This window comes from Patiria miniata, unplaced genomic scaffold (genome assembly GCF_015706575.1).
Source record: "Patiria miniata isolate m_02_andy unplaced genomic scaffold, ASM1570657v1 HiC_scaffold_1, whole genome shotgun sequence".
NCBI classification, from domain to species: Eukaryota; Metazoa; Echinodermata; class Asteroidea; order Valvatida; family Asterinidae; genus Patiria; species Patiria miniata.
This window is the reverse complement of record NW_024037047.1, coordinates 22,470,404-22,614,582: the sequence shown is the minus strand read 5'-3', so window position 1 is coordinate 22,614,582 and position 144,179 is coordinate 22,470,404. Positions and strand designations below refer to the sequence as shown.

Below are 144,179 nucleotides of genomic sequence, written 5' to 3'. Positions count from 1 at the left end.
GACAGGAACTCCTTTACTCGAATCCTGTTGTTTACCAACGTATAAACTATACCTGTTTTCAAAGTAATCTGATTAGATATTTTCTTCTGTAACTTTTTTCTATACTTTCCTTCAATGCCCGCACCTTGAATGGCCTTCTGGTCTTGTGAAGGGCGTTTCCCATCAAAAGTCTAATTAGTCAAACCAGTCATTCAATCATCCAGTCATCAAATCATCCAATCATCCCATCATCGAGTCATGCAATCATCTAATCATCCAGTCATCCAATCATCCAATCATCGAGTCATCCAATCATCAAATCATCCATCATCAAATCATCAACTCATGACATCGAATCATCAGATCACCCAATCATCCAATCACCAAGTCATCGAATCATCCAATCATCCAATCATCCAATCATCCAATCATCCAATCATCCAATCATCCAATCATCCAATCATCCAATCATCCAATCATCCAATCATCCAATCATCCAATCATCCAATCATCCAATCATCCAATCATCCAATCATCCAATCATCCAATCATCCAATCATCCAATCATCAACTCATGACATCAAATCATCAGATCACCCAATCATCCAATCACCAAGTCATCGAATCATCCAATCATCCAATCATCCAATCATCCAATCATCCAATCATCCAATCATCCAATCATCTAATCATCCAATCATCCAATCATCCAATCATCCAATCATCCAATCATCCAATCATCCAATCATCCAATCATCCAATCATCCAATCATCCAATCATCCAATCATCTAATCATCCAATCCTCCAATCCTCCAATCATCCAATCATCCAATCATCCAATCATCCAATCATCCAATCATCCAATCATCCAATCATCCAATCATCCAATCATCCAATCATCGAGTCATCCAATCATCCAATCATCAAATCATCAACTCATGACATCAAATCATCCAATCATCCAATCACCAAGTCATCGAATCATCCAATCATCAAATCATCCAATCATCCAATCATCAAATCATCAAATCATCAAATCATCAAATCATCCAATCATCCAATCATCCAATCACAAATCTACGTCTACCAACTTCTGTGTGTCCTTCTTCTTGAAATATGGCATCTGTTGTTTCTGTGTTCAACGATTCTCTGGAGCAGTCTGATCCCACTTACTATCGGCTTATAAGCCCAATGTTTTCATGAGTGAAGTGTTGGAATGGCTGGTTAACAGGCGTTTTTGTTTATTATTTGGAGGACCACAATCGTCGAGGTGATGTTCAGTATGTCTTCTAGCATTAACCTACAGGGCACGTTTTGCACCCTCATCTTTTCCAGGCATATGAAAATGAAATTGAGGAAGTTGGAAAGACCACCTTTAGAAAGAAAATGCACTTCGTCTCGAATAACTGCAGGAATGTCCATCAGAAAGTGCACTTCACACAACTTGATCTCCATCCTTCAAAACGTTTCTACGTTCAGCAACACCAAACTCATCAGGACTAAATTAAGATTCACTCACTGAGCTGTCTCCGATCCAAGGAATTTAATCAGACAGTTAGCAGGATATTGAACACTCCAGGTTCTCAATCTACATCAGATTAATCGGTCAGTTAATATAACCCAAGAAGATTGAGGAGTCACAACCAAGGCCCAACAGACTCGACAAACACCATCAGCAGAATCAGCTAAGCCATCAGGATTCGGCAGTTTCAAACCATTTGCAGCTGTCTCCGAACCAATCAGTTACAACATATACTAGCTGCGTGTTTTGAACACTTACTTTCTCCGTCATCTCCATCAGTAAATACGAAAACACCTTAGAACTGCCTCAAGAAGATGAAAGTGGGCAGAACTTTCTCCGTTCATCTAGGCCCAAAAGACTCCACAATCTAGCTGATCGCCTTAGATAGGAAGTACTCGGGCAGACTAAACAACAACGGGTCACTATTAAAGTTTCTGTCTTCAGATGAGTACAGGAGGGAGGTGAAGGCTGCATGCGAGAAAGATACATAAACAAATGGAAATGACAGGACCGGAGTAAGACGAAGAGCTGGCCTCATACTACTGTTGCGATACTTATTTGATTTAAATATGGTGTGGAAAGGACGGCTGTAAGGGGAGAAGGGAGGCCGTTTGTTTTATTCTTATAGTTTTTTTATTGATTGATAATTACGAACGACAAGAACTCCTTTACTCGAATCCTGTTGTTTACCAACGTATAAACTATACCTGTTTTCAAAGTAATCTGATTAGATATTTTCTTCTGTAACTTTTTTCTATACTTTCCTTCAATGCCCGCACCTTGAATGGCCTTCTGGTCTTGTGAAGGGCGTTTCCCATCAAAAGTCTGATTAGTCAAACCAGTCATTCAATCATCCAGTCATCAAATCATCCAATCATCCCATCATCGAGTCATGCAATCATCTAATCATCCAGTCATCCAATCATCCAGTCATCCAGTCATCCAATCATCAAATCATCCATCATCAAATCTTCAGCTCATGACATCAAATCATCAAATCATCCAATCATCCAATCACCAATTCATCGAATCATCCAATCATCCAATCATCCAAACATCCAATCATCCAATCAACGAGTCATCCAATCATCCAATCAACGAGTCATCCAATCATCCAATCATCAAATCATCAACTCATGACATCAAATCATCCAATAAACCAATCATCCAATCACCCAGTCATCGAATCATCCAATCATCAAATCATAAAATCATCCAATCATCCAATCATCAAATCATCCAATCATCCAATCATCCAATCATCCCATCATCCCATCATCCAATCATCCAATCATCCAATCATCCAATCATCAAATCATCAAATCATCCAATCATCCAATCATCAACTCATCCAATCATCCAATCATCCAATCATCCTGTCATCTAATCCCAAATCGACGTCTACCAATTTCTGTGTGTCCTTCTACTTGAAATATGGCATCTGTTGTTTCTGTGTTCAACGATTCTCTGGAGCAGTCTGATCCCACTTACTATCGGCTTATAAGCCCAATGTTTTCATGAGTGAAGTGTTGGAATGGCTGGTTAACAGGCGTTTTTTTTATTTTTTGGAGGACCACAATCGTCGAGGTGATGTTCAGTATGTCTTCTAGCATAAAAATACAGGGCATGTTTTGCACCCTAATCCTTTCCAGGCATATGAAAATGAAATTGAGGAAGTTGGAAAGACCACCTTTTAGAAAGAAAATGCACTTCGTCTCGAATAACTGCAGGAATGTCCATCAGAAAGTGCACTTCACACAACTTGATCTTCATCCTTCAACAAGTATCTACGTTCAGCAACACCAAACTCATCAGGACTAAATTAAGATTCACTCACTGAGCTGTCTCCGATCCTAGGAGTTTAATCAGACAGTTGGCAGGATATTGACCACTCCAGATTCTCAATCTACATCAGAGTAATCGGTCAGTTAATATAACCCAAGAGGATTGAGGAGTCACAACCCAGGCCCAACAGACTCGACAAACACCATCAGCAGAATCAGCTAAGCCATCAGGATTCGGCAGTTTCAAACCATTTGCAGCTGTCTCCGAACCAATCAGTAACAACATATACCAGCTGCGTGTTTTGAACACTTACTTTCTCCGTCATCTCCCTCAGTAAATAAGAGAACACCTTAGAACTGCCTCAAGAAGATGAAAGTGGGCAGAACTTTCTCCGTTGATCTAGGCCCAAAAGACTCCACAATCTAGCTGATCGCCTTAGATATGAAGTACTCGGGCAGACTAAACAACAACGGGTCACTATTAAAGTTTCTGTCTTCAGATGAGTACAGGAGGAAGGTGAAAGCTGCATGCGAGAAAGATACATAAACAAATGGAAATGACAGGGCCGGAGTAAGACGAAGAGCTGGCATCATACTACTGTTGCGATACTTATTTGATATAAATATGGTGTGGAAAGGACGGCTGTAAGGGGAGAAGGGAGGCCGTTTGTTTTATTCTTATTGTTTTTGTTATTGATTGATAATTACGAACGACAGGAACTCCTTTACTCGAATCCTGTTGTTTACCAACGTATAAACTATACCTGTTTTCAAAGTAATCTGATTAGATATTTTCTTCTGTAACTTTTTTCTATACTTTCCTTCAATGCCCGCACCTTGAATGGCCTTCTGGTCTTGTGAAGGGCGTTTCCCATCAAAAGTCTAATTAGTCAAACCAGTCATTCAATCATCCAGTCATCAAATCATCCAATCATCCCATCATCGAGTCATGCAATCATCTAATCATCCAGTCATCCAATCATCCAATCATCGAGTCATCCAATCATCAAATCATCCATCATCAAATCATCAACTCATGACATCGAATCATCAGATCACCCAATCATCCAATCACCAAGTCATCGAATCATCCAATCATCCAATCATCCAATCATCCAATCATCCAATCATCCAATCATCCAATCATCCAATCATCCAATCATCCAATCATCCAATCATCCAATCATCCAATCATCCAATCATCCAATCATCCAATCATCCAATCATCCAATCATCCAATCATCCAATCATCCAATCATCGAGTCATCCAATCATCCAATCATCAAATCATCAACTCATGACATCAAATCATCCAATCATCCAATCACCCAGTCATCGAATCATCCAATCATCAAATCATCCAATCATCCAATCATCCAATCATCCAATCATCCAATCATCCAATCATCCAATCATCCAATCATCCAATCATCCAATCATCCTGTCATCTAATCCCAAATCTACGTCTACCAATTTCTGTGTGTCCTTCTACTTGAAATATGGCATCTGTTGTTTCTGTGTTCAACGATTCTCTGGAGCAGTCTGATCCCACTTACTATCGGCTTATAAGCCCAATGTTTTCATGAGTGAAGTGTTGGAATGGCTGGTTAACAGGCGTTTTTTTATTTTTTGGAGGACCACAATCGTCGAGGTGATGTTCAGTATGTCTTCTAGCATAAAAATACAGGGCATGTTTTGCACCCTCATCCTTTCCAGGCATATGAAAATGAAATTGAGGAAGTTGGAAAGACCACCTTTTAGAAAGAAAATGCACTTCGTCTCGAATAACTGCAGGAATGTCCATCAGAAAGTGCACTTCACACAACTTGATCTTCATCCTTCAACAAGTATCTACGTTCAGCAACACCAAACTCATCAGGACTAAATTAAGATTCACTCACTGAGCTGTCTCCGATCCTAGGAGTTTAATCAGACAGTTGGCAGGATATTGACCACTCCAGATTCTCAATCTACATCAGAGTAATCGGTCAGTTAATATAACCCAAGAGGATTGAGGAGTCACAACCCAGGCCCAACAGACTCGACAAACACCATCAGCAGAATCAGCTAAGCCATCAGGATTCGGCAGTTTCAAACCATTTGCAGCTGTCTCCGAACCAATCAGTTACAACATATACCAGCTGCGTGTTTTGAACACTTACTTTCTCCGTCATCTCCCTCAGTAAATAAGAGAACACCTTAGAACTGCCTCAAGAACATGAAAGTGGGCAGAACTTTCTCCGTTGATCTAGGCCCAAAAGACTCCACAATCTAGCTGATCGCCTTAGATATGAAGTACTCGGGCAGACTAAACAACAACGGGTCACTATTAAAGTTTCTGTCTTCAGATGAGTACAGGAGGAAGGTGAAAGCTGCATGCGAGAAAGATACATAAACAAATGGAAATGACAGGGCCGGAGTAAGACGAAGAGCTGGCCTCATACTACTGTTGCGATACTTATTTGATATAAATATGGTGTGGAAAGGACGGCTGTAAGGGGAGAAGGGAGGCCGTTTGTTTTATTCTTATTGTTTTTGTTATTGATTGATAATTACGAACGACAGGAACTCCTTTACTCGAATCCTGTTGTTTACCAACGTATAAACTATACCTGTTTTCAAAGTAATCTGATTAGATATTTTCTTCTGTAACTTTTTTCTATACTTTCCTTCAATGCCCGCACCTTGAATGGCCTTCTGGTCTTGTGAAGGGCGTTTCCCATCAAAAGTCTAATTAGTCAAACTAGTCATTCAATCATCCAGTCATCAAATCATCCAGTCATCCAATCATCAAATCATCGAGGCATCCAATCATCAAATCATCCATCATCAAATCATCAACTCATGACATCGAATCATCAGATCACCCAATCATCCAATCATCCAATCATCCAATCATCCAATCATCCAATCATCCAATCATCCAATCATCCAATCATCGAGTCATCCAATCATCCAATCATCAAATCATCAAATCATCCAATCATCCAATCACCCAGTCATCGAATCATCCAATCATCCAATCATCCAATCATCCAATCATCCAATCATCCAATCATCCAATCATCCAATCATCCAATCATCCAATCATCCAATCATCCAATCATCCAATCATCCAATCATCCAATCATCCAATCATCCAATCATCCAATCATCCAATCATCCAATCATCAACTCATCCAATCATCCAATCATCCTGTCATCCAATCACAAATCTACGTCTACCAACTTCTGTGTGTCCTTCTTCTTGAAATATGGCATCTGTTGTTTCTGTGTTCAACGATTCTCTGGAGCAGTCTGATCCCACTTACTATCGGCTTATAAGCCCAATGTTTTCATGAGTGAAGTGTTGGAATGGCTGGTTAACAGGCGTTTTTGTTTATTATTTGGAGGACCACAATCGTCGAGGTGATGTTCAGTATGTCTTCTAGCATTAACCTACAGGGCACGTTTTGCACCCTCATCTTTTCCAGGCATATGAAAATGAAATTGAGGAAGTTGGAAAGACCACCTTTAGAAAGAAAATGCACTTCGTCTCGAATAACTGCAGGAATGTCCATCAGAAAGTGCACTTCACACAACTGGATCTCCATCCTTCAAAACGTTTCTACGTTCAGCAACACCAAACTCATCAGGACTAAATTAAAATTCACTCACTGAGCTGTCTCCGATCCAAGGAGTTTTATCAGACAGTTAGCAGGATATTGACTACTCCAGATTCTCAATCTACATCAGATTAATCGGTCAGTTAATATAACCCAAGAAGATTGAGGAGTCACAACCAAGGCCCAACAGACTCGACAAACACCATCAGCAGAATCAGCTAAGCCATCAGGATTCGGCAGTTTCAAACCATTTGCAGCTGTCTCCGAACCAATCAGTTACAACATATACTAGCTGCGTGTTTTGAACACTTACTTTCTCCGTCATCTCCATCAGTAAATACGAAAACACCTTAGAACTGCCTCAAGAAGATGAAAGTGGGCAGAACTTTCTCCGTTCATCTAGGCCCAAAAGACTCCACAATCTAGCTGATCGCCTTAGATAGGAAGTACTCGGGCAGACTAAACAACAACGGGTCACTATTAAAGTTTCTGTCTTCAGATGAGTACAGGAGGGAGGTGAAGGCTGCATGCGAGAAAGATACATAAACAAATGGAAATGACAGGACCGGAGTAAGACGAAGAGCTGGCCTCATACTACTGTTGCGATACTTATTTGATATAAATATGGTGTGGAAAGGACGGCTATAAGGGGAGAAGGGAGGCCGTTTGTTTTATTCTTATTGTTTTTTTATTGATTGATAATTACGAACGACAGGAACTCCTTTACTCGAATCCTGTTGTTTACCATAGTATAAACGATACCTGTTTTCAAAGTAATCTGATTAGATATTTTCTTCTGTAACTTTTTTCTATACTTTCCTTCAATGCCCCCACCTTGAATGGCCTTCTGGTCTTGTGAAGGGCGTTTCCCATCAAAAGTCTGATTAGTCAAACCAGTCATTCAATCATCCAGTCATCAAATCATCCAATCATCCCATCATCGAGTCATGCAATCATCTAATCATCCAGTCATCCAATCATCCAATCATCGAGTCATCCAATCATCCAATCATCCATCATCAAATCATCAACTCATGACATCGAATCATCAAATCATCCAATCATCCAATCACCAAGTCATCGAATCATCGAATCATCCAATCATCCAATCATCCAATCATCCAATCATCCAATCATCCAATCATCCAATCATCCAATCATCGAGTCATCCAATCATCGAGTCATCCAATCATGCAATCATCCAATCATCCAATCATCCAATCACCCAATCATCCAATCACCCAGTCATCGAATCATCCAATCATCAAATCATAAAATCATCCAATCATCAAATCATCCAATCATCCAATCATCCAATCATCCAATCATCCAATCATCCAATCATCCAATCATCGAGTCATCCAATCATCGAGTCATCCAATCATCGAGTCATCCAATCATGCAATCATCCAATCATCCAATCATCAAATCATCCAATCATCCAATCATCCAATCATCCCATCATCCCATCATCCAATCATCCAATCATCCAATCATCCAATCATCCAATCATCCAATCATCCAATCATCCAATCATCAACTCATCCAATCATCCAATCATCCAATCATCCTGTCATCTAATCCCAAATCTACGTCAACCAATTTTTGTGTGTCCTTCTTCTTGAAATATGGCATCTGTTGTTTCTGTGTTAAACGATTCTCTGGAGCAGTCTGATCCCACTTACTATCGGCTTATAAGCCCAATGTTTTCATGAGTGAAGTGTTGGAATGGCTGGTTAACAGGCGTTTTTTTTTATTATTTGGAGGACCACAATCGTCGAGGTGATGTTCAGTATGTCTTCTAGCATAAACCTACAGGGCATGTTTTGCAACCTCATCCTTTCCAGGCATATGAAAATGAAATTGAGGAAGTTGGAAAGACCACCTTTAGAAAGAAAATGCACTTCGTCTCGAATAACTGCAGGAATGTCCATCAGAAAGTGCACTTCACACAACTTGATCTCCATCCTTCAACAAGTATCTACGTTCAGCAACACCAAACTCATCAGGACTAAATTAAGATTCACTCACTGAGCTGTCTCCGATCCAAGGAGTTTAATCAGACAGTTAGCAGGATATTGACCACTCCAGATTCTCAATCTACATCAGATTAATCGGTCAGTTAATATAACCCAAGAAGATTCAGGAGTCACAACCCAGGCCCAACAGACTCGACAAACACCATCAGCAGAATCAGCTAAGCCCTCAGGATTCGGCAGTTTCAAACCATTTGCAGCTGTCTCCGAACCAATCAGTTACAACATATACTAGCTGCGTGTTTTGAACACTTACTTTCTCCGTCATCTCCATCAGTAAATAAGAGAACACCTTAGAACTGCCCAAAGAAGATGAAAGTGGGCAGAACTTTCTCCGTTCATCTAGGCCCAAAAGACTCCACAATCTAGCTGATCGCCTTAGATATGAAGTACTCGGGCAGACTAAACAACAACGGGTCACTATTAAAGTTTCTGTCTTCAGATGAGTACAGGAGGAAGGTGAAGGCTGCATGCGAGAAAGATACATAAACAAATGGAAATGACAGGGCCGGAGTAAGACGAAGAGCTGGCCTCATACTACTGTTGCGATACTTATTTGATATAAATATGGTGTGGAAAGGACGGCTGTAAGGGGAGAAGGGAGGCCGTTTGTTTTATTCTTATTGTTTTTTTATTGATTGATAATTACGAACGACAGGAACTCCTTTACTCGAATCCTGTTGTTTACCAACGTATAAACTATACCTGTTTTCAAAGTAATCTGATTAGATATTTTCTTCTGTAACTTTTTTCTATACTTTCCTTCAATGCCCCCACCTTGAATGGCCTTCTGGTATTGTGAAGGGCGTTTCCCATCAAAAGTCTGATTAGTCAAACCAGTCATTCAATCATCCAGTCATCAAATCATCCAATCATCCCATCATCGAGTCATGCAATCATCTAATCATCCAGTCATCCAATCATCCAATCATCGAGTCATCCAATCATCAAATCATCCATCATCAAATCATCAACTCATGACATCGAATCATCAAATCATCCAAATCATCCAATCACCAAGTCATCGAATCATCCAATCATCCAATCATCCAATCATCCAATCATCCAATCATCCAATCATCCAATCATCCTGTCATCCAATCACAAATCTACGTCTACCAACTTCTGTGTGTCCTTCTTCTTGAAATATGGCATCTGTTGTTTCTGTGTTCAACGATTCTCTGGAGCAGTCTGATCCCACTTACTATCGGCTTATAAGCCCAATGTTTTCATGAGTGAAGTGTTGGAATGGCTGGTTAACAGGCGTTTTTTTTATTATTTGGAGGACCACAATCGTCGAGGTGATGTTCAGTATGTCTTCTAGCATTAACCTACAGGGCATGTTTTCCACCCTAATCCTTTCCAGGCATATGAAAATGAAATTGAGGAAGTTGGAAAGACCACCTTTAGAAAGAAAATGCACTTCGTCTCGAATAACTGCAGGAATGTCCATCAGAAAGTGCACTTCACACAACTTGATCTCCATCCTTCAACAAGTATCTACGTTCAGCATTACCAAACTCATCAGGACTAAATTAACATTCACTCACTGAGCTGTCTCCGATCCAAGGAGTTTAATCAGACAGTTCGCAGGATATTGACCACTCCAGATTCTCAATCTACATCAGATTAATCGGTCAGTTAATATAACCCAAGAAGATTGAGGAGTCACAACCCAGGCCCAACAGACTCGACAAACACCATCAGCAGAATCAGCTAAGCCATCAGGATTCGGCAGTTTCAAACCATTTGCAGCTGTCTCCGAACCAATCAGTCACAACATATACTAGCTGCGTGTTTTGAACACTTACTTTCTCCGTCATCTCCATCAGTAAATACGAGAACACATTAGAACTGCCTCAAGAAGAAGAAAGTGGGCAGAACTTTCTCCGTTCATCTAGGCCCAAAAGACTCCACAATCTAGCTGATCGCCTTAGATATGAAGTACTCGGGCAGACTAAACAACAACGGGTCACTATTAAAGTTTCTGTCTTCAGATGAGTACAGGAGGAAGGTGAAGGCTGCATGCGAGAAAGATACATAAACAAATGGAAATGACAGGGCCGGAGTAAGACGAAGAGCTGGCCTCATACTACTGTTGCGATACTTATTTGATATAAATATGGTGTGGAAAGGACGGCTGTAAGGGGAGAAGGGAGGCCGTTTGTTTTATTCTTATTGTTTTTTTATTGATTGATAATTACGAACGACAGGAACTCCTTTACTCGAATCCTGTTGTTTACCAACGTATAAACTATACCTGTTTTCAAAGTAATCTGATTAGATATTTTCTTCTGTAACTTTTTTCTATACTTTCCTTCAATGCCCCCACCTTGAATGGCCTTCTGGTATTGTGAAGGGCGTTTCCCATCAAAAGTCTGATTAGTCAAACCAGTCATTCAATCATCCAGTCATCAAATCATCCAATCATCCCATCATCGAGTGATGCAATCATCTAATCATCCAGTCATCCAATCATCCAATCATCGAGTCATCCAATCATCAAATCATCCATCATCAAATCATCAACTCATGACATCGAATCATCAAATCATCCAATCATCCAATCACCAAGTCATCGAATCATCCAATCATCCAATCATCCAATCATCCAATCATCCAATCATCCAATCATCCAATCATCCAATCATCCTGTCATCCAATCACAAATCTACGTCTACCAACTTCTGTGTGTCCTTCTTCTTGAAATATGGCATCTGTTGTTTCTGTGTTCAACGATTCTCTGGAGCAGTCTGATCCCACTTACTATCGGCTTATAAGCCCAATGTTTTCATGAGTGAAGTGTTGGAATGGCTGGTTAACAGGCGTTTTTTTTATTATTTGGAGGACCACAATCGTCGAGGTGATGTTCAGTATGTCTTCTAGCATTAACCTACAGGGCACGTTTTCCACCCTAATCCTTTCCAGGCATATGAAAATGAAATTGAGGAAGTTGGAAAGACCACCTTTAGAAAGAAAATGCACTTCGTCTCGAATAACTGCAGGAATGTCCATCAGAAAGTGCACTTCACACAACTTGATCTCCATCCTTCAACAAGTATCTACGTTCAGCATTACCAAACTCATCAGGACTAAATTAACATTCACTCACTGAGCTGTCTCCGATCCAAGGAGTTTAATCAGACAGTTCGCAGGATATTGACCACTCCAGATTCTCAATCTACATCAGATTAATCGGTCAGTTAATATAACCCAAGAAGATTGAGGAGTCACAACCCAGGCCCAACAGACTCGACAAACACCATCAGCAGAATCAGCTAAGCCATCAGGATTCGGCAGTTTCAAACCATTTGCAGCTGTCTCCGAACCAATCAGTCACAACATATACTAGCTGCGTGTTTTGAACACTTACTTTCTCCGTCATCTCCATCAGTAAATAAGAGAACATTTTAGAACTGCCTCAAGAAGATGAAAATAGGCAGAACTTTCTCCGTTCATCTAGGCCCAAATTCCTCAAGTCCTCAAGTCCTCAATTCCTCAGGTCATCAAATCATCTGGTCAGCAAATCATCAGATTATCGGATTATCAAGTTATCAGATCATCACATTCTCAAGTCGTCGATCCATCAAGACATTAAGTCTTCACGTCATCAAGTCATCAAATCATCAGGATATCAGATCACCAGATGATCATGTTATCCAATTATCTCATCCTCAAGTCCTCGAGTCCTCAGGTTCTTAAGTCCTCAAGTCCTCGAACCCTCAAGTCCTCAAATACTTAAGCCCTCAAATTCTCAAATCCCAAAATTCCAAAGTCCAAGTCCTCAAGTGTTCAAGTCATCAGATTATCAAGTCATCAGGCCTTCAAGCAATCAGACCATCAAAACATTAGATTATCAAGTCATTAGGTCATTAGATCATTAGATCATCAGATGATCAAGTCATCATATCCTAAAGTCCTTAGGTCTTCATATCTAGAAGTCAACAAGTCATCATATCAGCAGAGTATCATCAGATTATCAAGTTATCAGATCATAAATCAATAGATTATCAAGTCATCAGGTCGTTAGAACATCGGATCATCAAGTCCTCAAGTCCTCAATTAATAAGGTCATCAAGTCATTTGGTCAGCATATCATCAGGTCATCAGATCATCAGATTATTAAGTTATCCGATCATCAAGTTCTTAAGTCCTCGATCCATCAAGTCATCAAGTCTTCACATCATCAAGTCATCAAATCATCAGGACATTAGATCAGATTATCAAGTTATCAGATTATCGTGACTTCATGTCCTCGAGTCCTTAATTCCAAAGTCCTCAAGTCTTCAAGTCATCAGATTATCAAGTCATCGGGTCTTCATGTCATCATATCATCAAATCGTCAGATTATCAAGTCATCAGATTATCAAGTCATCAGGTCATTAGATCATTAATCATCAAGTCATCAAGTCCTAAAGTCTTCAAGTCATCAGATCATCAAGTCATTAGACATCAGATTATCAAGTCATCAGGTCAATAGATCATCAGATATCAAGTCATCAGTTCATTAGATCATAAAATATTAAGTTATGAAGTAATCACGTCTTCAAATCTAAAAGTTATCAAGTCATTAGATCATCAGATTATCATCAGGTTATCAAGTCATCAACAAGTGATAAACAAGTCACTGGATGATCAAGTCATCAGGTCATAAGATCATCAAGTCCTCAAGTCCTCAAGTCCTCAAGTCCTCAAGTCCTCAAGTCTTCAAGTCTTCAAGTCTTCAAGTCAACAGGTCATCAGATCATCAAGTGCTCAAGTCATCAGATTATAAAGTCAATAGAATATTAAGTCATCAGGTCATTAGAGCATCAGATCATCAAGTCATCATGTCATCAAGTCCTCAAGTCCTCAAGTCTTCAAGTCATCGAGTCATCAAGTCATCAAGTCCTCTAGTCCTCAAGTCTTCAAGTCATCGAGTCATCAAGTCATCAAGTCCTGAATTACGTCCTCAAGTCATCTAGTTATCAGATCATCGCGTCTTCAAGTCTTCAAGTCCTCAAGTCGTCAAGACCTCAAGTCCATAAGTCCGGAATTCCAAAGTCCTTAAGTCCTCAAGTGTTCAAGTCATCAGATTATCAATTCATCAAGTCTTTAAGTCATCAGGTCATCAGATCTTCAGATTGTCAAGTTATCAGATTATCAAGACTTTAGGTCATCAGATCATCAGATTATCAAGTCATCAAGTCCTAAGGTCATCATCATCAAGTCATCAGATCATCAGATTATCAAGTAATCTGGTCATTGGATCATCAGATTATCAAGTCATCAAGCCTTCAAGTCTTCAAATCTAGAAGTCATAAAGTCATTAGATCATCAGATCATCGTCAGATTACTAAGTAATCAGATTATAAAGTCAATAGATTGTCAAGTCTTCAGGTCATTAGATCATCAGATCACCAAGTCTTCAAGTCTTCCGGTCATCAGATCATCAAATCATCAGATTATCAAGTCCTCATGTCCTCCATTCCTCAAGTCTTCATAATCATCGCATCCTCAAGTCCTCGAGTCCTCGAGTCTTCAAGACCTCCGGTCCTCAAGCCCTCATTTTCGGAAAGTCTGATCCAACTTATTATCGGCTTATTTGCGAGATGTTCATCTTGTTGGGAGGGTCGATCAACCAGCGTCTTCTTGATCATTTGAAGGACCACAATCTTCGAGGTGATGTTCAGTATTCACTCCCATGGCACATTTTGCACCTTCATCTCATCCCGTCACTGTATCTGTTCAAGAGGCCATCCAAATACTGTGAGATATTTTGGTTCAGAAACACCAAACTCATCCGGACTAAATTAAGATTCACTCCCTCAGCTGTTTTCGATCCAAGGAGTTATATCAGATAGTTAGCAGGATATTGACCACTCCAGATTTTCCATCTCCATCAGAATAATCGGTCATCTAATAACAACCCAAGAAGATTGAGGAGTCACATAAATAGCTCAATCCAGGCCGAACAGACTCGACGAACACTATCATCCGAAACAGCTAACCCCTCAGGATTCGGCAGTTTCAAACCATTTGCAGCTGTCTACTAACCAACCAGTTACATCATATACTAGCTGCGTGTTTGGAACACTCCAGTTTCTCCATCATTTCCATCAGTAACAAAAGAACATCTTAGAATAACCTCAAGAAGATAAAAATTGGCAGAACTTCCTCTGTTTATCTATGCGCAAAAGACTCCACTATTTAGTTGTTCGCCTTACTTATGAAATAATCGGGCAGCCTAAGCAACAACGGGTCACTATTACAGTTTCTATCTTCAGATGAGTACAGGAGGAATGTGAAGGCTGCATTCGAGAAATAAACATGAACAAATGGAAATGCCATGGCCAGAGTAAGACGAAGAGCTGGCCTCATACTTCTGTTGCGATACTTATTTGATAAATATATAGTGTGGAAAGGACGGCTGTAAGGGGAGAAGGGAGGCCGTTGTTTTATTGTAATTTTTTTTATTGATCTATACGACAGGAACTCCTTTACTTGAGTCCCGTTGTTTAACAACGTTTAATCTATACCTGTTTTCAAAGTAATCTGAATAGATATTTTCTTCTGCAACTTTGTCTCTACACTTTCCTTTGTCTCCCGAACCTTGAATGGGTTTTTGGTCTTGCGAAGGGCGTTTCCCATAAATAGTCAAATTAGTCAAACCAGTCATTCAGTCATCCAGTCATCCAATCATCCATTCATCAAATCATCGAGTCATGCAATCATCTAATTATCCAGTCATCCAGTCATCCAATCATCGAGTCATCCAGTCATCAAATCATCAAATCATCAAATCATCAAATCATCAAATCGACAAATCACCAAACTTGCAAATCTGCAAACCTGCAGACATGCAGACATGCAAACCTGTAAACTGCAAACCTGCAAACCTGCAAACCTGCAAACCTGCTATCCTGAAACCTGCAAACCTGCAAATCTGCAAATCTGCAAACTTGCAAACATGCAAACATGCAAACATGCAAACATGCAGACATGCAAACATGCAAACCTGCAAATCTGCAAACCTGTAAACCTGCAAACCTGCAAACCTGCAAACCTGTAAAACTGCAAACATGCAAACCTGCAAACCTGCAAACCTGCAAACCTGCAAACCTGCAAACCTGCAAACCTGCAAACCTGCAAACATGCAAAAATGCAGACATGCAGACATGCAGACATGCAAAACTGCAGACAAGCAAACCTGCAAACATGCAAATATGCAGACATGCAGACATGCAGACATACAGACATGCAAAACTGCAGACAAGCAAACCTGCAAACCTGCAAACCTGCAAACCTGTACAACTGCAAACATGCAAACATGCAAACATGCAAACATGCAAACATGCAAACATGCAAACATGCAAACCTGCCAACATGCAAACCTGCAAACCTGCAAACCTGCAAACATGCAAACCTGCAAACATGCAAACCTGCAAACATGCAAACCTGCAAACCTGCAAACCTGCAAACCTGCAAACATGCAAACATGCAAACCTGCAAACCTGCAAACATGCAAAAATGCAGACATGCAGACATGCAGACATGCAAAACTGCAGACAAGCAAACCTGCAAACATGCAAATATGCAGACATGCAGACATGCAGACATACAGACATGCAAAACTGCAGACAAGCAAACCTGCAAACCTGCAAACCTGCAAACCTGTACAACTGCAAACATGCAAACATGCAAACATGCAAACATGCAAACATGCAAACATGCAAACATGCAAACATGCAAACATGCAAACCTGCCAACCTGCAAACCTGCAAACCTGCAAACATGCAAACCTGCAAACCTGCAAACCTGCAAACCTGCAAACCTGCACACCTGCACACCTGCAAACCTGTAAAACTGCAAACATGCAAACATGCAAACCTGCAAACATGCAAACCTGCAAACATGCAGACATGCAGACATGCAGACATGCAGACATGCAAAACTGCAGACAAGCAAACCTGCAAACCTGCAGACATGCAAACCTGCAAACCTGCAAACATGCAAACATGCAAACCTGCAAACCTGCCCACCTGCAAACCTGCAAACCTGCAAACCTGCAAACCTGCAAACCTGCTAACATGCAAACATGCAAACATGCAAACATGCAAACATGCAAACCTGCAAACCTGCAAACCTGCAAACCTGTAAAACTGCAAACCTGCAAAACTGCAAACCTGCAAACCTGCAAACCTGCAAACATGCAAACCTGCAAATCTGCAAACCTGCAAACCTGCAAACCTGCAAACCTGCAAACCTGCACACCTGCAAACCTGTAAAACTGCAAACCTGCAAACCTGCAAACCTGCAAACCTGCAAACCTGCAAACCTGCAAACCTGCAAACCTGCAAACATGCAAACCTGCAAACCTGCAAACATGCAAACCTGCACACCTGCAAACCTGTAAAACTGCAAACATGCAAACATGCAAACATGCAAACCTGCAAACATGCAAACCTGCACACCTGCAAACCTGTAAAACTGCAAACATGCAAACATGCAAACCTGCAAACATGCAAACATGCAAACATGCAAACATGCAAACATGCAAACCTGCAAACCTGCAAACATGCAAACATGCAAACCTGCTAACCTGCAAACCTGGAAACCTGCAAGTCATCGATTCATGGAGTCATCCAGTCATCCAATCATTTAATCATCCAATCATTTAATCATCCAGTCATCGAATCATCAAATCATCAAAACATCAAGTCATCAAATCATCAAATCATCAAATCATCAAATCATCAAATCATCAAATCATCAAATCATCAAATCATCAAATCATCAAATCATCAAATCATCAAATCATCAAATCATTAAATCATCCAGTCATCCAAATATCCAGTCATTCAGTCACAAATCTACATGTACAAACTTCTGTGTTTCCTTCTACTTGGAAGTTGTTGTTTCTGTGTTCAAGGATTCTTTCAGGGCACGTTTTGCACCCTCTTCTTATCCCGGCACACGAAAATGGAATTGAAGGAGTTGGAAAAACCACCTTTAAAAAAAAAATCCCGCAGGAATGTCCATCAATATAAAGCACTTCACACAACTTGATCTCCATCCTTCAACCAGTAAATTCGGTTCAGTAACACCAAACTCATCAGGACTAAATTAAGATTCACTCCTTCAGCTGTCTCCGATCCAACAAGTTATACCGGATAGTTAGCAGAATAATGACCACTCCAGATTCTCCATCTCCATCAGAAAAATCGGTCAGCTAACCCCTCCGGATTCCGCAGTTTCAAACCATTTGCAGCTGTCTCCGAACCAGCCAGTTACATCAGATACTAGCTGCGTGTTTTGAACACTCCAGTTTCTCCTTCATCTCCATCAGAAAAAAATAGAACACCTGAGAACTACCTCAAGAAATGGGGTAAAGAACTGGAATAAATAAAAAAATGAAAATAGGCAGAACTTCCTCTTTCATCTAGGCCCAAAGGACTTCAAAATATAGTTGATCGCCTAACGTATGAAGTACTTGGGCAGACTAAGCAACAACGGGTCACTCATTAAGTTTCGGTCTTCAGATGGTTACAGGAGGAAGGTGAAGGCTGCATGCGAGAAAGATACATAAACAAATGGAAATGACATGGCCAGAGTAAGACGAAGAGCTGGCCTCAGATTACTGTTGCGATACTTAATTGATAAATATATATGGTGTGGAAAGGACGACTGTAAGGGGAGAAGGGAGGCCGTTTGTTTTATTCTTACTATATATCTATTTGTAATTAGGTACAATGCTTAATTGCCAAAGGCTTGTTTTACTATTTTGTATTAATATTTAATTAAAAATGTATCTATACCACCGCCCCAGTAGCGAAGCATCTACTACCACTCGCATGGCACATAAAAATGGAATTGAAGGAGTTGGAAAGACCACTTTTTCAAAAGAATATGCACTTCGTCCCGAACAACTACAGGAATGTCTGTCAATATTGTAAACTTCACACAACTAATTATCTCCATCCTTTAACCAGTAATCTCGGTTCAGAAACGCCAAACTCATCAGGACTAAATTAATTTTCACTCCCTCATCTGTCTCTAATCCAGTAGTTATATCAGATAGTTAGCAGGATATTGACCACTCCAGATTCTCCATCTTCATCAAAATAATCGGTCAGCTAATAACAACCCAAGAAGATTGAGGAGTCAATCCAGGCCCAACAGACTCGACAAACACCAGCATCAGATACAGCTAAGCCCTCAGGATTCGGCAGTTTGTAACTATTTGTAGCTGTCTCTGAACCAACCAATTACATCAGATACTAGCTGCGTGTTTTGAACACTCCATTTTCTCCTTCAACTCCATCAGAAAAAAATATCTTACTACCTCAAGAAGATGGAAATGGGTAGAACTTTCTCCGTCCATCTAGGCCCAAAAGACTGCACAATCTAGTTGATCGCCTAACATATGAAGTACTCGGGCAGACCAAGCAACAACGGGTCACTATTATAAACTTTCTGTCTTCAGATGAGTACAGGAGGAAGGTGAAGGCTGCATGGGAGAGATGCATACAAAATGGAAAGGACATGGCCAGAGTAAGAAAAAGAGCTGGCCTCAAATTACTGCTATGATAATAGTTGGTATGGAAAGGACGGCTGTATAAAGGGAAGAAGGGAGGCCGTTTGTTGTATTCGTTCTATTTATTTATTTATTTATAATTAGGCACAATGCTTACTTGCCACCGGTTTGTTGAAACATGTTAAATGAATTTTTAATAAAAATGTATATATCACAATAAATACCACCGCCCAGGTAGCGAAACATCTACTACCACTCGCTTGGCACATGATGACGGAATTGAAGAAGGTTGAGAGACCATACAAAGAAAATGCAGGATTGTCCATCAAGATTGTGTCCTTCACACATCTTGATCTCAATCCTTCAACCAGTCATCCCGGTGTAAAAACACCAAAATCCTCAGGAAAACACGAAAGATGCGTCAAGATTCGAGAAAAAAAATTGTCACAAAATGACTGATGTCAGAATGTTTTAATGACCACTTTATTGATTAGCCATAGACCTTATATTAATAACGTTACCATGTATTGATGGGTACATCAAAAGCATTGGTTTTTATAGGAATGCATTCTGGAAACATAAATGTATAATCTTCATCGCATGTCACCAATCGATTGCAGATTGCGAAGTAAAAATTGTCATAAGTTGGTTATTAAAAAAAAATACTGGTAATTGGAAGTTAATGGGTGATACGGTTTAAATAATTCATTACAGAAAATGATGTTATATTGGTGACGTACCCATGTACCGATGGTTACAGCAAAAACCTTAGGTTTTTAGACACAAATTTTGGAAAGATAAATGTATTATCTATATTGCATATGTCAAAAATCGATTTCGGATTGTGAAGTGAAAGTTGTCATAAAATGGTTATTCAAAAACCGGATATTTATTGGTGATTGGAAATAATGGGTGATGCGGTTACAACAATCCATTTTGGAAAAGGATGTGTAGTAGGAATGATCATAATAAAAAAATGCGTAACCAATTACGTTCTTTTATCCAATCGTAATTCATATTGATTGATCAGTGCGAGTAAATTTAGTAGTTATTGATCCCTAAGGTGTATGCCACAATCGAATTTTTGGCTATTATTAAAAAAGTTGAAGTTTGAACAATAATAGTTGGTAATTGCAAATGAAAGGTGATCCGACAGTTTCGGGAAAAGTATGGTATTAAATGATAAACATGTTCAATGATGGTTTGCGAATTCAAAAAAAAAATAAAAAAAATAAAAAAAAATTGGTCATAGGCCTACTCATTGTTAGCACGACATGGATCATTTGATCAGTGCGGGTAAGAGTAGCTGTTATTGAAGCATGTACCTTGATTCATTTTTAGTTTGAGATTACAAAGGTCTAATTGATGTGAAATTGGTTGTATTGTTTGTAGAAAATGGTGTGGACAGGACGGCTATAAGGGGAGATGGGAGGCCGTTTCTATTATTTTTGTTTTGGTGATTCATTTGTTTCATGGTTTAATGCCAACAGGATCAGACCCCAAACTAGTTCAGCCGCTAACTAATGTTGTGATACCAGTAAAATGAGACTCAAAGTAATAAATGGAATGATAAACTTTAAGTTTCTAAGTTTATTCTTGAATTATCTGAGAAAGCAACGTAAATGTCAAAGTATTCCATGAGGCGTGCCTCTTGACGGACCCCCCACCAGCAGGGCGTGCCTTCGGCATATCTTTGACTCAATTCCTGCCACCGGCACCTCCTATCATAATCGCCTGTTTCGTGAAAGCTTGATTCACCCTTGTGGTGTGGTGTGTCAAGACTGATCAATGTTGACAGTTGTTGATTTTGTGGGGTTTATTTTAGTTGTTAATTGAAGTGTTGATATAATTTGAAAGAGATGCATGTCGTGTAAACATATCGTCGATCGTACCACGAACTGACTTATCTCAGTTTTTGTCATTTCGAGACAAACGCGTTTAAAGTTGGGCCTATTTTGCATCCACCCTTTCACCCAGAACACAATTTTTTATTGACCCAGTTTTTATATATAATAAAGTTGGATAGTTGAATTATGATTTTAAATTGTTTCCAAGGCAAAAACGTATCATTACCAGGTGAAAAATAGGCGCCAAATCCATGTCACTTCGTGAAAATGTCATTTTCATATTTCATGCGCGCGAACGGCGACCTATCTAGATAGGTCACTTCGTGAAAATTTATTTTTCTTATTTCATGCGCGCGAACGGCGACCTATCCAGATAGGTCACTTCGTGAAACGCACAATTTCAATTTCGCTGTGGCTGATAGTGACTTATGTCATATGCGCATGCGCGCGCGCGGACGTCTTCACGTTAAGTCATATGGGGGTTCGTTGCAATCTGTTGTTTTTTATATTAATATTATTGTTATTAGAGATTAATTAGGCTCTTACAAATTGAAACGCTGTTTAAAATAGTGAAGGAAATTAGAAAATGAATTCTAACATATATATACGGGGTGCATAGAAACTAGTTTAAAAACATTGAGTATACCTCCTAGTAATAATTCTTGAACGGATTCATTGTAAAGGTGTACTCAAATTCCATTATTTTTTATTCTTATCAATAAAAAATCGAGAAGCAAAATCCGTGGACAAAACAGGTATTTTGTTCAAACATGCCTCACAAGTTCAAGTTACACTGGAACAGGACGATAAACGTACATGTACACCCTCATAATCTTTAAATCTTTGTTTTCTATTTTTTGTATTCTTCAAAGTGTACTTTCTCATTTTTTAAACCTATTATTCCATAATAACAGCAATTTTCTGCAGATACTTTGTATCAATGACATACATTTAAAAAAAATTCGGCTGCATTTTAAACGGTTTTCAACGTTTTTAACGTCAAAACTGAATATAAGGATATTTAGTCAAGTTCTATTCACATCGAAAATCTGGAGAAATACACACAAAAAAGAATGGCAATACATTCACTCAACATGTTATCGGCAATCAGTAGTCGCCCTTTGTTTTAAGGCTGAGCATGTTCCCGTTACATTCCGAGGCAGCCTGTGGCTGGTGGTTCATGCGTTCAGTAACAAACATTTTTTTATTAAATTTAATTTAGAATCTACATGAAAATTTATTTGGATTTTTTTCTCTATAATAAAGTCAACATGGAATATCAATACAAAACATTTCCAGTTCGTTAAAGGGAATCATTGATAAATCATTCAGAATGTGTTTCATGTCTAGTGTCACTATCCTTGCAGTCTGTACCTTTTTTAGATTTTCATATGTTTTGCAATATCAACTTAAACAAATCATAACAATGATTTTTTTTTTTTTTTTTTTGCAGTTCACTTTATTTATACTCTTTTGTTATCTGCATCGACTTAAGAATTGTAGCAAGACTGGACTACTAAATCAACATTTAAAAAGAGAGAAACAAAACACAAAACATAAAAACGAAGAACAGACGCAATGCTCTTTTTGATCTGAGCCGGGCAGTATAAAACCAAAATAATAAGCAGCAAAAGTATGGAAGATTAATCTTTATGTTAAAAACTGCTTACATTCATGCTCCAGGAATCGATCACTTTCCTTTCATAGAAGCGTTTCCAAAACTTCAAATTAATATGTAGACGAATTGTGCTCTGTATAAACTTCTGGCTGCAATTAACCACTGAGACATCCACATTCTGTAACACAAACAAACCAAACCAATCACGAATCATAATATTAAAAAAGCAACCTTAATTTGGCCCTTTTATTTAATAAATACTTTCCCGAAAGGACAATCAGTGAATCAACATGAATAGCAACCGAGATGTCATTAGAAAGACATTTGTCCGGAATCGAACCCCACTCTATTGTTATTCCGACTGACTATGACCATGGAGGAAGAAATGTTATGACTACTAATACTATTACTGAGTACCCACTACCGTCTACACACTACAGTACGCAAATACAATAGGCTAATTAGCGTATGATTTTGCGCCATCATACACACGAGTCTCTACAAAACATGTATTTAGACAAAGCCTAACACGAACATATTGTAAAACCAGTATCAAAATACAGAAGGAATATACTTACAGACATTTACAGAATCAGAAACTCGGTTGAAACTTGCTAGTTTCGTCAGCCATCAAACGACATGTGTACGCCGCCTTTGTTTCTGACAACGCTAAAGACTGGCCACGGCCGTCCGTTAATTTGACCGATTTTCTGGCCTGCAACCCTAAGCCCAACTAAAGTCTTTTCGACTTTTTCAGGATACGTTCTGTATGTTTTTCTAAAACTGAAGGGCCACAGCTCTAGTTCAAATCAAGACAGTAGATGTAAATACTAGTTATTTTGTTACATTAATTAATGGCCTTTGTTTCAAAACCAGAAAACGAATCCAACAAAAACTTCACTCTACTTGAGAAAGAAAGGTTTGGGCTCATCAGTTCTATAATTGAATTGGATTTTTTTTTTCATCAATTACGGGAATTTTATACACTTTAAGGGGGGGGGGCACGGCCCCGGTTGCCCCCCCCCCCCCCCCCACCCACCCCCCCCCCCCCCACCCCTTCCGCCCCTGTCCCGGCATCCCCCAAGCAGCAAAGAATAAAATCGTGGTGTGTCCAATTTCTACCCCTTTAAAAGTCTTGCATTTTGAATATTGACACTTTTATCAAGTTACTGCCTTGCTATATAATAAGGCAACATTCTTCAAAGTAGGGCGTCAAAATCGCACTACTCGCGTACTGCTCGACACTCTGGGGACGAGGTTGATATCAGCCCGCTTGAAGAGTTGGGTCAGCCATTCGCGAACGGCGTTTTTCCTAATTAGACAGAGCGGCAGAAAATGTGCTAATCGATGACCTTGCATCGCGGACTTCGGATTAGTGACGTGTGAACCGACAAGGAGGCGCTGGTCACGGGATGGAATTTCTTTGAAATCATTGACCGCTGACATGATGCCCGAAGACAGACGTGTCGCATTGCGTAATGGCCTCGACAAATCCCACAATGCCGATGAAAAGAATAGTTGGAAACGCGGGGGCACTGCGGATCAACCATTGATCTGTGTATATGGAATGGGATCAACATAATACCCATGACCCGAAGACGTCATCATGCTGATGCGTACGTGTAACCGTTTACTGTTAGATGTAAATTTATGCGTTACTCATTCGGAGGTGTATTGTATGCACAATGCTAATCCAACTCGTTGAACTGGGATTCAGTGCCCGAATTTTTTGGCGGTCTCTGTCACGATCGATGCCCCGAACTCTGACTAAAAGCCGTTATTCCCATTCCTCCATGCTGTTTTGAATGATCTAGTTGGGTTTGGGATGATATAACTTAAGCAAGGAATGATCTAGAAGCCCGGGGATGAGTCGAAGGCCTGCATGAGGGGGAGGGTCCGGGGGCATGCCTCCTGGACATTTTTTAAATCTAAGATCGTTTCTCCGACATTCTCAGGCAGTTCAAGAACAAATTTAGAAATTGTAGCATTCCATTCATCATTACATTACTGTGTGGTTAAGTTGATAACGGAGTGGGGGTGGCCGGGGTTGCACCCCCCCCCCCCCCCCGATCCTCTATATGGGTTAACAAAGACTTTTTTTGAAAACCAATTGAGTGCTCCCGTCCAAAATAATTATACCTAGGCTCCCCCCCCCCCCTGGAGGCCTGTTAATTAGACTGCAATGCAGGTACCAGGGGCGGATGATCCAGGAATTTGTGCGGGCGGATCCAGGAATTTGTGCAGGGGGGGGGGGGGGGTCATCGGCAAACCAATGCTGAAATGTAGACAGGTTTTTATCTCCGGACACTTGGCCTCCGTAAAATCAATAGGTGTGTGTGCGGCCGGGGGGGGGGGGGGGCTTGAACTATACTTTCAATGGGGGCGCTGTAAATCAGACCAATGGCGTATCCAGAGGGGGAGGGGGGGGCGGGGGGGGGGGCAATCAAAAAGCTGGAAACGCTACTGTGAATCAGACGATCATTTATAACACGTACGCTGTAACACAGCTGGCTCTGTCCGAATTTTGTGCATGCACAGGCCAATTTTATTACCAGTTTAAAAATGTGGTTGTCGGGGGGGGGGGGGTGGTTCCACATCGAATTTTTAATGTATTTATATTAAAAACAAATTAGCCAGAGCGAATGGGGGGGGGGGGTGGTGTGGGGTGCAAGTTTTACCCCCTCCCCCCTTATGGATGTATGTATGTATACATGCACTTTCATCGGTTTTCTGGTGTCGGCCCGCATGTCACTGTGTGATGTGCCACCGACTCTCTAAACACCACAAGCGAGAGGGCGCTATCACCAACGTACGGCTCATCATGCGGCAGATCCGCTTTGTATTCCTTGCCGGGTTATACAAAAATGTACTAGTCTGGTTTCCAGACCTGACAATTATTCTCTACGCTCACGTCTATTCATCAGGAATATGTGAGCGTTTTCGAAACGACTGGCTTTGGCTTCGTCTTTGACTTAATGACTTCGGGGACTCCAGCTACATTTTGGTGCCTGTTATGCTTCAGGAACATTCAATCGGTTGATATGATATGAACACAAAAATTGGAATAGTTTCGTTTAGTTTGCCTCTCAGTGATTCAGAAGTAGGAGGCCAAGCGGTCTAGGAGCCGAAGCCGAAGCAAAGGTTTCGAAAACCCCCATAGTCAGAATCTTTTGGTCTGGGAACCAGAACAAAAATTGTCCACCAGTGCATTGTATTTTGCGGACTTGCGAGAAACAATATTTGTGCATTGGTGTTGTGTGTATTATGTGTCACACACTCAACGACGATCGTACATTGAATGGCCAAGGTTGGAACGTATGCTATAAGGGGCCATTCAGTATTTTCAGTATATTTAAAATTTCGAATTTTTTTTCCAAATTATTTTGACCCACGCACCCACCCCTAATTTCGATTAATAAAAAACTGAACATGTACATGTGCATGCACTTGCATGTACATGTACATGTATATGTACTTGAACACCATGTACATGTGTGTCTAGTTCAGTGACGGCGTGAAGTTGTCGGTCTTCCTCTTTTATGTGATAAAATATGTGATACCTCACCAACAAGTATCTTTTAACGACATTCAATCAGAATATTTATCAATTTAAAAAAAAAAATTAGTTGTTGTGTTACTTGTTGGTGTCCCTGCCAAACTGTACGATGGTGTAGTGCGTTATGCACGTGGATTGTTTACTTCCGTTTTGACGGGGACTTTACTGAATAGAGTCTGGTGACTGTACATAGAAATTTATTTGAATAAAAGTCGAATCGCTCATTCATGTGCACTTGTTATGCAAAGCAGGGGCAGTGGTTCAAGGATATCTATTTCGACTTGCAGAAAGTGTGCAAGAACGCGACTTGAATGCTTTTATGTGTTCACAATACAACGACGCTGTTTAGTTATTTCAATGTGTGACACAGTGAGAAATTTTGGAATCATAATGGCGTCAGCGATACTTGCTGGGGAGTTCTTGCGTACAACTTTCTGTACTTTGGTACTGTTGTTTCCAGGGGGGGGCGACCCCCCCCATGAAACCTTGTCGCCCCCCCCCCCCCCAGTCGCCTCCCCCACTGAGATTTTGAGTTTTTAAAAAAATTATCATTGATCTACATGATGCCCCCCTCCCCATGAAATGTTCCAGCCCCCCAGCGCCCCCCCCCCCTGAAAAATTCCTGGCTACGCCACTGACAGTACATACAGGGGACGAAGTTGGAAAAGAAACACACACCGCGATATCGGAACGTTTGCGCGTAGTTCAGGCAAGTCAAAAGATCTATCTTTCTTTGTTTTTTGTATCTTTTTTCCATGGAAAGTGAATTTCGATTTTCTATTATTTAGCTTGACCCACCCACCCACAATTTGGAAAAAAGATCGAAATTTTAAAACATTGAAAATTCTGAATGGCCCCTAACATGTCTGCCGCGTGCAATGTAAACAATCGGGTGGGGGTTTTGTTTGTCTTTTCTCGGGAACAGTAACACATTAAGTTAGTTTCCTTTCAACCAGACCTTTAAAACAGGACAGGTAAGCAATCCAAAACATACAATTTCAGGGGATTTCAGGTCGTAAAGCCCTTTAAGTTTATTTCCCCTGTATGCTAATGTCGCGCGCCAGTGCAAGTTGAGGGAAACAATGAAAGAATGATTAGAGTGTACGAACAGCAGATGGTGTTTTAATGACAATAGATTCTCTTCCAATAAATAAACTTTAAGGGATCTACATTATACAAAGAACCCAAACGAACTTTAGGTTCTGGCAAGGTCAGTTACATTATTGTTAAAACGCTTGTATGACAAGCAGACTTTGAATAACAAGATAACAAATTAATTAGCACACTTTATTACTGACGAACCATTTTCATTTGAAATCATTGTTCTAATATATTACTTGCGGAGGCATTGCATTAGGCGGCCACATTACTTTTGTTTTTAAGTACCAGCGCACACACAGTCGTCAATTTCTATACGCTCGAGGACAATGCTTTGTGTTTCCCTTTGTCCCTGTAATATAACACTCTCCCATTGACTAAGCACGTAACCGTACGATCAAGGACCGTTTTTAACAAAAGACCCAACCTTCGAGGACTGAAAGGATCTTTTGTTCTCCCTTCAGTGTTTGTCTATCACCGATCATAAAGCTATACAAGAGCACCGGTTCGACAAGTGTTTCAGAACAAATCGGCCAAAGTAATTATCATCCGTCTCGCATACGTAAAACTAAATTACTTATCACTTATGATTATTTACTTTTTTTCATCATAGGTATTCGCGCAGCATTGGCTGTATTCTAAAATAAACTCTGTGTATCGTATACTTTATAGATTATCAAAAAGAAAAGAATCAGCTGCGCAAACGAATGATTCAAAATGGAATTTGGAAAACATTTCTGCAAAGAACGCCTTTCGACTTTTACAAGTTAATCAACTTTAAGTATATAATTCATATAACGCCCTCATAGCCACGACCGGAGAATATAATTATTCTCGTGTATTGTACTTTGACTCCTCATGTAAACAATATATTAAGCAGGTGGCATTAAACGGATTAAAAAACGATAACGAATATGAACACAGCTAGATTAAATCCAGATTAAGTACATTTAGTACAGTACATTATAAACAAACTGAAAGGTATAGATCATTGCTAGAAAAAGCTGTTATAAAAGTAAAGGCATCGAAATCTGGTACAAACACTGTACGGTAGTATAAAAATAGGGCCAGCTAACTGCATTATGTACATGCATGGCGTTCACGGTGAGGACTATGATGTGAAAATGATTCTGTCGCGATAGGTCAATTGTGTTCTGGACCCGCCCTTGTGTGCACTAAGCGTAGTTTAAGTTGAAATGACGTCACACTTGCGAACCGGGAGGGACGTAATACATCGTTGTATCAGGGTTACTATATTTTCAACCTCGTTACCAAGTAACCCCTGGATGGGATGCTTCCTGAATCCTGATTGGATACAGAAACAGCAAGTTATTGGATTCAGACCTATTTCGTGTAAATAGTATACACGTTCGTTGTGATGTGAAATATTATGTCAACCCCACCTCCCAAACAACCGTCCCTTTTCCATTTTACTTGTATTAATAATATGTAATGTGAATTGTACAATATTGGTTGGATAAATGGTAACATTTCGGCTTTGGAAACAAATGTGTTTTTGGAACTTGACACGCCACGATGAATATTCTGGGTTTTTTAACCACAGACATCGCATACAAAAACAAACGCTGGTTTAAAGCACAGCCAAGCACCGGATCGATTCGTAATTTGCATACGAGGTCAAGATTTTTGAACATACAAAATTATCCAATACCAGGGTGTGAGAGCAGGTAGTGTGGTGGGAGCGTACTGGTACCGCTCGACACCATGGAAACGAGGTCAGGCCTAGCAATAATTATGTCTGCCCTTATGTGCGCAAATTCTGAAACGTCCGCAAAGAACCACATAATGGCCGATCCAGTTAGCACCGCCCCATGGTATTCTGACCAATCACAGCCGTGATTCATGTCCGACGTGCGTGCACTTAAGTCCGACATGCGTGCACGCGTGTATGGTGCGCGCGGCAGGAAAGTGCCGGTGTGGCATTGGAGATAGAGCAAGAGCCAGGGGTCATTATTTTTTTGAAATTACCAAGTTTAAGTGGATATTTTTGGAAAGGTGACACATTGCGGTACTTGAGTTGGCTAGTCTTATGGTTACCTGGCGGTGGACTTGGATACCAGGCGCAGATAAGTGACGTCACATAAGCAGTGATAAGGAAATGCAACAACCGTCGGGTCAGTCAAATGGACCGTATACGCAGAACGTACGTATTACTGACCCGGCGGCTGTTAGATGTCGTACTCAACGATGCGCAGCACTGCGAAGAATACAGGCCTGCATGTTTACGGTTTATTACCTTATCAAAGGATTTCACATCAATAGACGAGCATTCAGAGGAGATGTCTGAGTACTCTGACAATGCTGAGTACAATGCTGCAGTACCCACCCCCCCCCCCCCCCCCCCCCCCGTTCCCGCGGGCTTGTTAGCAACAAACCTTTAGAGCCCAAATAATTTACATACATCTACAATACGGATCTATAGTAGAAATAAATTGAGTTGAGTACGACATCCGACAGCCGCCGGGTCAGTAATACGTACATTCTGCGTACACATGTCCTAATCACTGCTCATGTGACGTCACTTATCTGCTCCTGGTATCCAGGTCCACCGCCAGATTAAACCGTAAGACTATTCAATTCGAATTCCCCACTTGTTAATTTGCTCACTTCCGCAGCGGGCGGGGCTTACTGGATCGGTCCATTACGAGTGGGTGGACGCACTGTTCCTGGGAAACGTGTGCACAGAATCTGTAGATCTATATAACATTTTTCTTTGTACAAATGTCTATAGTGTTCGGTTTCAAACCGTGTATTCACTGCCCCCAGACACCACTGAAAAAGTCGACATGGAACAGTTTGACGGCAGAGGATGGAAGGCGATTCCCACAGGGCCGTGTCTCCCATGGCAACAGTGGTGTCCGCTGTAGACATCCCCCACACACGCGCAGTGGGTCAACTGCGTCTCCGTGGTTCCATCCGAGCGCAGCATCACCCTAGAGGGCGCCACTAGGGGACGAGACGCCGGCGGGTACATGTTGCTCAGACTCGAACTCCGCCCGTGGTAGCTACCCTCTTCGTAGCTCCATCTCGCGTGCCCGATGGAGGGTGGGATGGAGGTTGCGCATGCGCAAGATTCTACCTCTGCGCATTCGTCTTCGATTGCAAGAGATGCTGTTGGATTCGGACCACCGATGCTGCCGCGGAATTGAGGCGGTGGTTGAAGCGAAGTAGGGCCAGGGAGTTGGAGATCAATTGGCAAGCCTCCTTCGTCTATTGATTTAAAAATTAAAGAGGAATGACTATTATTTCATTATCCATTCGGGTATTCTTCAGAATTAAACTAATACAAGTAAGTCAACCAGCAGAACACACATCAGCCTCTGTGTCAATGTATATTGGAGGAAGAAAGGTGTGTTTCATTCATGTTACCTCATCTGGTGTCGAAATTTTCTCACATATTTTCACCCAACTCAAATCCAACCCAACTTCACTGTTCCCTTATATTCATGGGTGACGCGAGGGGATGCTCAAGGGGGCGCTTACCCCCCTCCCCCCCCCCCCCCGACAAAAACAAACACTCAAACAACAAGCAAAAGGAGAGAAAAAAAAGGAAAACACGAGAGGCAAAGTCATATTGCTGATAATTTCATGCACATAACAACATGGGCGTCTACAGGGGTGTCAATGGGAGTAAAAATTAATGTCCCCCGCTCACCCTCGAAAAATTGATAAATTGAGAAAATGCTAGAGACAGCACAAGCTGGGAAATAATGTAGCCCCTGGCGATGCCCATGCTTAAATTGAAGTTAAAAAAAAATGCATCAGTGAATAAGGGTAAACCCGACATCAATCCCAAGCAAATTCATGCCATGACTGGTTATTATTCATTATTCTATTATTTAATATTCATAAATACCTAAGACAGTTTACGCATTCCTATTGGTCGAGAGCCCGTCACGTGGCCGGTCTTAAACGGATGATAAAGACATGGTTAGCTGGTCTTAAACACTTTTCCAGTGTCACAATAAAATGTGGACTCCTAAAAATCCAGTGCCTCTTATCGTTTCATTGGTTGAACGTTCACAATCCTCACGTAGGCATGCGCAACCCTACCAGGGAGTCAGAATTTTTTAGTTCTAAATTCAAAACGCAACGCGCCAGATGCGTTCTGCGCGACATCGCGCAGAACATGATACGCGCGCGTCAATCTCCATAAAAGGGTTGTTTACATCTTACTCGCCAGCTGAACACTCCATTATTTTGCAAGAGGGATGTTTCAAAAAGCATAAAGTGAATTTGTTAAACAAAATCGGGATGTTTTGAACGAATTATATGATTTTTTTTATCAGCACCCAGACTCTAAGTGGTCTTAAACAGAGTGATAAAAACCTCCGGAGCACACATTCATTCTCTTATTAATTGTCCAAGTTAAAAAACACAGAAATTTGACATCCACTGACCAAATATTACACACAGTCAATATTAAAACTATATAACCTGGTAATAGGTTGCGGTACCCGCTGCTAGCAAAGACGAACCAGCCAAACGTTCCCGGCATAAGCTTGATGGGCAAATGGTAAGACGTCTACACTAGTAAGCAGGAGGTCGTGGGTCTGAATTCACGAGTAGTTTTTTTTTATAGTTTGTGATTTTTCCTCTGTATTCAACAGACAACACACTGAGTGTACATCGTTTTAAAAAATACGTTGGTGATGGGCAAAAACCAGGGTTGGATTTATTTCCAAGGCATTGTCTCTCCAACTCAACTTCGCCCATTTATTTCTGAACTCTTATATCATGTTGAATCTCATTTTAAAGTATATACCTGCCGTTCGTATTTGTTTTAACTGCTCGATAAACCCTCGGTATGTCCTCCCAATCCCATATTAACTGATACGGCCAAAGTGGGCTTGGACTTGAAACCAAAACCGTTCCTTTTGAAACGACTTATAATAGTTTTTGAAAAGGACTCGAAACTGACCCCAAACAGGAGCTAAATCCAGGGACCACACTATTCCACAGACCTTCAGAGATAACCCTGAGGATTAAATTCAAAAGAAAGCCACGCGAATGGTTTCAAAGCTTGATATGTTTTTATCACTGAATTGCAATCGTAATTCGCACGCGTATTGTTTGGACACCTGCTGCGAGTAGTCAGAAATTGATATTTTTCCCGCTTGTCTTCCGGGTACAAGCATCGCGTGGTTTAAATCACCTGACATCGTGCAAATAAAAAAAAGACGGTATGCACAATGAGAAGATACAAAACCTTGGGTTCTTTATAAACTTCGTTTCTTTCTTTCAGTTTCTGTACTATTTTTTTTATTTTAGTCTGGCTCCATTATCTATTTTGGATGTAATTCTTTGTTTTTCTATAGCATCAATCTCTTTGTCGTCATCAGATTTGGATTTGTGAAAGTTCCCGTTGTGCTTCTTTGTTGGTTGAATTGACTGACTCTCACACCCATGATCAGCCTTTTGTGTAACAGAACAAGTTTTCCGTTTTAACTGGCAGCTGCTCTGGGGGGCGTCCCTTCACGTCCCCGCAAAACAATTTTTTTTTCAAGAGTAGATTTTGGAGAGTTTCAAAACTTCTCAACTTCCAAAACTTAAGCAAATAACCCTTATAGAAAGCTTGCTTTATAATATTGGCACATTCGAAAACAAGAGTAAATTCGTCAATCATATTAAAGGTGATTATCACCTTTTGTTTATTTTTTTTTTATAAACAGTGCTATTCATTTTCTTTATCAGTTCTTTTAAGCTTATATTCGACCACAATATATGTTTTCAGTAATGATCTCTTCAAAAATCATTTTATTACAATTTGCCATCCAAGCTCAGCGATAGCTTCCTAAAATGTTTTATCAAGAATGGACAACGAACGCATTGCAGTTCCTAAACTACAAGCCTACAAGTTTGGTACTCTCGCAAAATCTCGCCATTTTGAAATTTTATTGTTCACTGCACTTGAACGATCTATATATTTGAAGAAAATGAATGTTTTATTCACCGCCGCGCGATTGCACACAACTGGAAGCCAATTAAATGCTGATTTCAAGAGTGTCTTTTCGTTGTGTTTTTCAATTACATAAACCAGTCTATCGCCTTTGATAATTGGCCTGTTGAACTCGATTAGTATGCATACACGTGAGTTTGTCTGCCGCCGTGCACGCCGAGTATATACACTTGAACTTTGTAACACACGCGACGGCGTGTGGTCAATTCCAAGGTGTTTGTTTGATTAGAACTTGTCTGAAAAGATCATAAAAAAATATTAAGTTGATTTCAGTGGCATTTAAAAGCCACAGGTGGATCGAAATGCTCTGTGTTTCGATTTCGGTATACAAGCTCGCGTTGGTTTTATAAGTTCCGGGTTTGTGGGTGGTGCTAATAAAGGCTCGAAAAAAGGGTCATGACGCGAATTACTCCATCTGATAATAGCTTGTAAACTGTATGCACCTATCACCAATTTACCCTTTTCATGACTTTTTTTTAACTCATTAGTTTTAATATTCAAATTCGTCGAGCAACATGGATTTAGTGCACTTCTAATGTTTTAATTTCGTCTTTTGTCAGACAACTGTTTCAAATTTAGTTCAAACAAATTCAAACAATGAGCTCACGTTTTGGCGTCCCGGCGTATTCGATTTCGTCTTGTCTATATGCCAAAACGTGTTAATCAGAAATCCAATTCGTCTATTGCCACACAATTTAAACATAATTTTGTTCAATTTCGTCACATACGTCATTGTGATATCTTCATTAGAATGCATGCAGGCCGCTACAATAAGAATAATTCTCCACATTTTTCATTCCTTGCATTTTCTTCATGAATGTATTGTTGTTTCTTTTGATTTTATCTTCTTATATGTTAGGCCCAATATTTTATTAGGCATATTACACTGGGATTCAATAGTTACCGATTCGTTGGTTTTGTCATAACCTTCTTGCTTTTTCGTTCTTTTATTTGCATTTATTTTGTTTAGCTGATATTGGTTTTCTTTACACTTTTGAGGTAACTCGTCTTTGAGTTCAGTAATACTACTTCGTCCGACAAAATCATGTAAGCGAATGTTCCAATTGTGCTCAGAGACACAAGGAAAAAGGTCAAGCACACGCCAGACTGATTTACTTAACACACGTTTTAAATTGATTGATAATAACACGAATTCGATCTCCGATCAAGATGAAATTGATCTGTAATGACGCGTATTCTCGGCGTTCAAAGAGGGTGACCAAACTTTGAAATTGAATGGCAAATGACTATTTGTTTTTATAAATGCGTGTGAAATTCTTCTTGGACAAAATTAACCCTAAAAGGGCCGACTTTTTCCGCAATAGCCTTTAAAAAAAAAATCGCGACCCGAGCTTTTATGACTTCTTAGCCTCGAGCCTTGCGCATCTTTTGACACCAAAAACATAAAAATCGAAGGAGGGGTTGTCGCGCAGCGAAATTTTTTCCGGCGATTTGGGACACTTGGGCCTCCGAAAATCAATAGGTGGGAAGGGGGGGGGGGCTGCTCATGCCATATTTTCAATGGGGAGCGCCAATAAAATCCTAAAATCATTCACACTATATTCACTACAAATGCACCCTTGTCACGACTATTTCTTTAGGGGGAGACCATTCGCATGTACATCACATTTTTTTTTACAGAATTTATTTTGGGGTGCTAGACAAAAAAAATGGGGGGGGGGCTACAGCCCCCCCCCCCCCCCCCCCCCCCCCCCCCCCGTAGAACCGCGCCTGTTTGTGAGTATGTGTGGTTCTCAAAAGAACCGGAGGGACTCAACGTTTCAGACAGTATGCTCTGCCCGTCGTCAGGAGACTGAGTGGTAATGGTACTTGCTTGATATCAAGTTTCGTATAAATGTCCGTTATTTCAAACTACGTTTTAGGCCTATCCCAGATTCGGCATCCGAGCAATTCCCAATCCTAAACGTATTCCAAAACAGCATGAAATTGTGATTAAGACTTTTCGAGCGCTAAAAGTTTTCAACGCAGGCTTAGTAAATTTCAAATTGTCCTTTTTAAAAGCACTGTAATAATTGTTTTCTTTAAAATACCCCCAAACAGTCAGATCTTTGAACAGCCTGTTAGGTGCAACTCTTCTTTGTGTACTTCGAGCAAGGCTTTCCTTTAGACTTATTTGTAGTTAGTTACCGAGTTGGTGCTGTGATGCTTTGATATTACTTCATATGGCCTTCTGAAAGTACATGTATTTTGTTTTTGTTGATCTTTGTTTAGCGTACATTTCAACTTCTATGAAGGAATACCCGCAACGCTGCTGCACGCGTCTATACACCACTCACAAAGGGCCGGGCAGAAAAGGGGAATCCCCAAATATTTAAAGGTCTGGCTACGAACAAAAGGGAGGTGGGATACTTTTGGGGGGAGGTTTAGCGAGGCAGGTGGACTGCCCTCTCTCCGCCAAGTCATGAAAGAGAATCATTCCTCATTGTCAAGGCCAAAAAGCAGTAATTAGGTCTGCATTATTCGCGTCTGCATTGTTATGTCTGACAAACTGAATGGAGGTTGGCCGAACGGCGATTTTGGGAATCCCAAATTTCCAAAGATGGCAGGTTTTACTGCACGCCAAAAATTGGGTTTAGCAGTTATACACAATCTTGCTATCAGTCTGCGAAACATATCTGGAAGCTAAACATCAATGCTTAATTGCTAAAGTCTATCCATTAATACTCTAAACATGTTTAATATGAAATGTGTTTGCAAAGTGATAGCAAGATATTTTTCAGAACGTGTTTAATTGTTAAGCACAGTTTCTATAATGTTATCTGACTTTAAAGCTTTGTAAAGTGGACAGGCAGGTGTTCTGTGTTCGAGGAAAACATCTTATTTGTTCTTTTAATGTTTTTGACATGTCATGCTTCACATCAGCCTCTTCAAACTATTTAAGGCCCAATGGTCCTACATGACGGAGAATTTCTTTCACAACATGGCAAAAACAATTGTCGTTGCTTTTAAAAACAGTTTTAGTCATTTTTCCGTCCAAACTAATACTGTGTACAATGATACAATGGTCATTGCAAATCCAAAGTTTGAAATTGTATCTGTTCCTACACAACATTCAATTTGTGTGATTGAGTAACCTGAACTGAATTTACGGCTTCAGTTCTTTGTTTTCAACCATTATACTAATGAAAACCGGTATAATGTGAATTTCTGGAATGATCGCAGAACGGATATACGAGGTTTTCCTTGTGTAACGAACTGGAGTTGAACTGCTATGTTTTTTGATGATCACTTTCAATATTTTTTATATACAATATATTGCAATTAGCGACCAGGAAACCCAGTACTGTTCATAAACGTCATTTGGTAAAAACCACGTGAAATCAATCACATGATGGACAACCGTGCAAAAGAAGTGTATGAAGTGTCAAGTGTATTGATGGTTTTCGTTTACATATAATTGAAAAGGAAAATGTTGGTTGATTTTATTGAATTATATTATAGTCAGTGGGCTTGTAGGGCAATAATGCACTTTGGGGCACAAACTTTGAAACTCACTTATGGATACCTCAACAAGTTCAAAACCACTTGATGGCATTTTTTCTGTCCATTTCATGGGCGGGGCAATGACATTAAAAGGTGGGTGGGGGCCTTGGTGCGCAAAAAAAACCGATTCTGATAATATCACCTTACTTTTTCGTATTTGGACAGCTCACCCAAGTGCTAAATCACGAGAACAAAAAATATGAGTTCAACATGTAATTCTAAACTCGAAGTTTAATCTGCTGCAAAAAGTATTGATAAATGACTCGCCTTTTGGGTTAATTTGCAACTTTTCCAAATAGACGCCGCCCCAAAAAAGTAAGGGAAAATGGGCGTGCAATGTATATTCTTCATTTCGAATCGAAAACAATACCCGAAAAACACTCTTTTGGGACAGGAAAAAAAAGCATTTTGTTGATTGGGGTTTTATAGTGTTTCATTAATAATCCTTAATATTTTCAAAGAATGTACCTGAAATTGCATTGGGAGATGATTTTTTACTATACCCTAAGCCAACTGACTATAGGTCATTTACTGAAAAAACGTTCTCATGAAAATGAATACAAAATGAAATCAAAAATGAAAATTGAAACTGTTCTAAGATTAGTCATTACTGGGAATGAAGGGGCCGACATTTAAACGAACAGACTTGTGTTTTGTTTTACCTTGAGTGTTGTCTACTGCGCGTTGCATCCCACCACTTCCAGCCTCGCCCATTTTCTGGGCCTTCTCTCCAGCGCAGTCTCGACACTTCAAGCCCGTGCAGTAGACCGCAAGCGACGCGACGACAACGACCACGACACTGACCAGGACGCTGACGGCAATCCAGAGGTAAAACTTGGTGTCGTCGGTCTGTTGTTGCGTCGACAGGACCCCGCCCCCACCACTAGGCGAAATTCGTTTCGGTTCCGGAAGACTCCGATCGCTCTGTAACGCCGGAACGTCTGTGGACACGTCTAAATCCTCGGAAAAGACAGTCTTGTGCGCATGGTCTGTGGTTGAAGCACTTTCGGTGGCCACGTTTTGAGGTGCTTCCTCCGTTACATTCGGCTGGAGTTTTATGGAAGTGGTAGGAACCCGTTGACCTGGCCTGGATGTCGTTGCTGGGTTGATTTCTTCTGATGGGCGGTGGGTGGTTACTAGCGGGGTGGGAAAGGGGACGGTAGGGGTTGTCTTCGGTGCTTTAGGTCCCGGTCGGCCCCGCTTAGTCGGTCTCGTGCGCGTCCCGCACACCATGTCCGTGTCGTTCGTGCACGGGGTGACCACGTCCAGCGGCACGGTGCAGAACCTGGTGCACTCCCGGCATCGGCCTTTACGGCGGTCCAGATACCAGCCAGAGGCACACGCGGAGGGCAGCCGGCTGCAGACGACATCAGCTTCCATTTGGCAGTCTCTTGTCATCACGGTACCGGCAGGGCAGTACCTGGTGCACTCCTGACACAACCCCGTGGATCTGTTGAAGAAACTGTTGGAGGCACACTGCCGTATGGGGTAGGAGGGCGGGGTCAGAGTCTGGAGTACGAAGATCGTGACAAGAGCCTTGACGAATCTAGAAGCCATCTTATCAGACCTGGGTAGTTTCAACCGTGAAGTAACTTGCTCTGAAAACGAGAAATTTGCACCCCAATAGTATTACATGATCTGTGCTGGTCACCCTGTCACGAATCAAGCTGTACGTTCTTCAGTGATGAAGATAATGTTGTACAAGCATTACATTCACTGTGTGGACTTCCGAACAAATTAAAGATGTCCACATAAACCAGGTTTCAGATACGTTGTGTGGACTTGTCAAGGTCCCCCCTCTCTGGAAAACAGGTTTAGAAGCATTTCTGGATTATGTTTGTGTGTCACACATTTGGATTATGTTTATGTATAAACAGAAACTCTCAAGGGAATCATAGTAAAAAAATCAAATTGGGTCGATAGAATTTACACAGTTTGGGTAAAATTAGGTTTTTCACAGGTTTTTTCTTGACTACACGAAACAAAAAAATGTCCACACTAGGTATGTAACGTAAACAATGTGTGCCAGTACTTCGTGTGGATGCTTTCAGATTAGCCAATGCGGGCACAATGTCACTTCTATCACACGGAGGCCCCCTTCAACGACAAAGGCAAGGTGCTAGTATTGCTCAGGAAAACTGTCATAGAACAGTTGCTTTGTACACTTACCTATAGCACAATGCTTTAATCCGCCATTACGGGGGGCCTTCGTCTGTGAACAGTGAGCACGTGCCCAGACTAGCACGTACACGTACCTCTACCGCGCCGTCCAGGTTTGCTTTTGGGGTACAGGGGGCAGACGCCCCGTATGCCCGTCTTTGTTCGTTTATCTAGTAACCCTTAGTTACCTTGAGTGGCCTCTAAACATTGTCAGGGCCGACAGCCATTACAAATGCCATGAGAAGAATCGAGGTGTTGAGACCGAAACGTTGATTTCATAATGGTTATTCATACCACACTAATTCTGGTTTTAAAGAAATAATCACTTCGTGCTGTAAAAACATGCAGGATTCTCCGAAATAGAACAGCAGTTGGATCGGGAACATATTACCTTGTCGTAACACATACGATTCATTAACTATTTTTGGAGTTCCGTTTCTGGAAGCCGTAAAAGGATGTTTTGTTCTAGGCTTATAGCGGTGTTTTTTTATTCACATCTGGTTCCTTGTTATAATTTTAGTGTAGGCTTAGGTTTTTTTCTCGTTTTTCTCTGTTTGGCTACAGCTAAGTCAGCGATCAAAGTCAGTTCTATATTGCGGTACAAATTCCACTACGCGCCCACAGATAAGGAAACAAGATTTTATTTCCTTGTCTATTCATTATAGTTAGCATGAAAACGTAAATACTACCTTGAACAAAGTAAAACCTTGATATAATTATTAAGGACTAATTATAATCAGGCCTTAATATAATAAATTCTAACTGAAGTTATTTTGCAACATCCACTTACCTTAGTTTTTGTGCGGAGTGGGTCTCTTCGTACTACACACGCAGGTTCGTCATTTAAAGAATCGCGGACATACGTTCTGCTATATAAATAGATGTCCCTCAGTTGAACGGGCGACAGAGGGCGCGCTCTCAGTGCCTGGTGACTCGGGGTGGTTTTTTATTTGAGGTTTCGTTTGGATCGATTTTGTATGTTTCCCAATCATTACAGACACATAGTGGAATTCACACCTTAATGCACCGACTATAATCGTTGTCAGCTTAGAGCTGTGACAACAAAATAATGGCAAAGTTCGTAGTCGGTCTCACCTGTGTCGAGTCCGAGGCCTAACTTGCATTGAGTAAGAATAATTAAATCCATTACTCAACCAAAATATAAAGGCCCCTTCCAATGCTGTTTTGTCTAACTCAAAAACTACTGGGCACCTCTCGCTCAAATAAGGATTAATCAGTACAGAAATTCCTTAGTAATCCAGACATGCTCTTTATTTGGCCCCAAAAACAGTGATAATATGTACGACTTTATGCAATTTATGACCAATGATACCAAAACAGTTGCACTTTTGTATACGTGCAAGTTGTGGTTCACACTCACCTTGCACGTATACAAAAGTGCAACTTTTTTCGGTACCATTTGTCATAAATTGCATAATTTTGAACACATTATCACCGTTTTGGGTCAAACAAAGAGTATGGCTGAATTGCTAAGGAATTTCTGTACTGATCAGTTGTAATGTGAGCAAGATGTGCTCAGTAGTTCTTGAGTTAGACCAAAAAGTATGAAGGGGTCTTTCTTTTTTGGTTAAGTGTATATGAAATGTTATGGTGTTCTAGGCTCGAGTGCTGCAGCACTGCCAAATGGGCAATACTTAGAAAACAAAACTAAAAAAAAGGAACAGACGTGAAAAATAAACACCGCTGTACAGTGAAGAAAACATGCTCCTGCCGCTTTTAGAAATGGAACAAACAATCACTTTATTATTGTTGATAAAATTATGAGGAAGCTGTTCTAATTTCTCCGCCCAACTGATGTTCAGTTTCGGAGAATCCTGCTGAATAATAATAGTAATAATACACAATGTAATACTATGAATAACAACCCAAATAGGTCGACACTTCCATAGACTTGTGCACAAATCTTACTGGCCCTAACCCTAACCTTAGCCTTATTCCTAGCCCGCGTCAATATGACGGCTTTAAGAATAGGGCGACAGTAACACTGTCGCCCTCATAATGTGTGTAAAATACTAAATAAAACTGTCGACCCAACCCAGAAAATGCCAATACTTATATTATTATATTTAAACATATGAATTCTCTATTAGGGCGACACCTTTTGCTTAACCTTTTCATATGAGGGCGACACACCCCATTAAGGTGACAATATGGTGTCGTCCTATTGTTTTAACTACCATTTGGAGAAGGAATTATATTGCCACAAATAGCTTAAAATGCTTGGTTTGGACGAGAAACCCTCAAATATGGAGTTTCGTGGTAGCAGGCAGGGACAGTTTCAAATAGGGTGAATGGTATTGAAATCTAGGCACAAGTGCCGCCATTTTACAGCATCCAGAGTATTTGTTATACATGTAGCGCTTTTTTCCTAAGATCAAAGTGCTTTACTTTATTATTACCCCTGCTCAATGAGCCAATTCAACACTCCAGATGCAATCTCAGCTCCCCGGGAAGTATACAGCTCGATGCAGCCATTTCGGCGCAAGGCAGCTACAATCAACCACAACTAACCATCTCTGCAATGAGTGACAAAGTGCCTTGCCAAGGGCACACACACCATGACCCCAGGCTGGACTCGAACCCACACCATGCAAAATTACTCGCAGACCACGAACTCAATGCCCCAGCCCACTGAGCTTGGTAAGCACGTTCTTATAAAGTGTATACATTAATTTCAAAAGTACTTACAATATCCTATTATAGAGCAGGCAGGAAAATTCACTATACAGAGTAAATGTGTTTAGTATTCACAACTCATCTCGAGGATACGGGAATAATGTGTACATGTGTTCAAGAATAATGTGTAAATGTGTCCAAGAAAAATGTGTTCAAGTAAATGACTTCAAGTATTCACAACTCATCTCGAGTATACGGGAATAATGACCAAATACGGACACACATGAGAGTTTTTAAACTTTAATTCAAAATAATACAATTTGGTCCCCTTTAAAATGTGCTTAAACGTCACGAATATTTTTTTGGTCCATAATACAACTCGGAACTATCGTACAAAAAAGGCACCTTCTCAATAACAAAATATCATATTAATAATACATATTATTTTATCATATTAATAATACATGTCATATTAATAATGCAATAATGCTAACGAAAAGGATAAAGGAAGTGTTAATGAAGGAAAAAATTAGAATGAGATTCATAGGGGAATTCAGTTTTCAGTACAAAGGTTTTGATCCTAATTTTGTTCAGAAAAATCAAAGAATCAAGAATGTAAATTACATTTCCCATCCTAGATTCAGGTATAAACCATTATTAGGGTACGTTATCACTCCTATCACAAATGGCCCCCCTCAATGGCGGAAGCTTTATGCTAGCTATTGTTCAGATCATATGCCACGTGGCATGCTTTGTACAATAGCGTGTACAATGGTTTCTCCATTGAAAGGGGGTGTCGCCACTCGGACGTACACTGATCACGTGGCAAAATTCGTCGTAATTACTGTCCAGGGAAAGAAAATGCAGGAAGTTTGCCATTCGAAGTTTTAGTGCAGGTGGTTATCGGTGCAAATCCCCCTTTTTAATGTATATTACTTCCTCGTAGCTAGTTCCCAGCTGGGTTGCTGTATAGTTACTAATTAATGAAAAGAATGGGTTAAAGTCCATACACCGCGTTTGAATAAACTCTGAAATTGCATTTGATACGCCTTTGCAGCAATGGATTCTTTTGGAGTGGTTTAGTGTCACTCTCAGTTTCCAGTTCTTGTAAAATGGGGAAAAACAGGGGACGTTCGTGGTTTGTTATAAGTTTCAATGAACAATGCCGCTGAGGAAATATCAAACAAACAATTATAATTGCGGAAATTGGTCAGCCTAAAAATTTTACTTGCAACCACAGTGCCGGATTTTCTGTAACAAAATACCTTATGAAATATCCGCAGATGCGGGATGTTTGAAAACTGAGGTTAACCAATGTTCTCATCACACTGTAACAGGGACAGACAGTTACTGATAATAATTATACAGATGTCTAAAAATGACTACGGAGCCCTGTAAATGCATGAAGCATAAAGTAAAAATTTTTGTGCAATTTTCTCGAAAGAGCCCACTTTAGGACCCATAAAACGCCACCAATGAATACTACGTCGCACATGAGTCCCAAAGTAGCATTCAAACCGAGGCTCTCATTGTTAAGTTATGGCAAGAATGGAGGCTCTTTTCTTGTTTTAATCCTCTCAGCAAAAGACAACATTGAGAACCTCGGCTTCAGAGCCGATTTGAAATTCCTGTACTTTTTGAAACCACGTATGTACAACCACTTAATGCCTAACCAGTCATACAAGCAACGTAGCATTACGACAAGCCGTGAATTGGACAGGTATTCACCGAGCGGCGGTTAGTCGCTCGAGGCAAATTGAGCAAGGCCCACGCGCTCGTGATTCGTCACTCTCCCCGTTAAGTGTAGTCTCCTCAATTCGCCTTATTACGGCTTCGCCGCTTTGACGTCTAAATGTCCAAAGTCTGGACAACGTTGCCGAAAGGCTGCACTCTCAATGCTGGAGTTATTTAGAAACAAGTACACATGTAGGAGTAAAATATGATTTTATACACTTCTATATACAGTTGCTCCATCTACTGTCCTTAATTACTGGTTATTCGACTCAATGTGTGATCCTTGTCACGTCTTCAGTTGACCTATCGCCGTTTGCGAGTTGGCCACTACGGAATTCTTGTACGTAAGTTTTGTTTGTCTTAGATGTTCCGCGTCCATTTGTATAACATGTAATTGGACAATATTTCACAAGCTGCGTTGACGCGATTCTAACGTGATTCTACCGCGATAGGTCAATTGTTTTCGAACTCGTCTGTCCGTTAGTCTCTGTCCGTGTTTTGTGTCTGTGCCCTGTCGTTGGTTTGTATGAGAGGGCCTTTCGGTTAGTTTCTTTATTTACTTTTTTATATCGTATGTTCCCTTATCTTCTAGCTCACTGAGAAATAACTGTTACCCTGTTATTACTATACACATTTAAGAAACATTCTCGTAGCCACGTTGTGAAGGGAATGCTACAGATAGGGTGCGGATGAAAGTGTTGTTGATGTTTTTCTCCCCTACTTTTTTCCTGTTTTATAAGTCTTAATATTATATTTCGTCCAGTGTCGTTTCGTCCTTTCATCCACTCAATAAATGTCACCCCTTATCAATTGTGGAACATGACCTCATCTCCACAAAACATGGAACAGAACAGTGCACAGTTCTCCATGTGTTTTTGTGTGTGTTTCATTCGGCAATGTTACTGTGAATTGGGTCCGCGCTGACATGGTCTTGGTTGTCAGCCGAGTTCCCCCGGAGCGTGTCAGTCTTGCCAGGGTGTTTGTCGCTGCCAGAGTCCGCTCGCGAGTCTGGATACTCGTTGTTGCGAGACCTGTTGCTCATCTCCGACTTAGTGTGACCATCCTTTGGTAGTTCGTTGGATTGGAGCTCTGTGGCGCTGCTTCCGGTCTGTGGGGCCTTCGTACTGGCCGGTCCGTGCTTCGGACTGCAGACGCGATCGCTGGTACTCGTGCACGGGGAGATTTCTTCCAATGCGCCGTCGCAGCTTCGGCACTGGAGGCAGCGTCCCTGTGTGGAGTCGTAAAACTGCTCTCTGTTCTCACTGCACAGCTGGTCCGACGTTGCCGTATTGGAAGTCGTCTGGGGCGAGGGTCTTTTCTTTGGCTTCTTGCGAGTTTTTCGCCTTCGTTTCCGCTCGTGTTTGTCCTTCCTGCGGCGTGATGAGGTTTTCCCTGCCGCCTGACGCGGCCGGCCGCAGACGGCGTCCGATTTCCTACGGCACGGCTCCGTCATCACGAGGGGTGGAGCGCAGAATCGGATGCACTCTTGGCAGAGTCCGGTCCCACGGTTGAAGAAGGAGTCTGCCGAGCAGGACTTGATGGGGCGGGGCTTGTTGTCGACGATGATGACGTCAGCTGCGTCCACGTCCGCGTGCGCGTCTGGCGCGCCGCAGACCGCGTCCGCGTCGTGCCGGCATGCGCTGATCTCCACCAGCGGGCTCGGGCAAGGCTGGGTGCAGACCTGACACAGACCGCTCACGGCGTTCCTAAAACTACCCGGTGGGCAACGGGGTTCGAACTTCCCGATCTTGACCGAGTAGGTAAGGGACAGGCACAGGGTGGCAACGACGAAGAACAGTATTACTTGCATTATCTGAAGGGGAAAAACAGGAAGAAAAAAGGAATGGGAGATCAGTGTTGTAATGGAGTTCGTCACAAGTTCGGTTAAAAGTAAATCACAAAAAAATACCTTTACCATGGTTAATTCATTTGAACAGCGTTTGTCTATAATTGAGACTTGGACTTGTGATAGACTTGTGGATACTCTTGATGGGCTCGGCTACTACAGTGGAACAAGCACTTCGAACATTTAACCTGCAGACTTGTTAACGCACTGAATCAAAGATACAAAAACTGAACGAATTTTAAGACGTGCAAGAAAAGAACTGAGAAGTGAATGTCTCTTTTTTTAATGTGTAAATATTCAAGACGCACTAAAGACACAGTGAATGAAGGAATTGAGACGAGTAATGCAAGTTCAAACCTTTCATGAAACCACTGATTCAAAATCATCAGTGTCGTGAATGACTTAGGATCATTGAACGATTGTATGTTCACTGGATGTCAGTTTTCAATGAAAAAAAGACTAGGCACCATAAGTTCTACTGATCAGAAATTCATCAAACATAAACATAATGCAGAATAAAATGTTGGTGTACCTCAACTGTCTATGTCAAGCAGACCAAGATTTCCGGCACGAGCATGCGTCAACAGTGTGTCTAGTCTTGGCTTCCAGCAGCATGATGAGTTTCTTCCGGCGCTGAAGATCCCGTCTCCTTAAATACACTCGAATCGATACTTTCTCAAACCACAGAAACCTTCAACTTTGTAGAAATCCTTGAAATGAACCTCAAGCTGCCGAATCGTACTATGATTAGCTCTTTTAACAACAGAGCTCTTTTTCTGTGGCTTTCGACGACAAATAACACATAGAAACTGAGAATTTGTGGCTGTAGGCCTGAAATGTCTTTGCTCCACTCCACGAATGAATTCAACGCGTGCAACCTCGATAAATCGACCCTTGGCGCTGAGCTCCGAAACTATTGACCAATCATCTTTCGTTTACCAGCCAGTGTAGAGTGACGCGATCTATCATCCAATCAGAGTGTGCGAACTGTTTAAAACTGGCTCCATTGCGCATGTCTCGACACACTGCGACACCCGTGCAGTCCACCGCAATTCATCAGAACCGAAACTGCACGTTACCAGGTCGAAGACGAACAACCCTCATCTGCGTCAGAACAATTATTTGTAATTCAATTCAAGAGGACATTTTGTCAGTTTTGTTTCCTGTTTTGAGAGCTTTGTAAATTGCAAATTTTAGTTTCGCCCAAATGGAATTAGATTTCATCCTCAGCTCTGAACGAAATAAAAGCAGCACAGAGATAAACTGTTTATTGTTTCTCACCGAGCATCCTTTTCATTGGTTAAATAACAGTGTCTGGAAAATTCCCGAATGGTGCTAATCGATATTCTCGTGATAGCAATGACTAAATACTGCGTAACTTCCGGAGTATCGCCCCGAAATTTGGATCACTTTCATAATGTTATACGGTAGCCCGTCACGTTGTGGTTCAAAACTTCCTGGAAACACTTCCTTTGAAAGAATCTCTCAGGGCCATGACTAATAAAGGTGACATTACTTCCATTAAAAAGTACACTAAAAATTGCCGGGGTTAATTTTACCCAAGAAAGGCTGAAAACTGCAACTACCCAAACTTGGGTTGTTCTATAACCAATTGTTTAGAATTTATGTTAAATTCAACTGAAAGTTGAAGTCATACAAGACCAAATTAAATTAACCCAAACAAGTGGTTACAGAACAACCCAAGTTTGGGAAGTTGCAGTTTTCACCCATTCTAGGGTAAAATTAACCCAGGCAATTTTTCAGTGTAAAACAGTCGCTCCCCCATTGGAAATGTGCTATATAGTCCCTTTCCACAAGCGGCTTTTCCCCCACGAGCGCTGCTATCTGGGTCATTCTTCAGTAAGCGTCTACTTTTATGTCCCGACGTCGACACTTTAAGGCACTATAAATCGCAAAAATATAGAATGAAAATTTCATTTTTAAGCGGTAACATTAAATTTAACATCATTCTGATTATATGCTCATTCTTAACAATACTCCCTAAAAAAAACCCACTCAAAACACATGTCCCGATGTATTCCTCAAAATGTACCTACGGCCATAATTTGCAACTTGAAAGCAACTTGAAAGGGTGAGGATACCACCAAAACCCAAGTAATATTAGTCTCTTCCAAATGTGAAATTACGAGTTGCATAAATTAAACCATATTTGCACGACATCTGAGCTTTTTATAGGGTAAAAACGTGTCCCTGCATTTGTGGTCATCTCTGTCACAATAATTTTGTAGCACGATATCAAGCTATTATACAATCCCCCCATCAATTACAAATTCCCGGGCGTGGTTCAATTTCATCGGGACAAAAATGACCCCTACGTTGCTTCACAAAATAGTCTGTAGAATGAAAACTACTGGACCGAATCGCACGACATTTGTTTCATTTTTCTTCTAAAAAGATTCTCCATGCATTGGTACAATGTATGTGGTTTGAGTCTCAGGGTAGTGGAAGTATGCCATTCCATTTTTTTTTGGGGGGGGACCACCCTTTATAATGTAAATCAGAAAATAAAAACATATGATCAAGAACAAAAAATTCAAGAGCCTAGTGTATAGGCATTGGAATGTACTGAACTTTCTCATCCAAATACACAAGGTTATACTACGCACGTCTTCGAGACCAAATTGCTATTAAACTGGTCTGCAACAGTTTCAGAAAGAGAAAAAATACTTGAAATCGATCGTCACCTTCATGCCTTGTGAGTTAATTGTGATGTGTATACATATGCAGACATAACCATCTTTAAATAAGCATTTGAAGCAAACCAACTTAATTAAGATAATTAATCATTGAAGTACGTAAGAGCATTATTTATGCTTGTATATTTATTCACACACCACAGCAAAAATGGAAATAAAACAAAGGTATTTTTTTCTCCAAGAGTAATGTCGCAAAACAGATTTGTTTTTAATAGTGCCCAATACTAATGTATTTGGGGAAATGGAATAAACTCCACAATTTCGTTGAGCAATTATTATTATTTTTTTTACTATTTTTGAACAGTTTCACTTTCAGTAGGTTGCTTTTCAACCCGGCAGTGTCACAATTTCCCTTAAGCCACTAGGCTGCCACTATATTCATTAGCTAGGTTAGGCTGTGAACATTCTTCTTTGTATTTTAAGTTGTGTTTTTTGTGTTTTTATTGGAAACGAACAAAATGCATGAAAATATAATATATGATCCTATTTGCTTTTAAATTTTGAGAGGCACAATGCCCTTGCGGCTATACTAGCTTCGTTGAGCAGACGACGCATGGAACATTTTCCGTTTTGGTAGCACAGCGCCCTCAATTGAGAGTAAGAACGTCCCTGGTACTCATCCACAAATAACTAATAATGGACAGGATAAGGATACCATCTAAAACATGGCGTTCTCCATGGACCGTGTCAATTTCGCCAACGTGTAAAAGAAACTTTCGAGCGAAATTCTTCCACAATTCTGAGGTGTTTTTCATTCAGAATGTACAAGCTTGTACAGAAACAGACCTACACATTTTTATCCCACCGTCATGGGGTGATTTTGATTTTCATCGGACTTATTATTGTTATACTTTCTGCGATTCATTTTGGAGAGGTAACGTAGTCCACGCCATTTCATTTTCAAGTTAAACTTTTTTATGAATATGAATAGGCACTAGGGGCCTACTCTGTCATATGATCTGTCGGCGATCGTGAAGTACTGTAGGGCCCCTGTTTTGTTTTGATCCAATTAGGGCACAATTGCAGAATATCCCGCCACTCGACCTATGCACCTCGTCTAGCTCGTGGTTGATTGCCCTCAATAAATAAACCTCAGCGCTAGGCCTGCACAGTACACGTTATGCTCCACTGCATTCCCACTCCATATCCGCGTAACCAGCAACATAGCCTACAGCGCCTACAGGGGGTAGTTGGTTTGGACTTGGAATTTTTCAGCAACTCCCATTCCTTTTGTGTTGCTTCATTCTCAAGCACATGGACTCCCACTCCGTATCCGCGTAGCCGGCAACAGGGTAGTTGGTTTAGACTTAAAATTGTTCAGCAACTCCCACAGTCCCAGTCCCATTCATTTTGTGTTGCTTTGTTCTCAAGGAGACCCCCACTCAGTATCGGCTTAGCTAGCAATGGACTTGAATTGTTTCTTTTCCAGTGATTCCAACCCCGTAGCCAGAGATTTTACTTTTTAGGGGTGTATTTCGGAGTGGCAGGGTATTCTACAATTACTCCCAAATTAAAGTCAAAAATGTTTTTTATTGCTCAAAAATCACAGTTACAATCAAAATCAGACTTTTCTCAATTCTAATGACACCCTTTTTGCAATTTTGAACAGATTCTTGGGGTAGAAATCACGATTTTCCTGCGCGGTTTGTGCCTTGCGTTTCAGCTCGCCGTGCGTGCTCACGGAACATTGTGCGGTGATCGCCATCTTTATTTTCGGGTCGCGTGTTGTCGCCGCACTATCATCGTCATTTTACCCCTAAATTTCCCTAAAAAAATCAAAACCCTGCCCTCTATCTATGACAATTGACATACATGTACCTGTTTATTGAGAATGTCGCCAACTAGTTTGGTATGTCCAATAATTTTAAAGTGGACTTTGTTCCCTTAGGAACCTGGCCCTACACTACACGATCGCCATACTGTCTATGTGTATGTATGTAGTAGAGATGCACAACATGTACTTCTAGAATTAGAAGGCTTCTCTCTGTCTGCGGAGAGAAGCCTTCTAATTCTAGAAGTACACAACATGACGACCCCACTGAGGTCAACCTGACGCCACTTCCGCAATTGTCATGATTGTGTACAAAGTCTATGGAGAGTCAAGAACATTTTCTAAGTAGGGGCCTAGGCCCACAAAGTACAATGTATTTCCTAACAAAACTGTAGTCCGAGTAACTTGGACCCAACTTATCACCTTTTTAACATTCGGACATGGTCTGGCAATAGTAGCGTTCAAGCTAAACTGCATCAATCGGTCGACACAATTTTGTCATTGACCCAAAAACCCAACGTTGCTCAACAAGAACATCAGATTTCACCCTCAAAACGGCCTCCAAATAACTACATGTAAATACGCCACCTGCCACTGCCTGCGGTCCAACTTAAGAAGAGATCGATGATTAATAATAACGGAGTCTTATATAGCGCACGTATCTACCAACAATTAGGTACTCAAGGCGCTGGAAATTATGTCAATTATTAAACAAAGGTGAACAAAGTTTATGAGAAATATGAGACCCATTATGTAGCACCTTATAATGGTTTACAAGGTGCTGCGGCGTTCTAAAGTTTACTCACAATCCGGATGAAAAGTGTAATTTCCCGTTCAATTCCGAGAGCTCCCCTCGCGAGCGAGACACGTTAAATTTCTGCCTCGTGTTTAAACAATGCGATGTGGTCATGCCCAGCATTCATTCGATGGTCCTGTATTCCGAGTGCGATTCCGTTACCGAGCGCGATGCATTGATTATGATAATGTGAAGACTGAATCACATTTGTAAACACAAGTGCATTTCGAACGGCAAAAGTGAGTAGTCGGGAACTAGCTTGAACTGGTTTCCACCCATAAAAGCTGCCCTAGTTCCCGACTCCCTATTATCGTTTGAAATGTACTTGTGTTTACAAACGAGATCCAGTGTACTCATGATCATAATCGATACATCGCGCTCGGTAACGGAATCGCACTCGGGATACGGGGACCATCAAATGTACGCTTGGCATGACCACATCACAATCGTTCAAACACGAGTCGGAAATTTGATGTGTTCACGATCGCAAGGGGAGCTCTCGGAATTGAACGGGAATTTTCACGTTTCATCCGGATCGTAAGTAAACTTCAGTACAACCATCTTAATCATCGATGTCTACTAGTACCTCAGGTGGCGTATCTAGTAATTTGTAGGCCATTTTGAGGGTGAAATCTGATATTTTTGTTGGGCAATGATGGGTTTTTGGGTCAAGAGCAAAATTGTTTCGACCGATTGATGCGGTTTAGCTTGGACCCTATCGCCAAACCATGTCGGAATGTTAAAAAGGTGATAAGTTGGGTCCAAGTTACTTGGACTAACACAATTGGTAATATTTCTCAGTGCCAGATTCATGTCTTAACATCATTTTTGCAATGAATGACCTTCATTGAGATGATACAAAGAAAAAAGTTGCAACATTTTTTCCTTATGTTTACTGTGGGAAAAATATTGCTTGGTTAAAATATTACGAATGATGTTATTTTTGCCGTAGTACATGTAGGCTACAGCCAAAATCCTTACATTACATTGAATTACGTTAGGGAACCAAACGTTTCTGTAATTACATGAGGCTGAAGATGGCAGTTGGAAATCATGTTTCCTGGTAATATGCCAATCAATTGTTTCAATTAATATCTTTGGGTTTACAGTCTTCCTTGGAGTGGAGCAGAGATCAGTATTCACAGCTTTTCAACATTTATCATGACAACATCGCAGGAAAAGCCTTCCAGAACAGGTAAATGTACTGTACATTCAGTTCTTTGTTATGAGATCTATGAGTGCCCGCGAAATGTGAAAAGTTTAACCCTAAAGTGTCTAACTTCGAGCGTTTTTTGTAATTGTTCAAAATTCTGTAAAAATAAGAAGTAAATACGTTTTACTCACTAAATTTGTTGTGTTTGCTCTCTGGTAAATCCTTGATATATTGGAAAGTCAATAGTAGTCACGTACATTGTACATGTAGATAGTGATACACCTACATGTAGAAACACTGTCCTGCACACAGGGGAATTCCGCACTTTTTGCAGAAAATACGAGTGTCAGTGCTGCACCCTCTCGCAAGAACTCGAATGAAACAAATAAATACAGGTTGTACCTGAATGAAAATGATACTATTAGAAAGAGAGCGCCCCCTTGTGATAACATGCTTACTCTACCTCATACAAGTACGAGGTTTGGCGATTTTAAGTACGAACATTACCTGGTACATGTACATGTACGAGCTTGGCACTGTCGAACTAACAAATATACATGTACGTTTTTGGCACTGAAAGAGTTAAGAATTTTTCTGGCCTTGGTAGGATTCAGGTAGGGCTGTCCAGTTTTGAATTGGTTAGTATTCTAAAACTTAGTTGACCAAATATTCGAATATTCAAAACTATCAGGAGTGTCAGCTACATGGACAACTGCGTGCTGCGCCGGTAAAATGTTGCTCAAAGAGTGTGCCAGTTAAAATTGGTGTCCGGTGATCGATATGGGGCGCTGGAGTATTTTGCAGTAAAGTATTCTATAAAAGGACCGTTGACAGAAAAGTTACCGTCAACAAAAAAGTGGCACCTGACAATAAGGCGCCGCAAGTTTACACTAAAATAAATAATTTATTTTGTTTTTCGAATATTTAAATAGGCAAAAAGCTATCTGAATATTCGATATATTCCGGACAGCCCTAGAGTCAAGCTAGGGAAACCAGATTTGTTTAAAATATTTTGGCTTTTGCTTACCTTACAAGTTGGAAACTTGGCTATTTGGACTTAACATCATGCCAACATTGTGTATTTACATGTGGTTCAGTAAACTGTGTTGATTTTACCAGTTCGCTGGAATACATGTTTTCCAACTACAGAAATTTTAAACAAGATATAAATTGGTTGTGCGAACACTTTGCCTTAGTAAACCAACCACAGTGATTATAAAATTGCAAGTTAGTTCAGTTGTCCGGAGTAAACCCACTACCAGACCACAGATACTATAAACTTAAAATAGACATAAATGTGATTGAGCTAAAAGTAATTCAACCTTTCACAGTGTTTTTATTAGATCAGTTAACTCGGTTAACTTCATAGTTAGCTTGAGTAAAACCCCCAAAAAACAAGATCAGTTGAAAAGGCAATGTACTTGCCGTGAGTGTGAGTGAACCAACCAAAGAAATCACAATCACTACTGCATCGGTGTTTGATCTGGTTAGTAGTATTCGTACTACCAAATCAGCTCAGTTACTAGTAGATAGTTTGGATAAGTACATTTGGCAAGATTACCATATGCGAAGTTCACTAATTTTCCTCTGTATTGACTAACAAGTCCCCAGATAGCAATATCATGTCATCAAAGTCAATATGAGCAGTGAGAAAATACAAGCATTTTCTTAGAAAACACTTAGAATTTTTCAGTCCAATCTCATAGGGTTTGTACACAGGGTGTTGAGTGAACTTCGTATATGGAAATCTTTCCGTACATTTGTAAATCCTCCAAAGTTTGGTAAAAAAAAATTTGCAAGAAATGTGGATAAGTGAATAATGTAAAGTATTTAAACCAACCACAGCAATCACAATCACTAGCTAACCAGTTAACTTGGTTAGAGAACTAAATAAACCGTTAACTTGTGACCTTTCTACAGAATGTGTCTGCCCATCCCTATCGACGCAGTCTACACGTGGGTCAACGGGTCGGACCCGAAACTTATCGCAGATCTGCAACGCATCAAAGAAAAGCTGGAAAAAGACACTAAGAAGTGAGTATAGTGTTCCTGTCTTTCATTAACCCTTACTCTCTGAGGGTAGTTTACTGCATGTCAGTTGGTTATGCCAATGCCCTCTAGCTGCAGTTTATTGGCAGATAGTTTGTCTTAACAGTGAAGGCTCCAATTGGCAGGAGTTGGAGGCCCTGGAGGGTGCCTGATACTGACCAGCTGGGGGCACTCACTTTGTTATCAGAGGACTCTCATTGTTCTCTGTGGCATGTATTGGAGTGCCTGTCCAGTTACCCTTGAAATGACATGGCAGATATTGGAGGGCCGTGCAAAAAACATATGCCATTTTCTTAAGGCACATAATGGCATGCGTTGGAGGGTCCAGTTGGGTAAGGGTTAAGCGTCCATTTTGATGCAGTTTTGTCTGTTTACCTACATGTTATAGGGTGAGTAAAAAAGTGGAACCCAAACCCCAAAATTGTATTTCATATTTAAAAAAATATTTAGCATATTTAGCTTAGCACCAAAAATATTAATGACTGGAAAGCCAATTTCATAAGCTACTTTTAGATGAAAGTAATTACTGAAATTGCTCAATCCGTTCAAAGAATATCACCATTTAAACACAATGACCCTAAAACCTCTTTCGTCCAAAAATGCGTCACAACTGCCTTCAAACATCAGCAGCGATAAAACCTCAGTTTAAAAGTTAAAAATGTTCAACAAAATCCTTTTAAAGGCCCGTCTTTAAAAAAAAGAGTGGATTTTATAAATCAGATTGTTTGCCTAAGGGTTTTTAATAAAGATATTGTGTACTACAGATGTTGTCATTTGTTAAAACAAGTATTCTGTGTCATTTGCTTTGTTGTTCCAAGCAGTCAGAATACACAATATATTTGTTTTAATTTTTTTTTTAGACGAAAACAGGTTTTAAGGTCATTGCTTTTAAATGGTGATATTCTTTAAATGGATTGAGCAATTTTAGTCATTTTTTTCAGCTAAAAATTGCTTATGAAATTGGCTTTCCAGCCAGTATTGTTTTTGGTGCTACATATTTTTTAAATATGAAATATATTTTTGGGGGTTTGGGTTCTGCTTTTTTTGACTCACCATGTATCTCACTGACTCACTCACTGTCTCTGGTGAAGTAGACTTGTGCAAGTCTCCCATTGGCTCAGACATTATTCTGTAGACTACATAGACCCCTCAGAGCCTGTTTGTCTGGGGCAGCTTTTATAATACTAGGCTTGTCCCGTCTTGTTGAATTGAGTAAGCACCAGACGATGTATGTGCTAAGCGGAAAGGCTATTGCAAAAACGCTATGTGCATTCTGCTTATGGTAGCCTTCCAATCAGCTTTCAAAATGTGGCTAAGCTTAACCAGTACTTTTGCTTATCGCAGGGAACCTGAAGAAGATGAGAAAAAATTACTTCAGTGCAAGGATGACAACTGTATTCCTGGTCAGATGATTGTCTTCAGCACGGCACTGCCTGGCAGCTTAGAAAAGGAAGACTTGGCGCAGAGCCATATTGGTTTTCTCGAGGAAGATAGGGTGTTCAATTTGACCAAGTCGAGTCGGGAGAATATCACGGTGGCCCAGTTTGAAAAGCAGTCTGTGGGTGAGTTGTGGGGATGATGTGATTGTTTTGTTTTTCAAATGGCTGGCTGGCTGGTTTGCTGGCTGGCCAGCTAGTTGGCTGGCTAGCTCCCCGGCTGGTTTGCTGGCTGGCTGGCTGGATGGCCGGCTGAGTGGTTGTCTGGTTTGCTGGCTGGCTAGCCAGCTAGCTGGCCGGCTGAGTGGTTGTCTGGTTTGCTGGCTGGCCAGCTGGCTGGCCAGCTGGCTGGCCAGCTGGCTGGCTAGCGGGCTGGCTGGCTGCCAGCCGGCTGGCTCCCTGGAGAACCAGCTGGTTAGGCCAAGTTCACGCAAGGACTATAGTTGACCAATGGTTAACTAACGTTTGCCCGAACTCTGTCTAGTCGACGATGGTTGTCTACGCTAGTCGACTATTTGGAACCAGCCTACTGGGGTTGGTTGCTTCGCTGGTAACCAATAGCCGCGCGCATTCATAGCGCTAGCAGAGAGCCAGGATCCAGATGTTTTGCGATGACATTTTGACCAGCGTTTGACTAGAGACGTTCGCACGTTGCTACCTGTGCGCAGGCGTAAGGTACGTCACAAATCAACCACTAGTCGACTAATGGTCCTTGCCCGAACTTGGCCTTTGCTGGCTTGCTTGCTTGCTGGCTGGTTGTCTGGCCGACTGGCTGGCTTACTCCCCGGATGGCTGTCAGGGTTGACAACTGGCTGGCTGGCAGGCAAGATGGCTGGCTTGCTTACTGGCTGACTCCCCGTCTTGTCAGCTGGCTGGCTAGTCGGCTGGCTGACTAGTCGACTGGCTGGCTAGTCGGCTGGCTAGCTAGTCGGCTGGCTGGCTAGTCAGCTGGCTGGCTAGTCGGCTGGCTGGCTAGTTGGCTGGCTGGCTAGATGGCTGGCTGGCTGGCTAGTCGGCTGGCTGGCTTGCTGGATGGATGGCTATCAGGGTTGACAACTAGTCAGCTGGCTGGTTAGTCGGCTGGCTGGCTAGTCAGCTGGCTGGCTAGTCAACTGGCTGGCTAGTCGGCTGGCTGGCATGTTTGATGGATGGCTGTCAGAGTCAGACTGGCTGGCTGGCTTTCTAGTCAACTTGCAGATTGGCTTCTGCAAAATTCATCTCTTTTCACACATTCTTGTTCTCTCCCTTGTGCCAATAACATTAGTATGAGTTTCATTTGTTTTTGCAGTTGACACAATCATGAAAGAGAAGCCATTTGTTATTTACCAAGGAAAAAACGTCTCTCTCTCCAGGGGATATTTAGTAAGTACTAATGCCTTATTTTTCTGAAGACTCATATTTTTTTTGATTCAAAGAAACTTTTCAAGATACTAAACACTGTTGAAACGTAAAATAGCAGATTGTTTTGTTGCAAATAACATTTTGTGTCGTTTTTGCGTACACAGACGAGTGACTGGCATGCTGAGGGTGGTGTTGAGTTGAAGGACCTCGCCTTCATCTCCAACGTCGGCAAAAATGTGACAGAGGAGCAACTGAGGGGCAAAATTCCCGAGGAACAGCGAGAGAACGTCAAACGCATCGACCTGACCTCCAGCGCCGGGGTCGCGGTCATCACGTTGAAAACGGCTGACGTGACCAAGACGTTTATTACGGAGGTGAGAGAAGCAGACTTGTTGTTAGTCTCAGTCCAAGACTGGATTTGGGATTTTAGTCCCGTTCCCTGGCAAGCTCCCTGGCAAGCTCAATCAAGCTAATAAAGGGCGCTGTTAACAAGATGAATAAAATCCAGTCTTGGGAACTTTGGCAATTAGACCCGGGACATTCCAAGTAGTGTTCTAGCCAGGCATCAAATAGCGCTAGCACCCGCTACGCTTTCGGAAATAAGCGCTACGCTTAAATCGCGCCGCTACGCTACCGCTACGCTATAAATTTTGGTTGTGAAAAAAAATATCTGCCGTTTGTTCGTATACAAGCGCAGCGACTTTGAGCATTGCGCACTGGCCGTACGACACAGCGAAAAATAAACGACGATCCCACCGCACGTACCCCGTACGATATACTGCGCCACACGCATTCGCTATGATAGCAATAAGCACGTGCTGTTTTGTGCTGCGTAGATACAGCGCTCCGTACGGACGTAGTGGACCACACCATTTTGCGCTATCGCCGGGTGTGCTTTCCTAAGTTCAATATTTACAAGCATTTCAACTGTTTTAAAATTATAAATAATACTTTTTATCAAGTCCGAAACATATAACTGTTTGAAAATAAGTCCTTCAACGTTGGAACATAATTTTCGTAAAGGATTTATTCGAGAAACGATGTCCAAAGAAAGGTTAAGCACCCCTACGATATCAATGGATCCGTCCCCAAAGATGGCCGCACGTGAAGAAATCTTCTCGAAGAATGTCGCTGTCGAAAATTTGGATTTTTGACTACACTACTCGTTGCTGATAACAGTTCAATAAGTTTGGTAGTAAAAACGGATCTGTTTGTTCTTAGGACAAAACCAATCAGCAAGTATTGCAACAAAACAAGTTTTTAGCGCTCCACGAATGCGTAGCTTTCTCAAATGCTGAGGGAAATTTGGTCGCGTAGTTCGCCGGCGTAGCCGGTGGGGGCTGGCCTGCGCCGCGCCCGCACGCCGGGCCGGCCGGGGCCTGCCGCGGCCGGGATAGGAAGCAATTCCCGGTGATTTATTTCTCATCGTCATTATCTACAATTATATTTTTTAACAGAACAAAAAATGAGATTTCTCCTTCACATTGTGTTGTAGCATATTGAAATTGCAATCGCCGACGACTTTTTATGTCTGAGACCTCCATGGTTTTACAATTTCTCTCCCTGCCGATCGGATGGTTTTAAAATCGGAACTACTGCTACTACGGCAGCGCTACACAACACAAGGCTTCTTGAAATATGAAATGTTAATGCGATTTGTTCTCAAACTTATTTGACAAAGTAAATCCCAATTTTTTATAAAACATTGAGGAACTACTAAAAGTGGTTAAACATCAGAAAACATCGATCTTGGAACAACTTATACATTGTAAACGTAATCTAAAATTGAAAACAGAAGAAACTTTACAGGAGCAAGAGTATTAATCATTGAAACAAATAAAACAAAATTCTTATAATTTTAAACACTTCTGCTAAAAAAAAATCAGGGGAAAGTGGCAGGGAATCGCCTCAGATTGCACCACAGAGCATCTAGAGTCCAAAATTTTTCGGGGCCCTTAAGCGGGCCCCGGACCCCACGCCGTAATTGCTTCGCGCTCCGCGCTCGCATTAGTCGCTGAACCAAAATTACCCCTACGCTATAATTTCACCCTGGCTAGAACACTGATTCCAAGTATACTAGGGCTGTCCCGATTACCGAAAAGTCGTATAATTCGGTCATCAACCGAATGTTCTGATAGCTTGCTTTTTTTAATATTCCAAAGAAACAATATAGGCACCTACACACACAACTGTGATGTTAAAGTTGCAGCTTTTTTGGCAATGGCGGTTCATTGTTCACATCCTTTTAGCAGGTTAAAGGCTATTTACAGTTATAAATACCTACTTTAAAACACTCCAGTGCCCCATATCGATCGCCGCACGCAAATTTTATCCAGCACGCTCTTTGTGCAACTTTTTTCGAAAAAGAGTTCCATACCTGGACATCACTTGACACCCTGTGCACAAACCCTAGTATGAGACTGGTCTGAAAAAAAATCCAAATGTTTTCTCAGTAAATGTTTCATCATTTTCCCTGCTAAATTTGACTTTTTAGGACATGTTATCGCTTTCTGATGGCTGATGGGTCACTGCAGGGAAAAATGAGTGATGTCCATGTATGGAATTCTTTCTCTTTTCACCGGCGCAGTTGCAGCTGGCAGTTTGCGAATATCTAAATGTCTGATATATCTGTCCAATGCAGTTTCGAGCATTAAATCGAATACTAAATTATTCGAAATGAACATTGAAGCGAATTAAATCAATTGAGCATGTCCAATCGCAAGGTCTAATTCTCCATCAAACCAATGTCGTAAAACAATCACAGTCTTATTTTCTGAAGACGAATGTATGTTGTTTATTTCTTTTTGTCTTAGTTTGAGAAAAGTGAAGGGGAGGAGGGAATGAAAGTTGGCTCCGCCTACCTCCTGTGGGGCTTGGAGCAGGACAAGCCCAACCACGAGGAGGACGTCTCCAAGAGCCGTTTCGAAGACAATGAGGTCAGGTCTTTTATTCTGGTCAAGGAGTTTATACGTCCTGTTTTCTGTAGCAAGGTGTATTGGACTTCCTGAGACAATAAACCAAGGTGTATTAGACTTCCTGAGACAATAAATCAAGGTGTATTTGACTTCCTGGGACAATAAATCAAGGTGTATTTTACCTCCACTTAATATATTGGCCAAGGTGTATTTTTTCCCCATTTTACGAAACGCAAGGCGTTCTATAATGGTAGCATTTTTACATGCAGCCGCAGTCGTCATCTAACATGGATGTCCAGAAACAATAAATCAAGGTGTATTTGACTTGCGCTGGAAACACACCGAGGCACATGCACAAACTAACTTTTGACTGCGAAGTAACCGTAAATTTCTGATGCACTTCCTGACAGAACCAGCACTCAGAACTCAGACTGAATTTTTGCCCCGCACACCGCGATTTTATACCGCGAGCGCGACAGCGAAGCATGGGCAGAATCCCCGCCTAGTAGCAGCAATGATCGCACTGCAGCTTGGCCATTACCGCATAGACTTGCTGCCAGTCTCCTCGGTCCATAAGCTAAAACGATGAATTCACGTAAGCCCCTAGAGCACATTGAGGGCTACCCGTTATTTCATCCTTAAGATCAACAAAACAATTACCTCATCTTTAGGCCTATCGATCAAAGAAACAGACTTCTTCCCAGTCATTACCCCTATCTTATCACAATATGTTCTCGTTTCCACGTATAGGAGATGAGGTACTCGTTACGTTCCTTGGAGCAGAACGCGCCGTGGATACGCCACGTTTACATCGTCACCAACGGCCAGATCCCATCCTGGCTAAATCTGGACAATCCACGCGTCTCCCTGGTTACGCACGAGGTGAGAAAACGAGTTGTCTTGACGACTGATGTTGCCATGAAAACCATGCATTTTTGACGATTCAAGATTAAGTGCAGTCCATCACAAGTCCATCACAAGAAATCACAAGAAATCACAATTCCATCACCAGTCCATTACAAGTCCATCACAAGACCATCACAAGTCCATCATGAATTGGTGACAAGTTCATCACAAGTAAATCATTAGAAGTCACAAGTCCATCACAACTCCATAACACGTCCTATAACAAAACCATCACAATGTTCAAGTCTCATCAAGTCAGTGGCTAGTAAATTTTTGTCGGCTCACCTTTTGTGTCTTATTTCCAACTATATCATAACTTTGAAGTGAACATTTTCCTTTTTCATGTAACTTCCAGGATATTTTCCCCAACAAGAGCCACCTTCCAACGTTCAGCTCCCCGGCTATTGAGAGCAACCTCCATCGGATCCCAGGCCTGTCGGACAAGTTCATCTACCTGAACGACGACACCATGTTTGGCGTGCCGATCTGGCCGGACGATTTCTACACTCACTCCAGTGGACAGAAGGTATGAAAAAAATATGTCTGCAAGTGCACAAGTGTGTGAAAATGAAATCTAAAATAAGTAATGTCTGTCATGAGCCAATATGGCCTACCAGGCCGGCATTTATCTCCAGTTTCAGTAGCATGAAACAACTGAGAATATTTGTATTCCCCCTGGACGGGATGCTTGTCCACAGGTTACTCCCCAAATAATGCTGGTACCTATTCACACTCCTGGGTGGAGAGAGGCAAGTGGGGGTGAAGTGGCTTGCCCAAGGACACAACATATGACCAGCAGCTTGATTCGAACCCCTGACCCTCTGATCATGAATCATGAACCCTAACCATTTATGTGAGAATTTATTTTTGTCGCTGCCTTCACTGATTATACAAATATAAGTCTGTGCTGACTTTCGGAGTTAACAAACTTGGCTGCCATGATAATAAGGCGCCGGATGGGAATTTTCTCGTTTTTTCTCCCAAAAGGGGTTTTCACAGGTTATTCGCCCCTCTCGTAATCAGCAAATGTATAGAAATATATTTTCCCGATGTCACAAGAAATGTCCAAACTCTTCGTGTTTACCTAATTCACCTTAGGCCATCAGGAGTCTGTTAGCGATGTCGTTTCAAATACTGTACATGTTTCTTTGTAATAGTTGTACAATATTATAATAGTTGCTTGACAATCATGCAGTAATCCCATATGCTGTTGTTTTATTTCATTGTGTTGTACTGTACTTGTAATGTATTGTATTTGTACATGTGTGAAGCGATCAAGCTAAATGAGTCGTTTGTCGACCCCAGTCAAAATTATTTGAAAAGAACACAATCTCAGCATTACTACTGTGAAAACCGCATGCTGATACCATCTTTAGTTAAAAAATTATGGAAGTCAAGACACCAAGAAATGTGATGAAGTGATGTGATGAAGTGGCCCTATTTTGGCCTGTATCTCCAAATGAAAATTCCCAACAAACGACTCATGTAGCTTGATCGCATCACATATGTGTAGTCACTTGTAGTGTATGCAGGGCCCCAATGGAAACCAGTTTTAAACTGTTTGGGCATACATTGTACCTTGGGTAAATTGTAATCAAGAAATCACTAGGCTACCACCCACATCTAAACTAAGGGCAGACAATAACAGCTCTCCTGAAGAAAATTTGAACAGAAAAGAAAGAAGGAAAGTGTTCAAATGTCTCTCCCAGTGGTCTTGCCCAACTCTCCCTTTCTTACCATTGAGGGGGTACTTGTGCAGTGTGCACGGAGCCCATTGATGGACAGGCTTTGTATATTTTTATCATGTGACCTGTGATGTCATCCCTCCAGATCTACCTGACCTGGCCTGTTCCAAACTGTGCTGAGGGGTGTCCGCCTTCGTGGATACGAGACAATTACTGCGACACAGCGTGCAACAATTCAGAGTGTGATTGGGACGGCGGGGATTGTGATGGTGAGAATTTGGGCGATTTGCAATGCAGTGCGCCACCAAGAGTTTGCCACAGAGAGTCCGTTTTTCAAGTTTACGGTCAACAAAACACGGTCCATTTGAATGAGTGTCAGTAGAGGACTTGAGCTAATTTGTTATAGATTGGGGCATAGCGTTCCGCCACCTTACAAAAAACACCATATTGATAAAAAGAAAAGGGCAAACATACATGTATACTCGAATCATACGCTTACGAAACTACTGCCCGGAAAAAAACTAACAATTTCAAATGTCCCGCGCTGCGAATTTGTTGACCGTCTCCCACAATGCACTGGGAAAATTGAACCCTCCGTGGCAACCTCTTGGTGGCGCACTGCATTGTGAATCGCCCGAATTACATTAGAACAGACTCCACAAATTGTTTTTGTCATAATGGTGATTTTTAACTGCCAATGCTCTGTTTACAGGGTTCCCAACTTCTCTGGAAATCAAGGAAAACCTTGAAGATGGGTTTTCATTGGTCCCTTGAGGGAAAACTCCATCTTAAAAAATTCCATCTAATGAATAGTGAATGCGGTACCCGCTGCTATGTACATCAGATTCGAACCAGCCAACCGATCCCGTTAGCTCGGTGGTCGAGTGGTAAGACGTCTGTGCTAGAAAGCAGGAGGTTGTGGGTTCGAGTCCCACCCGAGTGATTTTTTCCAATTTTCACTCGGGAGGTAACACACTGAGTATACAGTGTTTATACGTCGGTGTAAGGACAAAACCTAGTTTGACCAAAAATCAAGGAAAGGCAGTGCATTTGACAGTTACCCAGAAGGGAGAGGTTTTCGCCAGTTTGGCGTGTGTTGGAAGGGTAGTTATGAGGGGAGAAGGAAGGCCATCGCTCGTCAACAAGTTGCCTGTGTGTTATCAGTATCTTAGTTGCTTTGCTCAAACCACCTCTTGACTTCCCGGCAACTTGTTAAAGTGAAAAATATTTCTCACGGATTTTTGGAAAATTCTCAGTGAAATATCAGAGAAAACTCATTTTCATTAAGTGCTGGGAACCCTGTGTTCAGTTTTTTAGTTCTCAAGGATCAAACGGCCTACATGTATTCCAACAAAAGAACAAAGAGTTTGATATATGGACTCAAACATGACGGTGCATTGTTTCAAGTGAAGCTGTTAATTCTGCAATTAAAGGGGTACTAGGTCCTGAAATCCCCGAAAATGTCATGTTTTGGATTGTTGACTTAGCCTATTTCAAACATCTGGTTTAAAGGAAACCAACCTAATGTCTTACTGTTCCTGAGAAAAGAAGAAAAAACCTGGTTGTTTACATCGGACACTACGGAGTACGAATACGTTTTTCGTGTCGTTCTCAGTGTACGATATACATGTTTTGTGTCTCGGGAACAGCGAGCGGTGACCAATCACCAATGCAAAAAATATGGTTTCTTCAATGTCCGCAAAAAGCAAACACTTTACAGATGAAATCACAACTAGCATCCAAACAGCCTGAATTTATGGGGTCGCAAAAGTGGAACCTGAAATTCGCTTTTGCACGCATAATACAGGAATAACACAAAAACGCCCAGTTTTGAAAGGATAGTTGTGTGGATGTTTATATCCTACTTTTAAATGTTCTTTCCGATTAACATCGTGTCGTTCAATGCGTGTTTTGTAGCCCAATTGGGCTGTTCCAGGACGCAGTGTCCCTTTAAAGGGAATATACAACATTTGCAAACATCAAAAAACAAAACTACCAAGTTTGTACGAAATACCTTACTAGGATGTTGGTAAATGACAGTCTAAACCATCCTGTAAAATTATGGCACCTGGTGTGAAGTCATTTTCAAGAAAAGTGGTATTTTTGTATAAATTTCCTACAGTGGTCGGCCGACCACCGTTGAAAAACCTAACTATTTTTTAACTACTGCTGCAAATGTACCCTTTTTCAGTCCAAATTTTGTTTGCTATTGGTTCCATGTTCATGAACGGGTGCAGGCAGGCCAGCTAGACTGGTTTCCTTACCTTACAATTTTCCGGCATCTATAAATTGATCCATTTCATCTTTAGTGGAGTCAGGGAACCAGACTATTTGAACATTTTTGTTTTTCTTGGTTTTTCACTCATTTTCGAACACAAAACTTCAAACATGTTAGTTTAACAATATTTCATCTATTATGCTAGCACCTCAAATAGTTCATTTCTGAAAATTACAGCAAAAGCCAATGATGTACATTCCCTTTAAGGAGTTAAGATGATGAACCATAATGCTACGTGGTGTTTATGTTTGGGTTGTAGGCGTGACCAAGGCAGGGCCGGTGGGAGGCGGAATCGTAGGCGATAGATCATATGATGCACCTGACCGTAAGTACCAATCAGTTTACAGGTCTACTTAAATTGCCCGTATTGCTTTAGGCCCCCCCCCCCCCCCAAAAGGCTCTGGTTTCTGGTCTGTGCGCATCCCCGTAGCCATGCGTGCTGGCAAATTAAAAAAAAAAAATTCAATATAAGATGATGTCTCAAAACCGCCAGACTCACTGGTTTGACTGGAATCCTGCTGCTGCACAATTTTAACATGTTTTTAGATGGGGGTATAAGCTTTACGTGGCCTCTCTGGGCTCCCATACGTTTTGCACTAAATTTAGTCGGGCACCATTTGCAGTCATCAGCCGACATTTGAAGGAAAAACAAGTTAAAAAAAAAGAAAGCTGTATTGCCGCACCACTTTTGGGGCAAGCTCCATACCAGAAACCGGAGACTTTTTTTTTGGCATTAAGGAGAACCATGCTTAACATACCGAACAACAAGGATTCGCAAGTTTAAAATTGATGACACGTCAGAGCATGGTGTATTAAATTGATTTTTGTCAATCTCAGTTGTCGAGGGCGCTATTTGGAGTGCGTAAACTCTTTTGTATTTACCCAAACGTACCCACTTGAAATAGCGCCCTCCTACTGTGTCTGCCTTAACTCAAAAAGGCAACATTGGATATCAAATGAAAAACTGTGATTCCTTTTCAAAAAATGTGAACAGTTAGCATGTACTACACTTTTGCAATCAACCCAATTGATACAAAATATTTTGGGGATCTTAAGGCAAATCTTTCATTAATTAACCCTAACAATTCCCATCCAGTCAAACTCCAACACAAGGGTTTAGTGGAGTCTGTTTAGTGCACAGTTAGTGTTGGGATTTGCAAGGATGAGGACGGTTCCTTGTAAATCACCCTAGTGAATTACATGTAGGTTGATTAATGTTGGCAATGTTTCTGTGAGTGTAAAATGTGATGTAACATGTTTGTTGTGAAAGGTTGTGGCTATTCATCAGAGGTGAGATTTGTCAGGATTTTTCCTGATTTGAGGATTTTTTGTCAGGATTTTTCCTGATTTGAGGATTTTTTGTCGGATTTTTCCTGATTTGAAGATTTTTTGTCTGGATTTTTTCTGATTTGAGGATTTTTTTGTCAGGATTTTTTTCTGATTTGAGGATTTTTCGTCAGGATTTTTCCTGATTTCAGGATTTTTTGTCAGGATTTCCCCTGATTTCAGGATTATTTTGGCAGGATTCTAGATTTCAGGAATTTTAAAGATTCCCTTTGAATTCTGGAAATGCTGAGGTTTTACTGAAAAGGTGTTTCACTGATAAAGGTTTATATGGAACAAAATAAATTGGTATTTTAGGGGTGCCTCTAGGCAAATTCCAAAACATACTATAAACCCTGCAATGTTCTGGGGCCCTTGGTGATCCTCAAACCCTCTGCTGATTATTCCGTGCATTTTGCATTTATTAACAATCTCACTCCTCATTCATGGAAATGGATACGGATTATTGTATTTTTATGGCCTCAGACCAACAACTGGTAAAACATGCATGCCTACTTCAAACGTGCATGCATATTTCAAACGTGCTTGCATATTGCATTACTATTTAAGATATTGTCTGTTTTGCCTCACAGTGTACTGTAATGCTGGATGTGCCAACGGCTGGATAGCTGACCGCTACTGTGACCAGGTCAGTTTAGGGCCTTACTGTCCACACTAATGGTCAACTGAGAATTATCATCCAGTCGTTATAAGTCATCTAAGTCACAAGTCAAGGATCAGACAGTTGTGTGCAGAGATGTAATCAAGTCCATCACTAGTCAATTCACACTCACATTGTGAGGCGTTTTGGCGAAATGAGACAGTACCGGGCAAAGGTCGAACTGAGAGTTTGTGGGTATTGGGAAAGAAAATGAAATCTCCTTACAATACTGTTCGTTGCACTACACTTGGACATTCCGTTGACAAGTTATGGCTGTTTAAATTTCGCATTTATTGACACATCAAAAATGTAAAATACTGAGCAAAAGTCCTTCAAAGTTTTGACTGATTTGTAGTCGTTAATATGAAAGATGACAATTTGTTTTTTCCCTAAACACATGTTTTTTCCACAATTTCTTTAAAATAGGTGTAGTAGATGTGTCAAAGATTACAAATATCAATAAATCAATTAATCAATTTAATTTACAGTCAAATCACACATTAAGCAGCAAGTAACAGGAGGTTTTCTGTTTGTTCTCGTTTTGTGTGTTTATTGCAGACTTGTAACGTTGCCAAGTGTGGCTTTGATGCCGGCGACTGCGGCGTGGATAACTTCAACAAGCTGTACGGCGTGGATATCAAGGGACCAGTGAATATCACAATACCAAAAGGTTAGATAACCTTTCAAAACCCACAAGGGAGTTTTGGAGGAATTGGTAGGATTGAGGAAGGTAGAAGGAGATAGATGTGATCATTTGTACATGTATTGTATACTTTTAAAAGTAATTTTTAAAATTGCACACTGGTTCAAAAATGCTACCCTACCCAACCAAACGAGGCAAAAATCACCAGAGCTACCTCAGAGTATTTGGCAGTTTTAACCCTAACCGCCCTGAATTCTTCAAAATCCTTTTTGTCAAAGTGGGGAATTTGGGGGATTTAGGTTACATGGCAAAAGTGTGTTACTGATTTCGTAGGATGCACTTTGTCAAGGTCTTGGGCCGTACCTTGTGTTGTTTTTGCCTTAACCATGCATGAATATAGGCCTGGATTATGCTTGAAATCCTCCTTACTGCTCCAGGATGTCACTGGCCAAGCCTCGACATATTGACAGTCACTGCTGCAGGATTTTGCAGAATATTCAAGAAATAATGGAGAAATTTGCAGGATTGAGGCTACATGTACAATGTATATGCTATTTTTCCATAAGGCCAATTGGAGGATTTTGCAGGATTGAGGCTACATCATAGCAAAAAGGCCTAGGGAGTTAGGGTTAATGAATCCTGCACAATAAAAATAAGTATAAAGAACAGTCAAAATGTCCACCTACACACAATCTTCATATACCCGTTACTAAGATGCCAAACTATGTGTAAAAGGTGTTCATTCTTTCAGCAAAATGAAAAAAATTCACACACATCCCTTTGTGATTTGTTTTCGTTTTGCTGAATGAGCACTTACCTTCTTGTGATCTGTGGACAGAACTTTAAAATGTGTTGGAGCAGTTTTATACGTCTGGTTTAAAACCGTTGCAAAATTGTTTATACCAAAGCAATATCGGAAGAGGGCGCTCTCTCTGCGTTATACATATTCATAGGATGTCCAGTGCTTTAGAGAATTAGTTATATAATAAGGAATAAAAGTGTTGAAATCACCGACAATTGTCAGCAGATTCGTGGACTGGTTGGAAGTACCTGTAGTCCAGACTTCAAATCAGGTGATCCGAGTTCGCGTTTTTAGCTGCTTCTTGTTTTACCTTTTTAATAGCATAAGTAAGGAAGGAACATTTCCTATGTTGGGTAAAGCCTATGTTGGGTTTGTGTTGTCTAGAACAAGGCATTAGATATGTATGTAATGGACCAATCAGAAGATGGCAAACCAGAACCGTTTGGAAAAAAACAATTTGCGGCCTGGTCACCGATGATAGCCCAAGCTTTCTTTAACTTTGAGGGTTTACGAAAACCTGGCTCCATCCCCAAATTCGTCTTCGTCTGTTTCTCCAGCCCAAGATTCAAAGGAATCCTTCTACATTCAAACTCAATGAAAAAAAACCCAACCATTTACCTTGTGCGACAGAATTTTGGTCTCTCTATAGCAGATAATGGACCAATACAGGGTGAGTAAGAAAAAAGCGAAACCCAAATGTCGGGACCATTGTTTTAGTGAAGTTGTGTGTGTAGGCATTTCAAAATCTAGGATATGAAAGCCCAATTCATAAGCTTTCTTTTAGTAGAAATATCACTCATGTACTTTTCAAGTTACGTAATTTGAAACACAACTACCGTTTTAAAGTTCTGTCCACGGATCACAAAAAAGGTGTGCGTTCTTTCAGCAAAACAAAAACAATTCACACACACACATCCCTATGTGATTTGTTTTCATTTTGAAAAAAGAACACACCTTCTTGTGATCCATGGACAGAACTTTAAAATGGTGGTTGTGATTAAAATTCCATAACTTGAAAAGTACATGGGTGATTTGAGTGATCCTTGTACTAGCTTATAAATTGGTCTTTCATATCCTAGATTTTGAAAGTGCTATATGCAGAACTTCACTATTACAATAGTCCCAACATTGTGGTTTTGCTTTTTTTGAATCACCCTGTATTGTCTGTCAAGTCGGAGAACTCATGTCATGAACCAGGAGCCTGAAGCGGGGACGAAGCCAAGATTTCTTAAAAACCCCGTTATATTTTTCGTACCCACTCAGGAATCATGGTCTTTTTCTTGAACCTGACCACCATCTTCGGCGCCAATTCCTCGATCACCGAAGCACAGTATGACGATTACAAGATTGTCCGGACCGCCACCGTCGCCCAGAAGTACAAACTCATCACCATGCTGCTCCACGAAAACATATCGGACACGATGATCAGTGTTAACGTCAGCGGACAGAAGAATGACGGGACGCTGCTCAACGTAAGTATTGATGGAGAGAGAGGATCAACAATTTCTAAATTATTTGGAATGAAACACTGGTGTTGATTGGCCTTTGCTGAAATTGGCTCAATTTCTATCCAATGATAGGTCCTGTAGCTCTGGTTGATGCACTTGGAATGTAACAGTGTGTGTGGTTGGTCACTGACAGTAGTATGCCATTTTTCTGTCCAATGACAAGCAACGTTACTCTTGTTAGCTTACTGTATGGTACAAAATGGGACTCTGTATTTGATTGGTTCGGTCAGATTTTGGCTAGATTTCTGTCCAGTGACATGAATGACAGACCCTGTATTACTTTGGTTGATGCACTTGGAATGAAACAGTGTATGTGATTGGTCACTGACAACAGTATGCCATTTTTTTCTATCCAATGACAAGCCTTGTTACTCTTGTTGGCTTGTGCCAAATGGTACACTGTATTTGATTGCTTCTGCTACAGAAATCCAACTTTACTGTCCAATGACATTACTTGTAAGTTTTTAATATTTAATTTTCTCTCCAACCCAGGTGGCATTCAACGTGACAGTCAACTCAGTCCCCATTCCCGAGAGGGCGCTGACAATCGTCAAAGAAACGGATGAAAAGACAAATAAAACCGATGATGATGATGATGAATTGTCCAAGGTCCTTTTCCCTGACATTCCAGAGCATGAAAGGTCAGTCAAATAACTTCCAGTTCCTCGTCTGAGAAGTTTTTTTTAATCCCCAATCGGCTCTTTGCACAAGTACCCCCTCAGTCAAATAACTTCCAGTTCCTCGTCTGAGAAGTTTTTTTTAATCCCCAATCGGCTCTTTGCACAAGTACCCCCTCAACGGCAAGAACAGGAGAATCGGGGGAGACCACTGGGAGAGATATTCGAACGCATTGCCAAACAACGCCTGATGATCATGTGAAGACACTGTGGCTTTGTGCACATTTAGAATAAATTTAGTTGTGTGTACTTCATGCTATGCATGCACAAACCAGTACGCACAATTGTGAGGCGTTCTGGCAATATGAGACGGAACTAGACACAGGCCTTAGTGAAGAAAATGAAGAAAAAAAACTCAATGAGTTTTTAAAAAAAATTTTGGATTTCAGATTATTGATATTTGAAATCTTTGATACATGAATTACGCATGTTTTCAAGATATAGCATAAAACTTTCGCAATAACAGTGTTTTTCAGGTAAAACACTTACAGTCTGTCATTTTCACGACTTCAGAACTTCAGACTTTAAAGGCCTTTTTCTCAGTATTTTATTGTTTTGACATGTCGGTGAATGGGAATTTTAAACGGCTATAACTTGTCAATGGAATGTACAGTGGAACGCCGCTATAACGAAAGTGATTTTAAGCTGCTGGTGCTCCGCTATTCACTTTTCAATAAATAGCGCCTTTTAGAACTTCACCCTGCACGCCTTGGTAGTTTACTGAAAGACAACTTTGAACACATGCTGACTGTTGAATGATGTAATTACATATTTTTTGAGCTTACTACCTACAGCAATGGGTGGCTTTCCCCTTCTATTCCTTAGGGAAATAATAGCCACTTGTCACTCTTCTATTGACATTTTGCAACAACAATGTTCGATACATTTTGCACACAAAAATCAGGAGCCAAGCACGATGTTCGGTATAGTGGTGTTCGGTAAAGCGTCGCTCCCCTGTACTTGATTCAAATCTTCAAAAGAATTTCGTTCATTATAAGAAAAGCTCTGTTTTACACAGTACAAATCCCACTTTTTTGATTGGACAGTAATTAAAGATGGTAAAGTTAAATATATTTTTCTGCTCTTCCTTTTCCAGGGGGCCCAAGATTCACGTAAACACCAACCCCGCTGTGGAACTGCCAGCCATTGACACAGAATCACTCGGCGGAGAAGTCACCTCAAAACTGGCCGAGCTCGACAAAAAACTGGCAGACGGTAAGCCCCCTGGCCTCTAATGGAATGTAGAGGGCGCTATTTGTGTTAGCCTGACTTGAGACAATCATTTCCTGTAGAGGGAAAATTCACTATCACGCTGAATTCATAAAGTTTGCCTCTCAATGTCTTTGAACAAATGAGTAACAAAATTACTTGCGATATTGTTCTCGTGAAGCAAATTTTAACTGGTCTATGTTGCATTTGCAATACTTTTGAAATATTGTGAAGTGTAAAGCTCTCTTTATTTCGGAATATCCATTTATTGCCCTTGGTTTGACGGACCCAGTCTGGACACAAAATAATGCAAACAAAAGGATGTTAAACACTTTGTAGATCCTACACATGGTTCCTGGATGTGCTGTATTCTCATCACCCTCGTAGGTTTTTAGGTTAACTTGCACGCTCTTTTGACTTTTTTTCAACCGTAGGGGACATCACGGACAAAGGCTACAGAAAATTGAAGGCACAAATTCTTCAAGAGTATCTACAGTCACCGGATTATGTGAACAAAGGTGCTGAGAAAGCAGTAGCTGACAAAAATATTGCAGCATACCAGAAGGTTGGTGACTCTCCAAAACTCTTGCAAGATGCTGACGGGAAATTGCTCCACAAACCGGAAAATGACAGAGTTAATGTGGAGGACAGCATGGACGAATTGAAGAAGATGAAATTCAGGCAGGCGGATTTCCAGCCGGATTTGGGAGAGGAACGGGTGAGGAGAAAGGGCGTTGAAGGGGAACAAGACTTTGTTGGATTTGGTCGGAGTAAAGTACCAGAAGTCCGTGACACCAGAGAGAAAACTTTAGCTCAAAAGGAACAAATGTTGAAGGAAAAGTTTCTGTTCGATCAGAGTAAAAAACTGCAGGAGATAAACCAACAGCCAAAGCAGCAGCAGCAGCTGCAAGAAGTTGTTGATGTCCAACAGCCTCTTGTGCAACAGCAACAGCAGCAAGTATTTCAACAGCATCAACAACAAGCTTTTGGGCAACAGCAGCAGCCAATTTCGCAAAAGCAACAGCAGCCAGTTTTACAACAGCAGCAGCAGCAACCTCTTTTACAACAGCAGCAGCAACCACTGTTACAACAGCAACAGCAGCCACTGTTACAACAACAGCCACTGTTACAACAGCAGCAGCAGCCAATTTTACAACAGCAGCAGCCAATTTTACAACAACAGCAGCAACCAATTTTACAACAACAACAGCAGCAGCCAATTTTACAACAGCAAAATCCACTTATGCAACAACAGCAGCAACCCGTGCAGCAGCAACAGCCAGGCCTACAACAGCAGCAGGCGGACTTACAAGGGCAGCCACTGCAACCAAAAATACAGCTTCAACCCCTGTTTCAACAGCAGCAGCCAAAAAGCGATCAACAGCAGCAACTTTTTCCTGAGAATCAGCAGCTACCTATGCAACAGCAGCAGCAGCATCTTAATATTCAGTATCCAGAAATCAATCAGCAGCAGTTGCCAGTTCAGCAACAGCAACAAGTAAATGCACAACAACCACAAGGTCAAGCTCAACAACAGCAGCAACTGAATCAACAACCACTTTTTCGACAGCAACAGGAGCCCAAGTTACAACAGCAATTAAACCAGCAACAACCGTTTTCCCAACCAGGGAAGGAACAACTTGGCCTGCAGAAGCTACAGCAAGAGCAGCCCCATGCCCCCCAGGTGGACGATAAAATTCCTGAAGATTTATCCAAAAACTCCAAATTTGCCGGACCAGGAGGTGAAGCCCAACAAAAACAACCCTCCATGAATAATCTAAATTACCATGACAACAGCAGGAAGATGCCCAATCAGAACAACGGCAGGAACCAGTTAGGTGGTCAGCTAAATCCGCAGCGGCCGCCAAATATCCATGAACTGGAGCCAGTCCTGTTCAACAGGAAGCCCCCGAAGCAGGCTGCTTTGAACCCTCGGGGGCAAGTTGAGCAAGTCGGTCCTCAGAACTGGCGGGAACCCGTCCTGATCAACCGTCAACCTGTTGCTCCCAACCTGGTGAACAAGGGGAACCAGGGAAATCCTGCCAACAGACAATTTGTTGCCGAGAACCAGTTTCCTCAGGACAGGTTTAATCCGTTCGGTGCAAAAGAACCGGAGCAGTGGTTGCCCAATGAAAATGCTCAGATTCAGGAACAAATCCCGAAACAAGACGACACTGTCAAACAACAGATGCAGCAGGATTCAGACAAGAAAACTGGATTGAACCGGCCTGGGCTGGAAATTGCCGGACCAGACCGGAAAGAACAACAGAATGCTGGACTGAACCAGCCGCAACTGGTTCCAAAAGATGAGGAGCAGAAAAGGATAATAGATGAAGAGCTTCCGAAAAAGAAATTATATAAGGGCAGAAGGAAAGAAACTGGACGAAAACTGGGGCTTGGGAATAATGACATGAATCTCCGAAGGCGGAAACTTTTATCAGATGAAAATTATGATCTGGTTACAGAACAGCACCACATCAACACATCTTTACTAGAAGAAATTTCTTATTTAAATTTCACTCACTCTTCCAGCACACCGTTTCCACATGCAAAATCTAACAGACTTGGTAATGCCCAAGGAGAACTGCCTAGTAACAGAGAGCATCATGGGATACACCCAAAGCACCTTGGGAAATATTTTGAACAAATGAGAATCAATGCCGAAGGCGACGGTAGCATTTATAAAAAGTCTGATAAAACAAGCGCCAAAGGCGCAAGTCCAAAAAGGCAGGAGGAAGATGCCGTTGCCATGGTGATGGATGATGTCACGGATGAAGAGGCTGAGAAAATGGCGGAGGATGCTGACAAGTTCATGAGGAAGACAAGCTTCCTGCCGTGGGAGAGAAAAGCAGTCCCTAAGGTAAGACCACTGACCTGTATGCTAACAGGATTGACTAACAATGCCTAAGTTCTGAAGCCAACAGCTGCCATCTTTGTTCCCCATGATAATGCACACACAAGATTTCCGACAAGGCTTGCGCATGCTGTTGATCATTAAATTTCTTGCACTCAAACATTCTAAGTGTGTTGAGGTTTTCTTTTAAAGTTTTAACCAGTTTGCGCCAATGGCCTTGTATACACGCAAAAGTTTTGCGGTTTTCAGAACGGATGACAGATAAACACGCAGGGAGTGAGTCCGGAAATATCTGTCGGCGACCCGCTCGCAGCGAGCGAGGCTGGAAATTGACGGTGAATGGCTTCAACCCGCCTGGCTTGTGGTCGAGTGAAAATAAATCCCGCGCCTTGTTCCGTTCTTGTCAAAATAATCGCGGCGTGAACTGGTAACTGGTTTTACTTCACTTTAGGCATGTTAGCTTTAGTTATGTATAGAATTTGCATACATGTATATCTGCCAAAGTCTATATTTTGCAAGTGTTGTATCTAGGACGTTTCAACATCATACAGCGTTTGGGGCTGCCTGAAAAGTATGGCTACTTTTCAGAATGACTTCGTAGAATAACACTCCCTCTCCCCCCCCCCCCCACCCCCAAAACAAAAATTCACCACAATTTTTCTGTAAAATTACATCGTATTCTTTACTAGGAAAAAGAAACAAAGTCGGATTACCAGATGACAAGCTACAGGAGCAGGAAGACACTGGACACATTTGCCGACTCGCTGATCCACGTCAACAGGCTGTTCAACAAGCGGTTCGGGTTCATATCCCGCAAAGTGCCGGGCCACATACCCCACATGATTGACGTCAACATCATGAAGGAACTACAAGCAGAGTAAGTTTGGAGTAAAAGTCGGTTAAGCCTCCAAAATTATTATTAAGGGAATAAATGTGTGCTCCGGAGGTTTTTATCACTCTGTTTAATACCACTTAGAGTCTGGGTGCTGATAATTACCCGAGCCGGAGGCGAGGGTAATTATCAGCACCCAGACTCTAAGTGGTATTAAACAGAGTGATAAATACCGACCGAGCACACATTTATTCCCATTCATAAATACCTTTTCGGTAAAAAAAGATCAAACAATTCGTTCAAAAAATCCTGATTTTGTTCAGCAAGTTCACTTCATGCTTTTTGAAACATCCCTCTAGCAAAATAATGAAATGTTCAGCTGGCGAGTAAGATGTAAACAACCCTTTTATGGAGATTGACGCACGCGTAGCATGTTCTGCGCGACATGGACGCGATGTCGCGCAGAACGCACCTGGGGCGTTGCGTTTTGAATTTAGAACTATAAAATTCTGACTCGCTGGTAGTGTTGCGCATGCCTACGTGAGGACGGTGAACGTTCAACCAATAAAACGGCAAGAGGCACTGGATTTTTAGGAGTCCACATTTTATTGTGACACTGGAAAAGTGTTTAAGACCAGCTAGCCATGTCTTTATCATCCGTTTAAAACCGGCAACGTGACGGGCTCTCGACCAATAGGAATAGCTAAACTGTCTGAGGTATTTATGAATATTATTTTAATACTCGTAGATTGCATTGCTAACGTCCATGTAAACATATGTGCCCGCTGGAACTTTTCTCGAATCACATTCAATGATTGTTTTCTTCCGAATGATACCATTTCAAGCTTAATAATTTCACAGGGTATTTTGTACTTGAAGTAGTTCCATCTTTATCTGTTACTTTTTTGTGAAATTGGTAGGTACGTTTCAGGGCAATGTTGCTACCATGCCTTTAAAACATGAAAAATTCTCTCTTTGCGATCAGATTTCCGGCTGAGTTTGATGAGACGTCGTCCCATCAGATCCGTCACTCCAGGGACATGCAGTTTGCTTTCTCCTACATGTATTACATCATCGGCTCCCCGAAGGAAGTGGACACCAACGAAATCTTTGACGAGTTTGACACCGATCATTCCGGGTATGTGTATGGGTTTTTTACGTGTAAGGACCGGGTCACGTTTGGCACAAAATTGGCATTGCAGAATTTGCAAAATGTTGCGAACTTGGAAATACGTCTTCTTTTTTATAGATCCTGCATGCTTGTTTAGTAATTAGTCTTTTCATTTTGCTGTGTTTCATACATGTATGTTCATCTGATTGAGAAGCAGTATTACCTTAGAAACAAAATTCAAGATGAGAACCAGTAATAGGCAAACAAAGTGTGATGCGATCAAGCTATTAAAATGAGTAGTTTGTCAGGAATTTTTATTTGGAGGTACAGGCCAAAATAAGATCACTTCATCACAGCACCCCATTACATCTCTTGGTGTTCCAACTTCCATAATTTTTGAACTAAAGATGGTATCAGCATGCGGTTTTCACAGCAGTAATGCTGACATTGTGCTCTTTTCAAATCTGTAATAAAAAAAAATTGACCTGGGTCAACAAATGACTCATGTAGCTTGATCACATCACAAATGGTTAAAAACAGAAGGATAATGCTCTTGTTGATGTATTTAACTTCTAATTTCAACTTCATTTACTTTCTCGGTGGTTTTGATTGAAAATTGTCCAGGGTGTTGTCAGATCGGGAAATCCGTACCTTAGCCACAAGGCTGTTTGAGCTTCCTCTAGATTTACAAACCCTGAGCTCCCTGGAGAACAACTTCATCCAGTGTGCCAAGAACCTCAGCAAAGATGTCTATGAAGACCCAAGCCTCATGCAGGAAAAGTACTACGAAGAGAAGATGGTCAGTCAGTCAGTAGTCAATCGCATGTTGATCACGTATCAATCACATGTCAATCTCATGTCAATCACATGTCGATCTCATGCTAATCACAAGTCAATCACATGTACATCACATGTCAATCACATGTCAATCACAAATCAAACACATACCGATCAAATGCAGAAATACTGTGAAGTGAGGATCATAAATCACTCACAAGTTAATCACATGTCAATCACATGCATGTTAATCACATATCAATAACATCAATAACATGCTAATCACAAGTCAATCACGTGTCCATCGCATGTCAATCACAAGTCAATCACACACTTGTCCCGTGTCAACCAAATGCAGACGTACGATGAATCAAGGATCCTAATTCACTCACTAGTTTATCACATGTCAGTCACATGCCAATCACGAGGATGGTCAGCGAATAAAGAAACTTATCTTGATTGCTATCCGCTCCGTTCACAAGTACCCCCTCACCGGCAAAGAAAGTACAGTTGGGGGTGACTGACCGACGCCATCTTGCCTGACTGCAATATTTTGCCGCGAAGCGCGGCCACTGCGTGTACATAGTACAAATCCCCTGGTGTATGTGCGTCACACACTAGGAACGGTGTGCGCGCGTCAACCAGGGAAATCTTTGTGTCCTGCCCATGGGACGTCATTGCTAGGTAAAAGGGCGCCCTCTTTTGTTAGCGCACGGAGCCCATACCACTTGAAACAGTCAATACACAAATATTGACTGCTTTCAATTGGTGTATCAAGTCAATGAAATACATTTTCAATTCAATATACTTTTATATTCAGCACCGCCCTTTACCATTGCATTTAAAAAACCAATACAGTATTAAAAGGTTCATGTGCATAAAACATGCCAACTAAAATGTTTTTCCTGAAAAAAAAAAAAAACAGACTTGATAGAAAGACAAAAAACAACTTTTATTGCAAAGGAACCCGAGTCCTTTCGCAAAGATTTGCACATTTCATGTTTTTTTCTTCTTCAATATTTTATTGTTTTTGCAGCCGCAAGTAACAAAGGCCTTAGTCGCTAAGTGCACAGCGGTGACTGATCTGATGCAGAAAAGTGTCAAAGGTCAAACCAATTACAAGTAAGTTGGGCAGTGTATTTAAAAGATAAAAAAGTCAACAGGTCTACGGGCTATAAAAAATGGTTCATGATTCTGCTTTACCGTTAGCAAAGAAATTCTTGCCAATTTGGAACATAATCTGAGTCAACGGTTTGTTTGTTTCATGGGTTAGCAAGGAAATTTGGCTTGTGCTCATGTGTTGACTCTGTAAAATAAGGATTTTTGCTTAAATTTACATTCCTGTGCTCTTCAACACATTCCATTTTTTTTCGCTCTTAATGCATTTTTAACTTGAATGTTTTATTCTGACAAATAAACTGTTGCATTTTGGGCACAAACAGCAAACTGGTTCCTGGTTGGTTCATTGTTGATACTGATTGTGGGGCGGAAACCGGCTTATTTACAGATTTATTGTCGGTCTGCAAGAAATTTGAAATTTGTAAAGAAATACTTCAATAGGTCTCTCTCAAAGACGGCCATCTCTGTACTAGAACTATAACTGTGCATTTCACACAAATCAAGCAGGCATTGCGCAGTGTTGAAAATGTTCCAAACACACGCGCTTGATGCTCGAAATGTTTGAAATACGACGCAGCCGATGCGCGTTATGCAAGTTGATGCTCAAAATGCCGATGCACGTGGCTGGTCTGTTGGAATGACGTCATTTGAGAGAGACCTGTAACCAAAATGTAGTTCGATTTCTTTCAGTCCATGTCTCCTTCAAAAGCGATTAACTTTTGTATAGCTAGAAAAATAGCAATTTAGAAAAGGAATCTATTTTTTGGGATGAAACTCAAAAATAGCCCGGGAATGTAACTTTAAAAAGAACAGTGCTGAGTTTCTGAACTAGTGCTGTGAGCGCAAAATTTCTTTGCTAGTGTTGCATGCACAAAACTTGTTTGCTTGCCCCGTACATGCTGTAAGCATGGAAAATTGAATAAAGGCGCAGAATTCTGTGGTTTCTAGAGTCATACAATACGCATCCATCTCAATGGTTGATTGTCATTTCAGGTACGAAATCCTGGGTGATGACGATATAGCCTTTAAGATGATTCGAACCAATGTGTCACAGGTCATAGGTCAACTGGATGACATCAGGAAGAACCCAAAGTAAGTCCATTTCTGAATTCAAACGAAATACTCTAAATTTTTGCCTCATATTTATATAGGATTTGATGTTCAGTGGCAGCAGAAAGTGTTGAGCCTGAGTTTCGAAAGTCAGGACGTAAAGCCATGAAAGTGAAGCCAACGCTGGGAAACAAAGGCCGAGGTTTCGCTAACGCGCTGCCCAGGGTAGTGTTGTACCCAAGTCAATCACAAGCTCAGTTAATTAACTGAAAGTAAATCACAAGTTCTGTCACGAGTGAAAGGGGATGATCAATGACAAAGGAATTTGTCGCAGTTCATGTGTATAGCTTGTGACTTAGGCCAAAAAAAAAAATAATGATTGAATAAATAAAAATTGAATCTTCTTGTTGTCTTTTCTGTCTTCACAAAATACTTCTCAACAACCCATTTGCGTCAAAAAATGCTTGTTTTTATTTGTTTTCTTACTTACATTCGCTATTTTTTTCAAAAGAAACCTCTGTTATTTTGACAAATTCGCTTTGCGATAAAAGGTGATAGCTACTTCGCAATTCGATGTCAAGGTGACTATAATCACGTGCGTAAACCTAGCGCAGTGCAGCGACAACTGGTTCCCGCCACGCCGGGGCCAGTTTAGAAGACATGATGAAAATGCGGTAATAAGTCTGTGCATGGCTATGCGATCGATCGATAGTGCTAGCATGGCTATAGATGCATTGCAGGGCACCAGTGCACTGTCAACTGGTCGGATTCAACATCGTAAAAAAGCCAAGAAAACACTGATGGAGAAATAACATTTTTGCAAGTTAATTCACAGAGTTGATCTAGCTTGTCTGTGTGTGTTTTCCGTGTTCAAAATTTCATTTTGAGATCGCACTTCTCGTATTTGGAGTGATACATGCAGTATGTTTACCAACATTTTCGACCATAAAAACGAGGTCTGTCGGCCGCGCACCACACATGCACAGTGCATCACACACTTCGGAGTTTTGACCAGCTTCCCGTCTTGACTAGCATTGTGCATATGGTGCGAACGACCTGAATTTTCCATTATTTTTTAAGAATTATGGAACGTAAATATATTGACAATAACTAAGGTAGGTTTTATTCACTTTTTGTTGCCATTTCGTGTATAGCTTTCGTAGTTCAATAGAAATAATTCAGGCTAAAACTTCACATATAATTGAACACCCCATTTCAATCTGCATAAAGAAATTTGCACACACAAAAAATTCTGACCAACCAACCTTTTTTTTGAAAAGGCATGTAATCGGAAGCAGAAGTTGGTTTTTTCGGCTTTAGCTCAGAACTGGAGGACTTGTGATGGACTTGTGAGGACTTTGAAGGACTGGACTTAAGAAATTACCTTGATAGAATTTTATCATATAGGTTTTCCTGGCTATCTTTAAATGTTTTGAAATCAAATTTACCAACTCTGTCAATTTTGATAGAGAAGAATTTCAAACGCTTTTACTAAAACTGATTCAATTATTTATCATTCAGGTCAACTTTAATAATTAAGTACGTTATCATGAATATTCATCAATGCAGATTAAATTCATCTCAGCTACTGCCAAATTTGACTTCTATCATTCATATTAAAACTTAGTAAGTAAGTAAGTAAATCTTGTGTGTGCTAAAGCATTTCCCTTGTGTCCTCAAGCACAATTCGGCACATTCACTTGCAAAATTTTATCAGACCAAATAGAGGTACTGGTACTGAACTCAAAGTAGCCAAAGAAGTGTAAAGATTACAAAGAACAACAAAACAAAGTAGATTTAAATTTAGAAGCAAAATTTAGCAGTTATGACGTCAAAATGAAGAATGATGATTGAACAAACTTACGATTAAATTGTGTGAAATGAGACAAAATATTTTTTGAATTGCACGGTTTGGCACATGTATACAAGACAAAATTGAATACTCTGGATGAAAATATGTACTCATGGTTCGAATTTGCTTGAACTAAAATTGAAATTGCATGACATTAAAAGTGCACAAAATCAATGTTCCTGAACGAGCTTGAATATTGCAATAGATGAATTTGAATGATAAACGTTTTCATGTTGCCTATATAATACTAACCTTTACTCCATTCCAGTGCAAAAACAACGCAAAAAAAGTCACTGACTACGTGTAATCATATAAGCTTGTAGTGTGTAATAATGTTAATTTATATTGAGCAAATTCCATATGTTCAAATTCGTATCACATAAATCAATACACGTACAGTGTACTCCAAAGTCCAAGTCCAAACATGCTCAGCGCATTATGCAGCCAATCCAAAAACAGTGGGGCAAGATGATAAGTGTCAGGCTGGGTGTTTGATGTGCATTACACAAGGCACAGGACCTACAGTTTTATGTCTCATCCGAAAGACGCAGGATTGAAGGAGCCCCATCATATCCCAAACAAGCCACCAACCAGGACAATTTCATGGAATGGTCTCCCATCCAAGTACTGGCCACAGTCAATGGTGCTTAACACTTTGCAGTTACACCACACATTGAGCTAACAGTCTGTCTGGGACAAAGCACTGTGCACTGAATTTTTATTTCTAACTAACAGAAACAAATCTACATATTAATAACGATAAATACATTGTAATTCTTGTATAAAAGTGCCAAATGCATCAAAACTGGACGCTCGAGGCGCTTCACAGAAATACAAATAAACCAGTTAAAATTTAATATAATGAAACCAAAACTAAAATCAAAAGTGTAGGAAGAAACATAACATTGTGTCCTTCAGTATTGAATAATGAAATGTTTTAATTTGTACATTGTACATACCGGTATGTACATGTTGACATTGGGGTATTAGTCAAATAGAAATATACGCAATTTCAAGCTTCATGTACATGTATGTTCAAGTACTGAATAAAATTGCCTGCAAAAACAGATACAAAGTCCAAATACATGTACATGTAGAAGCCATTGTATAAAAATTTGGCAGAGTTCATTAGTAAATCAATTAAATAAGCACATTAAGATACACATTTGGAAAGACTGTATCACTGAACATGCAATCCAGTGGAAACTCCCCAATTAATTTACAAATCAAATTGCATCATGAATGTGCCCGATAAATTAGTTGAAGAAATGTTGGCATGTGTCAGGAGGGTAAAGCAGAGGTTTACTTTTTTCTACTCCAATTTTTTTTTTAAAGTATGCACCCTTCCTTCATAGTAGAGGGCTAACCAAGCTTTGGCTCAGGAATGGGGTAGCTTTTGGGGAAGAAGTTTAGTTGGCATGTACTGCTATGTTTTTTGCCGTGGCCTGGGAGGGAGGATTCCACCAGAGGTGGACCGAATCGATTAATTGTTGAAACCGTCTTCATTGACCTTTCGTCAATTAGTCGCATATCTGACGAACCGATGAATACGCGCGAATACGCGGAAACTCCATTCTGAGAAAAACGCGTTTAAAGTTGAACACTTTTTACGTGTTCATTTTCGATGTCACTTTCCCCTCTTTTACATTCTTAATTTATGCAAGGTAGTTATTTGCTTGTTAAAGTACATCTATTACTTTGTTTTTTGCTTGTGAGAGTAAAGGTTTGTCTAATTCTTGCTGTGAAACTTATTCGTCACTTTGCGAGATAGCAATAAACGTCATTGTGCTTATTCGCCACGTAAACATTTCTTATTCGTCACTTTGTAAGATAAAATTTTGAGTGTGTGCGCGTTTTCGCATCACTAATTCATGGCATATTCGTCACTTCTTTACAACACTAAATACGCACATTTTCAAAGAAATGTTTATGTTTTACAAACTTTTTCAATATCTTTTAAGGAAAAAAATATGGTAACGCTGAAACCCCACGTTCAAATCCAAGTACTCGCTATGATATGTTTTAATAATATAAAGTAGCTTAATTATATAAAAAAGTTATTATTATGGAAAATATCAACAAAATGATAAGAAAAGAAAACTGTGAATGTGAATTAACAATGAACGACGCTATTTATTTAATCATTCATTCATTTGAGACAGCAATTGTTTAAAAAAACAATCACAATTTTGTTTTATAATCCCATACTTATCATCTTCCCGGGCATAATAATCTCAGTATAGGTTTATTACTATTAGACATTTTGCTATAATTAGCCACTTAAAGGGCTCCTTTTCCAAGAATACAAACTTAATTGTATCTCAAATGCAGTATTTTTGGTATGCTGTAAACCGTCGTCTTTGAAAGAAAGTGTACCGCACATATTGTTTAAATGGTTCATATTTTTATTTGATTATCCTAATCATCACTCTCCAGGGCACACTTAATTTCAGTATAGGCTCATTCCAATGAGGTTTTCTGCTCCAATTAGCCACTTAAACGGGCTCCGTTTTCGAGAAAATCTCAATATGCAGTATTTCGGGTCTCCCATGGAACGCACTTTTTAAAAAAATGTACCGCACATGTTTTGAATAAAATAATATTTTTGTTTAATAATCCTTATTTTCACCCACTTCATTTCAGAATGGGTTTTTTTCCAATACGATTTTCTGCTCTAATTAGCCGCTTGAAGGGACTCCTTTTTGAGAATACCTCGAAATGCAGTAGGCCTATTGTGGAATTCCTATAAAATACCAGTTTTGAAGGAAAATTTATCCCACGGTTATACAATAAATCCCAGTCTGTTTAGGCCTATACACTGCGCAGACGTAGCCTAGTACTCTGTTCATTTTAACGATTAGAACTCCACACACACACAAATATATACATTAAGGTGAAGTAGTTACAGTTATCTGTTTCAAGTCATCATTATAGTGTTGCAGTGCCGTTTGTTTTGAAAGCTGACGGACCAATGAATACCTGGTTGTTCGTCACTACATCAGATAATAGATGCGCACTGTTTTGATATATACGAAACGTCGAATAATTTAATCGTCAGTTCGCAAGAAACAGTTTTTTCAACATGTGCCGATTCGTCACTTAGTGGGTTTCAGAACTACAATGTACAAAACTGAAGTGTTTTTATGAAATAAAAACCTAAAAATCTGAAAATTCAAATATTTTGAACCCTAAAACTCAATTAAAAAAACCACCAAAATGGCCCATTCGTCACTTCGTCAGATATGCGACGAATTGGTCAAACATCCAAGAAATGCGGTTGACCTGGTCACTGTGATGTTTCCCATACCGGCAGTAGTTCACAAAGTGCTCGCAGTTGTTGGAGAAAAGACGGTACACTGGCTTGTTCCCATCTGATTGACTGTCCAACTGATGCTTCATTTTATCCAAAATATCAGTCCTGACTAACGGTGGCCAGAAGTGATCTCTGTCGTTGTTGATTTTGACCTTATCATTTCCGGAAACTTCCCAGATGTCGTCGACACAGAGTTCTGGTTTGTCTTTCGCTGACGACTCCAAACTGAAGCTCTTATTCTTGGAGAATAGTTTAGCATTTCCGTCAGCAGCTGGGGCGAAGTGGACGACTTGGTGGTGTTTACCCTCCCAGTCGCCGACATAGATGCCCCAGTGCGCGTACGGCAGAGTGCGACTGAACTCCAACCTGTCACCTACATGCAACCGAGGCGATGGATCCGGAGGGCACCACTCACAGACCAGCCCGAAATTAATGCGCCAGTCATCATATCGACAGTAGTTAACAAAGTCCTCACTGTCTTTGAACAAAACCTTGCATGCATGTCTGCGCGTCTTACCCGGCAACTGACTACTGATTTCCTCAAGAATATTTTCCCCGTCTAATGTTGACCACCTCAGATCTCCTTTGTTGTTGATTCTGACTTGTCTGCCTTCGATAACTACATGTATCCAAATGGATTTAACCCAAAGTTCTGGTTTAGGTCTCGCCGAGGACCCAATACCCGAGGAAGTCATTGCTGAGTCGCCCGGGTCAAACAGGACTACTTGCTTGAGGTCGTTCCCCCACTGACCGATGTAGATGCCCCAGCGCTGATACGGAGAACTGTATCTGAACTCCAGCCTGTCTCCTACGCGAAATTCTTGAAAGAAGCCCTCGATGTCGATATTATCCTTGCTGTACCATTCGCTTACTCTCCTGTAATTATTGTCTTTGCAGTAGCCATACCGACAGTAGTTCACAAAGTCCTCACTGTCTATGAACCGATTTCTGCACACGTACACTTCTAAACTTGCATGAATCTCATGTAATTCTTTGAGCTGATACGTGATTTCCTTGCGAATACGTCTCTCGCCTAGTGGTGGTGACCAGTCTTTACATGTATCTGTGAAGTTATTGATCCTTACTTTACCGCCTGTCTTAAATAAAAACGTAAAGATGGGGGTAACAACAATTGCCGTTACATCTTTACTGGGTGGGAATGCGACATTCAAGAAGGTATTTCTGGTTGAGTACGTGCCCCACTCATCGTCGTTGAAGAATTGGACTGCATACCAGGGAAAGGGGTTCCATTTACTGATGGACTTGCAGATGGCCCAGGAGTGCAGGTACGGCAGTTTGTCATTGTCTAACTCCAGTCTGTCTCCCTCACACACATTATCTAGGAATCTAAAGATATCGTCCCCATCACACCAAACACTGACTCCTCCCAAGTTGTTGTCGCTGGTTTGGCAATCGGTCGGTTTCGTGACCCAGAAATCATCATCAATTGTCCGCCTCGATCCTGTACTCTCCGCCATGACTGTCAAATGTTTTTCCACTGCAATCTCAGCCAAATGGTTACGATCAGCAACTCAACACTTGCACTACCTCACCATGTAAACCGGTAATGGTTGCCAAATAGTTTACGTGTCTCCTTTGCGACAAAATTTGATCTCAATGATAACTCAACATGGAGTTCATGTAAAAAGTAATGGCGCCAATTAACACAAAGTGACTCGATGAGGCTGGTGTGAGCAAAGTTCACTTACATGCATGATATCATCAGGTGACGTGGTGCCTATAAATATGTTGGGTGTGTCGGGTCCATAGTACAACATGTTGCTTTTCTGAATAAAATTTGCAAAGTGTTTTCAGTTTCTTGCCATGATAACTGAGGTCAAAGTGTCATAGTTTTGTTTGTTTGCCTTCTAAGGATGTGACTTTGCATTTAATTTCGTAAACGTTTAGCAAATATTTTGAGAACCGTTTTAAATGTTTAAACGTTTAGCCATTCACAGAGACCGACGCATGTTCATTATGTCTGCAGACCGGTGTGATTGACATGATAAATCCACAATGGCAGTCATTGAAAAAGTAAAAGCTGAACTACATTGTACCTACATGTACATGTATGCCCCGAATTTAATCAAGTATTGAAGTTCTTCAAAGGTTTTGTAAATTAAACATCGTTAATTATTTGTGCTATTGAGGTTTAACTCAAAGTTAACGTACATGTAGGTTCCTTTTTTATAATTTGGTTTTGTTTTAAACAGTAATTGAAACGGCCATGACTTTTGACAATTCTCCATAAACTTCCATACAATTATCAACAAATAATCTTGTACTCGTAACAACCAATCTTATACAAGTAAAACAACTTATCTGTAATATACAATCATAAAAAAATTACAAACAAACCTCATATAATAATAATTCCAACATATAATTTCCTCAAACATATTTTTCGTGACACAATAAAGCCAAACAAGGCATATGTGCTTTGCATTGCCAAGCTTCAATTTGCACATTTAATTTTTGTGTTTGAATATAATTTTGTGACATTTCTGTAGTAAAATACATCAAAGGTTTTTGTGGCAATTTAAAAATGTTTACACCGATTCTATTATTCAAATTCATCCAGCAACATCAGTTATTAAGTGCGCCTTTCATGCTAAATTTCGTCTTTTGTCAGACAATCTTAAATATTTAAAGAGATGTTATAAAGCACAGGGATGTTTAGTTTTGCAATGAACATGATGGAAGACTTTTGAGGTGCTGGCGGCAGAAAACACACTGGTCCTTTTTCCATGGTTCGCGTCATATTGAGCATTTGCGCTTTGCCTTAAACATGATGTAAGCAATGGAGAAATGACCGATATGTTTGCTGCCACCATCGTCTCAAAAAAATGTTTTGAAAAAGCTAGGAAAACTCGTATTGGCATGAAGTGTGGTTGTATTTTCCGGGGATGGGAGGAGGGGGAAACTTAGAGGTTGGGGGTGTGGAGGGAAAGGAGAGGGGAGAAGTTCATTTTATTCTGTCAAACTCTGAGGAGAAACGCAGGGCTCTCGTCCCCCCTGCCCCGCCCTCAGTTATGCCACTGCATTTATTTAGCATTTTTTTCTTCGCTCCCGCAGAAAATTTGTCTGCTTGAATGACAACATTGATCACGCCAGTCCCGACGCGTACATGGTGAAAGCCGTGCTGCAAGATTTCTACGAAGCACTCTTCCCGATCGTCTCGCAGTTTGAGCTGCCACGAGAGTATAGAAACCGGTTCTTACACGTAGATGAACTACGGGAATGGTAAGCAGGGCATTCCAGCAAAACGAGGAACAGAAAAATGTCATTTGGTATACATCACTTAGAATCTCACCTTAAAACCTAATTTTCGTCATTTTGACAGAGCACAAAATGCATGACCTGCCACAAACAGGAACACACAGTTTTAAAATACCACTTAAAAACTTTGGCTTTCTAGACCTTAATCCTGCCCATACCCCCGCTCCAGGTATTTTGTGAGGAGGGTCTTGAATTCAGCTACATCTAACGGCTATTGCAGAGTGAAAGCAACTAATTTCATAAGATGGAATTAGGCATCCGTGTGTGTGAACTCAATATTGGGTTTCGCACGGTATACTCCATGTTGTCCCGAGTAATTGTGAGAAAAGACCTACTTTGGGCTTTAAAAAAATACGTGGGTGTAGAGCAAAACCCGAAATTGAATTTTCATAACCCTGGCCTGACGCAAAATTCCATGTTATAATCAATAGTTTGGTTGCAGTACCCGCTGCTATATCAGATTCGAAGCAGCCAGCTGATCCCGGAAAGCTCGTTGGTCCAGTATTTAAAGATTTTGGCAAATAGTAAGCTGCAGGTCGTTGGTTTGAGTCCCACCCATACCAGTTTTTTTCTCACAATTATTCAGGACATCTATGAGTTATTAAAAAAAGAATTAAAAATACATCGGTGAAGGGCAAACCCAATATCAGCTGAATTCAAAAGCTATAGCAAATGATTTTTGGTTCTCGGATCAACAAAAACTGACCAAAAAGTTGCTGGTGGATCGTGTTTGATTCAGCTGGGCAAGAGTTAATGTTTAGGATGTACTTCCTGTGTTGTGTTTTAGTTTCACCCGCCAAAATAGATTTTACTTTTAAAATTCACCTTTCGAGACATCGACTGAAAAAACTCAGCCCATGGATGGATAAACGACTTCAAATTTTGAATTATTTGCAGCCCGACACTAATTTAATATGCACAGGTTTGACTTGTTCCCACCCCACCACCTCCCTTTAGGAATGATAACTTGTGTACCAAGAACCAGTCTACTTGTAGGATGGATCAGATCGTGCGCAAAGACAACCCAAAATGGAAGCCTTTTTACATGGCTTTTGTTGAACACCTTGTTCATTCAGACACCAAAACAAAAACAGCATATGTGTCAATATAATAAATATTCAAAGGTCATTATTTGTGGGGGCTACAAATTCAGTTTGTTGCAGAGCGTGAACGGCGCATCTTTAATTATTTATAAACTTTTTTCTCTTTACAGGAGGCGATATCGTGACTGGCTCAGGTTCTGGACACAAATCTCCCTATTTGCTCTGATTGCTTTCAGTATAGCATCATTTTGCTCCCGTCAGGTATGTACAATTTTTCCGTGAATTTCTGTCCCAGAATTTGGAAATTTGGATATATTTTAATAGTGGTTTAAGACCACACTGATGTGACTTAACAGCGGATGCTTTTTGCCTTATTTAGAATTTGTTTGAATAAAAAAAACCTCATCAGCTTTGGGAAGAATGCAAAATTCAAGAGGGGGTAACATCTGGTTTACTGTGAGGTTTATGTGGACTTTTTCCTCGAGGTGTGCCACCAAGGTTATCTTGAGGACTATCTTGAGGTTTATAAACCTCGAGGCCTACCATCAAGGTTTATGTTGAGGTTTATTTAAACCTTAAGGATTAGGTTTATCTAAAGGATTATCTTGAGGATTACCCTCATTATTTCAAAGTTTACCTGGTGTTTTACCTAGAGTTTTACCCTCAAGGTTTACCCTCGAGGTTAATTACCCTCAAGATTTACCCTCGAGATTTACCCTCAAGGTTTACCTTGAAGTTTACCCTTGAGGTTCACCCTCGAGGCTTACCCTCGAGGCTACCCTCGAGGTTTATCTCGAGGTTTATCTCAAGGTTTACCCTCAAGGTTTACCCTCAAGGTTACCCTTGAGGTTTACCCTCGAGGCTACCCTTGAGGTTTATCTCAAGGTTTACCCTCAAGGTTTACCCTCAAGGTTACCTTCAAGGTTTACCTTACCTTCGAGGCTACCCTCGAGGTTTATCTTGATGTTTATCTCAAGGTTTACCCTCAAGGTTAATTCTCAAGGTTACCCTCAAGGTTTACCCTCGAGGCTACCCTCGAGGTTTTTCTCCAGGTTTATCTCAAGGTTTACCTTCAAGGTTTATCTAAAGGTTTACCTGGAGGTTTGTCTCAATGTTTTGTGAAGTTTTACATGGTATGACCAGATGCCTCTTTCTTTTGAAGTTTCATTGGGATGGGACAAATGTTTTTTTTTTTTTAAGTTTTCGTGTTTTCAAAAGTTTTTTTCTTTTTATTTGTTGTAGCTGGTGGCATTACGGAGGCGTTGCTGTCCAAGGCGCCGCACGAAAATGAGTGAAGTTGCGGAAAAGGTTCAGCATGTATGACTAACCAAGAAAAAAGACTCGTAAAAAAAAGAACTAAAAAACCTGTACAGTGCTTGTCCGTGCCATCAAATGGTAGCGGTTAACTTCAAACTGTTCTTTAAAAAGTTGGACTAAGAAATTGACTGGGACAGGATTTGAGCTTGCGACCTTCGGATTGCTGTTCCACCATTCTACCAACTGAGCTATCCTGCCCTATGTTGGCGGCTTCCTATTTTGTCCATGTCTTTGTTCAAGGGGCGCTAGTCAGAAGCCATAAACCTGTAGATATGCCATGTAGCCAGGGATCACACTCAAAGTTCGCGATGCTAGCAACATTAGCAATGCTGCGAACCTGCAAAATAGCAAACGGGGATCTCTCAGACAGAATACAGCATTTTTTTATTACATAGTTTCAAATAAACCACAAAGCGAAACTGCCAAGGTGCATTCTAATAAGTTTGAAAGTGGAACAAGCAAATTCATCCCAAAAAATATTTGAGTTAACCGGACGTACACTGCATTGCACAATACATGTAGGTCTTCAGTACTTGTACAGTAAAATCTAACAGTAGAAGGACTTTAAATTTGGTAATTTTGGTGGTAAAAGGCAGATTTGTTTTGTATATTTTTGCACATAATGTCAATGTATAATTATACTTCTTCCAGATTTGTATTGAGGGCATGCCGATACTGGGATATATTGCAATAATTTATTAAAATACAACGAACAAAAAGGTTTTACTAACCTTGAAGAATTGATTGAAAGACGAAGAAAACTTTTTTCTTTTTCGACTTGATTTATCATCGAAAAGCCGATGAGTTCCAGAACTTTCCTTCTTCTAAATGGAAGCTTGTCAGCCGAAATAATTTGACGAGTTTAATTAATCAATCCTATCTTCATACCCAATTTGGTATTTTAGTCGAATAGTCGAATAGCCGCTTGAACACAAGCGTCTATGATATTTGTGCAGATTCGGCGATTAATTATGCAAAAGCACAACTGCGTCTGCATCTTGAGATTCTGACCATTCAGCGGGTGCTTACAGGGTGGATAAAAAAACGGAAACCAAGATATTATTGCTAATTGGAACAGAAGTAGGACACGTGTGAATCAAAGGGAGATATTCTCTGTTAGGGTTGAATCTCCTCTTTAAAATGACCCCTGGTCATGTCCTTACATTAACGGTTGACTGAGCAGTGACCAATCTTATGAAAGGGTCTATTTAGAGCATTGCACCACTTTTCATGGTGAAATCTCTTTGTTTTCCAGCTGCGTTGATTGGCAACCATAGCCTTCCTCTCAAATGACACCACAAAAACCACAATTGAAAAAAATTCTCCAATCAGTTGTTGTATTAGAAAAACATGGTAACCAAATTTATGACTTCACAATTGTTTTGTTTCATCTGAAGCGTCCAGTCAGACTACAAGAATAGTTTTTTTTCTGGTTTGCTTTTCGGCATCTATATATATGAACACAAACCTATAAACGGGTCAGTGTAACAATATTTGCTATAAAATACTAACCGTCCCCACATCTTTCCATTACTGAAAACTACAGTAAAAGTAAATGCTGAATGGTCCCTCTGGTCTGTTTGTTCTGTTTCTTGTGAATGAAGATCAAGATATTTAGACCATATTCCTGTGCATGCATTTAAAACAGACACATTTCAAACGACACTATGAGCATAAAATATGGACACATTTCAATGTTCAGCTGGTATTAGGCTTTGTCTTTCAAGGGATATCGCAATTACTTATTCGTTGTTCACACCCTAATTTACCAAATATTGCAAATGATATTACAGGAAAATGTATATTATTTTTTTTCCATTTTAGACATGTTGGCAAATGTAACTGTTTATTATTTGTGTCAACATTTTGACAATAGTTAAGAGGTGATGGGTTTTTATACTCATGTGGTTTTGGGGTTAAAACACTTTTTCTACAGTAAACTTAAAGTGATATATTTATTATTGTACATAGATGCTTACCTGTAGTTTACGTATATGTATATATGGGCATTGCAGGTACAAGTTTAATATCGCTATTTAAAATCTGTGATGGATGGGATGGGGGTTTTGGGGGAGGAGGTGGGGAATTTTTTTAAACTAAATTCCCAATATCGTACACTGTATCATACACTAGATGCTTCTCAAAAAGAAAATTAGTGAACGAAAATCAGCACGAAGCTGCCCGTGTTTTTGCTTTGCAAAATGCAAATTTAAGAAAATATATATTGTGCACTTTGGGCAAATGATATACCAGTTGCATAAACTATAGATCTTTCTCTGCCAACTTCCAAGGTCAACTTGGCAAATAAGTAAAGAATAGTATTAAAATTTCCATACAGATTGGATTATCGAAAATAAAAGATATCCAACAAACTAAGATATTAAACAAAGATTTCTCTTTCTTACGTAATGAGGCTGTTAATATGCATTTTCTTTTGGCAACTCGTACAAAATGGCGCCCAATGTTGGCAAACGAGAGAAATGTATATCATGGGCATTGCCAGGAATTTTTCTTGGGGGGGGGCAAAGCACATTCCCCCCCCCAAAAAAAACCTGTATTTTCTTGTATATTCACGATTTATCATTTTTCGAGGGTTGACAGGGACATTTGTCTCCCCCACCCCCACCCAACCCATTAAATTAACAGCAAAATGACTTCAAGCCGTTTTTAGCTGTTTCGGTGTACACACCGAAACAGCTCTTGTTTTCGTTAAGATTTTTTTTTAGCTGTTTCGGTGACACACCGAAACAGCTCTTGTTTTCGTTAAGATTTTTTTTTTTCTTTTTTTTTCTTTTTTTTTTTTCTCCTTTTTCAGACTTTTTCTCCATAGGTTTAACACACGTTTCTTCTACCAGTCCACTTTGCCACTTTTTCAAATCCGATTGATTTCATACTTGATACATACTTAGACCACTACCCACAGATGGTCCTAGAAGAAATTTGTGACCGTGACGTCATCAGGTGTCGGGTTACGTCACATTAAAGATGCATTTTTCCCCATATGTTTTGTACACGTTTTAAAACACTCCACTTTGGCCTCTTCGTAAATCCAATCGACCTCAGACTTGATACATACTTAGACCACCACCCACAGATGGTTCTAGAAGAAATTTGTGATCGTGACGTCATTTGGTGTTGGGTTACGTCACATTAAAGATGCATTTTCCCCATAGGGTTTGTTCACGTTATAAAACACTCCACTTTGGCACTTTTGTAAATCCGATCGACGTCAGACTTGGTACACACTTAAACTACCACCCACAGATGGTCCTAGAAGAAATTTGTGATCGTGACGTCATCAGGTGTTGGGTTACGTCACATTAAAGATGCATTTTTCCCCATAGGGTTTGTACACGTTTTAAAACATTCTACTTTGGCACTTTCGTAAATCTGATCGACGTTAGACTTGGTACACACTTAGACTACCACCTACAGATGGTCCTAGAAGAAATTTGTGATCGTGACATCATCAGGTGTAAGGTTACTTCACATTAAAGATGCATTTTCCCCCATAGGGTTTGTACACGTTTTTCTTCAAATCATACTTTAGCACTATATGTCTGATTGACTTTTCACTTGGCAGATTACATTCGAAGTGACTTCATCAAGTGTTCATCACGTGCACAGAGTATTTCAAATATCCGAAACAGCTTGTGTTTGTCCACAAACACATTTCTAGTTTTCCTTTTTTTTTTCTCCTCTTTCAGTCATTCCCCCATATGTTTTGTACACATTTTCCTTCTACCAGTCCACTTTGGCACTTAGGTAAATCAGATCGACGTTACACTTGGTACACACTTAGAGCATCACCCACAGATGATCCTAGAAGAAATTCGCCATCATGACGTCATCAAGTGTCAGGTTACGTAACATTAAAGGTGCATTTTTACTCCATAGGTTTTGTACACGTTTTCCTTCAATCAGTACATTTTGGCACTTTCATAGATCTGATTGACTTCAAACTTGGCAGACACGCATATCACCAACCGCAGATGGTCCTATAAGGTTTTCGTAATGTTGACGTCATCAGGTGTCATGTGAGGGCGCCCTAACTTTGCATTTGTTGCAGCCCTGTAACTTTGCAAGTATGGGTCCGATTGCGTTGAAACTTTGCATGCCCTCACATTGGGGTGTGTTTCGTGTGGCAATATAGGTGACGTCATCGCGACGTCATTAGCTGTCATGTGAGGGCGCCCTCACTTTGTATAATTTCCATATCCCCACGAGTATGAATCCGATTTGGTTGAAGCTTTGCATTCACACAAACTTGAATACGTTATACACCAGAATATAGGTTAAGTCAAGGTGACGTCTTCGGTCGTCATGTGAGGGCGCCCTAACATAGCATCATTTGCAGCCCTATATCTTTGTATGCATGGGTCCCATTGCGTTAAAACTTTGAATGCCCTCATATTGGGAAGTGTTAATGTGAAAATATCAGTGGCGACAGTATCACTTCTGTGGTCGTCATGTGAGGGTGCCCTAACCTTGCATCTTTTAAAGCCCTTTATCTCCGCAACTATTCGTCCGATTCGGTTTAAACTTTGCATGCACTAATAGTCGTCATAATCTCATGTCCTTGTCACATAATGTAACAGTCGAAACAGCTTGTGTTTGTCCACAAACACATTTCTAGTTTCTCCTTTTTTTTCTTTATTCATTTGGGGGGGGGGGGAGGGGGGATCACGACGCGCGTGACTGTCGAATGGCTGTGGTAGGACTGCTCCTCATTTTCCCCATTTAATGATTACTTTTTCAACATGATTCTGTGGACAAATTGAGAAATTTACCAAGCATACATTGAGAAATTCAAGTGTTAGGAAAACTGAAAACAAAATTAAACGGATAATTTCCTCTTTATCCGTTTGATTGTTTCATGTACTTGTATCAAGGTGGTACTAAACTTGCATCCAATCCATCCGAAGCCCCCTTTTTCTTGATACGACAAAAAGGAAGGACAATTATTAGATAGCATCTGTAAATGATATAATTTTGAAAAAAAAATCAAATACTTCCATTTGACCCTTTTTAAAAATAAATTAAAAACAAAAACAAATAAAAAGTGAATTCCTTCTACCCATTGTCAATATTCGTGTGATTTGGTCGTTTGCGTGTTATGAGTGTAATATTTCTCCATTTGTAGACAGTTGTTGTTTTTCAATTAGTGTCAAATTAATTAATACCCAAAACATTCAATTAAATTTAAAAATACAATAAACTTTGGAAAATAAACTTGGTATGAAATGGATTCCTAAAACATAATCCATTCAGTGCAATGCTTTGTTTCTGCGTGGATATCAAGGAGGTTTTGGTGCATGCATTGTTACTACAATGTAGTATCACTGCAGGTCATTGGCTCAGGGACTGATATCATCTTTCAACGAGGGCGCTGTTCAAAGCGGACGATCAAACACTATCGGACAATGATGTTTTACAGGGAGGAACTCATGCGGAAGTAAGGGCAATGTCTTGGATTTTGTTTAATTAAAAAAAGGGCCCTCGTTTTCATTTAGGGGCATTCTATTTCGTTTGGGGGCATTCAAGACCAATAGACCAAAAGTAGCATTCTTCATGTCTTAGGCCCCCAAAAAATATGTCGGTCTCTGGTCAGCGCGCGCGTCGATTTCAATCATGCGCTTTTTTTTTCTCCAAAATGTTCCGCGGTAGCTCGAACAGCGCCCTCTATTGCCGCACCTCCTAATTTTTTTGTTTTGTGCAATCCAAGCTTGAAGAAAAAAAAAAGCAAACAAAATAAGAAGCCGCGTTCCCGCGTCAATTCCGAAACTTTGGTCTGACCAGAGACCATTTTTTTTTTGTTTCGGGGGGGGGGGGGCCTTAGATAAAGTTTTTGACATCTTTTCACGGTTGACGCGTTTTAAGTTGCAAGTGTCGGTGCCAATGACAGTAGTATGTGAGGGGTATCACATGGATTGCTTTGTAGGGAGGAGGAAGAGGAGTGCAAAGGGCGGGGCCCGATATGTTGTACGGATCGGAGGAGGGTAGTTAGATTGGGCAGGCGCAGTTTAGTTAAGAGGGAGGGCGTCACGCGATAGTGCATGAATTCACCGTCATGGGAATGATTTGGGCATCCTCCTCATCCTGCCCATGCTCCTCATCCTTCCGGGCAATTGCGTGCTCCCCGATACTCCTCAAATTCCTCAAGATCATCGACGCGCGCAGGGGAACAACTAGGGTACGCGTGACGTTTGCCGACGATTCCAAACAAAAGAAAGACGGTTTTGATTTATATCCATGAGAAATCTTCCTATAAACAAATTATTTTATTAAAAAAGAGAATAATAGAGAAAACAGTAAACAAAGTAAACTGCTGCTTTTTAATAGTTTATTTTTTGTTTGTTTCTTTGGTAGTACCCCTACCAAATAGCAGATTATTTTGTATAGCTTGGGATTGATTTGGAGCAAATCTAGGCAAGTCGCATGAAACAGTACATAAAAGTAATGTTTCACAGGAATGTTGACGTCGTTTTTGGGCGTATATTGCGCGTGCGCAAAGAGTTGGGGTTCGTTGTGGAATATGTTGTGGGATATTATAAAGGCTGAAAGAGAAGAAGGTCTCTGAAACCTTATTGAAATGATTTGTATTAAGTTTTAAAGGATGTGAACAACAGTAATAAAACCAGTCAGGACAGTTCGTATGTTCTTCAACTGGAACAACTCAGTACTCATAATTATTATTTCAACCAAAAATAATGTGAACAATGTAAACACAATCATCGATATTGAACGAGGAATCACATACAATGAGTACAATTTCGTAAGTGTGAGATGTAACAATTTGAACTGCTTGATGAAGAGCTCAAGAATCAATGAATTCCAAGGGTATCATTAAGATTACCACTTTAAAGAGATAAAACTCCCAGTTTAGGATTTGAATACTCATTTCAGATAAGAATTTCTGATAACGGGGAGGGAGGATTCCACCAGAGGCGGACCGATGAAGACAAACAAATATTGTTTTGATTTTGAAAATAAAATAAAAGATTTCATGAACTTAAATGGGTTTCAAGCATTTATACATGCATCAACTCTCCCATGCTAACATACATTCTGTGCCAAGTTGTTGTTTCAGTCAAAATCAATCAAATGACTGTTGTCAACAGTTTGTATATTCTTTTACTTTTCCAGGATAAACCTGCTTTTCATAAGGACCTTGCATTAAAATAAACTAATAATATGAACGTTACAAAAACGAAGGCTTAAAAAAGAAAAGGCAAAAATGATATGCACTAAATACAAAAGCAAAATTTGAGAAAGATAAAAGCAAGCCAGCAACCAAAACAATCAACTCTCTGCGTAAAATAACGTTACTAGAAAGAGTGCTAAAAAGGACCCAGACAATACAAGGTTCAGGTGCATGTATAAACCAACAGAGAGACTTCAATAGGGATGAGTGCAGAAACAATGTTGAACAAATTACAGTAAAAACAAACATAAATCCCTTAAAAACAACAACAACAATGGGTGCATCGACGTCTAGTGATCGTGGTGTTTGTTTTTTACGAAACCCGAAGAAAACGAAATATTCAATCTTAAGAAAACGGAATTTTGATTAAAAAAAAAAGGAAACTTTGGACCTCACATTTAATTGACAAAGAAAAAAGGTAAAAGTGGAATTTATTGACTGTTATCAGCGCGTTATATGCCCTCTACTGAAGACGTCATAATGAATTATGGCGAATTGAACAAAAGGATGATTAGATTGTGTGGCATGAGACAATTTTGATTTCTGAAAAGCACAGTTTTGCGTACATAAGACAAAATCCAATACACCAGGACAAAAATGTGTGTTCATGGTTTGAATTGGCTTGAAATGAAATTGTTTGATAAAGAACAAAATTAAACATTGGAAGTGCACAAGATCATTGTTGACAGATAAATTTGAAAATTATAATCAATATATTTCAAAGATAAACATGCTAATGTAGCCTGGAAAACCTATATTCCATTCCCGTGGGAAAAAAAAATGCAAAAAAAAATATTATTCACTGCTTAATCCAGCAGCTTACATGGGTACACAAATAGCACCGTGCACTGACGTTTTCTTTCTAAATGTCTTACTAAATTTAAAACAACCAAAATCTACATAATACTTTAACTAAAATCAAAAGTGTACAAATTGTCATAAAATCATGTTTTTCATGAATTATAATTAGAACTTTTCCAATTTGTACATGTCATCTACCGGTACATGTTAACATAAATATATACACACTGTAAAGCTTCATATATGTAGAAGTGAATCCAATTGCCTGCAAAAAACAGACACAAAGTCCAACTAGAAGCCATTGTATTCTTATTCGGCTGAGTTAATCAGTTATCAACTAAATAAGCACGTTAAGAAATATTTGGTCATATATGAACAGTCAGACCATTTCACTTGACATACAATCCAGTGGAAATTCCCCAATTAATTTATAAATCAAATGAATTGCATCATAAATGTGCCCGATAAATCTGTCGAAGAAATCTTGAAATGTGTCAGGAGGGAATACCAGAGTTTTACTTTCCCAGTCAATCTTCTTGTATGCACCCCTCCTTTATTAAAGGTGGAGGGCTGGCCAAGCTTTGGCTCAGGAATGGAGCAGCTTTTAAGGGGGAGGGGTTTAGTTGGCATACATGTTTACTGCTACTTTTTTTCTGTGGCTTTGACCGACGAAGACAAAAAAATGGTTGTTTTGATTAAAACAAGTAAAAACTGTTTCTTCAGAACCTCAAATGGATTTCAGACATTTATAATACATAAAACCCTCCCAAGCAAACATACATTCTGTGCCAAGTTGTCCTTTCAGTCAAAATTAATCAAGTGACTGTTGTCAACAGTATATTTATTCCTGTATTTATCCAGGATAAACCTTCACAGCAAGAAGCTGGTTTTCATTAGGACCTTGCATTAAAAAAAATAATTAATATGAATTTTACAAAATTGAGGGCTTACTAAAAAGAAAAAGAAAAAAATGAAATATGCATTTAACATAAAAGCAAAATCTGAGAAAAGATAAAGGCAAGCCAGCAACAAAAACAAAGCAACTCTCTGGATAAAATAACGTTATTAAAAAAGGGTGCTAAAAAAAGAAAACAAAACCGAAATAAAAGGTTCAGGTGCATATGTATAAGCCAACAGAGAAACTTCAATAGGCATGAATACGGAGAAAAAAAATTGAAAAAAATAGAGTATAAAAACACACATAAAAAAAATTTGAGAAAATCAAATAAAACAGGAACACATCAAGATCAAATACTCAAACATTATGTAAAAAACGAATACAAATACTCAAACAATATTTAAAAACGCACAAAAATACTGATTCAGGAGACATGGATGTTAAACATTTAAAGACAAAACTCCTTTCTCATAGATTACTCTGTTTGAATATGGGAGCCAATTTTTCATATTTAGTTATTCCACATTATCTTTGTAATTGATTACACACCTGTGAAGGGGTACAAGCCTTCTAGACTGATTCTCTGACCTTACAATTCCCCAAGGTCTATACATTGCTCTGTTTCAGCTTAAGTAGGGCCAGGGAACCAGACTACAAAAACATGGTTGGTTTTCTTTGATTTTCCATCTCCAAACCCAAAACGTGAAACAAGTCAGTTTAACATTTTTTTCTAAGACATACTAATCCCCCAAATCCATTTATTCTGAAAATTTAAGCAATTAAAGCAAATGTTGTACATTCCCTTTATTATTGAGGTATCAGTCAGATAAAAATATACAAAATGAAAGTACTGAATCCAGCTGCCTGCAAATACAGACACAAAGTCTAAATACCGGTAGAAGCCATTGTATGTCATTTTGGTCAATTTAGTTAATTGGTTATTAATTAGATTTTGGGATATACAAAAACCGTATCACTTAACATACAATCTAGTGGAAATTCCCCAATTAATAAGGGAATAAAATGTGTGTGTTTGGAAGGTATTAAAAACTATGTTTTAGACCGGTTGGAGTCTGGATGGGTAATTATCAGCACTCCAGGCTTCAAACAGTCTTAAACAGGGTGTTTAATACCGACCAAGCACCTAGTTATTCCCATCCATCAATACTTTTTTGTTTTTTGGTCCAAAAATCAAACTAGACGTTTCCAATCTTTTTCGAAACGTCCCTCTAACTATAGTATGGAAAACCCCTCTACAGCTTCTTATACAACTCCTCACCTTGTAAAAACATACCCCTTCCTTTAAGGTGGAGGGGCTGGCCAAGCTTTGGCTCAGGAATAGGGTGGGTTTTAAGGGGGAGGGGTTTAGTTGGCATATGGAGGAACTTTTTTTCTGTGGCCTTGGAGGGAGGTTTCCACCAGAGGTGGACCGATGAAGACAACAAATATTGTTTTGATTAAAACTAGTAAAAAGTGTTTCTTCAGAAACTCAAATGGGTTTCAACCATTAAATACATGCATTAACCATCCTATGCAAACATACATTTTGTGTTTAAGTTGTCCTTTAAGTCAAAATCAATCAAGTGACCGTTTTCAAAGTTTATTTATTCCTGTATTTATCCAGGGTAAACCTTAACAGCAAAAACTGGTTTTCATTAGGGCCCTGCATTAAAATAAACTAATTAATGTGAATTTTACAAAATCGAAAGGCTTGAAAAAGAAGTGTATGTCATCTTAAAAAAGCAAAATCTGAGAAAAGGTAAAGCAAGACAGCAATATAAATATATCAACTCTCTGGGTAAAAAAACGTTACTAAAAAGAACGCTAAAAAAGAATAAAATAATGAAATAAGAGGTTCAAGTGCATGCATAAACCAACGGAGAGACTTCAACAGGCATAAGTACGGAAACATTTTTGAAAAGATTAGAAAGAGTAAAAACAAATATTGGCCTGGGGGGGGGGGGCCTATCCCTTAAAAAAATTAGAAATTTGAGAAAACTACACACACAAAAACCGGAAAAAAAAGATCAAATACGCAAACATTATTTAAATGACGAATGCAAATATGGAAACAATATATATTTTGTAATATTTATTTTTTAATATATTATATGCAATTTATTGAGCGTGTTTGTCATTGTGATTTGTATATTGGCCTCCCCATACCAGACAGAATGTACAACAGTAATCTAGAGTACGCATGACTAGGCGATGAACAAGAGTGCAAAGACTATTTCTTGGAATACAGAGACGAATTCTGTTCAACATGCCTAGTTTGGAAGAAATGGAAGAAGTATTTAAAACAGCTGACCTTCTCAACTAAAGAGTCACCAATAAAAAATATGGGAGCCATTTTAGCGAAGTCAAAATATCAGCAGACGAAGTTGTAAATGGGCAGCCCAGAATTAGTCTGGCTACTCTTTTAAGCAATTTATTGAGCGTATTATTGTGACGTTCATATCGGCCTCCTCGTACCATTCAACGGTAATCTAGAATAGGCATGACTAGCTATAGGCACTGAACAAGAGTGCAAAGACAATTTCTTGGAATAGAGTGACGAATTCTGTACAACATGCCTAGAGATGGACTTTTGATCATGTTCAGTATGAGCAGACCAAGTAAGTGAGCCATCAACAATAATGACCAAACATTTCAAACTGCTGACCTTCTCAACTAAGGAGTCACCAATATAAATATTGAAGTTATTTGAAGCAATTTTATGTTTTGATCCAGTGAGCATGGTCATGGTTTTAGAAGCATTGATGGTTAACCTATTTCTCTTTGCCCAATCGTTTAATCTAAGCATTGCTTCGTTGAGGCTGCTCTCGATTTCTTCTAATGTTGAGGAGCTACATGTTATTGTAGAGTCATCTGCGTGTGTACATTTGACAAATCAAACAGTTAAGAGCTCACTGGCAGTGACTGATTCTATAACTTAATACAGCTATGCTGAGACTGTAGGTGATTGCTAAACCAGCTTTGCTGACTTTGTGCCTGCTTTTGTCTTTTGACTGAATTTGACTAGTCAGATCGAGTGCTTGCCGAAAATATAATCTGACTGTTATTGACTTCTCTGTGTAAAGGCATGGCAGGGAGAGGATTAATTCTTTGACTGTCCTTGACTGTTCAAACAGCAGGAGGGTTAATGTACTGTAACGGATAGTCTATGCAGTACTTTTAATGTCATTGCTTCTAGCACTAGTGCTCCGGCGGAGGGGCTCCGGCGGCGCACACCTGAGTCTGGCTAGCGCGCGCTTCGGAAATAGGCTCAATAAATAGGTTGCTTAAGTGGGTTTCTTTTGTCGGGGGACGCGGGAAAGGTTTGGCAAGATGGCGGGGACATTGCAAGTTGTTACAATTGTATACATTTGTTCAGACTGTGTGTATTTCAATGCTGGGAATCAGCAGTCGTGGTACTGGTAGCAGTTTGGCAGGTTGACCACAGAGTTGTTGTGCTGAATAAATGAGAGTTTGTTCAGAAGTTGGAAATCCTGTGTGTTTGTCCCCTTTTCTTGCGTTTGGCCGGACTCGGAGGACAAGAACCCAATAAGGTCCCGTTACAGTACAATGAGCCTAATATGGTCTAAGCTTGGTACAATATGTTTCAAATCAACCACAGTGAACAAAGTTTGAAATACTGATGAAAACCATTTTTGTTTCTCAACAATAAAAAAAGTGGTTTCATAATCTGAGCCTGCCATGGGCGTCGCAAGGGGGGGGGGGGGGGCGGCAAGGGGGGCCCTTCCCCCCCCCCTTTGGAAAAGCCACACAAAAAGGGAAGGGAAAAAAGACCCCCAAAAAAAGAAAAGAAAAAGAGGCGCGAAGTCATAGTGGTGTAAATTTAATGAGTTTTTTGGGGGGGGAGGGGGGCAAAATGTCCTTGCACCCCTCTAAAACTGATAAATCGAGAATTTGTTGAGAAATACAAGATTTTGGGGGGAAACAAATATGTTTTGCCCCCCTCTAGAAAAAAATCCTGGCGTCGCCCATGGAGCCTGCAAAGAATAATGTCTCGGGATGTTTTATCAACCAGAGCACCTTTAATATCAGTAGCATGTGGAATTTAAAGGGAATACAACATTTGCAGACATCGAAAAATAAAACTACCAAGTTTTTACGAAATACCTTACTAGGATGTTGGTAAATGACAGTCTAAAGCATCCTGTAAAATTATGGCACCTGGTGTGAAGTCATTTTCAAGAAAATTGTATTTTTGTATATATTTCCAACGGTGGTCGGCCGACCACCGTTGGAAAAAACTAACTATTTTTCAACTACTGCTCCAACTTTACACTTTTTTCAGTCCAAATTTTGTTTGCTATTGGTTACATGTTCATGAATGGCTGCAGTTCAGCTAGACTGGTTCCCTTACCTTACAATCTTCTTGGCATTTATAAATTGATCCATTTTATCTTTAGTGGAGTCAAGGAACCAGACTACTTGAACATTTTTGTTTTTCTTGGTTTTCCAGCATTTTCGAACACAAAACTTCAAACATGTCAGTGTAACAATATTTGATCTATAATACTACCCCCTCAAATAGTTCATTACTGAAAATTACAGCAAAAGCCAATGATGTACATTCCCTTTAAGCAAGCATAAAAACTTGTTGAAACCGTCTTCAGTGACTTTTCATCACGCGGTCACGGATCCTAGAAAAGGGGGTGACCTGGTCGCTGTGGTGTTTCCCATACCGACAATGGTTCACAAAGTGCTCGCCGTTGTTGCGAAATGGATTGTACACCGGCAGGTCATTATCTGATTGACTTTTCAACTGACGCATGATTTCATCCAAAATATCAGTCCTGACTAACGGTGGACAGATGTGATCTCTGTCGTTGTTGATTCTGACCATGGCCTTTCTGGAAGCTTCCTGGATTGAGTCCATACAGAGGACTGGTTTGTCTTTCGCTGAGGACCCTGAACCAGAACTCTTTTTATTGGAGAAGATTTTTCCATTTCTGTCAGCCGGAGCAAAGTGGACCACTTGGTCGTGGCCATCCCCCCATTTGCCGACATAGATGCCCCAACTATGCATGTACGGCCGAGCGGTGCGATGGAACTCCAGCCTGTCACCCACATGCAACCGGGGCAATAACTGCCCCGATTCGCACCAGTCACTGACCAGCCCGAAACCAATGCGCCAGTCGTCATATCGACAATAGTTTACAGAGCCTTTACTGTCTTTGAACAAAACCTTGCATTCGTAGTGCATGACCGCCCTGCCCGACAACCGAGGGCTGATTTCCTGGAGAATATTTTCCCTATCTGACGGTGGCCACTCCCAATCGTCTTCGTTGTTGATTCTGACTTGATTGCATCCATCAACTACATGTATCAATGTAGATTTAACACAAGGGTTTGCTTTGAGTCTCTCTGTGGACGTGGCTGAGCTCGTTTTGTCGCCATGGGCGAAGAGGACTACTTGCTCCAAGTCGTCCCCCCATTGGCCGATGTAGATGCCCCAGCGCTGATCATACGGAGTTCTGCATCTGAACTCCAGCCTGTCTCCTACGCGAACTTCATGAATGAAGCCCTCGAGATTAGCCTTGCTGTACCATTTGCTTAATATCCCGTAATTATTGTCTATGCGGTAGTTATGCTGACGATCTCGATCGTATCGACAGTAGTTCACAAAGTCCTCACTGTCTTTGAACTGGTTTCTGCACATGTACACTTCCTCACCTGCATCACTCTCGTGTAATTCTTTGAGCTGATACGTGACTTCCTTGATAATATGTCCCGTGCTTAGTGGTGACCAGTCTTTATCCTTCAAGTTGTTGATCCTTACTTTACTACCTGGCTTATCTAAAAACATTAAGATGAGGGTAACAACAAACACATTTTTACTGGCTGGGAATTCGACATTCAAGAAAGTATTTCTGGTTGAGTTCGCTCCCCCCTCTTCGTTGGCACGATTGCAGAATTGGACTGCAGACCAGTCTAAGTAGTTCAATTTGCAGATGGCCCAGGAGTGCAGACGCAGCGGATTCCTATTGAGCAACTCAAGTCTGTCTCCCTCACGCACATTATCTATGAATCTAGAGAGTTTGTCCAGATCGCACCAAACGCTGACTCCTCCAAAGTTGTTGTCACAGGTTTGGCAAGCGATTGGTTTCGTTACCCAGAAATCATCATCACTTGTCAGCCTCGATCCTGTACTCTCCGCCATAACTGTCAAAGGTTTTCCACTGTAATCTCAGCCAAATGGTTACGATCAACACCTCAACACTTGCGCTACCTCAACATGTAAACTCTTGAATGGTCGCATGTGAGAAAAATCGGAACGCTGCCAAATAATGTACGTGTCTTCTTTGCTTCACAATTCGGTCTCAATGATAATTCAACATGGCGTTAACGTGAATAGTAATGGCACTTATCAGCACAAAGTGACTCAATGAGGCTTGTATGATTAGTACCATATGTATGTACTTGCACCATCAGGTGACGTTGGGTGTGTTGGGTCCATAGTACATTTTGTTTTTCCGAATAAACATTTGAAAACGGTTTTCAGTTTCTCGCCAGTTAATAGTTAATCAACAATTGAGATCAAAGTTTCATATTATATATGTTTGTTTAGACCACACACAAAAAAGGCTCCGGTTTCTGGAATGCGCGCGTGTCGCCGTTGCCATGCGCGTCGACAAAATAAAAAAGGTTTTTTTTTTCCAATGTAAGATGATGTCTCAAAACCGCCAAACTCACTGGTTTGACTGGAATCCTGCTGCTGCACAATTTTAACGTGTTTTTAGATGGGGTTAAGATCGAGCATAAGCTTTATGTGGCCTCTCTGGGCTGCCATATATTTTGTACTAAATGAAGTCGGGCACCATTAACAGTTATCAGCCGACATTTCAAGGGAAAAAAACAGCTGCCTCGCTGCATTACTTTTTGGCAAGCTCCATACCAGAAACCGAAGACTTTTTTGGGGGAGGGGCCTTACCTTACATTTCCATTTCAATACTGTCACAAGGTTCATCTGCCATAATCAGGATAATTGTTACAGAATACACTTTTACAGAGAAAATGAAATGTGACAAAAGACACTGCTTAATCACCACAGCTTACAGGGGTACACATAAAGCACTGTGCACTGATGTTTTCTTTCCAACCAAAACAAACAAAATGTACATAATAATGAAATCAAATAAACCTCAGGTAGCACTTAAATGAATAGCTAGAGAATAGAATGTGCATGAGCTTTCATAGCTTTATGTAATACATGTAATAATGTGGTCCTTATATAGCGCATTATACCAAAGGTGTCCAAGTGATTTAAACAAAATTATTCTTGCAGATTCCCAGTAGTTGAATAAAACATTGTAATCCATTAATATCTTAAAATTTTGTTACGGATGGGACAGTGTGCTTTAATTCTGGGATAATCTATTTTGCATCTAGGTTAAAAAAATGTTCAAACATTGTTTTCACAGTGCAACCTCGGAGGTGTGTGCTTTTGTTAAACACGTATACATTTAAGTAGACCTCTTGCGGATTCATTGTTAATGAATTAGCATTTGCAAATGCAATCTTTCACTTGTTGAAACCGTCTTCAGTGACCTTTCATCAGGAGGTCACGGATCCTAGAAAAGCGGCGGACATGGTCGCTGAAATATCTCCAATATCGGCAATGGTTCACAAAGTGCTCACAGTTGTTGGAGAAACGATTATACACCAGCTTGTGGCCATCCTGTTTACTGTCCCACTGACGCTTAATTATGGAACGCCAAACGTACCAATTTACGATGTTACCGGGTAAACGTAATTTGATAATGTCGTCAATGCATTATGTGATGTAGTCAATGCATTATGTGATGTAGTCAATCCTTTATGTGATGTCGTTAATCCATGTTGTGATGTAGTCAATCCATTTTGTGATGTCGTCAATCCATTATGTGATGTGTTTAATCCATTATGTGATGTCGTCAACCCATTATGTGATGTAGTCAATTCATTATGTGATGTAGTCAATTCATTATGTGATGTAGTCAATTCATTATGTGATGTAGTCAATCCATTATGTGATGTCTTCAATCCATTATGTAATGTCGTCAATCTATTATGTGATGTCGTCAATCCATTATGTGATGTGGTCAATCCATTATGTGATGTCATCAACCCATCATGTGATGTTCTCTATCCATTATGTGATGTCGTCAATCTATTATGTGATGTAGTCAATCCACTATGTGATGTAGTCAATCCATTATGTGATTTCGTCAATCCATTATGTGATGTCGTCAATGATTATGTGATGTTCTCAATCCATTATTTGATGTCAATCTATTATGTGATGTCGTAAATCCATTATGTGATGTAGTCACTCCATTATGTGTTGTAGTCAATTCATTATGTGATGTAGTCAATCCGTTATGTGATGTCGTCAATGATTATGTGATGTTTTCAATCCATTATGTGATGTCAATCTATTATGTGATGTCGTAAATCCATTGTGTGATGTAGTCACTCCATTATGTGTTGTAGTCAATTCATTATGTGATGTAGTCAATCCATTATGTGACGTGGTCAATCCATTATGTGATGTGGTCAATCCATTATGTGATGTCGTCAACCCATTATGTGATGTTCTCAATCCATTATGTGATGTAGTCACTCCATTATGTGATGTCGTCAACCCATTAAAGGGAATATACATCATTTGCTTTTGCTGTAATTTTCAGAAATGGAAGGAATTGGGGGATTGGAAATATAAAGCAAATATAGTTACACTGACTTTTTGGAGGTTTTGGGTTCGAAAATGCTATAAAAACCAAGAAAAACGATCATTCACCTGTAGTCTGGTTCCCTGACTCCATATAAGAAGAAACAGAGCAGTTTACATACATTGGGGAATTGTAAGGTCAGGGAACCAGTCTAGCTGGCTCGTACCCGTTCATAGGTTTGTAATCGATTGCAAACAAGTGCAATAGTCAATTGGGGCCAGTATTTGAAAAAAAGCCAGTTGTTTCCAACGCTGATCGGCCGATCAGCGTTGGAAATTGATACAAAAATACCACTTTTCTTGAAAATGACAGTATACCAGGTGCCATAATTTTACAGGATGCTTTAGACTGTCATTTACCAACGTCCTATTAAGGTATTTCGCAAAAACTTGGTAGTTTTATTTTTCGATGTTTGCAAATGTTGTATATTCCCTTTAACGTGGAGTTACTGCGTAATGGATTGACAGCACCGCATAATAGATTCACTACATCACATAATTTGGGAGCCAGGGTGACCGCTTTAGCTGAATTTCGGCTTAATTTGACAGAATTTTTCGGGACAAAAACGAGTGAAACAGAAAGTTTAGCAGATAGATTTCGTTAATGAGCAAGCAGAATTTTGTAAAATTGGTAATTTGACGGGAAAAATGGCAGATTTGAAAATATAGCCGATTAGTTTTGAAAAAGCTTCAATTTGAATCTGCCCGACTGTAAAATACTTATGCCAGGATAGACACGTGCAGGAAATTTTATATTTTTTTTGTTTAAGGAAATTATAAACTGCATGTGAGCATAAGTGTTTATAATGAATTCCGTGTAATGATAGGTGATTTAGCAGATTTTTGTGAAATCTAGCAGATTTTGAAAGTGCATCTAGCATGCTGCCAGTACCTTACGGTCACCTTGGCAGGAACTATATAAAGGGATAGCTCGAAGCGTATTGCATCGACCATGATGGGTATACTCACGTGGAAGCATGCAGGCGTGTGCTGCGTTAAAGTTGTGCCCGTGTGACTCTCGATATCAGACGTAATGTTGTCCTAATTATCAGACACATATTACCATGAAGACATTGTCTGTTTTTATGACACTTCGGTAAGTGTTATTAATTAAAATAATCTTAAAATTAATGTGGCCTGACGTTGCGAACTTAGCAAGTTCTTCTTCAGAGGCTAAAACAGAAATGACAGAGGTACTCAATTAACATGGGGGTGCACACAAACATGCAGGGCTGAAAGAAGAAACACAAAAGGAGGATTAGGTGTGAAAAGTGTGGAAAGATGCAGGGGAGGGTGGATGAAAGAACAAAGAAACAAAGGGAGATGGCAAACCACAAGGGGTCTTTTGTAAACAGGGGAAGGACCAGAAAGGGGAAGGATCAAAGGTCACAAAGTGTCTAGTTTCTTGGTGTTGACCGTTGACCGGTGGGCATAGAAACGCTTCTTGAGCGTATTCTTTGTCTCACCTACATACTGCACTCCACAGACCCTGCAAGAAATGAGATATATGACATTAGAGGTGTTACAAGTGATGTCACCAATGGTTCTGTGGGTAGTGACAGAAGAGTGGCCAGAAAAGGAGTCAGACTCCTAATGGAACACAGAACATGTTTAAATTATCCCTTGAGCCCAATGACAAGTACCAAGCACATTTTGCTAAAATTAATTTCATCATCGGCGACGTCAAATTATATAACTGTCGTGTCTAGTCAGGTTTTATTTTACGGCAATAAAAACGGTCAGCGCTCTTTGAAGACGCGCCTTCGGAGCCCTGTAGTTAATTTCTTTATCATGAATTCATGATGCACCGGTATGCTTCAATTTTGGAATGATTTCGTTTTCATCAAGAAAATGAGCCGTCTTGCTGTACGATGGAGAATATAGGTACAGAAAAGTGTATGGAGAGAGCCCTAGGGTGGTTGGGCATTTTTAATAGTTTTACCAGATCAAGATGGACCTTGCTGAGGATGTACTAGCTATAGCATCGCTGTTTGAGACAGGCATGCGAAAAAAATTATCCAGTGAGTTATGTAACTGAGCAGAAGAGGGAATTAAGAAAACAATGGTTGAAGGAGATTAAGCTTGTTGATAGATTTATATGAACCAGTTTATCTGTTGGAGATGGAGATCCAAGGGCAGGCTAATTAGGTTCACATGCTCAAAACAACTGAGCAGAAGGGCGGATGGCGGATCCAGGCATTTTTGCAGGGGGGGGGGGGAGGGGAGTCGGAGGTCAGGGCCGTCAGGGTTTTTTATGTCCAATTGTTGTGGACAGGCGGTTATAAAAAAAAACAAACCAGGCGATTTAATTTTTGTGTGTCAGGGGTTAAACATTACTGCCTGCAAGCTATCAGATGGGGGAAGGGGGGGGGGGGAGGGACATACGCTTTAGAATGGCACAGCTCATTACAGACTTAATTTTTTCATGTGCCGCGAAAGACAACGAATTATTTCAGGAATGATCGGTGGGTGGCAAATTGGGATGGGATTACGAATTAGTGGAACAAGAAAAGTACAGGTAGTGTGGTTATAGATCAGTAAATGTTTGATTATGATCATGTAATCCTACAAGACAAATTGAAAATGCTGAATATTAACTGGTTATGTCACACCTTAGTGGTCGTAGTAAGTCTGTGAATGTATTGAGGCCTTTTAAAATCAGATTGTCTTGACTAATATACCAATGAATCCGCTAACCGTGTAACTGGTCATAAACTTGTCGTGCTATGAAAGATTCTTTATACCAATTAACAAATTGAGATACATGTACATTCTGTATACATTTTTATCTTTTCGATTAGAAACTTTCATAAAAATAGAAGTATATTATTCAGATTAAAGAAAGAAAGAAAAAGCGCCTGGAAATTTAGTGGGGCCTGGTTTAATATACTGATTATCCCTAACCAAGGCTCTTGTCTTAATGAATTTTCGAATAAAACTTTAATCAAAGCCTCCAATATTGTTTGCCTAAGCCAAAAGAAAAAAGAACAACACAAAAGTTAATTACCAACAATATTGTTGGGCACGATTTGGCTTTTTTCTGTGACACGTGCTAGGTACTTGTCAATGGGCTCGAGGGATAATTTAAACATGTTCTTTTTTTTGTCATGAAAACAGACAATGTCTTCATGGTAATATGTGTCTGATAATTAGGATAATATTACGTCTGATATCGAGAGTCACACGGGCACAACTTTAACGCAGCACACGCCTGCATGCTTCCACGTGAGTATACCCATCATGGTCGATGCAATACGCTTCGAGCTATCCCTTTATATAGTTCCTGCCAGGGTGACCGTAAGATACATGCAGCATTCTGCTAGATGCACTTTCAAAATCTGCTAGATTTAACAAAAGCCTGCTAAATCATCTATTATTAAACGATATTCATTTATAAACACTGATACTCACATGCAGTTTATAATTTTATTAAAAAAAAAAATTAATTTGCTTTAAAAAAATTAATTTATTTTTTTTACTGCACGTGTCTATAGTGCCTGGCATAAGTACTTGACAGTCAGGCAGCTTCAAATTGAAGCTTTTTCAAAACTAGCCGGCTATATTTTCAAATCTGCCATATTTTTCAGTCTAATTACTAATATTACAAAATTCTGCTTGCTCATTAACGAAATCGATCTGCTTAACATTCTGTTTCACTCGTTTTGGCCCGAAAAATTCTGTCAAATTTAGCCGAAATTCAGCTAAAACGGTCACCCTGGCTCCCAAATTATGTGATGTAGTGAATCTATTATGCGGCGTTGTCAATCCATTACGCAGTAACTCCCGAATGGGTTGACGACATCACATAATGGAGTGACTACATCGCATAATGCATTGACTTCATCACATAATGGGTTGATATATCACATAATAGATTTACGACATCACATAATGAATTGACTACATCACATAATCGATTGACTACATCACATAATGGATTGACTACATCACATAATAGATTGACGAAATCACATAATAGATTGACCACATCACATAATGGATTGACTACATTGCATAATGGATTGACTACATCACATAATGGATCGACAACATCACATAATGCATTGACTACATCACATAAAAGATTGACGACATCACATTATAGATTGACGACATCATATAATGGATTGACTACATCTCATAATAGATTGACGACATCACATAATGAATTGACTACATCACATAATGGATTGACTACATCACATAATAGATTGACTACATCACATAATAGATTAACGACATCACATAATGAATTGACGACATCATCATATTACGTTTACCCGGTAACATCATAAATTGGTACGTTTGGCGTTCCATACTTAATTTCATCTAAAATATCAGTTCTGACTAACGGTGGCCAGAAGTGATCTCTGTCGTTGTTGATTCTGACCTTATTGTTTCCGGAAACTTACCAGATGTCGTCTACACAGAGTACTGGTTTGGCTTTCGCTGACGACTTAGACTTGATGGCAAGTCGTTAGACTATAGTGGTTTATGTCCGTCATCAGCGCCAGAATCCGCATATCGGCCATGCCACCGCCGTTCACGCAACGTGAGCGCTACAACCAGTCATGCAAAAGTCATGTACAGTACATGTACGATGTACATGTTATACACGTACACCGCGCGGCATGGTCAGTGCGTGTCTAATGCAGTACACGCATGGGATCGCACACGCATGGGGTCGAAAATGTACGTAGCGTCCCCGCTACTAGGACAGCATGCGGTATGTCGTAACCCCGGCACAGAGCTTGGCAGTCGCGCGCGGCGGACGCGATTAAAACCACTCATTACAGACTTGATTTCAAGTCTACTGACGACTCAGAACTAAAGCTCTTTTTCTTGGAGAATAGTTTCGTATTTCCGTCAGCAGCTGGGGCGAAGTGGACTACTTGGTGGTGTTTACCCTCCCAGTCACCGACATAGGTGCCCCAGTGCCCGTACGGCAGAGTGCGACTGAACTCCAACCTGTCACCTAGTGCAACCGAGGCAAAAACCACCATGGAGGGCGCATCTCACTGACCAGCCCGAAATTATTGCGCCGGTAATCGTATCGAATGTAGTTTACAAAATCCTCACTGTCTTTGAACGAAACCTTGCATGCATGTCTGCGCGTCTTACCCGGCAATCGACAACTGATTTCCTCGAGAACATTTTCCTCGTTTAATGGTGACCAAATCAGATCTCTTTTATTGTTGATTCTGACTTGTTTGTCTTCGATAACTACTTGTATCCAAATGGATTTAACCCAAAGTTGTGGTTTAGGTCTCTCCGAGGACCCAATACCCGAGGAAGTCATTGCTGAGTCGCCCGGGTCAAACAGGAGTACTTGCTCGAGGTCGTAATTCCCCCACTGACCGATGTAGATGCCCCAGCGCTCATACGGAGAACTGTATCTGAACTCCAGCCTGTCTCCTACGCAAACTTCGCTATTAGCCCTCGCTATTAGCCTCACTGTACCATTCGCTTACTCTCCTGTAATCATTGTCTCTGCGATAGTTTTGCTGACAATCTCTACCGTACCGACAGTAGTTCACAGAGTCCTCACTGTCTTTGAACTGATTTCTGAACACGTACACTTCTAAACTTGCATAAATCTCATGTAATTCTTTGAGCTGATACGTGATTTCCTTGCGGAAACGTCTCTCGCCTAGTGGTGGCCAGTCTTTATCTGTGAAGTTGTTGATCCATACTTTACTGCCTGGCTTAAATAAAAACATAAAGATGGGGATAACAACAATTACATCAAATGTCCATATTTTTTTCCACCCCACTGAAACTTCAAATGAAAGAGGCACCTGGTAAAACCCTGCAAAACCTCACAAAACATGGAGGTAAACCTCCAGGTAAACATTGAGGTAAACCTTGAGGATGAACCTTGAGGGTGTACCTTGAGGGTGTACCTTGATGGTAAACTTCAAGGTAAACCTCCAGGTAAACATTCAGGGTAAACCTTGAGGATAAACCTTGAGGGTAAACATTGAGGGTAAAGCTCTAGGCAAAACACCAGGTAAACCTTGATATAAGGAGGGTAATCCTCGAGTTTTAGATAAACCTCGAGGTTTATAAACCTCCAGATAATCCTCGAGATAATCATTGATGGCAAACCCCGAGGTAAACCTCGAGGTAAACCTCAAGGTAAACCTCAAGTTACCCACGCTAAATGTTGCGTTCTTCCCAAAGCTGATAAGGTTTTTTTTCAATACCACAAGTTCTCAATAAAGCAAATAGCATCCGCCGTTAGTGAAGTTACATCAATGTGGGGCTTAAATCACTATCAAAATATATCAAGCAGTCGCTTTTCAGACATGGGACTCATTTCCAAATTTTGAGACAAAAATTCACGGAAAAAATTGTACATACCTGACGGGAGCAAAATGATGCTTTACTGAAAGCAATCAGAGCAAATAGGGAGATTTGTGTCCAGAACCTGAGCCAGTCACGATATCTCCTCCTGCAGCGAAAGAAAAAAATGTTAGTGATATGCCGTCCAGGCTCTGCATGTTTTTCTCACATAAACATTAACTTTCGTACTGTAATGAAAAAAAATCTTTTCTATTAAAAACAAAACAAGTCACAAAAAAGCTTCAATTTTAGATCTCATTTTGTGCATGAATTGATCTACCGAGTGGGTAGACTGGTTCTTGGCCCACAAATTATCGTACCCGAAGGGAGGGTAGGTGGGATCAAGTCCCTGTGTGTATTAAATTGGTGTCTGGCTGTAAATAATTAATAATTTGAAGTTATAACTCTATGGACTGATTGTTTTTCAGTCGATGCCGCGAAATGAATAACTTTTTGCCAGAAAAAAAATAGCTATTTAAAAGCAAAATCTATTTCTGACAGGTTAAACAAAAAACTAGCACAGGAAGTACATCCTTTAGAAGTACAATCCTTTATATTAACCACTAACCAGCTGAGTCCAACACGATCCATCATCAAATTTTGGGTCACATTTTGTTGATCCGAGAACCAAATATCATTTTCTCTAGCTTTTGAGTTCAGCTGATATTGGGTTGTGCCCTTCTTGACTATTTATTCATTTCCTTTTTATAAAAAAAACACTGTTGATGAGTGTTGTTCCGAGTTATTGTGAGCAAAAAATACTCGGGTGGGATTCAAACCCACGACCTGCCAACTAGTGCAGATGTCTTACCACTCAACCATCGAGCTTGCTGGGGTTGGCAGGCTGGTTCAAATCTTATAAAGCAGCGGGTACCAGTACCACAAACCAAACTGTTAATTTACATGTGTATTAAATTTTGCGTCTGTGTGATGTAAGTTCAAAATTGGGTTTTAACCTTTAACGACATATTTTTTTGTTTCATTCCAAGTCGTGTTTTTTCTCACAATGACAGTACAGAATTAGGCCCTATAAAAACAAACATGTCGGTGAAGGGCAAAACCCAATATTGAATTTACATCACCCCCATGCATAATTCCATCTTATGAATATTCATTGGTTTCACTCTACAATAGCTGTTAGATGGTGTCAAATAGGATGGTCCTCACACAACACTTACAGCAGAGGTAGGATTACAGTTTTGAAAGTCAAAGCTCTAAAGTGGTATACACAACTTTCATACTTTGTCCCCGTTTGCGGCAGGTCATGCTTGCTATACTACGTCAACATGAGGAAAATTTTCAAGGTGAGATTCTCATTGATGCATACAAACATGACATTTTTCTGTTCCTCGTTTTGATGTTATGCCCTGCTTACCATTTCCGTAGTTCATCTACGTGTAAGAACCGGTTTCTGCACTCTCGTGGCAGCTTTCACCATGTACGCATCGGGACTGGCGTGATCAATGTTGTCATTCAAACAGACACATTTTCTGCAGGAGCGATAGAGAAATATTCAATACTTGCAGTGGCACAACTAAGGGTGGTTGGGGGGAAGTAAGCTAGGAGCCCTGCGTTTCCCCTCAGAATTTGAAGGAAGGCAAAACATGAACTTCTTATTGAATATAAAACCAAATGAATGACCCATCTCCCTCAACTTCCCCAATCCCCTCTCTTTTCCCCCTTCTCCAAACCCCGAAAAATTTAGGACAGCCGTTTGGCAATGAAATTGCCGAGTTAAGTCACGAAAGCTAAAAAGCAAGATTTATTATTTAAATAATGATTTATTTGTCATATATCCTTACTTCAAACTTGAGACAACATTTTGGATTAATTGTAATGAGGCCATGAAACGAACATTACTTATCAACTTAAGTTTGTTTTGTGATATGATAACTGGTGAAATGTGAGACTTTGATGGTTGGTGAAGTTCATTTTCTCTGTAAAAGTGTATTCCCTAACAATTATCCTGATTATGGCAGATGAACCTTGTGACAGTATTGAAATGGAAATGTAAGGTAAGGCCCCCAAAAAGTCTTCAGTTTCTGGTATGGAGCTTGCCCATAAGTGGTGCAGCGACGCGGCTGTTTTTTTTTCCTTCACATGTTGGCTGATAACTGTAAATGGTGCCCGACTTAATTTAGTACAAAATATATGGCAGCCCAGAGAGGCCACATAAAGCTTATGCTCGATCTTAACCCCATCTAAAACACGTTAAAATTGTGCAGGTGCAGGATTCCAGTCAAACCAGTGAGTTTGGCGGTTTTGAGACATCATCTTACATTGAAAAAGAAAAAACCTTTTTAATTTTGCCGACGCACATGGCTACGGCGACGCGCGCGCATTCCAGAAACCGGAGCCTTGTTTTGTGGCCTAAACAAACATATAAACTTTGACACTTTGATCTCAATTATTGATTAACTATTAACTGGCGAGAAACTGAAAACATTTATGTTTATTCGGAAAACAAAATGTTGTACTATGGACCCAACACACCCAAACATATTTATAGGTGCCACGTCACCTGATGGTGCAGGTACATAAGTTAACATACGGTACTGTTCACACATGCCTCATTGAGTCACTTTGTGCTGATATTAAGTGCCATCACTACATTGTATTCACGTTAACGCCATGTTGAATTATCATTGATACCGAATTGTGTAGCAAAGAAGACATGTAAATTATTGGGCAGATTCTGATTTTTCTCACCTGCGACCATTCAAGAGTTTACATGTTGAGGTAGCGCAAGAGTTGAGGTGTTGATGGTAACCATTTGGCTGAGATTACAGTGGTAAAACCTTTGACAGTTATGGCGGAGAGTACAGGATCGAGGCTGACAAGTAATGATGAAATCTGGGTAACGAAACCAAACGCTTGCCAAACCTGTGACAACAACTTTGGTGGAGTCAGCGTTTGGTGCGATTGCGACAAACTCTCTAGATTCATAGATAATGTGCGTGAAGGAGACAGAGTTGAATTGATCAATAGCAATCCGCCGCGTCTGCACTCCTGGGCCATCTGCACGTCCGCAAGTAAATTTAACAACTCTGACTGGTCAGCAGTCCAATTCTACAATCGTGCCAACAAAGAGGGGGGAGCGAACTTGAATGTCGAATTCCCAACCAGTAAAAATGTGTTTGTTGTTACCCTTATCTTAATGTTTTTAGATAAGCCAGGTAGTAAAGTAAGGATCAACAACTTGAAGGATAAAGACTGGTCACCACTAAGCACGGGACATATTATCAAGGAAGTCATGTATCAGCTCAAAGAAGTACACGAGAGTGATGCAGGTGAGGAAGTGTACATGTGCAGAAACCAGTTCAAAGACAGTGAGGACTTTGTGAACTACTGTCGATACGATCGAGATCGTCAGCATAACTACCGCATAGACAATAATTACGGGATATTAAGCAAATGGTACAGCAAGGCTAATCTCGAGGGCTTCATTCATGAAGTTCGCGTAGGAGACAGGCTGGAGTTCAGATGCAGAACTCCGTATGAGCGCTGGGGCATTTACATCGGCCAATGGGAAGAAGACTTTGAGCAAGTAGTCCTCTTCACCCATGACGACAAAACGAGCTCAGCCACGTCCACAGAGAGACTCAAACCAAACCCTTGTGTTAAATCCATACAGATACATGTAGTTGATGGATGCAATCAAGTCAGAATCAACAACGAAGACGATCGGATGTGGCCACCGTTAGACAGGGAAATTATTCTCCAGGAAATCAGTCGTCAGTTGTCGGGCAGGGTGGGCATGCACTACGAATGCAAGGTTTTGTTCAAAGACAGCGAGGGCTTTGTAAACTATTGTCGATATGACGACTGGCGCATTAATTTCGGGCTGGTCAGTGACTGGTGCGAATCGGGGCAGTTATTGCCCCGGTTGCATGTGGGTGACAGGCTGGAGTTCCATCGCACTGCTCGGCCGTACGAGCACTGGGGCATCTATGTCGGCAAATGGGGGGATGACCACGACCAAGTGATCCACTTTGCTCCGGCTGACGGAACCGGGAAAAAGTTCTCCAAGAAAAAGAGTTCTGGTTCAGGGGCCTCAGCGAAAGACAAACCGGTACTCTGTGTAAACTCAATCGGTGAAGTTTCCAGAAACGACAAGTTCAGAATCGACAACCAAAGAGATGACGACTGGCCACCATATGACAGGACACACATTTGGAATGAAATCGAGCGTCAGTTGAAAAGTCAATCGGATGGCCACAAGCCAGTGTACCGTCTTTTCTCCAACAACTGCGAGCACTTTGTGAACCACTGCCGGTGTGGACAACATCACAGCGACCAGGTCAGCCGTTTGTCTATCCGTGACCGCCTGATGAAAGCATTTGCATTTGCAAATGCTAATTCATTACAGTGAATCTGCAAGAGGTCTACTTAAGTGTATACGTGTTAAACAAAAGCACACACCTCCGAGATTGCACTGTTTAAACAATGTTTGAACTTTTTTTTTTAACCTAGATGCAAAATAGATTATCCCGGAATTTAAGCACACTGTCCCATCCGTAACAAAATTGTAAGATATTCATGGATTACAATGTTTTATTCAACTACTGGGAATCTGCAAGAATAGATTTTTTTTAAATCACTTAGACACCTTTGGTATAAGGCGCTATATAAGCAACACATTATTACATGAGTAGGAGGGATGTGGGGGTACGAGACCAAACCCAATAATCTCGCCCCCCTCTCTCTCCCCTTGGCCACGCCCCCCCACCCGCCCCCCTCCCAATGATCTCTGCCCCCCTAGCCCGTCTCTGCCCCCGCCCCTCTCAATGATCACCCTCTCCCTCCCAATCCAAATATATCTCTCCCAATATCTCAGTCTCAGCCCCCAGCCCAAAACCGGGCCCCAATTTAAGATGTATTTTTTATTTTTGATCTTGTGTTAAAAAATAAAAATACGATTTATACAAGTCTACTTTAACCTTGACTTGCACTTCCTTGCTCCATGGGGTGACGCTGAACTTGTGCACCTATTCAAATTCAATGAGTCGTGAATTGCTTTTGTTAGTTGGGGCCGCATGCATATGACTCATATCCCATACGTCAGAAGCAAACAATGGGTGCTAATTTTATATATAAGTGAGATACCCCTTACAGCACTGCCAGAAGCATACAAGACAGAGTTTAGTGACGACAATCAACATTACACTGGCTTCATTTTCAAATACGGGGCCAACTCTATCTTTGCTAAAAGGTAAGTTTAGATCGCTGTGTATTATTTTAACATCTAAAAATTAATGTGGCCTGACGTTGCGAACTTAGCAAGTTCTTCTTCAGAGGCTAAAACAGAAATGACAGAGGTACATACATTAACATGGGGGTGCACACAAACATGCAGGGATGAAAGAAGAAACACAAAAGGAGGATTAGGTGCGAAAGGTGTGGAAAGATGCAGGGGAGGGTGGATGAGAGAACAAGGAAACAAAGGGAGATGGCAAACCACAAGGGGTCTGGTATGAACAGGGGAGGGACCAGAAAGGGGAAGGATCAAAGGTCACAGGGAGTGGGAACGGACAAAAGAGTGTGGGAGTGAAGGGGGATTATGCGGGGGGGGGGGGAGGCGGCGGGAACAGTATGGAGGTGGAAAGGGATGAAAGATGGGGAAAGATGGGGAAACACAAACAATGAAGACCAGGTGGATTATCTGTAACAGAAGACAATGGAGGAAGAAAAATATTAATCATTTCCAAGTTGGATGTTGAGACCATGTGGTTGAATAGTTCGAAGACGATTCATCCACACTTTCTCTCTGCTGAGGCGAACTGAGTCCTTGCGATGGCCAAGAGATTCAATGCCCTGCAAAATCATATCAGAAATGGAGTGGTTAGGCAGGTTGAAGTGATGACCAACAGGGGTGTCTAGTTTCTTGGTGTTGACCGTTGACCGGTGGGCATAGAAACGCTTCTTGAGCGTATTCTTAGTCTCACCTACATACTGCACTCCACAGACCCTGCAAGAAATAAGATATATGACATTAGGGGTGTTACAAGTGATGTTACCAATGGTTCTGTGGGTGGTGACAGAAGAGTGGCCAGAAAAGGAGTCAGACTCCTGGATATGAATCTGGCAGACAACACATCTGGAACTGCACTTGAAAGTACCATTATTTTAACATTCAGTGTGTGTACGTGAATTATGATTCAAGAATCAAACTGGCGCCGACGTGAAAACATAGGTTTAGATTATATTTGGAAGTCGTATGAAGATAGATAGTTTATGTTTAGATAGACTTGTTTGTAATGAATGGTTTTAAAAGCAGTTTGTTTATGAATAAGGTATACGATAAATATCATTATTTATGCAAATTGTTCGATTGGGTTTACTACCCGTAGGGAGAACTCTGGTCATTTATTTTAACTTAATTCTTGATTTGGTTTACCCCCTTTTAGAATCTATGTTGTGAATCGACAGATCGTGCTCAAGCTTTTGAAGCAGACCCAAGAAATTAAGTTAACTGTTGAAAGGTAAACTGATTTTTGACTATATTTTTAGTTTAAAGTAAGAGAGCGATAAACTCTACAGTAGGTTTTTACTCTTAAACTTATTATTTTTTTAAATATATTTTGCAGAACTGAAAAAGAAGTACTCTGACAAGAGGAATTATGGCAGAGAGGACTACAGAACATCTAACAACCAACACCCTCTACACACCACCTTCAAGCACACCGGTAAGCGACGATACAGACCCCCAGATGGACGTAGAACTACAATACACCCACGAAAAAAAGCAATACACCCATGAAGAAACGCAATATACCCACCAATGGAGCAAGCACAAGATAGAAAAAATAAGAGCACATAAAAAGTATCACCAAGAAATGGTAACATTTCTTGGTGAGTTAGAAGAACAAGGCCCCAGCGTTAATTTATCAATACCCAAAAAACCAAAAGGAAATATTCGATCTCTATTAGATAAACAAACAACGTCTAAGCTTACTGGAAATGATCTGCATCTATGTTTAATTGGTAACTTAAAAGAAGACTCTTCTCAGGAAAGCCGCTGTCCTTTAGGTGAATTATCTGAAGTAAAAAACCTGGAGACAGCCCGTAATTATCTTGTAGCTGCCTATGATAGAGTTACGCGACATGAGGCCCTCACAATCCGTTATTATCTGGACTATGGAAGAGCACTTCATATTGCTCATGCAATTCATGCTTATGAGCAACCATTACAATCCTGGGAAGACTGGGTTAAAGACAACGTAGGTATCCAGCGGTCTTACGCGAATAAGCTACGCGTGATTTCACATTTATTATGCGACTATCCCTTGTTTAGGCTATTGGGACTACCATTTTATAAACTTTACAGCCTTAGAAAAGAAATTAAACTTATGTTGCAAGTCTCACATATCGCCAATATTTGGAAACAAAGTACATATAGGACTACCTGATTATACATTGTTTTATCATGACGTTAGTCGATATGGTTTTGTATATAACCCATCGGGTACAAAATGTGTACAAAGGCACTGGTTGTCACGATAAGGCTGATCGTTAAATGAATCATCAAAGTAGTTTACATGACAAGTATTCTTTTGTATTTGGTCCTAGTATGACCATTTAACAATGGAGTGTGGTTTTTGGTAAAAGGCTGATCGTTATATGAACCATCAAAGTAGTTTACATGACAAGTATTCTTTTGTATTTGGTCCTAGTATGACCATTTAACAATCAGAGTCTATGATCTATTGAGTGTGGTGCCTAGCAACGTGAATGCTTTTTAAAAAGACTTTGATATTGTTGTTTTAAAGTTTATCATTGTTTGTAAATCTTAGTAAAATTTTGTATAAATAAATGGTTGTAAATATAATTTGTTTCTTTAAGGGTTTTTTGTTTGTGTCTGAGTATTGTTTGTCCTATAGAGGGCGCCATTTATGGGTGTGAGGGATAGCAATTATAAACAGAGGGCGGTATTTAATTTTTATGCTAAGGGGTGCTATTTATAGGCGCTAAGAGATCTGATTTTAATTTTATAAAAATAAGTGCTAAAATAAAAAAAAACAGAGGGCGATATTTTATTTATTTAAAAATGCAATCATTTTTATTTAAGTTTATTAAATAGATGAAATACTTTGAGATGCCGCAACTTGGGGATCAGTGCGATCATCATATAATCATCGAGAATGATTTTTTAGTTTGTGAAACGTGCGGTGATATCTCGCGTTACTTTGATTTTTCGGCAGAAAATGCGCAAGAAGATCGTATCAATTGGTCAATTTTAAAAAGAAACAAAAGAAAAACTGTGGAGAAACTTATTTTGTTGGTGTGTCCAGAGCAAGACGTAGAAGATGTCCAAGAAACAATCAACAAATATAACGAGCTCGTTAATTACAAAACATTGAGGGGAAATGGTTGCGTCAAACGGTCGTTAATAGCCGCGAGTTTTTATCACGTCGTTGGATTAGACAAAGAACGAGTTAGAGATTTATTTAAAGTGACTCAAAATCAATTTAATAAGGCACTAAAAAGATACGATGACCACTACAATAAAGGCGGGGCCGAGGGTGTAGCCCTAAGAGGTGAAATAGAGGTATAACTCGGCGGATCGCTTTTATAATGTTTATTTACCGAGAATTCGAACTTGTAAGTTTTTCGATAAGAGATTTTTTTTCTTTTGTCAGCTGTTCGTCAACCCGTTTTTTAACTTCTTTTTCAAAGTCTGTATCGTTTTTCATCTTTTGAAGCTTTGTGCTGGTCTTTGTTCTAATTTTTTGCTTAAGCTCGTTAAATTTTGCGAGCTCTCTCGTAATCAATATAAACTCTTCGTGCGATATATCTCCGTCGTTGATGGCTTGAGACACGTATTCTTCAATCGTGTTAAGTTTGGAGTCTGCTAATATTTTAATCTGATCGTGCTTTTTCAGCTTGGCGGATAATCGCCTAGACGCGATTCTAAGCAGAATATCTACACCAAAAGCGCCTATAAACGTTCCTTCTAGCACCAATCCAACGGGGGCTGATATAACACCCAAGAGAGCGGGAATACTGACAGCCCCCGCTATAGCCCCCAATCCTTCTAATCCTATCTCTACGTAATTAATAGTGTCGATCACTCTCTTTATTTTTTTATAAGTGCGCTCTCGGTGGTCTCTCTCTTTCAAGATTAAAGATCGAATCTCTTCAATCTTTTTAAGTCTGTACACTTTTGTTTCTTCGTTACTATTTAATCGGAGTACATCTCCAGAAATATCGGGGTATAACGCCTTACCATCTACACTCATGTTTTTAATATAAAAATATTTTAAAATTAAAAGATCTCCAACTCGATAATGATACCCTCACCCTTGTTGTTGAATACCTGTCCTTTTTCACCGCTGATAGAAAATGTCAGTTTGTCGATTATACCGTTTTTAAGATTTTTGAATCCCTCGGCTCTATCAATATCGGGTTTGCGCGTATCCACGGGTACGATTTTTAAGATGTCAGAAGGACGACCATTAAACAAGTTTTCACTCGTACTTAATTGCGGGCAGTGAATAAACAAAAATTTAAACGGATTAACGTCGTAAGACCCCGTATACACCACTTTGGGTACCAGTCTTCCTTTGGGTAAATTGAGTAATCGAGATACTTCTCTGTTCAAGCGCAATTTGAGATTTACGTCGGTTATCACCAACGTCACCTTTTTAGATTCTCTAAATATTCGAAAACTTACCCCGGGTATAGAATTTAAAATGAAATCGAACCAATCGACGTCGTACCACCCCGGTGCTATGATGACCGAACCGATACTTCCGAGTGGTAACGGCGCTAAATGACTCGGAGGAATAAAATCTAAATCATCACCCGTCACGATAAGACTTCCTCTTATAATTGCCCCTGCTTCTCTACTATCTCTCAACTCGCTCAACTCGCTCGCATCCATTTCTCCTTCAATAAACTTTAAAGCCAATTCCTCACCTTCAAAGATTTTTCCTCCCGCGATAAACGCCAGTTCTTTTTCTATTTGTTGGTCGCTAGGCTCGTAAAAATCTTCGAGTTTGGGTTCGCGGGGTAACTCGACGTTTTCTCCGGTCATTTCGTTGTAGTAACGCAACGCTTGGTCTACGTTGGAAAATGTTTGTTTAGAAACATTTTGTTTTCTGATACGTTCGTTGAGAAAATCGAGTCGTTTCGTTCGTTCTCGTTGCCACTGATCTCTGGCGGCTGAAAGTTGTTCTGTCGCTAAATCGTGTCTCTTACGCTCTTCGCTGCCATCATCCCTTAGACTTGAAAATAAAAAGTTTGAACCCGAAAAAGCTAAGGCGTTTATGATCGCACCTCCAACCATCATTACAACAGCTGACGCCATCTATTTAATGTATAAAGCCTTTTAAATTATTATTATAGTAAATGATGGATAAACTTCAAAAACTGTATTATAGCCCGAGCGGTTATTGGAGAGGTGAAAGCGCCGTCGACCATTTACACGATAAAACCAAATTCGATAAAAAGGTAATCAGGGATTGGCTTAAAAAACAAGCGATCTGGCAAATTTATCTGCCGGGTCCTGCATATGTACCCAGGCCTACGAGTACTTCGCGAGAGTTTGAAACACCAAACGACTTTCACCAAATGGATGTGCTATACCTACCCTGGGATAAAGTAAAACGCAAGACTTATAAATACGCTTTGACGGTTGTCGACGTTGCGAGTCGATACCACGAAGCAGAACCTTTGGTTTCTAAAACGGCGGATTCCACGCGGGATGCTATCGTCAAGATTTACGCGAGGTCGCCTTTGAGTTACCCTAAAACGTTGAGAGTAGATGCCGGTACCGAATTTAAAGGTGCATTTAAAAAATGGATGGCTTCAAAAAACGTCGAGATTATCGTCGGCGAACCCGGAAACCACCGGTCGCAGGGTATCGTAGAAAGATTTAATCGAACGCTAGCCGAGAGACTGTTTGGTCATCAGTACGCTCAAGAAATGTTAAATCCCGAGAGTAGAAACACGCAATGGGTCGAGCGATTACCCAGCGTGATCAAAGCTATAAACGATGAAACGACGAGATTAATAGCTAAAGCACCGTCAGAGGCGGTTAAACTAGAACAGGTCCGGCAATCGCCGGCTAACCCCGTTAAAACAAAAGAGCAACAATTACCGCAAGATGCCATGGTTAGCTTTTATATTACCCGGGCGAGCAAGAGGGTGGAACCTCGAGAAGAGCCACGGATAGACATCTTCAACGTGGAAAAAAGAACGAGTCAATTTAAAATGATTAACGGTAAAAAAAGTCACGACGGGTCCTACTCTTTATTACCTTCAAAACGGTCCAAAAAGGGGTTTTGTGAGACAAGAGCTTCAAGTCGTACCCGAGGACACGCAATTACCGCCGTAGTGACCAAAAGCCAGCGTGTTTATACCGTCCGGTAAAATGTACCTCTTTGTGTCCAACGGACTCAACGATAGTTTATTTTGAGATACGGTGTAAAGGATGTGATTTTCCGATCTAATGTGAGTCATTGTTTCGTAGTGAGATTTCTTGTTTAAGATGCAGTCGTAATAGTGTCGGTGTTTTAATTTCTTAGAGGTGACCGATTTTGTGACACCCTTGGCTTTTTTCAGGTTGATGTCAGCGGTTAAAATCGAGTACATTTTAGGTCTTATACAAACGACTTCTTTGATTATTTTACCTCCAAACTCGTCTTTAAATTTACCGATCACTTTCTTATTGGTTGGATCGTACAAAGGATGATCCGTCGGATAATTCGAAAGGTCGTAGTGTTGCCCGTTTTGCTGCATATCTTTGTATACGTCGTCCGTGTGCACTACGAGTACCAAACTGTCTGTATCTGTGTACATCAACCTGATTTTATCTTTATACTTGTCTTTCAAATGGTTGTAATAAAAATCGTACATCAGCGTCTTTGAGAGATCCAAGATACTCACTCCGCAATAGATTGGTTTGTTTAACACGGTTTAAGTCTTGTACTTTTCGACAAATGACAATTTGCATTCTGAAAATGACGTCGTCGTTTTGTAGCTCGGTTTCTGTATAATTTTTTCGTATTTATCTCGATCGTCATCGTTACTGTCTCTGAGCAGGTAACCGTCAATCCTGTTTCTGACGTTTTCCATCGTCTTACCAAACACGCTGTTATTCATCAGTTTAAAAAAGTCTTTCTCAAAATCAGAGGTCGCTTTTGTTCGGAGTTGCGTGTTTTTGTCGATATAAGATGCCATCCAAGGTGCTTGTTTAAATTGCAGCACTCGATGCACCTTTTTAAGTTTCAAGCCGAGTTTGAGATACAACTGTAACGTGAGGTAGTGCAAAACATATTTTTGTTTAGGATTAAGGGTACACGTTAATTTTTGCACGTTGCTACTAGGTTCGGTATCCAATAACTCGTTTTGATAATCAGACATCCATTCTTTTGGTATGACGATATTTTCTGGCGCTAGGGGATAATCGTTGTGCAGGTCGTGGAGATTGTCCGGGTAATCGAGGTCTACTTCAAAGCAGTAACCGGTGTTTGACGTTTTCCTGAGAGATAATATCTTGGACTCAGTAAACGTTTTTGTAGACGCCCATTTAAAGTCTTTGTACGGCAGGTATTGACTCATGGCCCAGCCGTACAGATTGTTTGCATCGAGGTAGGTGATGTAACTCGACGGCTCATTTGGATTATGGTCGGGTAGGTATTTATTATTGGCTTTGTGGTATCTCATACCACCCACGCTCGAGATACCACCTCTTTTTGCCTTTTCAAAAAATAAATGTTTGTCTACGTCTTGCAATAGTTCGAGTTTAACAAGGCATCCCACGACAATCCTAGTGCTGTATAGTAATTAGCCGGATCTAACGCGTAGTTTGTAATACACGTTTTCCTAAAGTTTTCAAATACGCATGCCAGTAATAACGTATCGGTAGTGACGTACAAATCGTGATATTCCCCCATGTTTTTAACTTTAAACTCGTTCCACGTCAGTTTAGCTCTGTCGTAGTCCTCTCGCGATATATTTTCGTCTTTTAGGCTGCTGTAAAATTGTTCGATGGGGGGTAGGCTGGTCTCTTGAAATCTGTCAAACGAGTCCATGTATTCATACGGATAAACTCCTTTTTGTAACAACGAGTCGATATTTTGACGATTAAAATGTTCTCTAAGTAGTTTAAACGACTCTCTCGGACAAGCTTTAGATAATCTATCCAACGAAGACGCCATAAAATTAAACGAGTCTATAAATCGCATATTTCCGATCGAAAATGAAATATACTTTTCTGAATTTCTAGCGATAACTTGTATTTCCTTTTCATCGTACTCTGAAATACTCTGCATGATCAAGTGAGCGTCGTAATTTTGCAGATTGTGAAAGACAACCGGTATGGGGGTAAAACCTGGTTTAACTTGTAATTTTAGATTGCAGTAGGCGTGCGCGGCACCTCTATATCTACCCGTGACGTGGCAGTGATCTCTCACCTTTCTAAATTTGTTGATTTTCTTTTTGCAGTTGAGGCATTTAGACTCGGTAAATCCATTTTTGTTTTCGTATTGATGTTCTTTTATTTGTTTTTCTGTTTTTGGTTTTTTGGGTTTCTGGCACTGACAGTTGCTCGAGTTATTGGGATAAATTGGTTTCTCGCAAATCCAACACGTGTTTGTTTTATCATGATGTTCTTTAGCTCGCTCGTTAAATTTCATGGGTTGGGGTTTTTTAAATATGCAATTTATGTCGCTTTGTATTTTTAACATTTTATGTACAAACTTTGATGCGGCATCTTTACCTCTATAAGTCTCTTGATACGCATTGGTGCCGTCGCATCTAACTACTACCAACGAGTAACCGCTAGCTTTGTGAATATTTGTCTTTTGCGTGTTGTTCTTTTTATCGTCCGAGTTTTTTTCTAATATCGATTCAAAGTCGGCGTAAACTACAAACGGTGCTGTTTGTTTAAACCTGTAGTTTTTAAATTCTAATATTGGCACATCTTTTTCGTCGACTATCCACTCGTTATTTACATATTTTCGCTTAGCGGTAGGAAATACAATCTTTGACGGATGTGTATCTATACCGTCACAATCGGTCATGTGTCTATCTAATTTTACTTGCGTTCTATAATGACACAGGCACCTTCGACAAAAATATTTCTTACTTTTATGTTTTGTAACGTTGTAAATCAATCTCGAAAAATTATTTATCCAGCAGTAGTGATGCTTGTCGCCCTCAGAAAACAAAAACAGATCGATAGGTCGTGACTCTGCTTTGTAGTTTTTAGACACGTATAACGGATATATTTCCTCCTCATAACCGTATACGTTTATCGTTAAATTATTTTGTCTTTCTATCTTTGGTATCTGGTCGATCGGTGTTGGAAAATCTACGCCTTTAAATTTGAGTCCGTCGTCTTTGGTGTATACAACAGGTTCTTCTTTATGAATTTTATATTTAGGATTGTTTTTTATGTTATTTTTTACTTTATCCGTATACAACCCAAGAGCAGCTCTCAAACACCATCTCAAACACTCGTCGTCTTTGTTTTTAATGTTAATCATCGCCGTTTTCTGTTTGATACATTTTGGTAGGTCAATATAAGAACTACCTCTCACGGGGTTAAACCTGTTGATGTTAATATACAACGCCATTATCTTTTTTAAAACCCAACCCGATCCTTGATTCGTATACCTTTCATCCTTTCTAAATATCTGGTCGATGTCTTCTTTTAAAACCTGTTTTATTTGACTTTGATTTAAAACGACTCTCTGATCGGTATAATGTGTAGCTTCGATCGTTTCTATCGTACCATCCGGTTTGGTTTTTTCGTATTTTATTTTGATTGTGAGCTCCATTTTTAAACCTCTCAGCTCTCTCATTTCTGACTTGATTTTATTTACTATTTGATCTTTGTGCGTATCAAAAAATCTGACTAAATCGTCGTTAAAAAGTCTAGGAATCAGTTCCCGGTTTCTAAAGTTGTTTCTAAATCTCCTCGTCGCTCTAAACTCAGCCTCTTGAAAATCTTCGGGTTGCCTAGAGTTTTGAATCGCCGAGATTAAATCTTTTTTCAAAAATCGTCCTTTATAACCCGACGGGTTATATTCTAGATCGTAATCGTCTACAATCTGTTTGAGCTCACGTAGCTTCTTTTTCCTCAAGTTTCTAAATTGAGCTTCGTAGTTTTTTATCCCGTTGATGTAGACTTTACGCGTAAGAGCAACATTTTGATTGTACGGTACATTATATCGCTGGACGTAATCGCGCAGCGTCGCTTTATTCCATCTAGAAAATCCCTTAACGATTGGCTTGATCATACTCATCATTTATATATATCAATATAATTTTTTTAATTTTTTTAAGAGGTTAGACTTTTATATTTATAAGCAATCAGACTCACCGGCTGGTGAGAGACAGATCTTCAAGACGAGAGATCATGGGCCCCGGTTTTGGCTCGGGGCTGAGACTGAGATATTGGGAGGGAGATCATTGGGAGGGATCAGGGGGTGGGGGAGGGGAGGGGGCAGAGATCATTGGGGGGGGGGGGTGGGGGCGTGGCCAAGGGGGGAGAGAGGGGGCGAGATTATTGGGTTTTGTCTCGTACCCCCTCATGCACATGAAAGCTCATGCACATTCTATTCTCTAGCTAGTCATTTAAGTGCTACCTGAGGTTTATTTGATTTCATTATTATGTACATTTTGTTTGTTTTGGTTGGAAAGAAAAGATCAGTGCATAGTGCTTTATGTGTACCCTGTAAGCTGTGGTGATTAAGCATTGTCTTTTGTCACTTTTTTTTTTCATGGGAATAGAATATATGTTTTCCCGGCTCATTTTTGTGTGTATCATTAAAATATTTTATCTAGCATCATTGATCTGATGCATTCCAATATTGATTTTGTCCTTCATCAAATACTTTAGTTTAAGCAAATGCAAACCATGGGCACGCATTTTTTGTCCTGGAGTATTCGATTTTGTCTGATGTACGCCAAACTGTGCTCTGCCTGGGGGCAGGGTGTTAGGGAAATATTGGCCTCTTTTCCAGCTTTGGCTTCACTTTTATGCTTTTAAGCCCCTGACTTGACTCAGCTACAACACTGTTTAGGGGCACGGTGTTAAGGAAATGTCGGCCTCTTTTCCAGCTCTGGCTTTCCTTTTATGGTTTTCGGCCCCTGACTTCACTCAGCTACAACACTGCCTTGGAACAGGGTGTTAGGGAAATGTAGGCCCCTTTTTTCTAGCTCTGGCTTTCCTTTTATGGTTTTCAACCTCTGACTTGATTCAGCTATAACATTTGCCTAGGAGCAGGGTGTTAAAGAAATCTCGGCCTCTTTTTCAGCTCGGGCTTTCATTTTATGGTTTTCGACCCCTGACTATAAACACTGCCTTGTAAATGCCCCAGCGCTCATACGGAGTTCTGCATCTGAACTCCAGCCTGTCTCCTACGCGAACTTCATGAATGAAGCCCTCGAGATTAGCCTTGCTGTACCATTTGCTTAATATCCCGTAATTATTGTCTATGCGGTAGTTATGCTGACGATCTCGATCGTATCGACAGTAGTTCACAAAGTCCTCACTGTCTTTGAACTGGTTTCTGCACATGTACACTTCCTCACCTGCATCAATCTCGTGTACTTCTTTGAGCTGATACCTGACTTCCTTGATAATATGTCCCGTGCTTAGTGGTGACCAGTCTTTATCCTTCAAGTTGTTGATCCTTACTTTACTACCTGGCTTATCTAAAAACATTAAGATAAGGGTAACAACAAACACATTTTTACTGGCTGGGAATTCGACATTCAAGTTCGCTCCCCCCTCTTTGTTGGCACGATTGTAGAATTGGACTGCTGACCAGTCAGAGTTGTTCAATTTACTTGCGGACGTGCAGATGGCCCAGGAGTGCAGACGCGGCGGATTGCTATTGATCAATTCAACTCTGTCTCCTTCACGCACATTATCTATGAATCTAGAGAGTTTGTCGCGATCGCACCAAACGCTGACTCCACCAAAGTTGTTGTCACAGGTTTGGCAAGCGTTTGGTTTCGTTACCCAGATTTCATCATTACTTGTCAGCCTCGATCCTGTACTCTCCGCCATAACTGTCAAAGGTTTTACCACTGTAATCTCAGCCAAATGGTTACCATCAACACCTCAACTCTTGCGCTACCTCAACATGTAAACTCTTGAATGGTCGCAGGTGAGAAAAATCAGAATCTGCCCAATAATTTACATGTCTTCTTTGCTACACAATTCGGTATCAATGATAATTCAACATGGCGTTAACATGAATACAATGTAGTAATGGCACTTAATATCAGCACAAAGTGACTCAATGAGGCATGTGTGAACAGTACCGTATGTTAACTTATGTACCTGCACCATCAGGTGACGTGGCACCTATAAATATGTTTGGGTGTGTTGGGTCCATAGTACAACATTTTGTTTTTCCGAATAAACATAAATGTTTTCAGTTTCTCGCCAGTTAATAGTTAATCAATAATTGAGATCAAAGTGTCAAAGTTTATATGTTTGTTTAGGCCACAAAACAAGGCTCCGGTTTCTGGAATGCGCGCGCGTCGCCGTAGCCATGTGCGTCGGCAACATTAAAAAGGTTTTTTCTTTTTCAATGTAAGATGATGTCTCAAAACCGCCAAACTCACTGGTTTGACTGGAATCCTGCAGCTGCACAATTTTAACGTGTTTTAGATGGGGTTAAGATCGAGCATAAGCTTTATATGGCCTCTCTGGGCTGCCATATATTTTGTACTAAATTAAGTCGGGCACCATTTACAGTTATCAGCCAACATTTGAAGGAAAAAAAAAACAGCCGCGTCGCTGCACCACTTATGGGCAAGCTCCATACCAGAAACTGAAGACTTTGGGGGGCCTTACCTTACATTTCCATTTCAATACTGTCACAAGGTTCATCTGCCATAATCAGGATAATTGTTAGGGAATACACTTTTACAGAGAAAATGAACTTCACCAACCATCAAAGTCTCACATTTCACCAGTTATCATATCACAAAACAAACTTAAGTTGATAAGTAATGTTCATTTCATGGCCTCATTACAATTAATCCAAATGTTGTCTCAAGTTTGAAGTAAGGATATATGACAAATAAATCATTATTTAAATAATAAATCTTGCTTTTTAGCTTTCGTGACTTAACTCGGCAATTTCATTGCCAAACGGCTGTCCTAAATTGTTCGGGGTTTGGAGAAGGGGGAAAAGAGAGGGGATTGGGGAAGTTGAGGGAGATGGGTCATTCATTTGGTTTTATATTCAATAAGAAGTTCATGTTTTGCCTTCCTTCAAATTCTGAGGGGAAACGCAGGGCTCCTAGCTTACCTCCCCCCCCCCCCCAACCACCCTTAGTTGTGCCACTGCAAATATTGAATATTTCTCTATCGCTCCTGCAGAAAACGTGTCTGTTTGAATGACAACATTGATCACGCCAGTCCCGATGCGTACATGGTGAAAGCTGCCACGAGAGTACAAAAACCGGTTCTTACACGTAGATGAACTACGGAAATGGTAAGCAGGGCATAACATAAAAACGAGGAACAGAAAAATGTCATGTTTGTATGCATCAATGAGAATCTCACCTTGAAAATTTTCCTCATGTTGACGTAGTATAGCAAGCATGACCTGCCGCAAACGGGGACAAAGTATGAAAGTTGTGTATACCACTTTAGAGCTTTGACTTTCAAAACTGTAATCCTACCTCTGCTGTAAGTGTTGTGTGAGGACCATCCTATATTTGACACCATCTAACAGCTATTGTAGAGTGAAACCAATGAATATTCATAAGATGGAATTATGCATGGGGGTGATGTAAATTCAATATTGGGTTTTGCCCTTCACCGACATGTTTGTTTTTATAGGGCCTAATTCTGTACTGTCATTGTGAGAAAAAAACACGACTTGGAATGAAACAAAAAAATATGTCGTTAAAGGTTAAAACCCAATTTTGAACTTACATCACACAGACGCAAAATTTAATACACATGTAAATTAACAGTTTGGTTTGTGGTACTGGTACCCGCTGCTTTATAAGATTTGAACCAGCCTGCCAACCCCAGCAAGCTCGATGGTTGAGTTGTAAGACGTCTGCACTAGTTGGCAGGTCGTGGGTTTGAATCCCACCCGAGTATTTTTTGCTCACAATAACTCGGAACAACACTCATCAACAGTGTTTTTTTTATAAAAAGGAAATGAATAAATAGTCAAGAAGGGCACAACCCAATATCAGCTGAACTCAAAAGCTAGAGAAAATGATATTTGGTTCTCGGATCAACAAAATGTGACCCAAAATTTGTTGATGGATCGTGTTGGACTCAGCTGGTTAGTGGTTAATATAAAGGATTGTACTTCTAAAGGATGTACTTCCTGTGCTAGTTTTTTGTTTAACCTGTCAGAAATAGATTTTGCTTTTAAATAGCTATTTTTTTTCTGGCAAAAAGTTATTCACTTCGCGGCATCGACTGAAAAACAATCAGTCCATAGAGTTATAACTTCAAATTATTAATTATTTACAGCCCGACACCAATTTAATACACACAGGGACTTGATCCCACCTACCCTCCCTTCGGGTACGATAATTTGTGGGCCAAGAACCAGTCTACCCACTCGGTAGATCAATTCATGCACAAAATGGGATCTAAAATTGAAGCTTTTTTGTGACTTGTTTTGTTTTTAATAGAAAAGATTTTTTTCATTACAGTACGAAAGTTAATGTTTATGTGAGAAAAACATGCAGAGCCTGGACGGCATATCACTAACATTTTTTTCTTTCGCTGCAGGAGGAGATATCGTTACTGGCTCAGGTTCTGGACACAAATCTCCCTATTTGCTCTGATTGCTTTCAGTATAGCATCATTTTGCTCCCGTCAGGTATGTACAATTTTTTCCGTGAATTTTTGTCTCAAAATTTGGAAATGAGTCCCATGTCTGAAAAGCGACTGCTTGATATATTTTGATAGTGATTTAAGCCCCACATTGATGTAACTTCACTAACGGCGGATGCTATTTGCTTTATTGAGAACTTGTGGTATTGAAAAAAAACCTTATCAGCTTTGGGAAGAACGCAAAATTTAGCGTGGGTAACTTGAGGTTTACCTTGAGGTTTACCTCGAGGTTTACCTCGGGGTTTGCCATCAAGGATTATCTCGAGGATTATCTGGAGGTTTATAAACCTCGAGGTTTATCTAAAACTCGAGGATTACCCTCCTTATATCAAGGTTTACCTGGTGTTTTGCCTAGAGCTTTACCCTCAATGTTTACCCTCAAGGTTTATCCTCAAGGTTTACCCTGAATGTTTACCTGGAGGTTTACCTTGAAGTTTACCATCAAGGTACACCCTCAAGGTACACCCTCAAGGTTCACCCTCAAGGTTTACCTCAATGTTTACCTGGAGGTTTACCTCCATGTTTTGTGAGGTTTTGCAGGGTTTTACCAGGTGCCTCTTTCATTTGAAGTTTCAGTGGGGTGGGAAAAAAATAAGGTTTTTTTTTTAAGGTTCCTTGATTGTACTGTTTCAAAAAGTTTTCTCTCTTTTAATTTGTTGTAGTTGGTGGCATTACGGAGGCGTTGCTGTCCAAGGCGCCGCACGAAAATGAGTAAAATTGCAGAGAAGGTTCAGCATGTATGACTAACGAAGAAAAAAAGCTTGTAAAAAGCAACTAGAAAAATGTCCAGTGTATTTCCGTGCCATCAAATGGTCAAGTTTAACTCCAAACTGTTCTTTAAAGTTGAACAAAGAAATTGACTGTGACAGGATTTGAGCTTGCGACCTCCGGATTGCTGTTCCACCATTCTACCAACTGAGCTATCCAGCCCTATGTTGGCGGCTTCCCTTTTTGTCCATGTCTTTGTTCAAGGGACGCTAGTCAGAAGCCATAAACCTGTAGATATGCCATGTAGCCAGAGATCACGCCCAAAGTCGCGATGCTAGCAACATCAGCAATGCTGCAAACCTGCAAAATAGCAATCATGGATCTCTCAGACAGAATACAGCGTTTTTTTATTACATAGTTTCAAATAAACCACAAAGCGAAACTGCCAAGATGCATTATAATAAGTTTGAAAGTGGAACAAGCAAATTCATCCCAAAAAATATTTGAGTTAACCGGACGTACACTGCATTGCACAATAGTACTTGTACAGTGAAATCTAACAGTACAAGGACTTTAAATTTGTTAATTTCTTGGTGGTAAAAGGCATATTTGTTTTGTATATTTTTGCACATAATGTCAATATATAATGATGCTTCTTCCAGATTTGTATTGAGGGCATGCCGATACTGGGATATATTGCAATAATTTATTAAAATACAACGAACAAAAAGGTTTTACTAACCTTGAAGAATTGATTGAAAGACGAAGAAAACTTTTTTCTTTTTCGACTTGATTTATCATCCAAAAGCCGATGTGTTCCAGAACTTTTCTTCTTCTAAATGGAAGCGTGTCAGACGAAACAATTTGACGAGTTTAATTAATCAATCCTATCTTCATACCCAATTTAGTATTTTAGTCTATGGAATAGCCGCTTGAACACAAGCGTTTATGATATTCTCTGTCTTTGTTAAAAATCTTAGATCACATCTACTCAATTCTTATTCGAACGACTAGTTATAATTTATGAATCTAGATGCATGCTCTCGTCTCATACCAGTTTGTGTTTTTCTACGTTTATTCGAATAACTAGTTATAATTTATGAATCTAGATGTATGCCCTCGTCTCATAACAGTTTGTTTTTGTAGGTTGTGTCTTTGTGTGTCTCACTTTTGTTTATTTTGTCCTTTGTCACTGTCTCTGTTTTTCTTGGTCATGTCCACTTGTCTGTCGATAGGTTAGGGTACAAAAACGTGACGCTTCACCTTATACCTAAATGTTGTCGTAAATTTGTTCTGGTATTGATCCCTATACATTTTTATACACAATTACTTAACTCCTTGCATTTTGCTCTGTATAATATGTTTACACGGCATTGTAACATTTTATTGTGTGGAAATGGCAACATTGAAATAAATGTTTCTACTACTTATATTTGCGCAGATTCGGCGATTAATTATGCAAAAGCACGACTGCGTCTGCATCTTCAGATTCTGACCATTCAGCGGGCGCTTACAGGGTGGATAAAAAAAAACCACGAAACCGAGAAATTATTGCTGATTGGAACAGATGTAGGACACGTGTGAATCAAAGGGAGATATCCTCTGTTTAGGTTGAATCTCCTCTTTAAAATGACACCCTGATCATGTCCTTACATTCACGGTTGACTGAGCAGTGACCAATCTTATGAAAGGGTCTATTTAGCATTGCACCACTTTTCATGGTGAAATCTCTCTTCTTTTTCCCAGCTGCGTTGATTGGCAACCATAGCTTTTCACTCTGTGACAAATGACACCACAAAAACACAATTGAAAAGTGACGCAATTCTCTAACCCGTTGGTAATGTTGTATTAGAAAAACATGGTAACCAAATTTATGACTTCACAATTGTTTTGTTTCATCTGAAGCGCCCAGTCAGACTTCAAGAATAGGTTTTTTTCTGGTTTGTTTTTCGGCATCTGAACACAAAACTATAAACAGGTCAGTGTAACGATATTTGCTATAAAATACTAACCGCCCCACATCTTTCCATTTCTGAAAACTACAGCAATAGCAAATGCTGAATGTTACCATTGGTCTGTTTGTTCTGTTTCTTGTGAATGAAGATCAGTCCATATTCCTGTGCATGCATTTAAAACAGACACATTTCAAACGACACTATGAGCATAAAATATGGACACATTTCAATTTTCAGCTGGTATTAGGCTTTGTCTTTCAAGGGATATCGCAATTACTTATTCGTTGTTCACACCCTAATATACCAAATATTGCAAATGATGTTACAGGAAAATGTATATTATTATTTGTTTTCCATTTAAGACATGTTGGCATTTGAAACTGTTTATTATTTGTGTCAACATTTTGACAATAGTTAAAAGGTGATGGGTTTTTATACTCATGTGGTTTCGGGGTTAAAACACTTTTTCTACAGTAAACTTAAAGTGATATATTTATTATTGTACATAGATGCTTACCTGCAGTTTACGTATGTGCATATATGGGCATTGCAGGTACAAGTTTAATATTGCTATTGGTGGAAAGGAAAATATGTGATGGGTGGGGCAATGGGGTGGGGATTTTGGGGAGGGGGTGGGGAATTTTTTGTAAACTAAGTTCCCAATATCATACACAGTACATGCTTCTCAAAAAGAAAATTAGTGAACGAAAATCGCCACGAAGCTGCCTGTGTTGTTGCTTTGCAAAACACAAATTTAAGACAATATATTTGTGAATGTTTGGACATTTGAATCTTTTGGCAAATGATATACCACTTGCATAAACTATAGATCTTTCTTTTCCAACTTCCAAGGTCAACGTTGCTTAAAATAAAGAAAAGTAATGAAAGTTTTCATACATATTGGATTATTGAAAATAAAAGATATCCAACAAACTAACAAAGTGTCTCTTTTTAACGTAATGAGGCTGTTTATATGCATTGTTTGGGCAACTCATACAAAATGGCGCTCCGTGTTTGCAAACGAAAGAAAGGTCTGTATAGACCATTATCATGTTGCGGCCATCTTGATTTTTTTCCCATTGAAATCAACATAACCAAAGCAAGGCTGGAAGAAAAAAAATATTATGGTTCATTTTTGCACAAGAACCGTTATCATTCAGTACCGTTATTGGATACAGGGAACATGACTGAAATGGTGGCAGCATGATTAATGTCTATGATCAGCTGTGGTAAAACGTAATGCCCCTCGGGCCTCATTTTCCCGATTTTATGATTACTCTTTCAACATGATTCTGTAGAAAAACATAAGAAAGTTACTAAGCATACATTTGAGAAATTCAAGCTTTAGGAAAACTTTAAACACAATTCAACGAATAATTTCCTGTTATATGCGTTTGTTAGCTTCATATACTTAAATATCGAGGTGGTAGACTTGCATCCAGTCCATCCGAAGCCCTCCTTTTTGTTGATGAGACAAAAAGGAAACATTTATTTTAAAGCATCTGTAGATGATATAATTTTGAAAGAAATATCAGATAGGCCTACTTCCATTTGACCTTTAAAAAAAAAAAAAAAAGGGAATTCCTTCTTCTACCGTTGTCATATTTGTGTTCACTGATTGGTCGTTTGCGTGTTGTGAGTGTAACATATTACTCCATTGGTAAACAGGAATTGTTTTCAAATGACTGTCAAATTAACCCAAAATATTCAAATAAATTTTACAATACAATAAACTTTGTATAAACTTGGTATGAAATGGATTACAAAAACATAATTCATTCAGTGCAATGCTTTGGATCTGCATGGATATCAAGGAGGTTTTGGTGCATGCATTGTTACTACAATGTAGTATCACTGCAGGTCATTTGGCTCAGGGGCTGATACCATCTTTGTACGAGGGCGCTGGTGGAGGGGCTGATACCATCTTTCAACGAGGGCGCTGTTCAAAGCGGACGATCATACACACTATCGGACAATATGATGTTTTTCAGGGAGGCACTCACGCGGAATTCCATGCACTCATTGCAGCCACTCGTTAAAAATGGGCAATAATTTTTATTTGTAAAAAGGGCAATGTTTTGGTTTTTGTTTAATTAAAAAAAGGGGACACTCATTTTCGTGATAATTTGGGCATCCTCCAATGATTTGTGCATCCTCCGCATCCTGCCGGCCAATGCTCCATATCCTCCTGTGCTAGCTCCTCAAGCTCATCGACGCGCGCGGACCGGGAACAGCAATGGTACGCGTGACGTTTGCCGACTATTTCAGACGAAAGAAAGAGGGTTGGTTTATATCCATGAGAAATCTTCCTTTAAACAGATTATTCCATTATCCACGCGAGGATAATGTTAAGATGTATTTTGGAAGACAGCGTAGAGAATACAATAAACAAAGTACACTGCTGCTTCTTGATAGAGTATTTCTTTATTTTCTTTGGTAGTACCCCTACCAAATAATGGTAGGGCCTTGTTTTGTGAGGAGGAGGAGGAGGCGGAGGAGGCGGAGAAGGAGGGGGAGGGGAGGGGACTTGGTTTTTAGGAGGATGAGGTAGTTGCTGGGCTTGATGGCACATGTGTACATAAATTTATGCGTAAGACGTCACGCAAAAGTGTAATGATTTAACCGAAATGGGAATCTTTTGCGCATGCGCAGCAGATGATTGGGTATAGCTTGGGATTGATTTGTAGCAAATTTGTATTAAGTTTTAAAGGATGTGAACAACAGTAATAAAACCAGTGAGGACAGTTTGCATGTTCTTCAACTGGAACAACTCGATACAATAATTATTATTTCAACCAAAAAATAATGTGAACAATGTAAACATAATCATCGATATTGAACGAGGAATCAAATACAATGATCACAGTTTTGTACGTGTGAGATGCAACAATTTGAACCGCTGGATGAAGAGCTCAAGAATCAAGGAATTCCAAGGGTATCATTAAGATTACCGTAAAGAGATTTAGTTTAGGATTTAAATATTCATTTCAGATACTCATTTCAGAAATTCATTTTAGGTACTCATTTCAGATAACAAGGAAAGAGGATTTCTCCAGATGAAGACAAACTTTTTTTTTTAAGAAGAAAAAAACCCCAGGATTTCATAAACTCAAATGGGCTTCAAGCATCTATACATGCATCAACTCTCCCATGCTAACATACATTCTGTGCCAAGTTGTTGTTTCAGTCAAAATCAATCAAATGACTGTTGTCAACAGCTTGTATATTATTTTACTTATCCAGGATAAACCTGCTTTTCATAAGGACCTTGCATTAAAATAAACTAATAATATGAACGTTACAAAATCGAAGGCTTAAACAAGAAAAGGAAAAAATGATATGCACTAAATACAAAAGCCAAATTTGAGAAAGATAAAAAGCAAGCCAGCTACCAAAGCAAACCAACTCTCTGCGTAAAATAATGTTACTAGAAATGCTTAAATGGACCCAAACAATACAATTAGGTTCAGGTGCATGTATAAACCAACATAGAGACTTCAATAGGCATGGGTGCAGAAACAATGTTGAACAAATGACAGTGTCAAAACAAACAAAACCCCAAATGCGTGCCTTGACATCTAGTGATTGTGGTGGGTTATTTTACGAAACCCGAAGAAAACGGAATATTGAATCTTAAGAAAACGGAGTTTTGATTTTAGAAAATGCGAAACTTTGGACTTCACATCAAATTGACGAAGAAAAAGGATAAAAGTGGAATTTAATTACTCTTATCAGCGCGTTACATGCCCTCTATTGAAGACGTCATAATGAAGTATGGCGAATTGAACACAAGGATGATTAAATTGTGTGGCATGAGACCAATTTGATTTCTGAATAGCACAGTTTGGCCTACATGAGACAAAATCCAATACACCAGGACAAAAGTGTGTGCTCATGGTTTGAATTGGCTTGAAATGAAATTGTTTGATAAAGAACAAAATTAAACATTGGAAGTGCACATGATCAATGTTGACAGATGAATTTGAAAATTACAATAGATATTTCAAAGATAAACCTACTAATGTAGCCTAGAAAACCTATATTCCATTCCCGTGAACAAAAAATTAAAAAAATTTAACTGCTTAATCACAGCAGCTTACACACAAAGCATCGTGCACTGACGTTTTCTTTCTAAATTTCTTACTAAATTTAAAACAACCAATATCTACATAATACTAAAACTAAAATCAAAAGTGTACAAATGGTCATAAAATCATGTTTTTCATGAATTATAATTAGAACTTATTTAATTTGTACATGTCATCTACCGGTACATGTTAACATAAATATATACACAATGTAAAGCTACATATATGTAGAAGTGAATCCAATTGCCTGCAAAAAACAGACACAAAGTCCAAATAGAGGCCATTGTATTCTTATTCGGCAGAGTAAATCAGTTATCCACAAAATATGCACATTAAGAATTATTTGGTCATGTATGTACAATCAGACCATTTCACTTAACATACAGTCCAGTGGAAATTCCCCAATTAATTTATAAATCAATGAATTGCATCATAAATTTCCCCGATGAATCAGTCGAAGAAATCTTGGCAGGTGACAGGAGGGAATACCAAAGGTTTACTCTCCTCCAGTCAATCTTCTTAAATGTATGCACCCCTCCTTTATTAAAGGTGGAGGGCTGGCCAAGCTTTGGCTCAGGAATGGAGTAGCTTTTAAGGGGGAGGGGTTTAGTTGGCATACATGTTTACTGCTACTTTTTTTCTGTGGCTTGGGAGGGATCGGATTCCACCAGAGGTGAACCGATGTTTTGATAGAACAAGTAAAAAGTGTTCCTTCAGAAACTCAATTGGGTTTCAGACATTTATAATACATATGGAAACTGGTTTTACATTTTTATATATCGTGGTGTTGCAACTGTATCAGCGAAAAGGAATGGGTGGGGGTTATGGCCACGCCCCCTCCTTTACAGGTTTTTCATGTCTGGCGGGCACTTTCCACCACTGAAAATGTCTGGCAGTGGCCATTCATGATACCTGGGACTAGGCCCAACATTTTCAAGTAGGTTTCACTGGGTTAACTCACCAGCTGATCTAGCTCAATTTTGTGGCCCCTTTCTCATGGCCCTTCTGACCATACCCACCACAGTGTGCCCGGCAGACGTCCATTTCCTTACATTGGTATGCATGTGGAACATTGCTGCATACATGAAAATTGGTTAACTTTCCAGCTAGGCAGACACCCCCCCCCCGGCTCCCGGTCTATTTACCGATCGATAATATTACTCCCAATTCACAATTTAAAGCCACTCAGTATTTGTTTTATATAACTGACATATAGGTCCTTTTCATTTGATATTTGAACTTTTATTTCAATACAATATTGGTGGAAAATATATTTCTCTCTTCCAAAACACGCCTTCACGAAAATGTTTGAACCCAACGCTGTAGCACTCTTTGGAGCAATACACGCGCACAGCAGCATGCATTTGCACACAAATACCGCGTCATGGAACAAGAATGATCCTAACTGTTCAATAGTATTTCCCATTCCCCATGGGCGAACGCGCTGAATGGGAGCAATAACGAATGTCACGTGATGTGAGTTCCACCAATCAAATGGCAAGAATCTGTATGTCGCTTATATAATGCAAAACGTTCTGTGCTAATGCTATATATAAAAGTATTATTAAAGTAGCACTTTAAATGACTAGCCTAAACTGGAATGAAACTGTGCATAAGCTTTCATAGCTACAACTTGGTCATGTTGGTCATCAGATGTAATGAAGAGGGGCATCATCATACAAGGTTCATATGGGTACATGTACAGTCAAAACAGGGTGGTAATCGATCAATTATCAATGTTGTAATGTGACAAAAAGCCACGATCCCTATTAACGCCTAGTTGAATTTAGTCTATTGTCTATGAATAATCTTGTGTTCTGCGGTTTCTGTGTCCACCCTCAATTCGAATCCCATCTGTGCTAAAGCTTTAAGCATAATAGCGGTATCTCTAGTACTGTACTGATAGTACTGTATTAAAGCATATGATGGTGATATTAGCTTACAATTCTGTGGTAAGCATAGCCATAAAATTGGCACCCTTATTTTTCAGTAATCCCTCAAAATCTGATTTTTATTTCAGGTACGAAATCCTAGGTGACGATGATATAGCTTTCAAAATGATCCGAACCAACGTGTCGCAGGTCAACTGGATGACATCAGGAAGGACCCAAAGTAAGGCCATTTCTGAAATCTTGGCTTCATTTCCAGTATGGCACCATCTCTAGGTGAAGAATAATCACCCTGTGATGATCTCAAATCCAATTGCATTACTCTAAAGTTTGGACTCATTTGACAGAATTTGATGTTCAGTGGAAACAGAAAACTTACTTTGTATTGAGCCAGAGTCAACAAGTCAGCAGCTGCTTAAACCATCAAATGAAGCCAAAGCTGGAAAAGAGTCCGAGATTTCCCTAACACCCTGCCCCTAGTGTATCCAAGTCGATCACCACATTCAGTAGTGAACCTGCAGACGGTCAGAGCATACTGACCAGAACGTCGAGTTTATACCTCTGGTTCTTTTGAGAACCATTCTCTTAGTTGAGAAATTATTCTCAAATCTTACGGTACTTAACATTCAGTAAAGTGTAAAGAAAAAAAGTGTAAAGATAACAAAGAGCAACAAAACGTAGTAAATTTACATTTGGAAGCAAAACAAGTACCAAGTGGTAGAACCCACGGGTGTTCCATGAACGGTACAATACAAGGGGTCGTGATCTAACACATCAGTGTCACAAAAAAAACTCGCTTGAAAATAAAGCTGTGATACACGGGAGGTATGGAAACAGAATGGGCGGAGTAAAGTGTCCACCAACCAACCATAGCATGTTTGTTTACAGTGCAAATCGAGGGTTTTCTTTTGTTCCTCTTCTCTTTTCCTTTGTTTGTACTTGAACTTTTTTGCAACAACTCTCATTGGTTTTGTATACATGTTTTCTAAATCGAGCTCGATTTGGTCCCAGTCCTCGATTCACAGATGATGTTGCACGTGTGCATGGGTCCTTGATTTACACCATAAACAAACTCAAGCGTGTATTTGCCTACAATCGGTGCCCTCTATTGTCCCTCTTTGGTTTGTACTTCTAACTTTTTAGGAAGACCGCCCATATGTTTTGTACACAAATCCCGGGACCTTAAGGAGATTGCGGACCCTTATTGTCTTTATTGTTCAACTTCCCCTATTGAATGCGGAGACAAATTCACCCATCCACAAACCAATAAAGCAGCTCAACTCTATGGCGTGTTCAAGTGTCAAAATGACAGACGGAAAGATTTAACCACAAATTTCTTAAGACGATACAATCAAAAGAAACACCCAATAAATTGAATAAGAAATAGGGAAACGTTAAATTTGGAATTTAATGATTTCTAATTAGCAGTATATACATGTAGGGCCTATATGCCTTCTATTGAAGACGTCATAATGAATTATGGCAAAATTAAACAAAGTTATGATTAAACTGTGAGGCATGAGACAAATTTGATGACTGATTAGCACAGTTTGGCGTACATGAGACAAAATCCAATACTCCAGGACAAAAAGATGTGCTCATGGTTTGAATTTGCTTGAAATGAAATTGCAATTGTTTGATAAAGAACAAAAGTATACATTAGAAGTGCACAAGATCAATGTAGCTAAATGAATTTGAATTTTACAATAGATAAATGTTAATGATAAACATACCAGTATAGCCTGGAAAATCTACATGCATATTCCATTCCCATGAGAAAACAATGTTAAAAAAAAGTTAACTGCTAAATCACAGCAGCTTACATGTACATTGGTATGCATAAAGTACCCATGCACTGAATTTTTCTAAATTTCTAACTAAATTTTAAA

General features: G+C 40.1%; 4 protein-coding genes and 1 long non-coding RNA gene across 5 annotated transcripts; 2 read left to right on the top strand and 3 right to left on the bottom strand.

The window, feature by feature from the left end:
* Positions 1-30,091: 30,091 nt before the first annotated feature.
* Positions 30,092-38,640, bottom strand: LOC119725748. Its single transcript, XM_038197313.1, has 2 exons — positions 37,709-38,640; positions 30,092-30,793 (listed from the first exon to the last, which is right to left on the bottom strand). The coding sequence occupies exons 1-2, from the start codon at positions 38,601-38,603 to the stop codon at positions 30,324-30,326; spliced, it is 1,365 nt and encodes a 454-aa protein (XP_038053241.1). The 5' UTR covers positions 38,604-38,640; the 3' UTR covers positions 30,092-30,323.
* Positions 38,641-42,158: 3,518 nt separating this feature from the next.
* Positions 42,159-46,453, bottom strand: LOC119725743. The gene is made up of 2 exons (XM_038197300.1): positions 45,956-46,453; positions 42,159-45,390 (listed from the first exon to the last, which is right to left on the bottom strand). Exon 2 carries the CDS (start codon positions 45,385-45,387, stop codon positions 44,464-44,466), a length of 924 nt encoding a protein of 307 aa, XP_038053228.1. The 5' UTR covers positions 45,388-45,390; positions 45,956-46,453; the 3' UTR covers positions 42,159-44,463.
* A 2,329-nt stretch (positions 46,454-48,782) lies between these two features.
* On the top strand, positions 48,783-89,866 carry LOC119725727 (N-acetylglucosamine-1-phosphotransferase subunits alpha/beta-like). Its single transcript, XM_038197277.1, has 25 exons — positions 48,783-49,014; positions 51,817-51,902; positions 53,781-53,894; positions 55,254-55,471; positions 56,634-56,707; positions 56,851-57,060; positions 59,500-59,622; positions 60,352-60,483; positions 60,863-61,033; positions 62,338-62,461; positions 64,730-64,795; positions 66,387-66,442; positions 67,013-67,124; positions 69,163-69,371; positions 69,900-70,048; positions 71,181-71,299; positions 71,728-74,153; positions 74,837-75,024; positions 75,965-76,117; positions 76,715-76,889; positions 77,904-77,989; positions 78,980-79,078; positions 87,277-87,444; positions 88,694-88,784; positions 89,766-89,866. Exons 1-25 carry the CDS (start codon positions 48,901-48,903, stop codon positions 89,844-89,846), a joined length of 5,544 nt encoding a protein of 1,847 aa, XP_038053205.1. The 5' UTR covers positions 48,783-48,900; the 3' UTR covers positions 89,847-89,866.
* LOC119725734 lies at positions 84,083-85,806 on the bottom strand. The gene has a single exon (XM_038197288.1). It carries the CDS (start codon positions 85,677-85,679, stop codon positions 84,117-84,119), a length of 1,563 nt encoding a protein of 520 aa, XP_038053216.1. The 5' UTR covers positions 85,680-85,806; the 3' UTR covers positions 84,083-84,116.
* A 29,055-nt stretch (positions 89,867-118,921) lies between the features above and the next one.
* LOC119720534 lies at positions 118,922-121,496 on the top strand. The gene is made up of 3 exons (XR_005270118.1): positions 118,922-119,022; positions 120,218-120,292; positions 120,398-121,496. It is a non-coding gene; the product is annotated as an uncharacterized LOC119720534 (long non-coding RNA).
* Positions 121,497-144,179: the final 22,683 nt, after the last annotated feature.

Bases quoted from the DNA above. Each gene is read 5' to 3' on its own strand.
- LOC119725748 (XM_038197313.1), bottom strand. From the start codon at position 38,603: ATGGCTTCTAGATTCGTCAAGGCTCTTGTCACGATCTTCGTACTCCAG. The intron at 30,794-37,708 runs GTAAAACAAAAC...TTAAATCAATAG, and splicing joins CGCAGTAGACAACACTCAAG to ACGAAGGAGGCTTGCCAATT.
- LOC119725743 (XM_038197300.1), bottom strand. From the start codon at position 45,387: ATGCAAGTAATACTGTTCTTCGTCGTTGCCACCCTGTGCCTGTCCCTT.
- LOC119725727 (XM_038197277.1), top strand. From the start codon at position 48,901: ATGTACAAGCTTGTACAGAAACAGACCTACACATTTTTATCCCACCGT. The intron at 57,061-59,499 runs GTGAGAGAAGCA...TTTTTGTCTTAG, and splicing joins CCAAGACGTTTATTACGGAG to TTTGAGAAAAGTGAAGGGGA. The intron at 79,079-87,276 runs GTAAGTCCATTT...TCGCTCCCGCAG, and splicing joins GACATCAGGAAGAACCCAAA to AAAATTTGTCTGCTTGAATG.
- LOC119725734 (XM_038197288.1), bottom strand. From the start codon at position 85,679: ATGGCGGAGAGTACAGGATCGAGGCGGACAATTGATGATGATTTCTGG.